The sequence below is a fragment of the Gavia stellata genome, chromosome 26, assembly GCF_030936135.1.
Source record: "Gavia stellata isolate bGavSte3 chromosome 26, bGavSte3.hap2, whole genome shotgun sequence".
NCBI classification, from domain to species: domain Eukaryota; kingdom Metazoa; phylum Chordata; class Aves; order Gaviiformes; family Gaviidae; genus Gavia; species Gavia stellata.
The window spans coordinates 2602895-2741581 of NC_082619.1; the positions used below are offsets into that span (position 1 = coordinate 2602895).

The window sequence follows — 138687 nt, forward strand, 5'->3', positions numbered from 1 at the left end:
GTACCAAACGAAAGCTAATTTTCAGGTATGGAAAACCCTTGTGTATATTAAACAAAAGAACATGCATTTGTTGTCTTTGCTCTACCTTTGCACATGTCTTTGTAAACATAAATGACCAACTTACCTCTAAAACTCTCAAATATCCGTTCTCTGCACACAGGTGGAGCGGAGTTTTCCCCAAACTGTCCTGTTCATTGACATTAGCTCCTAGGGATATCAGGTCACTCACCATCAGATGCTGGTTCTTTTCTGCAGCAAGATGTAATGCAGTCTAGGAAGAGAGGAATGGGAGAAACTGGTTGCGAAAGGCAAAAATAGTTTTAAAACAACAATGCTTGTTAGAGAATGAGGTGGGAAATTGGGACTCCGGGTTCTGTTCCCGGCTGTGCTAATACTTGCTCTATGCAGATCACTTCCTCCCTGTTCCTGTTTTCCCCTCTTTGTAAGGAGAGTAGCCACACCTTGTCCAAAAGGATGCTTGGTGCTTGACTGGGCTTTGAAAGACATTTGCATGTGATAGAAAATGACTCTCTTCTTGGCAAGTTAGCATCCTACCCGTTTCTCTGCATCCTTCTCGTTGATCTTATTTAGTGACGCAAATCTCTGTGCAAGTGCGTAAGTCAGAGCTCTTCTTCCCTGAGCAACAGCCTTGTGCAGCAGCCTGGAATAGAACACAGTTTTAAACAATTTAGAAGATAAAAACAGTGGTTAGAATACTCAAAAGTAACAGTGAGAATTTATTTTAAAGCATAAAATGTTAAAGGTTTGCAAATGCCAAAATCTTGGGATACTTAAGCATTTAATTTATTTAGTCTCTATATTAATAATGGAGTTGCTGATTTTGTCTGCCAGGATTTCTTGGTCCTCCCTTCTTGCTATTATGCCATTCCTCTCCTCTCCAGGAGCTACTCCATGATTCCTTTTTGCTAACAATCTCTATTTCATTCTCCTTCTTTAAGGTGTCCTTCATTACAGGGAAAAGAGTGTAAGATACCTAAAAATCTAGATAAAAGAAACTCTCCTCTTGCACTTAAAAGAAGTATTTTCAAACTGTAGTTCAGTCCTGTGGAGGAGAGCTCAATTTCTTCTGTGTATTCAGTCTCACTGAATTACTCAAAATTGCACAAGTGTTTCTTCTGAATTTCATCCTGGAAAAGACTTTTTTTCCACCCTTGTGAATTTGGGCATGTCTTCTTTTTCCTCCTGGAGGAAAATTAATGCGGGCATTGGTTTTATTTATTTATTTTCCCCTTGTCTTGTAGCATGATATCCTTGAAGATGATGTCTAACTCTGGTACTTCTTGCTGTTTCTGAGGTTTTTTGGGGTTTTTTTGGTGGTTTTTTGACACAGTAACTAATATTGTTCACCATTCAGCAGAACTCAGAGTTAGCTTATTTGGTGTCCTGCCTTCCTATGTTCTTTTGAGCGTGTAATCTGATGTTCAAATACTTCATAGAGGTAAGTGGGCTGCTGGAAATTCTAGCTTGTGAATTTTACAAAAACATTTTAGTAGAAATATCTTCATTTCTTAATTGTGATTAATTTTGTTCATGCATGAGAATTTTTTTCTGCATTGTTCAAAAAGTATGGTAGTGAGTGGCTTATTGTAACTCGGTTACAGTTACATTATTGCTGAAAAGTCAAGTCTATAATTTTATTATTGCACAGAAAAATCATTATCCTGAATGGAACATGGTACCTCGTGGAAGAGGACAGTGCTGTGTTTAGCTTTCCCTGTGTGGGCTATAAATACTTTAAATTGGGAACATGATTGTCTATACGAACAGGAATTAATCTCCTTCCCACCAAGACTAGGACAGTTTATAAGTTATGTCATACTTTCTGTCAATCTGATTTGATACCAGCTTCCCCAAACTAACTGAACTGCATGGAACCTAATAAGAGATTTTAATTTTTTTTATAAACAGCTATTTTCTCTATAAGCATGCCATTCTTGGGAAAATGGGATCAGTAAAACCTTTGCTTTCATTTCTTACAAAACAGCCACTCCCAGTTCTTTGGAAGTCTATGCTCTGGACTAGCAACATATGTATGTTTTGGTGTAATCCTCCCACCCATTTTTATTAGCAACTAATAATACAAGTAATTATCCTGAGAGCGTCTGCAGCATGGAAAAGATCTCTTTTGCATATCTTTTTTTTTTCAGTAGCAATTACTTGTATTTTTGCTTGACTTCAATTTTCATGTGAATACCTGCATACACAACTCAGTCTTTAATATTGTTAACACTCCGAATTTGTCCTGATGTCAGCTGTAGTTTGGCAGTACTAATGCAATATGTAACCTTTCTGTTTTTACTATCTGCCTAAAACTATGTATGAGGCAAGTTTGAGCTTCCTGTTGAGCAAGGAAGCCTTTGCTACGGGTGTGCCCAAAACTAGCAGTTGAAGTTAGAGCAAAGCCTCTGGACAAGTTATGCCCCAGGAAATAGCAATCAATATATTTCAATAGAAAAATTGAAGACCTGTTGCCATTTTCATCAGGTGCAAGCAGTTTGTCCACTGGGATATTTCTCAGTAAACTTTCTTCCCTGTGTAGCTGGAACTGGAAGAAAGAGATGGCAGAGAGATCCTGCTGTGTGAAAGAAACTGGGATTGACTTCAAATGTCCCTCAACGTCTGGAGAGCCTGTATTAGCTTCCAGAAGCACCTCTGAACAGCCTCCTAATGAGTTAAAGTGTGGAGATGTGCTCTGTGAAGAATGCCTCAGGAAATCTTTCTGGGTACTTGTACATGCATCCCGTGTCCACCAGCTTCTCTCTTTCTCACTTCTCCTTGAGAATATTCCTGGTGAGTTGGACTCTTGCATGTTTTTCTGATCATCGTGAAAAGAAGCCTCTACTTGTCCCCGCAATACTGAGTTGAAATCTTTAAAACAGCGGTACGAACGCAACTTGGCTAAGCTGTGGCGTCTTTCCTGCAGGCCGCCAGCTGCCTGTTTGCTTCCTCCACTTTCCCATCGAGAGGCTTGCAGATCTGTAGAGAAGCCCTGCCAAAAGCCGTCTGGCACAGAATGCAGAGACTCCTTCTTCAACTGGCTTTTGTTCAAATCTTCCTGCAGTACCTCCACCAGGATATCAAGGTCCTCTAAGCCTTTTAGCGTTTGCCCAACACTCTGCTTGCTCTGAAACAGCAACAAAAACGGGGAGGGTGGAAGATGGGGGAGGGAAATCAGACATGAAGTGTCCTGTTCTCACTCAGTGATATAACATAAAATATGCCTGAGGAAGCTGGCAGCATAGAGTTGAAGATGTTATGCATACCTGTCTAAGCTGTTTCTCTGTATAAGGGTGAACTCTTCTCTTTTCTGTTGGAAAGAAAGGAAGAAATAAGCTATTTTGAGTTGGGAGGGTGGGGGGAGACATATACAGAAGATATTCTCATCAGAAATTTTGCCCCAGATAGATAACACATATGTGGTGGTGATGCACAGCTGACCTGCTCCTGTAATTTCAGGGGAGCTGAGATCCAGCATGGGTCACTGACCATGGGGGAGAAGTGGTCCAGCTCTTTGGGTACCTAAGTGACGATCCTACTAGAAAAGGAGGCTCTCTTACCAAGAGAGGAGTTTCCTAACCTGTTTTTCCTGAGGATCCTTTAGTTACCGTCTTCGTTAATGAGGCTTCCTGAGGAGACAAAAACACCCAACTAAGTGTGAGATGCTTGCATGTAAGAGAAGATGAAACAGTGGCAAATACTGTAACATGAACAAAATAAACTGTGTCCTGCGCTACGTACTTTGCACAGCAGAGGCTGCAGGTGAATAAATTTCCATGAGTGGGTGATTCATGGCAGCCTTATAAAGATCTTTACAACAGACCAGGTATCTGGGAGTCTACCAGCTTCTTGGGCTGTTCTGGCAGGTCTTTCAGAAATCGGGGTTGCTAGAGCAAAATTGCTATTGGTTCTTGGGCCATCTTTGACTTGATTTCATGACGTATAGTATCCAGGGCATGAATGGGTTCTTGCTTTCACTGTCTTAGAAATGTTCCTAGCACAGGCCCTCAGCCTGTTTAAAATTTGGTATATTCTCTACCTTCATCAAAAGCATTAATTTGCTGGATGGAAGAGGCAGCAGCTGTAGGCGTAACCTCTCTGGAACACTGCTGGAGTGGGAGTGTGATGTGCGTGCACCAGGATGCTGCACCTCTGGGAGCAATCTTTCTAAACTCAAGAAGAGTCCTCACCTTGCTGTGAGCTGGGTCCAGGCCTTTGGACAGCCGAATTTTTCTCAGTAATTCCCGTACTGGCATCTTTACTCTCACACCCATGTAGCGCTTCTGAGGGGGTTCAGAGCTAAGTCCAGAGTCTGGAAAAGTCATAAGATGATGCTTAAAGTAACGTAATTCTCTGAGCTATTGTAGAATAGTGGGAGGATGAGGTCACCCTGAGAGACGGCCTGTGATTCTGATGTTCATCATCAGTTGTGGGAAATGTCCACATCACCCTACATGTTCCTTAGCTCTGGCCTACTTCCTGCCTAACAATTACTTTAATGCATTGCTTCTCTGGCTACAACAGCCTCACAAAGGGCATTCTTCTCTTAAGAAACAAAACAGAGACAAACCCCAAAGCTGGCTGTGGGATCTTCAGTCTGAGGGCATAAGCAGAGAGCTGAGTTAATGTGCAAATTACCACGTGAAGGCCATTGTCAAACTTCAGTGTGCAGGGACGGTTTCAGTTTTGAGTGAAGGAAGAGGAGAGACTGTCTCAAGTGCAAATGTGCCATGGAAGCTGGAAAGAGGACAACAGGGGCAGGGTAGCAATGCAGAAGGAAATTCAGACACATGGTTGGGTAAAAGAAGGAAAAGAAGTCACATGTTTCTGATTTAGAGCTTTCAGTGGTGCAGAAATAAACATACTATCTTGAGACTTGGCCTTGGGCAGTTTTTCTTGGTGCCCTTCAGCTCAGAGGTGCCATACTGACTTTAGAGCACGTGATTGCTTTTGGGGAATATGTCAACACTGTTTAGGTTACTGCCCCTTCTGGTCATGTTCTAATTTTCACCTGTTGCAGTAAATCTGTCTTTGCAGTTTCCTGTCCTGTGGTTTGTTATATTGATATCAGTGAAACAATAAGGAACAGAATGGTTTCAGATATGAGGTAGTGATGCTATGTCCAAAGTCTTTCTCCAGTGGTTCTTGGTGTGTTTGGAAGTCAATGTGGTGTGATTCAAAGGGAAGTAATCATTTTCTGTAGTGAAATGAAATAGTTATTTGAGAATATATATAGTTGTCCAAACAAGCTTGTCTTCATCAAAACAAGCTGCTCTGTGATTGTTTGTGTTAGGTATTCTTGCATCTCATACCTGAATCCCCAAACTTGAAAGACTTCCCCAGATTAGGAGCTTAAATGCATTGCCTTTGAAATAGCTTTTACGTAACACTGTGTCCCACCCCTCTGCCCCTTGAGAATGATCTTCAAATAGAATGCATTCAGTAACAACTATTGTCATTATGAAATGATAGCTTTATTGCATTAGTTCAGGGTCTTCCCAATTGGTTAGCACATAAAATATACCACATAGAAGGCCACTGTTCCAAAGAAGCACGAGTGTTGGGAGTCAGAGTGTGGGCTACTGAGAATAAGGAGTCATCCAGCAGCAATGCTTGCTGGAGCAGAGAGAAGCTTATCTTCCTAGTGCGGCTCATGGCATGAGGAATGAAAACAGCGCTTGTGATTAAAACACACTTATCATTAAACAACACAATGGCCAAGAATGAAAAAGGTGTATGCAGCTTGGGCAAGCAGTTCCTGTTACAGGAGCAGTCAGTGTTAAGTAAAACATGAGGTGTCTGGCCCTCCTTGACCAAAATCTGTGTGTGTGTGCGCTGTAGCAGCCGCTGGAGTCTGGCTGGCTGAGTCCTGTGGAGGAGAACTGCGGGAGCTCCACAGATGGGAATGGTGCACCTCCCCAAACTTGGGATGTCTCGGAGTAGGCAATATTGGCATGGAAACCAGCCACACAAGATGTGGTTTCTAGTTGCGTGATACTGTTTCTCTTCCCTGCTCCAGGCAATGAGAGACTAACACCCCTTCAGTAGGAGGGTGTTGAATCCCAAGTAGCAAATAATGTATTTTGAATACACATTGAATTGTCATTTTGTGCTAAGATTTCTGGCGTTTCTGAATGTTTAGCCTATCACTGAATAATTAAAACACTGGGACCTCAAAAAATGTACTTTATTTCTCAGACTGCTCTAGAAATGGGAATAATTCCTTTTTTAGACTGGTGTTTTGATGATGAACTATTTATTCTTTGTAGAGTATTTTAAAGGCATCTCTGAAAAGCTTTATAAACCCCCCCCAAATTTCTAATATATTATCATCTTTCAAGCTATTTTACAGTAAAAATGCTGTATGATGGATCAGATAACATGCCCGGATGTATCCTTGAAATTGAAGAACTCAGCAAAGGCAATGATTCACCGAGCACACTTTCATATGACTTTTTAATGTTAATAACTCAGAAGGTCATATCTATTACCTTGCTGTTGGATTCAGAACCAAACTTGTAATTCAGAATGTAAATGAGCAGCAAAATTCTAGAGATAGAGAAATGATGGAATATTGAGCGTCCTTTACAAAACGGAGTAATTTCTGACTTCAGCAGCAGACCACAACAAAATAAAAACATGAGTAGGAGAGTGTGCCGTCCATCTTCCATATTATTGCCACAGAAGCTTAATACGTGCTACTGTTAGTACAGCTCTCTGCTAGCACAAAAGGATTTGCAGGTTGGTGTATTTTATCGCTTTGCAAAAGCAGCATAATAGTGTTGCATTAAATAGAAAGCGTGAATAAAGATTTGATCTTACCAGTAGAAGCAGACATCTCTTGGTGTTTACGCGAAGGAGGAGGGTAGATCTTGGGACTTGCAACATTAAATTCAGTTAATCCAGAGTCTGGCAACGATGGGCTCTGTTGAAAATAGCTTTTGGGACTGGCAGTTTCTCCAGGCAGTGGAGATCCCTGGCCTGGACTATAGCCACAGACTTCATTTTCACTGGTGTTTTGATTGACCAGTAGTTCAGGACTCATGCAGACTGTTTGCAACATTACCACTGTGTGTGTAGAAAAAGACGAAAAAGAAGTGAGGAGGAAAAAAAAAAAATCAATCCAGTTTCACATTGAGAACATGGTAATTGTATTTAATTCTCCAATGTAATTAGCCACTTATGAGCTGGGTCCAGCTTTCCTCTTCTCTTTTTAGCAGCAAGTTATAGCAGTTGCAGAATAAAGCCAGCCTTGGAATCCCAGCAGTCACTGGAAACAGCTTTTGAGAGTTTCTTGGCTGCAATTCTCCTTTGCTCTTTATACTCAGGTATGGCTTGAAGGACGTCAGCCTGGGAAGGCCCCACCCTCTTTCCTAACGATCTGCAGCAGCTGATGAAGAAATGAGTTTTCCCAAGAAGAGATTGAGTACAAGTTGAAAAATATTTTTCCTTAGGTACGAAAGAGAAAAATTAAACTCTAGTTGATCTACTGCACATGGCATGAGTAGGGAAAAGCAACCTCTCACTTCATTAGACTAGTTGACAGGATTGTGCAAACAAGTAACTGATCCTGAAGTAAACATTTCGTGAATTCTTTTCTCAAAAAAAAAAAAAGGGCAGTTCTTCCAAGGCTGTGTAAGAGGACCTATTGCTCACAGCCTTCATGAAGCAAAAATAAATAATCTTCCCTTAAACATCAAGTTTCAGCTGAGGAAAGACATCCACAATCTGCATAGCTTTGAATTTGTGAAGAGAGAAGTGATATGTGCTCCATTAAGGGTAATATTGTTTCGGTTGGGGGGGGTTGTTCGGCTTCTTTAGCAAGGAAGGATTCTTAAATATTGTGACAGGTGCAACTATTAAAACTCAATAGGATTAAGAATCTATTTGGATGGGTACTCTTCTTATAGGAAGTCAATTTCCTTGTCACAAGGAGACATCAGTACCAGATTTAAACTCCATTCTCATGTACCTGGGTAATATATTTCATTGTACCATTCCACTTGTGGGCTATGCCGTTTCAACTCAATAAGCAGATATTTCTCTCAAGTACCTAGTTTGGAAAAAAATTACAATGCTTATCAAATACAGCAGCTTCCTTAGCTGTGTCTTGGAAAGCATTCCAGCTTTACTCCCAGGCAGAATCATCCTATATATCAGTCTGAGCATAAAGCAGCTAGACTTTCTGGAGCAAGTTAAAAGAACAACGTTATATACATGTTTTAGTTTAAACTGGGTAATGACTCCTCTCTACAGACCTGCACAATCCTCTGTCTCCTACTTTCTCTGTACTGAGCGTAATAACTCCAGTCTCAGGGATGTTGACAGAATTATGTAGGTATCAATCAAAGCCGGAAGATTTGACGCTTGTAGAACAAGTGTAGAATCAGGAACCAGTCTGCATTGTAGTAGCACTGGGAAGTCTACTACCTGGGTCCTTGTCCCACAGATCTTACTATCTAATCATGTCACTGCATTTGGATCTGGAAAACATGAATGCATGGGGGAGAGGCATGGCTAATGCATCCACATCCTTGTGTGGCTGCCTATGATTTCAACTAACGAGGGCAAGGCAGTTCTGTTTTACTCCTGTGAAATCCATAAGGTTCTGTAGGTTGTGTTCAGGGATTAAGAACATATAGTGAGCCAATATTCCAGTTTCTTCCTTAGTGGATTGTAACCAGTTTGCTTAAGGGAAGTGATTTGTTAAAGGATATTTCAGAAGTTAAAATGTTATTTACCTTTCTGACATTGAGACCGCCACAAAGAGTGTCTATTTTTAACTAAGGAAACATTCTGTTGTGCTTTGGTAAATATTTTCCTTCTGTTTCACCCACTTTTGCCTTGTTGATTGTATGAGTCTAGGACAAGCTGGAGCCAGGGTCCGGTTCCTTAGTCACATGAAACAATATGTTATTCTGTAAATGGTACTGTTCAAATCAGTAGGATGAAGCATCATTTAAGGAACTACTCAACACTTGTATAGGTGGGAGAATTTGGCCTAGTGCAAACAGGAAATTACTGTGGTGAATCATTGCATTTACTGGGCAGTAAATCATACTGGAGATTTCTCATCTTTCTATTATCTTCCATACTCCAATCTATGTATTGGATAGTTTTCACTGCCTGTTTATAATAGACCATTACATTCACATTGGAAGCAGGAATTAGCCTGGTTTTATGGTACAGAAAGGACCAAAATGCATCCCTGTAGCCGTAAGAAGAGAAGCAGACTTCCAAAACTAGCAACAAAAAGCTTGGAATGTGGCCACTACAAGAAACGGTCTCCAAGGCTTTGTATTTGTTTAACTGGGAATCTTGGGGTTCTCCTGCTTCCAACTTCAATAGGTACCTGATATTTTAAACAAATACTTTGTTACTGTACTTTCAAATAGCTCTTATGGGCCTTATTCCATAAATAAGTACTACTGGAAATGAGCTGTCCATTTACAGCTTCATTTCTGTCTTTTCGATGGCAATTTTAAATTTGGACCTGCTAATTATGCTACATCATGTCCTCCTGTATACATTGTGGCATGGCAAGTTTCAGCATGCACAGCAAGCATAGAGACTGCAAATACAGCTTTCTAGGATCTGTAGATACTGCCTCGGTTGGTACCTCTTGATTCCTACAGCTGTGGACAGAACTACTTAGTTTATTAGCCAGTGAAACCTGGGCTGGGAGAAGTATTTTCTACCTAGGGACATAGAATATTTTCATGATCTTCCACGCTTTTAGGGATTTCTGCTTTTTTAACCTGCTCTATTCTAAGAAAGGGAGAAAATTTCAAGCATTGAAGAGGTAAGAAATGAGGACACAAGTATGAATGCTTGGGTAAACCTCTTCAGTGACACTCATCTGGGGAAGGGGATGAAGTTCAAAACACAGATTTAGTTATAAACAGAGCTGTCTGAGCTTTTAGGAAAGACTGGTTTGCACTTCTTGTCTTCTGCTCATGCTCCCCTGTAGGAAAAAATTGCGTGCCAGATCTTTGTGTTGGGTTTTTTTTTAACTACCTTTTTAGGTATACTGATGTAATTACCGGTATACTGATTCAGGTATTCTGGTTACTGATGTAACATTTTCAGCAAAAATGGCCATCACCATCTGGAAGTTCCTAGCTGTAGTTAGTTCCTAACTGTAGTTAGAGCAATTCCTTTCCAACGGACTTGTGATGGGCAGCTCTGCAGTTCTCTCTCAATGTAAACTTTCAGGTTATGCTGCCAGTGGGTAGAGCTTTTATATCTTTGGATGTAGGATGAATGCTCTCCAGCTTCCTTCATCCCTTGTTGCTACATGTTTCTTTAGTGCACACACCCACTCTAACGGCATTTGCTGGGTTAGGTGTTTGTCTGTCTTTCCCTTTAGATGCTGTTGTTTTGCCAACTGTTAACTCACCTGACTATGAAATCCTTTGTTGCAAAGGTTTCCTTTATTAATATTCTCTTTCACATATGTAGGGATCAGGAGATAGTGGGCTTAATTTGCACTAACATAGAAAGCAAGCATAAGGCTTTCCCCTGCATGTGCTTTCAATGTCTGATTAGAATACCCATCAAGTATCAACCGTATGCATATAATTCTCTTTAAAGGTGAACATCATACTGTGTAAATAGGTCTTGAACTAAATGGATGACTAATAATTTAAAAGGCACTCAATGAATAAGGAAGCTGTATAAAATTCAGAACTTAGTGCAGAACACGTGTGGATTTTTCCTTCTTCTGAGTATCTCTTCTGGAAAGCAGTGCTCTGTTGCAGAGGTTCCATTTGCACGCCCTCGATGGAAAGCTTAAATTATGCGGTACTCTAGACGTGCATACTTCTGACAGCTTGCATCCACGCTGCCAGTGAAATGGGGTTGTGACATTGCTATGGAGTTTGTCTCACATTTTCATAGTAAACAGGAATACCTAATTAGCTGTGCTGAGACAAGCCATTGGGTAATTGCTTCTGGGATGTCTGCTGACAGTGGCCTGTACATGATGCTTCAGAAAGAAACAAACTATAATGACAGATGTCAGTGCTGAGCAAGTGAACCTGAGCAGCTCTTAGTCATTTCAATGACCATGAAATAGGAGCTCTACTTACCTCTTGCTGCAGTACGAAACTGTGTTGCAAGGCAAAATTAATTTCTTTTACCAATTGCAGTCATTCAGATCTCCTTAGAATGCCTGTTCTGGTAACTGATGTCCTGCTTTTCTATGGCTTTGAAATCTTTAGATTTGTTAGGTGAAAGATGATGTACTTTCACTTAGTGGTGATTATTTTCTTTCGGTAACTATTCGTGCTCTGCTTTGCCTTTAGATGATTGAAATAGAACATAGGACATGGACAAGGTCAGTATTCCTGTGTTGTGCCTTCTAAATGCATTCTGCCTTTCCTTAGGGATGCTATATGATGTCATCGCATTTATGCTTTTCCTGATAACGCCCATCTTTCCTCAGAAGGTAAGGGTATCAGAAGGACTCCTGTTTATTTGCTCAATTCTAGCAGAGCTTATCTCTGTCCTGAAGAAGTCATGCTACTTGCTTTGTACAGATAGCTGTGTTTCTCCTCCCTCTTCACACAGCCATGTATCTGAGGCCTGAAGGCGTCAGAGCTTGTGAAATCGTCTGAAGTCTGCAGAACAGTCTTCACTGCGGAAGATGAAAATATATAGTGAAGGCAGGAGATTAAGAGTGGGTTGCAGCTGCAGTGAAGGTGTAATTGACAATATAACTGTCGCTTTTTGCACGATTTTTATTGTAAATTTCCAAGAATTGTCTGCTACTGGCTCATCATTAATGATGCTCTATGGTTACTCCTAAATGTTTTCCTTGGATTCAGAGCTCCTTAGTGATGACAGAGATGGCATGTTCAGACTATTTTTACCTCCCAAAATACCTTTTAATCAACTGTGATGAAATTTCTCTTGTGTCAGACTGCCAGTTTGACTCAGTCCTGCACAGATATGAACCAAGAAATTTCCCAGGCTGTTTGCACCTCTTCAGACCACGACAAGTAAAGCTGGTTCTTCTGTGTGACATTAGTTTCTAATGCCATTGTATGTAGTGATCAGATGCAGTTAGTTGTTGACCGCATTCAATTGTCTTCTAAGCTGTGTGGTCAGGTCTTGAAGAACCGCAGGCTATCAAGGGTGAAGAAACTATTTTGATCTGCCCGTTTGCAATGCCTTAGGGCATCTGGAGATGTGATTTGTTTTCTTCTTAGTACAGCTCTGAGAAGTACCAGTCTCCACTCAAAAGTATGTAATTGTATGCTTGCTTTTTGGTGTATTTCTGGAAAAGGTAATTAAGGAGAGAAACTCTGAGCTACTATAGAGAAAGTGGTTTGCTGATGTTCCTGATCTGACCTGTGCTGTTAACCTAAAACTGGCACATCTGATCTACTTTATGAAGCAACAGTGACCTCCCATGGGCACAGATGAGCTGTCGGTGGTGTATCTATTCCACTGACTTGACAAATCCATTATGGAATTGAGCAACTAATCGCAAACTATATGCAAGATTTCTCAGCTTTCCAAGTAACTAGCCAGGCATGGTATTAACCTTGTTTATTCATCAGTTTTCTGGCGTAGATTTTTCACAAGTCTATACCTGTCACAAATATCCAGCAATGCTGAAGGCAAAAGTTTAAACTTAGAGGCCAAATATGCAAATAGGCAAAAGGGAAAAATCTTGTTATTTGGAGAATTGTGATGGCCCTTCCTTTGGGTGCTTCTCACTTTAACCAGTTTTTCAGTAAGAAAGTTTTTTATTCAGACAGACCTTGGAAAGATGTTGCAAGAAAAAATTTCCAGATGTTTCCTCTGTTTTCTCTTCTGTTTTCTTTGCCAAAGCAAACCTTTAGAAGCTATAGAGAATGGATCTGTACTCTGAGGCCTGATTTCAAAGGTGGCTTCTCTGTGCTTTCTCAGCTGAAAAGTACTAGCATATGCTGGTTTGTTAACAGAATACAGTTATTTTCGCAGAGCATCTAAAATCGGGGCTAGAAAGCAAAATGCATCCTAGTCTGCTGTTACATGTAGCTGATGACGTAAAACATGATCGTCAGTAAGCCCATTGCTGAGCTCTGGAGAGGAATGATTCAGCTTACATGGTTTTGGAGTGGGCTGACAGAAGTTAGCAAAAATTGGTCTGCATTTGCAGGCATGAGCAGGTTCGTAGGCTCGCGTCTTATAGACTGGTTAGATATACTGTATTTTTAATGTGTTGGGAACCATCCTGGCATACAGTGGGACAGGGAGTCAGTTCACAGTACTTTCCCATTTCCTCTCTATTTTCTTGAGCTCTCTGCATTCTTTCCAAACAGCTTAGTCATCATGACTGTAGGTGGGGAAGAGCATTTCCTCATGCTTGAAGAGGTGGGCATGTCTCTGATGATAAAATTGACCTTCTTCCTCCACGACTGCGTGCTGTTACTGTTGGAAATCGCAGTGTCAGGCTTTTCATACGTGTCTTATTACATCACTGTCATTTGGAAATCTGAATATTTAGTGGGCCAAGCAAAATAATTTTTAGAAACTAGTGAAGGGAACAAAGTATTTCAAGATCTTTCATTTTACTCAGTCCTTGGGTCATGTTCTTGTTACATTTTAATAGGACTGTACAGAGTTACACCGACTGAGAACAGGGCTCTTAGATGTTTGTTCTTGGCATTATTTTTTATACTTTCAGCAGGAGCACTGAAGCCTTTAGAAACAATGTACGCTTAGCTCTTAGGTTCAGACATAAGTGATGACTGAGGAACAATGGGTTATTGTGCCTCAGCTAGGCTGGACTAACTGAATGTAGAAAGACAGAAACAGTGTGAAGCCTATGGGGCTTTGGGGGGCTTCGCTTCTGAAATGAAAACCAGACACTTTTGCTTATGCAGAGGAATTGGCACGGGAAGGAGAAAAAAAGCCATCCACATACACCTACATTTCTGTGTACATTGAATAGCTCTAAATTTAATTTTAGTATTATATTTGCAAACTGACTGTGCTCTGAAATCCACAGATGGTTCATCTTTCAAACAAATAACCTTCAGATTGTGGAGTACCAGCATCTAACTGTAGCCACAGGGTACCAGTGTGAAGCAATTTCGGAGTAGGGCGCAGCTCCTTCTGTTCCTTGTTAAATGCAGATTCAGGCTGCCTAAACTGCTTTGTGAATTTCTGTACAGTTATTTTGGTTGAAGGAGATTTGAGCAGAAAGCACAAGAAAAATGCAAAGAGTCAGGCTTGACTTTTTAAGAAACATTTTAATTTCACTTTTATTTAGAAATACTTTGAATGCTAAGAACATATTTAAAAAAAATAAAAAATCCCCAAATTCAATATAGCATTTAGACCTGACTGAATGAGCTCTCTTCAGTGACTTCAGCATTCTTGGTGCAACTAGGGAACCTAAACAGTAAGTTGGTCTTAATGTTTACTGTTTCACTTTCACTCACTCACTGAGAATCTCTTTGTATTTAGTTTTTTATCATCCTTTTAATTTGCAACCATTAAAAAACAAAACCGAGCTAAGACAATCGAGAGTGAGCAATGTAAAATTTTGTTCCTGGTATCCCAAGTTGTGTCACTAGATGGTGCTGTGAATTAGACCGTAGGAAACCTTCACTGGCAAACAAAACCAGCTGCAAGAAGAGATGGGCAAGGAGCAGCGTAAAGTGGAATATATAAGGGGGTGTGGAAATCTGATGTTGAAACAAATCCGATGTCCGAGGATTCCCCTGTGTTCACCAATGTTGTTTTAAAATGTACATCAGTGAGGAATATGGCAGAAATACCATTTTTATTACTTTTCCCTCTGCAAAATTGGTGACTCAAACTTGTCAAATATTTGTGTTGGTTTCTGAACTGGCTGACAGTTTCACTGTGAGCTGTAACCAGAATCCAGGGGGAAAGGGGCAGTACACTTTCAAAAATGCAGCTGGTCTTAGGTCCTAAGTCAGAACGGTCCATGTGGAAGCTCGGGTGAAATCATTAATCTCAATGGATTCATAGAAAGTAGCATTTAAACGTGAGTATTGTAGAACACGAGGGACTATGTAGTACAGATTCTGTCATGTGAGCTATGGCTTGATACATGTGCCTAGGCAACTTGTTATTTTAGATAAGCTGCATGTCCCGCAGCCCCTTGAACAGTGCAGGTCTTCTGTGAGTGTTGTGTCAGACCTGCCAGCTCCCTGCAGATGTCTTGGGTACCCCAAGACATCTCAGCAAGCAGAAGATGCATATAATAAGGCAGCTGGCTCTCACTCTTAATGTCTTTGTAATGTCTTGCTGGAAGTATCATAGCTACTCCTCCTTTTTTTCCTACTATCTCTACATTTCTGAATCTCAAGATTGAACTATACTGCTTCCTGGCATTCATGCCTTCGAAAATGTTCCTTTTTGTCTCCCTGCAGCTTATAGGGATTGTTACTGGGTGAGAACTTAATTTAGACCTGTACATCCATACCAAAACAACGCTTGAGTAAAATAGAGGCCTTTTGCTGGCTCTGCAAAGCATAGACTCAATTTAAGGATGCACAGTTAGGGTTAATACTTTTTGTCCGTGCGCTAGAGCAACAAACATGTATTCTTTCCGAGACCGGGTACTTGAGCGGTCTTCTCTATTTACAGTCTTTTTTTTCTTTTAAAGGATCATTTATCTGCTTAGTTATTGAAATACAATGACATGGCTGGCAGCCAGTCAAAATACTTGTTTTCTCCAACTCTTTTGCAATATTGTCTCTCTCACCTTTTAAGTCCTGTCCCTGACAGACACAAGCACATGGGATCTGCTGTTCTGCTGCTGGGAGACTGTTGCTACTCGAACAGTTTTGCTTGCTTACACTGAGAAGTGAGTTATTCCACGTGAACAAAGGTGGGGAAGTTGAGCCCCTAAATTTTCAGATTATTTTCATACCGTTCTTTTATTTGCAAATCCTTTCTCTTCTTTCTTGTCCTGTCTTGACGGAGATGGCTATAAAATGCTAATAATGTGTTTTCTTTCTTTTTCTACTTCATCTCAGACTTCATGGTGATCTAGTGGAGAATGTCACTTAAGGATACAAGGTTGCTCTCTGCCATGTTTTATCTTGTAGTTGTCTTTGGTCTGCCTTTCCTGGCAGGGATTCAGTAAAGCACTTAAGTTGGAAAGTTAAGTGCTAGCCTGACATTAACCATAAACATGTGCTGTTTGAATTGGGGCCCTTGCACTTTTTTGTTTATGGTAGTTAAATATTCCATGAAGTTACTTGGTGCACCACTTTGAACATCAAGCTAGGCATGTCTACAAAGGTGTCAAGTTTGCTCTTCAAAGGCATGTGATGTCTGAATAACTGAGTACAACTGCCCGGACTCAGTTCTGGCAAGCACAAAGAAAGTCCGGTGATTCTCCACTGGACCGCTTACAGGGCAGCAATCAGTGAAGGAGGAAAACACTAAAATGCAAATTGTACAGGTAGCTGTGTGATTTTCATGCATATAATGTACTGCACCAGTCAGAACTCTTTCAGTAGCTACATGAATTCTATGTGTGAGAGGGTGAGGTGGGGACACTTAATTGCACAGGTGATTCCTGATCTCCTATGCTCTGCTCTGCCTGGTATGGTTTTGAACTCCAAATCTTCTGTGTCTCTGATTGTCTGTGGGATATCAGAAAATTTGTTTTCAAATGCATCTCTGTATAAAGAGCAAGGGCTGTTTCAAGTCCTGCTTATATCCCCTGTAGGAGGTAAGCTTCAAGGTACCTGTATCAGAGTAGAACTTCGCCCAGGAGGCTGCGAGGCAAATGCCACTTCTATTAGCACACAACTCTTTTCCAGTATATTTTAGTCCCTTGATGTTGAATTTCTGCTGCCTTTGAAAGGAATTCCAACAACAACTTCTAACATTCACTGAAGATATTTGCCAGAAACTTTATGCTTCCACAACCAAATCTTCAGAGAACCTCTCATCTCAAAAAAAAAAAAAGAAAAAAGAAAAAACCCGCATAAACAATGTTCCTTAGTATCTGCATGTCAGGGAGTCTGGAGAGAGAGAGGCAGCCTATTAGTCATTCAGCAAGCCAAAGCATCTGAATGAAGCAAGAATTAAGATGGACCAAATTGCAAATGCTCTATTAACAGCAAGTTAGTTACATTAAAATTTGCTTATTTAGGGTTAATAATTAAAGTAATACATAAGTGGGGATAAGAAAATAAAGGCCCTAAATCCATTTTTCCCTTCTGAACAAATACATTGAAAGTCACAGACAACAATGGTTTGTAATCTGGGGTCAAGTTTCAGAGCCTTTTTCCCATACACTGAGATTATATTTCACTCCCAATGGCCTTCATCCAAATTCTTTCAGCATCAGGGAAACGACTCCCACTGAGGTCAGTTAATGCAGTCCTACCATGGCTACATAAGAAGAGAGAACTGATTTCATACAGACCTAAAAACGGTACTTACTCTGTATATGGTTGGGCATGGTTCTGCCTAGACTACGTAACAAGGGAAGAGCCACTGAGCACGGCGGTTTGCACTGTAGGTGTGTCAGGTGGGGGGAAGACCAGGCAAGTGTCCCCTAACTTGCCCCTGCAGAGATGGGTAGGGTCAGGATGTCACTTTGCTCTTTGGCAGTTATTTGAAATGTGATGAGGTATCTTTACTGATTAGTTTAGACCTCTCAGGCTCCTTCAGATTTCATATCATTTATGCTGGTTGCATCTGAAAATGTATTGTGCTTTTCTGAGATACACCAAAAAATCCTACCCTGAGCATGCATGTAACACTGGGTCCTTACAGCCAACAGCGGGGAAGATCAGAGATGATGGAGCTATTGTAATTGTTTGGAGTATTATCCTACCTTTGCTAAAACAGAAGTAAAAATACTGTTATCCCTTATCCTTGACCTAAAGCAGTCACTTTGCAAATGGGGAAATAATTTTGATTAAAAAAAAAACCAAAACAAAAAAGCCAAACCAACAAGCAAAAACAAAACAAAACAAAACAAAAAACCAGCACTGACAACAAAAAACATTTCCCATAGAAATGGAAGTCAGGAATTTAGTAAGATTCTGGCTGGCCTGAGAGGACATAGCAAACAAAACCCCTCTTATGGTGGGTAATCAAGTTCATGATATCTGAAGTTAACACTTGATTATGAAATTTGATCCAGACATTGCTATGCTAATCTCTGGTTAATAACACAATGAATAAGAGCAGAACCCTGGAAAACAGCTCTGTAAAATTTCCAAGATTACTGAACTCCTTTATTTGTTCAATGTTGTGTATAGTATTGCTTTTTGGTTTTCTTTAATAATTGTGACATCTGGTATTTATCTAAAAATAAGGAAGTACACCTTATTAGTCAACAAGGCTAAGAAATGTATTCAGCAGCATTCAGTTCCTTTGTAGTAGAATAAACTAATCTCTAGGTTTTATGTATGCACAGCTCTGTTGTGACACAGGTTTAATAACCAAGCCTTTATGTTCTATTAAGCTTAGGCACAAAGTTTAAGGAGAAATATCACAATAAGACAGGGATGTATGAGAGATCTCACAGGGGCCAAGAACTGGTGTGTTATACAGGATGATAAAGTGAACATTAGTCTCAGTTCAGAACTTTTAAGAGAACTCTTGCTGATCTTTATGGGGCCTGTTCCTGTTGTTATAGCTCTGCATGTGCTTAAACAGTTTACTGAACTGAGACGTAAGCAGTAACGCAGTTCTGGGTGTATTTAAAGCACTTGATGGAGGGGAGAAAATGTGCTAAGCATTCAATTATTGCTTTCCCCCTTACATTTTAGAACCGTGTTCTCTTTTCATTGCAGTCAAGGAAAGCCTAAAGGCAGCCAGAAATGGCAGTGGTAACCATAGCCTATGAAAAACACAGTGTACCGAATGCAAAGACACTTTGCAGGTAGCCTGTAAAGTGTTTGGTAGCTCTATTTCAAAGGTGGACGTGTTGCTCAAGCAGTTGTTTAGCTTTGAACTATTGAATCCTCACAGCAGCTATTGAATGGCTACACAGCAACAGCTTGACAACATCTGGCCATGGTTGTGAAACAGGCAGAAATGTGGAGCGGTTGTCCAGAGCTTTTCTGTTATAATGCAGAATAGCCAAATATGGCAACCCTGTGCGCGTTCCTCCAGGCACCTGTGTTCAGGCTTTCTTCCCAGAAAATTAAAACCTCTCTGTTGCAGATATGAGTTCCTAGAGAAAGTCTCTATTTCGCACCAGCTTTTACCATCTACAATTGTTTGTGTCCAATAAGCTTTGTCAAGTAAAGCATGCCACACGCTGCAGATGAGGAAAATAACATGTTATCTGATAGACCTCCAATAACAGTCTGTGAATAAATCTTCATTCTGTGCAACTGATGTTTTCTGGAAATATGTCCAAGAGGACAAACGAGAAAATTCCTACTCTTGAGTAATTATATTTTATGGAAATATATTTATTGGTGATAGGAGAGATTTACTTAAGATTGGTCTTGCTATAGTTCATATCATTTGCTTGAGCCATGAATAAATAAATGATTGCTATGTCAGCTTTTGAGGATCAGACTCTCTGACCAAACCAGTCTAACCTGGCGATTGTTTGGGTTGGTTTCTTGCCACGTGTATTTTTTTTCTCTTGAGCAGTAAGTTCCCATGAAAGTGTCAACATATTCCCCCTTGTTGTGAGTTAGTATTTCATTAGCATAAATCATTTCATGTCTTCTGGAGTCTGACCTAATTTCTCCATGAGTACAAACCTGCATCTAATCCTTCTTTGTCATTTGTATTGCTAGGGAAATTCCACTACCACTTCCTTATGCTACAGCTGCTGCCCTTACAATTTGTGCTCTTAAAAGATTTCATTCTTTAGTCTCAGAGCTCCTATCTCAGTAGCAAGTCCTTCTTTCACCTAAAGATTACACTGACACAGAAGAAATGGAAACACCAAACAACTCCACAGTGTGATACCTAGGGTTTTTTAGGGCCATACCAGTACTCACTTGGAGAACAGTAACCAGCTGATGGAAATGCCCACCAGAAAAAGTTTTATTCTCATGAAGAAGGTTAATGTCTCTCACTTCAGATCACAGACTTAGATGCTTTAAATTAGAGAAGGTCCACTGATTCCAGCAAGGCTTTGCTACCTGAGCCAATGCACACAGCATGAGTGCTGTATTCCTACAGTAGACTGCATCATGTTCCAAAAATATACACTTATCAAGGAACAGAGGTGAAAGATGACGCAACTTTCTAGGATATGTAACTGGCTGGGGGTAAGTTTGTGTAGGGAAATGAGAAAATGCAAAAATACAGGTGTTGCTTGGAATTTGCTCCTCTTTATCCAGGGTGAAGAGGCTAATGGAAGCACAACTCACAGAAGGAGATCTTGCTTTAAAAAAAAAAAAAAGAAAAGAAAAAAGAATTAAATATTTACCTAGTAACAGAAATGCCAGTTGACAGATTAAATATGCAGGTTCCTTGTTATCATTCCAATAATTCCAACACAAAAAGTCAGAGCTGAAGGAGGAGCAAGTACCTGGTACAAGCCTTACACCTGTGCAAAGCAAGAAGAGACTTGCCACCTGCAGCTCTCTGGAGAACAGTGACCCCCTAGAAACACTGTGATTGTTTCTCAGTCCTTCTGCATCCTTTTCCACCTCGGGTGCATTTTTTACCCTCTTGCTTCTTGTATATACTAAAGGAATTCATGAGAAGAACGAAGCTGTCTAATCTGTCAGGGTAATTCCTGCATTGAAATAAACCAAGCCAACATGGCTAAATTGATTTTGAGGGACCTAGACAGATTCATGTCCCTGATGATGTGGTCACTGGTGTAAGTGTTGTGTGAACAGACATTTCTGCTTTTGTTGTTAGCTTTGGCCTGATCCAGGAACTACCGGTCCAGCTTTATGTGGGATATATGCCTAAGAATCACAAAAGTTCAAGCTTTTTTCCATTATTGAATGTGCTTGAGCTTCAGTGAGTGGCGGATGTTCTGAATTTTGTGCTAACTGAAACTTTCTGGAAGAAAGTTACCCCATAGTTTCAGCCCTTTTCAGATCCATGGCTATTGCTTCAATCTCTGGGTAACTCACAGGTCCTGTTCTCTGGCCACTAAAAGGGAGAGAACCCACTATTCAGTGGAAAGAGGCTAGACATGGCCCCACATATTTTGGGGTTTTTTTTGTTGCAGTGATTATCTCTACATCCCCTACTTGTGATGTGGTACGTAGTAATACCAGAAGCTCTAGACCTCATGTCCCTTCCCACGTGATGGTTTGCACCAACAGTCGCAGTCAGCTCACGGTGACTTAGTGCTGTTAGCTGAGCTGTGTCACCTGATTGGGTGACAGCTTTGCATGACTGTTCAAGTTAAATGCATTCATGTAAATAGTCTTCATAGAGAAAGTGCTATATGGATACACGTTTTGACTCGCATTTCCACTTAGCAAAGAGCAGGGAAATTAAGTCAACGGAAGTCAGTGAGTGAATTGCTGTTCCATTTGTAAGCATCCAAACCTACCCTGATTTGAAGATTTAAGAGCAGTGTTTCATAGGCTTTATAGCGTACTGTGCAGGGATGGCAGGTACCCTCTTAAGGGTAGCAATACAATACATGGACCAGGACTCAACAAGCTGTTTCAGACTTCTGCAAGGCCCAGGGGCTTAGCTTCCAAGTAGCTCACAGTGTAGTACCTGTATAAACATTTTAAATGTTCAGAAAACACTTGATTTTGTTGCTAGTATTGGAAAGCTTGAAAGTCAGCCCATGCAGTGGAAATAAATTCTTTAGTCTCAGATTCAGTCCCTCTCTTAAAACAAATTCTTCTTAAAACAAATATTTAAATAATATTTTTAAAGCATCAAAACGGGATTCTCCCTTTATTTTGCTGACCCTCTTAAACAAGGTAAGCATGCTTCTAATCTTTTTTTTTTTTAATAGAAATCTGTCAGAAGCACAGGCAGTAGTACGAAACAGTCTGCAGGTGCACTAGAAGCCCAGTAAACCACAACAGCCAGATACATGTGCTGGATAAAATATACAGGGAATATGCAATATGCACATCAGATGGCACTGGGAGCTTTTCAGTCAGAATAAGAGAACTATTCATTTAGCATCATTCGCTAGACATTTGATGCATCAACATGAAAGGGAAACTTTTGTGCTCAGCAGGTTAGATTAGAATCTGCTAAGAAGTCCTTTTGAACTCACAACAGTTCTGTTGTTCCTTAATATTGCGCACACAAATTAGTGGCTCCTCCTTTAGTGAAGTTTCACCGGAAATCAGGTGTCAAACATGGTTTTTACTAATTAGCCTCACTTTTGGCAGGCCGGCTCTCACTGCTGAAGTGGTGAGTACATGGGAGAAGACGACTGCTGAGCCTTTTCTTGCTGGGTGCTGTCATAGCTAGGGGTGAGATGTTGTTACAGCTGAGGTTATTAGATGTAGTTGCAAATAAGCCAACAACTTCACTTCTTTTCTTTTTCTTTTGTGTGCAAATGTCTAGTCGTGGAAGTAAGCACTCTGGTGTTTTATGGGGCACTAGTGGCAAGCAGCGAGGCTACAGAGGCCAGAATGCAAAGTGCCAGTCAAGGCTTAGCCTAAAACCCTGCCTGTAAAATGGGAATGATATTCACGTCTTTTCTCCACCCTTTTTCGGTTTAGGTTGTAAATTCTTTGGCACAGAAATTCAGTTGCTCAATGTGTGTATAGAGCACCCAGTAAAACAAGACTGGTGTCTTCTGTGGGGTTTAGGTATTACTGGGATACAAATTAGTAGCAACAAGTGGTTTGAGAGGGGCAGATCAGCAAATCTTTGGATTTGGCTCCAATACGTGCAGTGTGAAGTGTGCTGCCCCAACGCTGATAAAGCCATTCAGATGTGGGAACCACCTAAGGTATGGTCAGTGATGACCGTCTAATTCATTGCGGGACTGAATTTTAAAGAGTGATGTAGAAACAAGGCTCTTGTTCTATGTGGAGCTGGTGGGTGGAAAATTTCTTTCTCCCTTGAAAAAATATAACCTGAGTCCCATCATGAGGAATGACTACATGTAGGTAAAGAGGATTTCAGTTTGCGTGGCTCATGCCCTTTCTGTTGAGGGTGCAAATAGAAGGCAGAGGAATGGTGGTGTGCATGGCAGGCTGTAAGAGGTAGATGTTTTTCTGCTAAAACTTAAGCTAGGAGTGTTAGTGGCAGTGAGGCACTGGAGTAACTCTACACCTCTCAGTAACAGAGAGCTTCATCTAATACCTCATTGCACTCTGTGGCTTTCTGTACATACTGCTTTCCCTCAGGACAAATTGTTTTTGTTACAGCAAGCTGAATGGCAGCTGATATAATCAGTAACACTTGGAGCGATAATACTGCAGGGCTGTAACTTGCATTGGCTGCTGTGTTTGTTCTTCCCAGGGAGAGAAGGGTTTAACAAAGAAATGGACGATGCTGTATATATTGCTCAATAGGATAACTTCTGCACGCATTTTACAGACAGAAAACCGAGCGTATACGATACCATCAAACTGCTTCATTCCAAAACCTGCTCCTCCTTAAAATGTCAGATCTCTAACCTTCAGACACGATTTTAAGTTTTTTGAATCTTTGCATTCCTGGGGATGCTGCTAGGCCCAGCTGTGTTTTAGGGAAATGGGGTGCTGTTCCCTTGGTCACTCTGTGCTGCGGGAGAAACCCACTAGAGCAGGAATGACATCTATGCGATATTTTGCATGCTGTGAAAGCTCTTTCTGTTTGTGCTCAGGAAGGGCTGTGTATGTGCAGGACTTAAACTAATCCACCCCGCTAAGAGAGCTTGTGCTTGGTGCGAGGCCAATCGAGTCACTATAGCTCTGGCTGGCACAGGACCTGGGAAGGCTTGTTTCTGTCTACCTGTGAAGACCCACCTAGCTGTGATCTGGGGGAGTGGGCTTGTCTGGTGTGGGATTCATAGCTCTGATACCAGCACTATGTGAACCTGAAGCAAGGTCTTTGGTCCCCACAGTTCAATTTCATCTGCCTTCAAGTCGGTATCTATGAACTAGACTTGGAAATCTCAGCTGGTCATTTAAGTTCCATTTACAGTCAAGAAAGAAACAGGCATCCTGGGGGATTCTCCTGAAGTCAGATGGCTTGCATGAATTATCTGTTGGAAGATGTGTTTCTGTGGACTAGAGATGGGGTATGTGAGCACTTAACTGTGTTTCTCTTCACAGTCAGCGTGATGGGTGTGTTAATACTTCTCATCTCAAGGTTTTTTCCTGTTTGTGAGTAACTGAAGACAGTCATATTGTTCCTATGTTCTATGCCCAGGGCTGTGTGGTTTGAGGCATCTCGCTTCTACTACAAGAGAAACAATAGCACGTTGTTAACACTTTCTGCTGGCCCATGCCTTCCACTTGATCTGAGCCTTCCTTTGCTATTTAGAAGCATAAGCTCCTAAGATACGGCTTGGAGTTTGCATTCAGTAGAACGGTTTCATCATGGGACCTTCACCTCACCTGTCTGGATGCTGTGCACCATTATCTGAGCCAAACTATGCAACAAGAGTGGTCTTAATACGATAAAAACCTAAAGCAATGCGTTCTGCATCTGTGAACTGCTGTGGAACCAGATGTAGGGTAGGATTCCATGGGTGAAGAAGGGTCAGAAACTTGATGAAGGTGTTCTGATGAAACAGAAATGGCTGTTGAAAAGAGCAGTTTCCTTGGGAGCTTGCTTAGTCACTCTACCTAAAAGGGAAGGAGCTGGCACAGATCTATTCCAGGGACTGTGGTAAGTGTTTGTGTACTTGTGCCGAACTCATGTGACAGCTTTGACTCATGTTCCTCTGTAAGCCCCAAGGTAGACCTCGGTAACCTTTCATGTCCTGTCGCTTACTCAACGTATTGTTCTGCTCTCTAATAACCTGTTCCTCATCTCATGTTTCTGTTGCTTTTTCAATTTCTAGCTATATCTGATAGACAAGGAGGTGGCCTTGTGAATCTCGACAGTTAGAAAGGAAGGACTGGTGGTGAAATAACTTTATTTTAGGACAAAAAACCACCCTTCTTAATCCAGAGCTATTTTTGACCTGAGTGATTGTGAGATAGAGTAGGTACATAGTACGTTATGTGCAGAAATTACATACTTCCTGAATGCAGGGAAGGAGGTATTGGTATCCCTAAAGAAGTGGGAGTTGAACTGTAGCTTACAGTGGGGTTCATCTTCAAGCATCACTCAGATTGCTGGGAATTCCTGCCTTCAGTCTATTTGTGGCCCTAATCTTCAGTTATACTGACTGTCACTCATGTGAGGAACTGTCACTCATGTGAGGAACTGTCACTGAACTGGGTGGCAGCTAGCCATTTAAGCGTCTCCTCTGAATACACATCTTGTTCTGGGGTTTGGGGTTTTTTTGTGTGTGTTGGGGTTTTGGGTTTGTTTTTTGTTTTTTTTCTACTGATCACTGCTGCCCCTCAGGTGTCACAGATGAGTCTGCTGTGCATGTATCTGGTTCTGGAAATCAAGGCTGGAAATCAAGAATGTTTCTGGAGTAGGTTGAGTTTGGAGTTATTTAACGCCACACTTCGAGCCTCTGCCCACATTCGTATACTCTGCCCCAGGCCCAACACTGGAACAAAACATCTAGACTTGGGCTATGCATTTCTGGAGATGAAACACTGGCTTCTGGAATAAGGGGAAGAGCATGAGGTGTGGAAGAAAAAGCTTATTTGTCATTACAAGCCTGCTGCTCCCACAACACATACACACTTGTGCAGTGAATATTTCGCTGTCAGGTATTTCAGGGGAATTATAAGCCAGAAACAAACAATATATAAAACGGCAGGAATGACAGAAAAAACAGTCTTAGAGCATCCACACTTTGCCCAGAGGTCTCTGTAAAATCAGTGACAGCAGAATTATCTGCTCTCCTCTCCTCTTCCATGTGCTGTCAGACTTATCATAGCTTGGGAGTAGCTGGAGTTGTGATTTTTCCTCTCTGAGGCTAGCTGCCTTTTCACTTGTCCCCAGGGATTATGTTTGCATTGCCGTTGGATCCTTTTCCTCCTCCTGCTGTTGTGCTGTGAGCTAGATGCTGTTATAATGCTGTTATTCCAGCTGCAATAGCCAGCAAGAGTCAGAGCCTGTGGATGCTAATAACAGGATTCCAGGTGGTTTTCCAGCCTTCAGAGGAGTGTATCCAGCTCTTGTGCATGTCACAAGCTTTAAATACTCAAAAATCCCTAATCTGATCCTCAAAACTGTAAGATTGGCTTGTGATTAAAAGGATTAAACTTCAGTTTTTTCATATTTGTAGTCTATTCTTGAGTCTTAAACATGCTTAGGCTCATGTTTGCAAGTACTTCTCTGCAGTTTAAGTCCCTGGATTGACCTTTCTTATTTAAATGGAGATATTCTCCTAACCACTTGATTCCATGTGCTGGTTCTTTAAGATAAATGTAAAATGTCACAAATTTGAAAATAAACCAGAACAGTTGGAAGGGAAAAAAAAGTGAAAAATCTTGGCACCTCAGACCTGGCAATGAAGTACCACACGAAGCGTTTTACTTGCTCGTACAGTTTCACCCACTTCTCTCAGAGAGTTTGCTCCAATTTGCTCCTGAGAGATTGAGCAAATCTTACTCTTCCTGCAGGACAAGTGGCCATTTTCAGCATGAGTCAACAACAGTAAGCTGCACTTCATTAGGCCGCTTATGCCTTGAGCCAAATCCAAGCAGTCAGAAAAATGTTTTGGTCCCCATAAAACATGTCACAGTCGGAGAAATGCAATGATCCCTGTAAAACATGTTGTGTCCTGCCTTGCTGCGCTTCTAGTGCAAACTTCCGAGCTGCTGACTGCCGTCTTTCTAGGTGGAATGGAAAAGGAGCAATCAAGAAGTTTTGGCCAGTGGGTTTCACACCTCCTGCAGGAGATGAGCCCAGCTGCTGTGAATGTGAAACCAGCCTTACAGCGTGACTGGATTTATCTTTGCCAAGCCTTGAAGACATCCAGGGTGGGGGATATAGGTGGGGTGTTACCTCAGGTATGGCTGGGTGAAGAGGAACTGTGGTACTACACTATTGTGAGCTGGCCCTTCCGCTGTCTGCACAGTCTGTTATTGATCACCAGCAAGATTCTCATCTGCTAAGGTGATGAGTGTTATTGCAAAAGCTCTAAAATAGATTATTTTATGTGGCCCTGGGACCAGTGTTAATATTATTGGAGATTTAATTCACTGTTCTCCCACAGAATACACATGAAACAGCGAAAATCTCCCCTTATTTGTAGCTGATGCTTGAGCGAAATTTCAGGTAGGAGGAAAGTGGCAACAGATGATATAGTAGAGCTTTTGTCCAACTCAGGGAGAAGTAAACTAACTTCCTCCTGAACAGAAAGATTCCCTAGGGTCCAGCCATGTATCTGTGAATGTGGGTGTGTTGGTTGGTTGAATGTGTTGTGTTTGGGGGTTTTTGGGGTTTGCTTGGTGCTGCTTTTTTTTTTTTTTTTTTTTTGGTGATACAGCCAATCAAAAAATGCATTCAGTTTCTGAGTATTCAGTGATTTAATGACGGCAGGATTTACTGCTGTGCTTTGGGTCTTTATGGCTCAGTTAAAGGGCTAAAATGTTCCATTTGTTATGTCTGTTTAAAAAATACATTTAGTTTTGACTAGACTGAGTGTTGACAAAGCTTGGGAGGGAAACCGAAAACAATGCTTTTCCTTATATGAAAATATTTAGCATCTCAGTTCAGCTCATTTCTGTATTTGTTAATTTGTTTCAAATGTTTCATTTATATGTTACAAAGTTAGAAGCAACAAATCAGAATAATTGAGTCATACTATTTTCACAATATTGAGATGTTTACCTGGGAAAGTCCAAGTTTACCTCACTGTAGCGACTTATAATTGGAACAGTATGATCTGATTTGTTTTGTTTTTCTGTGATGTTATCAGATAGAACAGAAAACTTTATGCAAATTCTGGGGAGCCTTAAGCATCACCACCATAATGCAGATGTTTGTGCCCTGCACCCTGACCTTGTACCTTCGAAAGATTGGTTTCTGCTGCTGGCTGCAGAGAAATTAATTCTTGGTAAAAATACAGAAAGTTGCTTTTTCCGTCTCTTAAGCTCCTGTGAATTTTTCCCTTTATCATGGCACAGGACTGACTGTGATAAATGCACAAAATGTGTTGGCTGCAGAGCCAAGTGTTCACCTTCTTACCAGTTCCTTAGCAAAGGGTAGCGGGGGACTGCGTGTGTGCGTGGAGGACACGAGCGGAACGGCTGCTGTAGACCGTTCACTCAGCTCCGCAGGTGAGCGGCAGTGCCGAGATCATGATTTTTGCCAAGAGTGGAGAGGATGACAGGCATAGAAAATAGGTGATCTATAGCCAAGTGTTTCCCATAGTTTTCAGGTCAGCATTGGTAACTTCTTCCTGAAAGCTATGAATTTATTCACCTGGCTGTAGCGTGCCTGCATTTGGCACATTTCTGTGCCATGCACTTGAACTCCAACAGACCCAGGCTTTGTGCCCTCACTACCTGCAATTGTAAAGGAATAAATGATTTTAACATTGTTTAATGTGTAATCCAAACCATGCGGAGCTCTGTCCAATATGAAAATTCTGCCCTTCTGTAAACATAAAAGCAACCTAAAATTATTTCTCTGGAAATCACCTGGCCTTGTCTGATCTGAAAAAAACCACGCAACTGACTCTCTTAATATTGGGGTTTAGGTCTCCCAAATAGTTACAATTGCAGTTACAACGAGAGCTGGTACGAAAGTGGAATGATCACACTATAATCTGAAGAGGATTAATGAAAGAGAATCTGTATGCCAGTTGATACCTAGTGTTTTAACTGGATGACGGAACTTTTCAGTGACCTAGGTGCATGAAGTTGCAAGGGAAAAAAGGCCTGAATTTTAATGCATACAGAAGTTATTTCCACTTTTGACCACATGCGTTGTCATTTCTCCTTGTATTCTTGTCATGCTGATATCCCTGGTAAGTCTGACACATTACAGACCATGGAAAGACAGAAGGAGGGAAATCCTGCAACTGGTGTTTCTCCGCTGTAAGTGATGTTTTCTAGAGGGGAAAAAAATGAGGTAATTTAAACCAGGTTTGTTACAGTCTTGTTTTATTTCTTTTACTTATTCAGCATTTCACAGACTGATTGTGCAAGGGGAAATCCCCAGATTCTTTCTGCAGAAATTGTGCTAATGTATTCCACTTTGAATTTATGTTGGCTGGAAGAAAAGCTGTTCCTCTGAGCCCAGCTTGAATGCATCTCCATTCATTATTCATAAACAACCTTTGCATGGCCCTTTGCCAGGTGGGGATACACAGCCACATGTCACCGAATCACTCAGGCCAAATAGATGACTAGGAAGTGTACAGTAGCTATCAGAGGGGAAATGCAGCTCCCAGAATCTTTGTTCTAAGTAGGTTTTTCCAAAGTGACTTTGGCTAATATTTTCAAAAGTAGTTGCGTATCTTTCTGTTGCACAGGGATCACGCTCAGAAACAGACATTTCTGGCTGTATTTGCCTCCTTATTTTGATAAAATATTGTTCTCAACAAAAAAATACAACTAAGACTGCAAATGAGTATGTAACTGTGATAGTCATAACACTTCAGGTTTCTGTGTCTCGCACCAAGAATATAATCATTGCAGTTTGTCACATTTTGTCAGGCTTCAGTTGGAGCTCCTAAAATGCATTGGAAGTTCCTCTGTAGAAGCAAGCTGTAAAAGCTAGATGAAATTGTAGTAACTGTAGTGTCTTACTGAGGAGATGCTGGGTCATCCAGTAACTGGTTATGGGAGTGGTGTTACAGAAAAGAGTGTGAGTTGAATGAATTCTGATAGCAGAGCCTCACGTTATACATGAGGATTCCTGAGGCCTGAGTTTCTCGCATGGTAAACTTTCAACATTAGTCTTTCCCTGGCTCAAAGGACCTTAAGAGATGAAATTGTGTGCAAAATAAATTAAACTCTGGGGTGTGCAAAACTATTGACAGGTAAACAAAAGAGAAACAAAGGAGAGGGTTAAATGGAAAATCAAGTGCCTTCATTGGTACTTGCACCAAATCATCAAGTACAATAATAGCTGGTTTCTATACCTGCATTTAATACAATAAAAGATCACTCAGTGAGAGTTCCAGTCATTGAAGTCAAGAGCAGGGAGTTTTCACAGCTAAGTCCTACAAAAGGAAAGCCCCTAAATTTCCAGGGAACTGTCAATGTTAATCAAATGCTTTCTGTGCAGCTGGAGTGAAAGAAAACACCCTTATCTTTCTGCACTGCAATAGACGAGAGAGGGATTACTCAAAAATACGTAGCATAGATGGTTAGACTGCAGTCAATGCTGTATTTAAAATGAGAATGTCTGGTTTGAGCATTCTTCTCAGATGCATTCTGTGACTGCTACTGATGTTACTTACATGACTTATGCTGCTGAAACTTCTAAACATCTGCTATATTTTAAATCTCCATTATTTTTTTATTGGGGTTAAATAAAAGGTTTACAGACAGGGATGGATACTAGAAATTTCACATCTGCAAACAGTGTTTCTATTTTATAGCAATGAGCCATAAATCTGCCTAGAGGTATAGCAGTTCAGCTGCCTGTCCTTAACAAAAATCAGAGCAGAACATCAAACATGTTTTTCCGAGAAAAATGCTGCTCTTATATCCACATTTGGCTAAACCTGTTGCTGCATAACTTCCTTTTCAAGACAATGATTTTAAATTTTTAATTGATGTACAGGATCAAGGGAAACAAAAGAGGTGTCTCTGAATTATTTTTTGAGCTTGTTCCCTGATTTTTACCATTTAAGTCACAGCAACAGGCCTTATTGTTTCCCTTACAGAAGTGTTGGCAGTGGCCATGAGACTAACAGAAAATCTCCTGTGCCTGAGGGGTTCTGAAATTATTCCAAAATTCTCATTTGCAGAGGAAAGATTTGCTTCCTTGCTGAGTATGCTGTATCTCCACTGCATTCCCAGCTCCTTTACTTGTGAGAAGCTCATTTCTTTCCAAAGCTGGTATAGAGTAGTAGTTGTTCTTCCAACTGTTGGCTATTCCTGATACTTCGATTGGCTATTGGACCACTGAGTGTGTTGTGAGCTTCCAGTCACTTCTGAGGTGCATGGCTTGCCAAGTTGTATACCTGGAGTGGCTTTTTCTCCAGAGCTGAAATACTTCCCTGTGCAGGACAGCAAGAAGCACTGTTGTTATTCCAGACACAATCGGTTGGTGGTGGCTAAAGACAACTCCTCACTGAAGCCATGGGTTAGAGCAAACAGAAAAACTTTCAGAGCACATCAGCCCTGGGGAAGAGAAAACTATCCCTTATTCACCCCATAAACTCTATTTGGTTCTCTCCTTCCCAGGGGTGTCTCTCACTAATTACTTTCCCATACGAGGTGGCATGTATCATATGTACCAGAAAGCTTTTGCTTCCAGCTCTGCATTTAGATGTTCTCTTGGATGCTCTGGTCACAAGGAACCAAAAAAGAAGTTTGTTCCCTCAATAATTCTGTTCTGTTCTAGATTTATTAAATAAGGCATGTCTGTGACATGACTGGAACCTGGGGGAAGGCTCATCAGTTGTGTTGCATAATGCCTGTGTAACTTGAGGCAGGGCAGCTCTCTGGGTTTTACAGGTGACTGTACACGGAGTTGAAGGTTCACTTAAGAGAAGAAGCATAATCTCAAGACCTTGGTATTGAGTTAGTGCCTGTGTGTGCATGTTTGTGAGTGCCATCCTTATGTCTTCCAGGGAGCTTTTTTTTTTAGTAAGTAACTAGGCATGATCATCTGATGGGCTGAGAGACATGGCCAAGGACTGGTCTATTGCATGGACTCAGCATTCGCAATAAAAATATTAATGAATACAACTGAGCGTGTAAAAGAGACTTGCAGGGCTGGGAGTCCTCTTGGTGTCCTAAGGGTTTCTGTGCCGTGAAGAACACTCTGGTGAAGTCTTTATGCACATAGAGCTGTAAGCATTGTGTTTCTGTCTGTTCAAGAACTGTTTTGAGCAAATTCCCTTTTTTGAGGTTTCCTTAATCCAAACTTCCACCTTTTAAAGACCAACGTGAGGTATATAGTGTTAACAGTTGTGGCAGCCATGTTATTTTCATCATCCTTTCATGGACAGCAATGCATGTCCTGGAGCATGTGTCGTCGCTGTTAACTTTGGTTCCTCTGCTCTATGTCTGGACAACCATTTTTAATTATCTTTGGAATGTTCTTTCTGTTACCAACCTAGTGTCAGAAGACCACAGGAACTTGAGTTGTACCAGGTTTTTAGGTAACATGGTCTCTTTCTTTTGGGCCATTGTATAATTCCTGACTCTAGTGAGTGTTAGAGAGCAGATTGTCCAAGGCTGAGCTGCAAGATTTGGTGTCTGTGCATTTGCAAATCTCCTCTTTGCTTTGTCAGTCTGGTAACACAACTGCTGAGCCCTAAAAGCCGTACAGGTGGACAGCAGGTGGCAGTTTCACCCAACTAATACAAACCTGTTAGGAGGCAAATAAATGTGTATGTAAATACTAACTGCGAAAGTGGATTTCTTTTGTTTTTACCTAAATTCTAGCTTTTGTTTGTGCTTCATTGCCCCTTTGGATGCTATTGATGACAGAATTTCAGGACAATTACAACTGCCAGTAAGCGATTGACTCTTCCTGGAGTTATCGGTGCAGTACTGGATTCTAAATCAGTACTGGTTTTTGCATTCAGAAAAGAATTGCTTTGAGTGTATAGGGGCTGTTTATCTTAGACAAGCGATTCAGATCATTCAAATGTCAATATACACCTCTGCATCCAAAGGCTGGCGTATGTTTGAGCATCTTTCTGAATGTGGCTGCTGAAATCTTTCCACTGACTTGCAGAAACTGCAGATCACATCTTACTAAATCCTGAAAGAGAGCTGCAACATTCTTCTCAAAGTAGTTAAATTTTAAACACAAAAGTGCAGTTTTGCTTCATGACATGAAGCCCTTACTTCACTAACTATCAAGGGCAGAGAAATTTGTCACTCACCCTTGCTGATGTGGCCTTTTTTTAATGCCAATGGTTTGCTTTTTTGGTCAAATTACAGTTTTGTACTGTCACAGTAACACCAAAAATGGAAGGGTATATACATGGAGAATAGTGTGTGTAGTATAAAGTGTTGGTAGCAGACTATGTGAGTGAGAATGAGTGAGTGTTTGGGATGAGATCATCCTCACCACATTCCTCTTGGAGGCTTCCATTGTGATTTGCCTGGATAGTGAAGCACATAATAACATCCTGGACACCGAGATCCAAATTCCTGGAGCGAGTCATTAATAACTTTCAGCTCTCTCAGTTGCCAGATAAATGTGCCTTCTCACACCTATGAATATTTCCATCTTCAGAATTTCTTCACTTCTACCTATGATGCATTTACACTAATTAATTTAATCTCATTGCTAGTGGGAAAAAAAAATATTAGTGAAACAAGAGTAGACTTGAGACAAACTCCCTCCAGGATCCTTTTCTCAGAGTGATCAGAAGCACTGTGTTTCAGAAGAAGCTAAAGAAACCCTGCAGAGGCAGCCTGCCTGTAGCAGAGGCTTAAGCTATTGATTATAGAGAACCCATGATCAGTTCCTGCAGACAATTCAGCATGAGGATGCAGAAAGAATTCCAGCAATCACTCCTAGAGTTTTATTTTACTTTAGAACAGACCCAGGTGGTTGTTGCTCCCATGGCAGTGACCAGAAATTGGCATTTCATCTTCCGTTCCTGCTAACCACAGCCAACATTCATAATTTCCCTTCCAGTGCAGAGCTTTCGGCTGTGCACACTTATCTAGAGTGGCCAGTAATGCTTCCACTTTACCAAGCTTTTAATTCTGCATTTTTAGTCTAGATGGTTTTTTTCCACTCTTTCTAATCAGTTGTCAAATAGGCAAGGACCTTGGTAGAAGTTCTCCCTGCGAGCCCCCTGGTGCAACTCTGCAAACTGAAAGTCAGGTTTTCTGAGTGTAGCCTGGCCAGGAACCGGAGCTGATAAGGTAGAGGGGAGGTTTCTAGTTCCTTTTTTTTTCATCTGGATGTGAAATCTGTTTGAAAATCTTGTGCTCTCTCTTAAGCATGAGGGCCAAATGAAGATGTAACAGGTCTTGTTTTCTAAATTGGGGTCAATGCCTTTAGGAGGGGGAATTGACATTTCCACTACCCCAAGGTCCGATTAGAGGCTCCATACGTAGGGTCCGCAAACCTGTATCTTTGCTGTTGATGATGAAAAGGGAGGTCCTTGACAGGAAATTCCCCCAAACTTTTCCTATTCCCCCCCTCCCCCAACTTCCTAATGGAGTTCTTTCCCCTCGACTAAGCAGGGAATTAATCTTCTGAACGAAGAGATGAGCCATCTGCAGGTGGTCCTGCAGGCAGTAGAGAGAACTGTCTAACCTCCGATGCTGCTTGTGTCCTGGGAAAAGCAAATGTCCTGAGTTTTCAGAACCAACTGCACCCTCAGGGGGGTTTCCCAGATGTTTGAAGGAGACCACGGAAAAGTAAATGCTGAACAAAGCAATGGGAACTTTTGTGTAGATTCACAGTTCAGTACAGTGCTCTCTGTAGCTCTCTGCCCACTCCTCTGCAGCTGTAGATCACGGGTTTCAGGGTAAGGCAGGCACGAGGATGCTGCCAAAGCTGCTGAGTCCTGTTTCTCTATGAAACTCCGGGGGCAAATATGCTCAGAGAGCGCTCTCAACATGAATGTTCTCCAGAAGGGACCAGGCACTGGTGACTTGACTTTCCTTGTGACACAATCAGGGCTCGAGCTTTTGCCTTGGTAGCAAGGTTCATGTTCTAAATGAACTAGCTAGAAGCAGCCTGACAGTGTGGTTTCTGGCAGAAGGTCTGATCTGATAGTAGAATATCTAGCACCTGCTTAAAGCCTTAGCTTGAAGAAACGCTGGTTGCTTAGGTTTTGGCAAGCTTCGGCCGATACCTGAATGCGAAAGGAGGTGTTGAAGTCCCTGGTTTACTCTGCTGAATTGGGCACGTGTCTTGGCTGAACGTAGCTTTTTCAACCGTTAATACTTCTGTTCAAGATGGGTTACTTCCACTATACGAATTGAGCACACAGAGCGTGAGCTCTTAACTAAAATGCCTTTCTAGGACTTACCTTAGTGTGCATCCAGTCAAAAGAGATGTTCTCAGAAAGTGGGTTTCATCTGAAATTCATGTCAACAGTAACATGAATTTTGAATGAAGCCCACTTCTACAAATGGTGAATATAGGTCGTGGAAGTATCACTGAATTCATGTTACACAAAGTCTTCCTTGTTCTTTAGTTTTGCTTCTGTGAGGAGAAAGAGAGGCTATTAAAAATGTGATGGTAAGAACTCCTTAAAGAAATGCTTTGCTTCGGCAGACTCAACGAAGAGGGACTGAAGTCTATAGCGCAGTGTGTTACTGGCTTCTGTGCAGGACGACTGCAAAAGGAAGCCCGTTTGAGACTCCAGTGAGAATATGGAACAAACCTTTATGCTGCATCGCTTTCAAACTGATGAAATCCCAAGCTTTCTTGCTGTCTCACATTGCCAACTTCCAGAGCTAGTCACGCGATTTATGTGCGTAACATTCAATGATATTCTTAATCCTGTTTTCTATTCATGAATCATTTGAGATCTGCTTTTGATTTCTGCCAATGTCAGGTTTATTTTGGGGGTGGTTCTGTGTGTAATTTCTCAACAGATAGCTTGGACGGGTGGTTTTCACTGTGTTGGTGTGTACAAACTCTGGAAGCCAGCAAGTCACCAGACTGGTGTTACTGTAGGTGGGGAAGTTACAAAGATGCCCTGCTCCTTTCACCCCTTAACACCATCTGCTTTAGCAGCCACTCTGCGACATGTGAAAGGGGAGAGGCTGTGCAACTGCTCCCAGTGCTAGCTCACTCAAGATCATGTCAGCGTTGCAGGCAGAGGCAAGCTTGCAAGATGCACAGGCATACACAAACTAGTTCGAACACCTAACTGCAGAGAGAGGCTGCAGTGACAAGGACTTCAGCGTGCGTTAGCTACATGGTAGTCTGCCTGTGGTCCCAGGCTGGCTTTGCGAGCAAGCACAGAAGCCTAGGCTTGTGGCATCATCACAGTTCTTGGTCCTCTTGCTGGCTCAGTCAAGGTTAGTTCACGTCTCACTTCCAGCTGCAGTACGGACACAGATTGTGTTATGTGCTATTGCTCCTGTTGCCTGACTCACTACCGGAAACTTGAACTAAACGTGACTGCTACTCATTCACAGACAAACACCTGAGAGTTGAGGAGAATGGGTAAGCTGCAAGCAGATGGTGCTGGACATGGCATGTGTGTGAGCAGCAGGAAGGGAGAAGCAAGGACGGGGTAGATCTGAGAGTATGTGTGTGACCTCTACAAACAGCTTGCAAATTTAGCTTTAAGAAGTGGTGGGGTAGTTTTGGGGGTGGGGTGGGGGGTGGTGTTTGTTGGGTTTTTTTTTTTGGAGGGGGGCAAACCAATCACATCTTGGACCTTAGGAACAGACCAGATGGTCTCCTAAAGAGTATAAAGTACAAAGAAATCCTGGAAGGGTCTGTTCTAGAACTTAATGCGTGTTAGAAAACACAAGTGCTTGTTCATAGGAAACTCTCACCTCTCTAAGTGTAGACATGGTCTCAGTATGAGAAATATGGTTGGCTTGGGTTTTTTTAACTTTCTTTTTACTGTAGAACTCAGAACTTTCTTGAGGATGCTGGGAAATATCTTCACTTAGGCATCTGCGTGCAGAAGTTCTGAAGGATTTCATGCTCTTCTTTGTGCCTGATGCTAGGCCTGATCAGTATGGGACATTTCTTTGTGTGAAAAAATATGTGCAATAACCCTGGAGTGGATGTGGAATGTCCCAGGTTCAGATCCTCGCTGTCTGAGAGGTCATGAGGGCTATGGTGATTTACATTGCCCAAGGACTTAATCTCTAGCGCTGAGCATATATGAAGGCTACATCATTTGTTCCTTATCAAAGCTGAGGTATGAATCAGAACTTGTTTCAGAGGTTGAAGTGGGAGGTGTGAGGCTCACATAAAAATTAAAATAAAAAGAAAAAAAAGAAAAAAAAATCACTGAGCTTATTGTACCATGCTTGCTTCAATGTTATCTACAGCATTTAAAAAAAAAAAAGGTGATACACTCCTCAAGAAGCACATGATTAGTGAGCAGTCTTGTACACAAGGCTATCCCCAAAAGTTTGGCCTCTGTTCCCAGCCCTACTACAGATTTCTTGTAAGACCTTGGTTAAAGCACCGAAGCTCCTATCAGCTGCCTCAGTCTGTGTTGCATGGTGAGATGTGTATGTCTCTTGCTTCAACTCTGTTCCTGGCCCTGTCTTGCCATGTATATCTCTTTAGAGGGGCAGTATTCCCAGGAACAGAACAAAAACCAAAGAACCCCCAAACCCACAAAAAACCCCCAGGACTATTTATTGATGAGGGGGTGCTGCAAAATTAGTATGTCTCAGTGCTTCTCTGAGTCTGTAACGTACAAAGCTGATGGAACAGGCTGTCCCAGCAGGAAATGCCATCTTCTCTACCTGTATCAGACCATTTCCTGAGCTCATGTAAAATCAGAAATGTGTCCTTCATTTTTTTTTATGCCATCTTCAGTGGGGCATGTAGTAAATTCTGGCATTATCCAGAGACTCTTTGAGGTTTATTACAGCTCTCATTAAAAGTCTCTCTTGCCCTGCCTGGTAAATTTATCTGATCAGGTTGTTATGATCTCCCTCCTACTGTGACTCATGGAGTCCTGGTAACCTTCACACCAGCCCCAACTTCTGCTGAAAATGGGAAATTTTCTTCTTTTTTTAATTTTTTTTTTTTTTAATTTTTCTTTCCCCCCTGCCACCTTGTTGACTGAAGTAACACTTTTGCTTCAAACAGGCTTTAGAAGTGTTTGAGGACTTATCCTCTGGTAAATGGTCTGTAGATAGAGCATGAAAATTCACTCCACGTTGTGACACACTATGCAGGTCACTGCCATTGTCCTCTGCCCTTGTTCATACTAGTTGTCACATCCCTCACGCTTCCCAAGGAAATCAGCTTCCTTCTCACTGTTTGTGGCAAGCCACGGTGCATCTCTGCATTCAGCAGAGACTTTGACTTTGGGGAAGGGCTTTGGCTTTGAGATTTTTTTAGGTCTTCATTCATCCCACTCTTTTGATGCCTTGTCAAACTACTAGAATTAGGAGCCTCATTGTACTAGTCTTGCTCTGCGGTCCACTAAAAGAGAGAAGCACCTCCAGAAGGTGATTCAGACTTGGGTGGCTCATAGCCTGGAGATGCCTGTTGTTCTTTTGGTTCTGCCAAGGAAGTTCAATGGGGTGTAATGCGATGCTCCTAAGTTAGGTGATGTGATTTCATAAGCTTGCTAGAACGAATCCTGGCCTCGTACTCTGTGGGCTTTGGTTCTAGATTGTTTCTTGCTATGTTTTCCCAGATAATGTCATGCTAGAAAAAAAAGGTATGAGTTATAGAATTTGTTATCTGAAATAGCAAATCTTTTTCTATCAGATCTTGGTGCCTCAAATGAGGCTCAACTTTTCATTTCCTCTATTCTCTCTCTTGATTGATTAGGAAAGAAGTATGAGAAACTTTTCTAACCATGATTGTCTTTTAAACACTCATTCAAACCTATGAGGTAGAGATCCATTTATTAATGTTGTTATTGTATTCTCAAATGTAAATGTTTGTGTTTGCAGACCACAAAGCTTTCTGAAATATCAAACTACTACTTATATATTCATACTTCTTGCATTGTATGGCAGGATTAAAGTGATAATACTGACATGTTTAAAAAAAAACAAAACAAAAACCACAAAAAACCCAAACCAAAAAACAAAAAAACAAACCAAAAAACCCACACCCCACAACAACAACAAACAACAACACCCAGGAAATCTGTCAACAGCATTAATCTGCTTTTGGAAGAAAATTACTTATAAGCTCAACTCCTGTCCTGGAAATACGACAACATCAAAGAGATGAGGGAGTGAGATAAAGCTCAGGTTCAGATTGTCAAACATAATATATCCCTATGATTTTATATCGCTTGTATACTCAAAATTCTTGCAGGGCCATGTTGCTACCAGCACTGAGGAGGTACAGTTTGTGGTTTTAGTTCCCCCTTAAGAGGAGTGTCAGGCTTATAGTATAGATCCATTGGTGTTTGCAGTAAGCTTAGCCGTAAGACTACGGAACAACTGCCTTCTCTCAATCACTTCATCCTGCTCATCTGCACTTCTGTAGTGAGGGGAACCAGTGGCAAGAGGTTTCTTTAGAGGCTGTATGGCTCTTTGCCATTTGTAGTGGATTTTGGTGAATCCACTGCTGCCCACAGGTGAGATGGGAGATGGAGGCAGTCTTTGTCCTGTAGAAGAGGAAAGGATGGATTAGTCTGCAACTTCTCTGAGCGTTCAGATGAAAGCCTTGCCTGCTGTTTGGCGGGGGGGGTGGTTTACTAGCAGGGGAGCTGCAGATTTCTGAAGGCTGTGGCTGATGTATTGGTTTTCCAGCTGGCATTGTCTGATGAGGTACACATCCCACATACCTTAATGAAGGAAAGACTGATGCTCGGCATCTCTCTTCCACATTTGGATCATCTTGGCTGGAAGAGGAGATAAGGCATATGGAGTTTGAGTCATTGTCGCTCTCCACTCTTACCATTCTTGCTGAGATTAGCTGCAGGGATCCACTGGGATCTGCTGCAACCCTTGACTGGTTCTTGTGTGTGCAGAACCACCTACCCTGCCTGGGAGAAATGCATCTCACGGTAGGTCTAAAGAGAAGGGTTTCTGCACTGTATACAATGCATGGGTGCTCTAATGTGCTTTGCAACTAATTTCAGGTTATCCTTTGAACAGCTGTGTGGCAGTCAGACCAAATTATAATGCTGCCTGTGAATCTTTTGGTCTCTGGATGTGACTCAAAGCGTAGCCACCAGGAACATGAGAAATTGTACCCTGAGTCAGGACAGAGATGTTCCTTGTCAAACCAAGTTTTGATTCACTCTAACATGTAGCCTGACATAGAGCTTGTTGCTTTGGTCTTATGGTGAAGGGGTCAAGGCATGACCGGAGGCAGCTGGATTTGCATCTAGTGGCAAAGGCTGCAGTTTATTTTCTGAGTGCCTCTTAAAGGAACAGCTATCCACAAACAGCCTTCCTGCCAGTGCTGTTTGATCATCTAACAATAGCCTGGGCTCTAGCCATATTTCTAGACTCTAAACTTGAATCATGATTTGCAAACAGTTGTCAGAGGAAGAGGCAAATATGATAACTTGCTAAGTGATGTTTTTAATCTTCTTCTCTGCTTTTGTCTCTTCCTTTGGACCTCATTAGTAAAATGGTCCTTAACCAAATTGCATTTTTCTGTAAAACGCATGAAATTGAAAGAGGCTCATATTTGCCAGAACTTTTGTTTTGCTTGGTATGGTGTGCAGTCACCAAGTTACACACGCGTGCCCCTGTATATCTCAATGCGTAACTGTGAAGTCACTTTTTGGAGAGTGACTCTTTGTTAAGTCAAAAGTTTATCTGGTAACTGTGTATAAAATATGGAAATGGATGATTATCAGCCACCAAAATAGTGCTGGCTGTTTTATCTGTGGAAAACATGCCCTTTTTTGCAACTTCCTCATTTTAGATGTTTATTACAACAAGACCTTATCTGCCTGGTTTCATATTTTGAAAGTATTGATATAAAGACCTTAAAAACAGTTTAATCCTGAGTGATTTAATGTTATCCACAGCTTTTCTAAGCACAAGTGAAGTATAGTTAAAGGTGAGATGATATGCATGTATAGATTCTTTTGATATGAGTCTGTATATTTACTTACATGTATTATGCAGTCTGCCTTCACATATGCATAAGACCTAGTTTGTACAAATCTCAGACTGTGCTTCTACTGCTCTGCAGAGCACAAATGCACAGAGAGTGTGTTCTCGTGCTTAAAAATAAGGTCTTATTCCTGGCAGAAACCTGCCTAAAAACTTGATTTAACATGCTGTTTTCCAGTAGCTCTGAGATGTCAGAATTCAGGTATTTCCAGAAGAAAGCTGCAACAGAGTACAGTTCTAAACACTCTCTGACATTGTCTTATGCACTGACTTAAGCCAAACTCCAGGAATTTCTCCCAGTATTTCCCGAGATTGCCTTGTGCTGTAAGCTTTAAGTAGGTCTAAATATCCGATCGGGCCCTGGCTTTCAAAGAACATAATTTGTCAGGAAGAGATTTCCTGTTGCATTACAAGCATTTATCTTAATTCCTTGAATTTAAGAGGTTTCTAAAATGAAGTTCCATTAGTTTAGGAAGAAATATGCTACTGCTTTCATATTGGAGATATGAAAGTCCACAAATTCTTCCTGCTTTGGTGTAGCTGAAATGCCACTGAAGCCAGTTTCAATATTCTTCCTCACTTCATCTGGCTATATTGGGCTATGAGTTAGATGCTAGCTTACCTGTCCATCTATGAAGTATTAGCTAACAGATTGCCTGCTATTACTAAGCACTTCAACAGCAGAGAGGATATTATACTGTGTGGCTGGCAGCAAGCATTAATACAGATATGCAAAACATGGCTAAACAATGCCCTCCTGCCTGAGAACTGAGGAGTGGGTGCTATTTTGGAGGGCAGGAATGTGGAGGTACATATTCCTTATTTCTTTCCACTCTGCTTGCTTTGGGGTTTGCTTCTTTGTGGTTTTTGGACAAATCTTTGAACTAGAGGGAACACAATTAAGCATTCATCTTCATTTGATTGATCTGGGTTTTTCCATTAAATGCAATGCTAATGGTATGTTGCAAAACAGACCTACTCTTGAGAGATGTTTGGCATCCCTGAAAGGATGAAATTCTTTGAATAGACTCCTGGCCAAAGAACTGACCAGATCCTGCCTTGTTCTTTTTATGCGAAGACAAATTTCTGAGAGCAAACTTTGGGGCCACGGCAATTCAGTGATTAAAAACTGAACAGGAAGGTAGAAATGCCAGGATCCTAAACTCACTGTGCAGCCTCCAACAAATATTCCTCTGGGAATGAAGCTCCTAAGTCAGTGTTACTTGTGAAAATTCATCACGATAGTCTGACTTTTAGAGGAAAGAATGTTAAGAGGTTTAAGAGGTTATTTTCATGCAGTGGTGTGGATAGGTAAGATGTAACGGTCCTGTAACTAATGCTAATAACTTATTTGAACTCCTGTGGCAAGTTTCTCTCAGCCTTCCTTTGGCTTTGCAAGCGATTTTGGAAGGGCCATCTCTTCTTTAGTAGGAAGTGTTGTATTTTGATAAAAACAAAACAGAAAAAAGGGTTTCTTTTTTAAATGAAGGACGTCCTCGTTTAATGAGGCTTGAAGTGTTTACAGGTGTTTCCTCATAAGTTCAAATTTAGTGGCCCCAGGGAGTTGAGATTCTCATAAGGCAGGAGCAAACACTCAAGTTTTGTATTTTAAAAGTGTTGCGTATTTAAAGGGCCAGGCAGACATGGTGTGTGGTTCGGTCTAGTTGAAATGTATGAAGCCAATAGATATGCCATTCGAGGCAGCAGAATGCTGTCTTACGTGAAACAAGACCATCCTTAGTGCCACAGAAGGACGAAATCTTACTACAAGACCCTTGTGTTTTTTCTGCTCTACAAGATTTTGATCTGATTTTGCAAACCTATGGTAAAAGCCCCCTGAATGAGAGGTTCCAGGTTTGTTTGTTCAAATACATTTTGGTGATATTGAGTGTCTTTTAGTGCATAATATCTTCCAGAGCTCACTGCTCTTGGAGGAACTGTTTAGCACCATGAAGAACAACATAGAGCAAGGGAAAATATAGAAGTGGTTGTGGTTGGAGGATATGATGACATCACAGGGTTCAGCGGGAACATGGGGCTTTTAAAAAGCTGAAAGAAACATCCTGACAGTCAGTTATCACATCCCCGTAAAGGAGTCAAACATACGCTAGCTATTAAAAAGCCAAGCTATCCTCATCAAAGAGAAAAGACTCCATCCTGACCCAGAATATGCACTGGCAAAAATGTAAGTGAGTTTTGATTTGTTTTTCGTAACTACGATAAAAGCTGAAGATTGTAATGAATAAGTAAGAATTAGCATAGCACGGGAGACAATACTCGTGAAGAGATGCATGGCTCAAGAGAGGCAAATGATAAGGCATGATGCTAATTTTCCAGCAGGGATATTAACACAGGGCAGCATTGCTGCTTTGTTGGCATTCATCACTATGAATCAAGTGGAAGACTATGATTCATAAAAACAATAACAGGATGCAGGTATTATATCAAAGGTTACAGTGGTTACGTAGAGAAAATTTTCCTTTTTAAAAGTGAAACCTGTGAGAAATCTTATTTCTGTGCCTTTTTTGATATGTACTTTTTTCAACAAATAAAAAAGATAAGGAACAAAGCAGTTGAGGGCAATACAGTTATGACTTTACAGGAAATTAGTTTTCTTGTTTTCGAGATAATTTCACTCCTCTTGGCCCACCTTTGCTCGAATAGTTTACTGATCATAATACAGGTAGGTGTTTGCTTCTTGCAAGTTTTTCATTCTCACTGTATGGCTCTGTAGATGTTGCTCATCTTTGCAACTGTGCTGCCATCCTTCACATTTCACCGTGTTGTTCCGTTATACTAGAATAATAGAATACACCTGAATGGAAGAAGCTTATGTCCTAAACATTCACCAGTGACTTATCTGATATGGAACTAACATTAATCTTCTTTATATAAATAGCTTGTAGATTGTTGAGGGGCTGATTTACTATGTGTATACCTTTCTGAGCTTATTAGCAGTTAAGTCTGTTTTCTCTGTTACACATTTCACCTGCTTTTTTTCCAGTTGAACACTTTGGAAGCTAAAATGTATATTTGTGAAATTATATTGTAGACTGTAACGCCCTGTAGCAAGAAGGTCTGACTGCTTATTCAATAGTGTTTCAATTTGTCTGACAAGTATTAAGCAGCAAGCAAGAGCACTATGGCATCACACCTTGTTTCCCCTTTTACCTTGTGCTGTTTTCAGAATCAGTAGGTATATCATGTGGAGCACACTGCAAGATGATTAGATTCAAATCCTGAATCTAATCGTCCATGTCAGAAGTCCATTAACGGTTTGTTTGGTGTTTTGGTTTTTTTTTCTGCAATGACAAAGTAATACTAACAACCTGATGTTTTGGGTAGAACAAAATTGGTAACTGAATTGGTATTTTTCCTTCACGTTTCTAGTTTGACATGCGCAGTGCTTTCAAAGGTAAGCAGGAATTACATGCCTGCATGAGAAGAGATCAAAACCTGTATCTTGATGTCAGGCATTCCCTGTTGATGGTTTCTAGACAAGACAACTTCTGCCCATTACCTACCTGTCCCTCCGTGCCTCCTGAGCTTCTCAAGACTTGTTATAGCAATGCTTCCTGGCTGTTTGAGAGCCTGCGTGAGACATAGTAACTGCCTTGATATGACTTCTGTTGCTGAGGAAGTCCTTTTCACACCTGTCAGATGAAGCAGCCAGTGGAGTGGCCAGACTTCTCTCTGAATCCTGGGCTGGTTGCTAGCGCAGCCTGGCATTATGTTTGCTAAGACACAGAAGGGGCTGAGGGGAAATTTCCATAGGTGGCTGCCTGGCTGAGTCTGTGCTCACTGTTGGCATTTGCTGTTTGTGTCTGCTGTGTCATTGCATGGTTAGGACTCCTTTTTCCAGCATGAAACTGTTATCTTATTAACCCTGTACCGTTACAGTAATGAATTATGTGCTTTGGCTTTGAAGGCAGACAGGAAGAGTATTCTGATGACTGGGATGCAGTCAGCTTGGGTGCAATTGCCTGCTCTACTGGAGACCCCCTGAGCAACTGTAGGTGGATTGCTCAGGTCAGTAGAGGTATTCAGGTGCCAGGTCCCAAGGGCTTCAGTGGACGTTAGACCTCCCAGTATCTCTGTGAGTCTCCATTTGGCGTCTCTGGTGCACCTATATTTCCTGTCAGTGTCACCAGCTGTGGCCTCAAGTTTCCTGCACCATCTGGTTCAAACCACCTGTGACCACATGGATGTCCCAGTGCCCACATGCGAGCCATTGGCTTGCTCTAAAGTATAAATGGCAGTACGGGTGACCAGGGAACTTGGTGTGTGCTTGCATGAGCCCTAGGCTAACGTAAGCCCATAAAAGCTCTGCTCTGCTCCCTACCTAGGAAATAGGAGGAGCTTTCCTCTGCCACGCAGAGAGTTTCATTGCAATTAAAACCAAAATGAGTTACTCAGGCATTTTGGCAAAAGGGCATCCTAGATAGATGGGCAATAAGTCTGTGGGGAGCTTCTGAGGGGCGGGTGAAGCTTTTCCCCAAGTAAGGACAAAGCATCCTATATTAGGTGTAGAAACAGATGTCTCTAATCCTGGTAAGAGCAACTGTTTTGTTTTGCACAGCCAGGTAAATGAGACCTAGGCTGACACCTAGCCATGCACTCCCAGGAACGGAGGTCAGGGTTTGACATTTCTCACCCTGCAGGTAAATTACTTCCCTGTGGTCTAAGCTGCTGTGTTATGGTGTAACCAGACTAGAGAGGCATATTACCACGTACTGGGGCACATGTAAAAGAGACCTTTATCCCGCTTGGGATCTGTCAGAGACAGTAGGGATGCTGGAATAACTGAGCCAGAAGGAAGACAAAGGGAGGCACAAACTGAAGTGCCAGTGAAAGTCAGCTGGAGTCAGACATTTAATTTCCTAAGGCTTCTTTGCAAATTTCGTAGTATGGACCTGGTTTCTGGAGGAGACTGGATTAAAAAACAAGACAATTAAGTCCAACTTTCCATGCTTAAACAGCAGGATGACTAGGGAATATGGGGATATGAGTAGGTTACGTACCATTACGTTGCCAGAGGAAGCAAAGGGCACGCTTACTGGTACAGAGTTGGTTCCTCCGCCGGAGCTGCGTTTGCAATTCTGGTCAAGCGCAGTGCCAGCTTGAAAGCAAAGGCAGAGGCAGAAATTTTTGTTCTATCTGTACCTGTGTACCTACATAGAAGTTCTGACAATCTGTTCCATCAGGATGCCTTGACTTGGATTAAAATTGCTTTTTAGCAAAATAGGGATGGTATCATTTCCATACGTTTTCCCCAGCTATAAAAATAAAACACAACAACAAAAAACCATCAAAGAACAAAAAGTCTCGCAAACTGAGAGCCCAAGGGTGACACAAGAACTCATTTAAATAGTTGTGACCTCACCAGAGGGCATTTCGCACGGGCACCTTCTGAAGGACAGTTTCCCACTTCTTCAGGGGACCCTTCTGTAGAAAACCCTGCAGGAACAGAAGGAAAACTAACAGACCTTGCCCTCAGCTGCTATGGTCAGAGGCTCTTGTCCTCCAGGGAGTCTCGCATGGCTGGCCCTGCACACTGGAAATCGTTCCCTCAGGGTCACGGCACAGTGCACTTCTTTGCAGGAGTGGGGCCCAGAGCTTCCGCTCAGCAAAACCCCAGAGAGCGTCTCAGCCCGAAAGCATCCCCTCCCACGGCAGAAGCGAAGTGACTGGTCGGGGCTTCCCAGCTTTTGGCAGGATTCTGCTGAATGGAAGCAGGCCTGCTCTGCAGCCTGGCAGCCCTTCAGGGATGGGAAATTTCTAATGGGCAGCACCAGCTACTTTCCTCTTACGTGTCTTTATGCAGATAGTTACCTCATGTTGTATTTTGAAAACAAAATGAACGTACCTTTCATGCAAGTGGTTTCTGTTATGAGAGGGTATGCAAGGTTGAAATTCTGCAAGAGTTTCACACTTAGGTGATGCTTTTGGCTAGGTCAAAATGCTTTGGATACTCAACTCCTCTTGCAATCCAATGGGACTTCTGCACATAAGGCAGACATTCAGCTATTTAGCTGTTCCACTGACTGCTTGGATTCCCATGCAACTGAGATATGTGAATTTGCACCTTTGAAAACCTCTTCCCAAATGCTTTTTAAGTGCATAAAGACTTTTCTGCCCACAACAGATGTGGGGCTCTATACAGCCCTTCTGAAAGTATCAGATAATGAGACTGAGAGGTGAAACTGCGATATGCTGCACTTGTGAGTTTTAATTTTGGTAAAACCCCACTGGGAAAGATGGATAGTATGAAAGTTGAGCCCATCCATGCTTTACAAAGCAGGTGTCAGGCTCTACGAATGACCACATAAGCAATTAAATGGAAAGCTTGCATTACTAAAATGGAAAGAGTATTATGGGCTGGGAGGAATTAGGACATGCGGGTGAGACTTATGGTTAAGACACTTTCTGTCTATCTCAGCTTCCCCTTTGTAATAGGGGTTCTCTTGTTCTGAAACAGATAATTTTCAGCAGCCCTCACCACTACATGTCCAATGCATCCAACTCTTATGCGACACTTGGAAGCTTGCTCTTTTTTTTTTTTTCCCCCTGTTACATTAATCAAAGCAGCAGGGGTTACTAGCCAGCCTTTCGTGTTGTTGCCCAAGTGTCTTAAGATCTCGCCTTGATTTTGCTTCTATCCAGGTGGAAAAATACAAAGTTAACATTTTGTTTGCCAATCTGCAACACCTTCCTTGTGTCGGAACAGAATGTAGGTTCTGCACAGTGCTCTCCTGACTTCCACTCACTTAGATGATCTGGAGGTGTGAAGGAGACCTTTTTTAAAAGGACAGTAGTCAAAAGCATACTGTGCCCCCAAGAACGGCGCAGGCAGGGTACAAGGGCACCTGGACCTGCTAGAACCCAAGGCTAATTTGATTTTTGGCAATCTTCCAAATGCAGATAAACACCTGAAAATAAAGATACTGGGCATAATTCTGAAATATACTACTGTCAAATGAATACGTTTCACTGACTTTGGTAGTTACAGAGCTATCTAAGAGAGCAGAAAGACACCTAGTCAAATGCCGTACTGAGTTGTTGGTAAGCAAGTGAAATATTTAGTCTATTGATTTAATTATGCTCAGAACCCTCCTGAGTTCATTTCCTTATGCTGAGCAATGAACCATCACTCGGCTCTTTTGCTCATGCTCTGAGTTCTTCTGTTATTGTAGAGCAGATTCTCTGCCCAGATGTTTGCTTAGTGCTTTGCATTTAACTAAAACTTTATTGAAATACCCATCCGTAGTGTGACAAACAGTATAGACAATAACCCACTCCAGTCCAGTTTTCCTTGTCAGGGTTGTCTACAAAAAATAATGGTAACATTTCAAAGGAGATTTGGGATGTGTCAGATGCACAAAAAGAGCTGCATGTTCAGTCCTTCAAATGGGCCTTGACATGCAAACCTGGGGCCTTGAGACAGATCTTTTCAGATGGAAAGGCTATTGATGAGATAATGAAGCAAGGAATAGCCAAACAGAATACAGATAAACATTTTCTGAGTTGTTTCATGATTTATTTGGCAATGCTGTACACATGATTTTGTGTCTGAGCACAGTATGGCAGGTCATTAATTCTCAAGGACAACCTGAGAATGTATTAGTCAGGTTTGTATTACTCAATTTAGGCCAGATACCAGGGACCTGGTACTTAGTAGCCACCCAAGCCTGTTACCACCAACACAACTCACTAAGATGGATCTTGGTAGAAATAACTGATTTTTGTTTCCAAGGGCATGAGTTGCAGATGGGTAATTTCAGAGTGTTTCACTTCTGACTGATTGGTCGGATCAGTTAAAAAAGGGACACATGCTAGGGGCTAGGGATGAAGTTGAAATGAAGAATCTTTCTCCTGAGTGACTCCCTGTCATGTTACTGTCTGGGATCTTGGGCAGTTAAATGAATTTCAGTGCTTTGTTTCTCTGCACTGGACTTACCACAAAGAAGAGACAAAGAAAGACCACTCCATTTTTTCACTCTTAGTAACATATTGAGAAAAACCATGTAATTAGCCAGTAAATAAGGACAGGGCTCATCATCTCTGGTCATGACCAGGGAAACCTCACTCTGCAATGCACTTCAAGCCTCCCAGCTGGATGGCTATGCTTGAGGGAGTATAGAGACCTGAACAAATATTACACTATTTACTGCCTTGCATAAATGGGTACTGGTGTTGTGATTAGAGTCAAAACATCCAAGCTCTGGCTGTTGCCATGAGAATGGCTGCAGTTGGATTTCCTTTCCAGCACCACCTAAATACCCCTGCAGGGGCTGGCTGGTTGTCCTAAGAGTGGTACAAACACAAGAAAGCCAGAAGGAATAAGGACTGTTTTTCTCCTGGTTGTATAGATTTGTAAAGTTCTGAGTTTTCAAGGGGAATCTAACTGCCTAAGGACTGCAGATCCTCCTTTGCAGGGATTTCTAAAACCACTGAAAAGTGCTTTTGACAGTTCTATTCAAGCACTTATCCTTGGGCATCCAAAACTTGGGAGATCTACCATTTGGGTGACCCTTCCCTCAACTTTGTACAGGGATCCTGGCAGAGCTAAAAATTGGACTTAGATTTCCTTGTCTTTCCTTGCTGATCCCCTACTATGAACGGTTAGGTAGGCTGGGTGTAAATACATGGGGAGCTGACAAAATAATTCTCATGCGAAGGATTGCCTGCCTAGCTGTTAAGAGCTACATTTTATCAAATGGCTTTTCACAGTGGTCCATGACGTACTGTGGAACATTATCAATATCACAAAAGCAGCTCTTTCAGTTCTGATGTCAGCTCTGATCACATAATTCATTTCCAAAGCAGCAACAAACCCAAAATAATATTACTAGTTTTAATACTTTAAAAAAAAAAAAAAATTTAAGGGTTCTGTATCTGAAGTCAATGAAAAATGCAGACAACCATGATAAAATATTTAGTCTTTTGCTAAATGGTCATTGATGTCTTATTGTAAAAAGGTTTTGATTAGAGTCTAAGCATCCAAGTACTGTATACAAAGCTAAGCCACTTTTTTCTTTTTATTAGCCAAAGTTCACTGTGTATGATAAAAATGTCAGCAGCTGCCTAATGTAATTTGGTCTTCAATATCCAAGCCAGAAACTCACTAGTTTGTTAATTGAAATCTAAATTTTTCTTGTTATTCAAGAGTTACTGTTTGCTTTTTTGGTGTTAGTGCAAATAAGAAAAAGTTTTCTATTGTGTTTCTTTTCAATTTTTTATTACACTAGAGGTGAAAGAAGAAAAGAGAAAAATATTTACACTGTTAACGCTGATCAATTGATAAGCTTATCGCATGTCAGTGCGTGAGCAAAGAAACAGTAAATCTTCTGAAACAGTGACAAGTGTGTCATTTGCTGTTGTAGGCAGGTAGTCATGCAAACTCTTGAATATTAGCAGTGTATTTCAAACTGAAAATTGGCCTGATGGGAAATCATTCTGACTTGTTTGAAAGGATGAAGGTTTCAACTGATCTGCAGTTCACATGTGTGTGAAGGCCAGTGGTGCTAATATGAAGTTTAGTGATCTGAAACTTGTCACGCATCAATACTTGCAGTCTTCCAACAGCTGTTTTGCCATTATCTTCCCTTCAATTTCAGCAATGGTTAAATAGAAATGTAGAGGAAGATGCATTTTGAAGTTTCTTGGTTTAATTGTTTGGCAATGTTTCGGTATGCTTTCCCTGACTGATCTTGTACTTAGACCAGCATTTCATGGATGTTATTACGAAGCAGGTGTCTTTAAAAAGACTGTATCTGCATATAGATACTGTACTGACAAAAATCTGGGGATGACAAATATCATGCAAAAATGGGATACTGTTGCACTAGATGCTGCGGACATCTCCGAGTTAGATTCTCCAAAGCACAGGCAACTGAAGGCCAGGCTTTATAGGATTACCACCCAACACATTAGTCTGCACAGCGTTTTGCTCACCTTGGGCAAGGGATCTTGTGAAGCATGTTCCTGAAGCTCTTGCCAGTCCATGACCGGGGGTTGGAGCTGCTCCCCAAAAGCAAACAGCAAGATCCCCATTGGCTGTGCCTGCTATGTTCAGCACAACTTGGACTCATACTCAGCAGGAAAAATTGTATTTTTTCCTAGGTGCAAACCAATTGGCAGAGGCATAACCAATGTAGAGGAAGAAGTGTGTTGACCTTAGCAACAACACTAATGGAGTTGTCAAATCTTCATCCAAAGTCCACTGAAATTGGCAACCTTCAACCTCGTCTGTGCAGTCTGGACACTTTCAGGCTGAGTTGCAGAGTGGTCTGGAATCAAACATCATTATGGGCTTTCTTCTGTTGTCACTTGATACTTCGAGCTAGTGGGACTGCTGCATTTGGTACCTATTCATTAGCTGTTGTGTTATCCAGCCACTTTGAAAGATTACTCAAAAGTCTTCAAGGTTTGTGCTAGGCTTTTGTCGACATTCAACAAATACAGTAAGTGATAACATTGATGAAAGGAGCCTGAGCGTATACACACACCATGGGTTTGTAAGGCAGCCTGACAAAAGCATTGCAATGAGCTAAAATATATTTGTACATAGAAACTATTGCAAAGGTTCCTGCTGGTTGGATTAGAATCCTTCTCTTCTTTCTTGAGTTCTGATGCTTCATGCTGCTCCAGCTTCAGAGAGCAGTTGCAAAACAAGATCCAATGCCTATTGAGGAACAGCATATGGCTGTTCTGTGGTCCTTGAGTTGTATGAGACAAGCTAGAACACAGTGGGCACTTGAGCACTGGAGCACACCCTGCTGTTTCTTTTATTTGTTTGAATGGAATTTGGGTATGTGGACCTCAGTGCATTTGCAGCTCACGACTTAAATAAAAATATAATTGAAACTGGGTCCAAGGCAGGTTTCATAGTTTATTAAGACAACCCTGGTATAAGGAGTTGGAGACTACTAAATCCATGTACTTCCTTTACAAGGATATTTAAATTGTCATTATTTCTCAGAATGCTTTTAGTTTTAAATGATCATATTTCTTTTACTTTATGAGGAATTGTACACTGAAGCCAAAAGTCATTTTGCTGTGGTTCAGCTGTAATGCTCAGACCTGGTATACACTTCAACAGTGGAAAAGCAGCTGTGCTAGCATTATTTTTATTTCTGGAGGTCAGCTTGGGGGAACCGAAATATGTTCTGCAGACTTTGGGTTTTTTTCTTTTTCTTTTTTTTTTTTTTTTGGTTACTCTGCTTACACCGGAAACTCTGAATAGGTATATTTGTCAGCTTTTACAGTAAATTTCTTCTTTCCCATCCCCCAAACCTGGAGCCAGAAACTGCCATCCTTCCCCACCCTAATTCTGCAAGGAGGCCCTTTGAAATCAGTGTGATGACTCAGGGACAAGATACCACCCAAGAGGTACTGTTCTGCCTCTCATGCAATCTATAGCTGAGCTCATATTTTCTTTGGCAGAGTTGATGTTCTCACGCAGCATAAAGAACAGCAGCAATGTCTGACTCTGAAGAGCTTTTCAGTAAAGTACAAATAAATAATTTCCAAATGTAAGTAAATCTCTTATAAGACCAAGAAAGCACCTTTGTGATGGTCTTTGTTTCAGACCTCCTGCCTAGTATTCAGCTCCTTTTCAGAGTTCTCAGTACAGCTCATACCACAGCACTTTTTAGCACTGCCTATTTTTTGCATTCGGGTAAATAAATACCAATTAAATTTAAAAAGCAAAATGTGCACTGTATTAAAAGCCCATGTGGATGCTTGTATGCAGAATTAAAGTGACCTTAATTCTCTTTGTTAACTGCATTTCCAAAGCCACAGGATTCATGAGAATGCAAGTAACCTGATTTGAAGTCCCACAAAGAATGTCCACAGAAAACAGAGGTAGATGAGGCAAAGGCTGAAAAATAGTCTTTTCTTCCACTACTATTTTAAAGCACATTATTTTCCCAATATGCATAAAGGTAACAAAGACAACAGTTCAACGCATAGATGTAGTGCTCTCTGGTACAGAAAGTATTTATAATGGCTGATCAAGATTTCATGATTAAATGTAGTGAGTTGGAAAGAGTTAATGGTAGAGCAAAGTTGAAGGGAAAGAAGTATTTTGGTTTTTTAAGAGAAATTAAAGCAGAAATGTTAATTCTCTTAAACATTTTTTCAGGTTGACTTACAACGTCTGTATTTAGACTCATTTTTGCTTCCCCCAGAAAGGTGTAACAGAAACATCTCAGTGTGCATATAATTGCATGTAACTGGGAGAGATGATCAGAAGTAAAATGATTCATCTTGTTCTGTGATGTGAAGCACAGAATACAAATCTGAATAAATGCTTCCTGGGTGGAATAATATTTTAAGTTTAAGATTTGAGCTGGGTATCCACCTGTACTTCATAAAACCAAAGGTCAGTTGCTATCTTTAGAAATGGAAACTTATCAATTAGCTTATTTACAAATCAAAGTGCAGTAGAAAGGGGCAGGTAGCCACTACTGCTATCAGTGGCTTTACAAATATCGGGCCTCCCTGAGCTTTGATATCCTATGGTTTCCTTCTGCTATCAATTGCCTCCAAATACTTCATGTAAAATATGGGCTGATAATATCGGCTTATGAAGAACTGTGCTTCCTCTACTTTCACTTGTCGCAAGGCTTTGTGATAGGCCTTTTTAGCTGGCTGTAAGCTTTACTTTTCAAAATGGATCAGAGTTTATGGGTATAAGACCTGAGATGTGTTGTCAACAGAACTTGTCTGCAAAGCTGTGTCACGTCCAGCTCACCAAGTTATAAACCTCCTGGCCAGGCTATGAGCAAAGCTCTGTTTGGAACAGAAATGTGACTCTGGTCCAGGATGACACTTAAGTATACCTGCCTGTTTTCAAAAGCTATGTCAAACTCGTGGTGAGTTAAATGGTTTTCCAAATGAGGATGCTTTTCTAATTTGGGTCGCATTTATAGCGTGCGTCTAAGTACATAATATAAAGTATTTCTTTTGAATATCTAATCTCTACTTTTTTGTGTATCTACCTGGCCAGCAATTATGTTATATCATAGGCTAGATATCTACTAACCAATCTGTATTATATGCCTGGGGGATATACTCAGTCTGAATTGTCCTTCAGCTGGGTATAAATCGCTGCACTGCAGATCAGTGGTGCTGAAGCAACATAAAGCAGAGACGTACAAATGAAGTCAGGAGGAATAAAATAAACACGCTATTTTTGTCAGAAGCCTAAAGAAAACAGAATTTCAGGCTCAGGGATTAAGGATTAACACACTGAAGCTTTATTGAAGGCAGCAGAATGAAAGGTTTTGTCTAGAGACAGTTTGAGGAAAACCAGCATTTGTTTGTTGCCTCTCTCTATTTTTGTTTTTTTGTCCACCTAGTTGGTAAGTTTTGAGGAGGGATACTCTTCTTCACCTCCCTTCAGAGTGTGTGGCTCACCACTACTACTTTCTTTTCACACGTGTATAAAATATATCCCCATAGGGAGGTGGAGGTCTGTTGATAGCTGTTGCTTTTAGGAATGGAGTATTATCCTCTGCGTAACAGCAGCAACCCCTTTTCCTTGTACTACATCCTCCCTGGCTTTCATGGATGTCTACAGCAATATGCCTGTTTATTCAACAGAACATGTTCATTACACCCTGTGTCGGACAGGACACAGCTTCTGCAGACAATAAAACCACCTGCCAGCGTGGCGGGGAAACCGCCAGCTCTAGCTTCCAGAGCGTCCTGGTCGTGAGGCTTGCACAAGCTCTCGTGCCGTGAATTATGTATGAATGTTCTTTTGCAAAAAAAAAAAAAGGGCTGAGTGTCGTGGTATTGCTGCAGCTATGTAACAGCTGGAGGGAATTGAAAGCGTACTTATTTCAGGTTAGGTTGTGCTCATGATCCGTCTGTGCGATCACAGCATCCAAGCAGCAAAGGTAGAGAGAAGGCCTATGCCATCTGATGTCACATATGGGCCAAAAGACATCATTAGCTAAGGAAGAAAATGTTTGAGTTCAGACTCCAGCCGCGTTGACCAGTGCAGCCCGCAGACCAGCAGGCCGCCATGGGCATTTTGGCTCTGTGCAAATGGCAGGGAAGGAAAATAAATGTCACCTGCATTTTTCTTTTTCCTCAGCTTCTGCTCCAGAACAGCAGCCGCAGCCTCGCCCCTATCAAGGTGTCCGTGTCAAAGAGCCAGTGAAGGAGCTATTGAAAAGGAAACGGGGAAATATTCATAATGCCAGTGCAACGGCAGCTACAACGGTAGGAGAAAAAACAAACACAGGCGGAAAATTCTTCCTCAGTAGCTAAATGATTGACCAGCCCTGGCACCAGCTGGCAATGCTTTGGCAATGAAAGAAATCTTTGAATCTCTAAAGCATTTTGAAGGCAATGCAGCCTCATGTTACCTGGAAATACCATTAAATAGATCTTTACTTCAGGTGGAGTGCCTTTAGGGTGCTGAGCACCTTCAGTCAGCATTGACTTAATGGAAGGGTGAAAGTGCTTGCACTTGACAGGATCTAACTCCTAGGAACAGAAGGTGGCTTGGAAGTTAAGCAGCTTGTTCAAGAGCACAAAAAGAGATCAGCCAGAGCCATCCTAGGCTATCCGCTTCTTAGTTTCAGCCTGCCTCTACCCGTCCTCCCAGGAGGAAGCAGGTTGACTGGCTCCTCTCTGAAGAGGAATTCCCTCTGCAACACAAGGTTTAAATACTGTTTAAGGCCCCCTTGAGCCGAAGGGACACGTGGACTTTGGCTAGGCCCACAAACAGGGCTGGGTTATGTGTACTGGCTGCCAGGCTCAGTTCTCCTGGCCTTTCTGCAGAGGCAGGTGGGAACATTCAGGCACTGGTATTGAAGGAGTAGCTGATAATCAGCTGATAATAGCCAATATGCTCTGTCCCTTGGTACCTCTCAGAGGGGATTGAATTTAATGCTTCTGGTCTTAATCACTGGATATTTTTCTTCTCTGTTCTAGGTTGTTTTGCCCCATCAGCCGCTTCCTTCCTATTCACCAATGGGTAATGTTTCCCTGACTTTCTAAGTGTTTGTCAGCCCTGCTGCAGGGAAGACTATGCTGAACTGGGCTCTAATCCTCTCCTGTTTTTTTAGGCCAGCCTTGCATTGATATGGATGTTGCTGCCTCTGCATTGCCTGTCACAGATGAAGGAGCACTCTGTTCTGGCTGGATCTCCCAGCCCTCTCCCACATCCTTACAGCCTTTAACTCAGTGGACCACTTACCCTGATTATGTGTCCCACGAAGCAGTCAGCTGTCCGTACACAGCAGATATGTATGTTCAGCCTATGTGTCCCAGTTACACACTGGTTGGACCTTCATCTGTTTTGACTTATACTTCTCAACCACTGATCACCAATTTTGCAGTAAGTCAAAAATGCCTAGGTATAAATGACAGCAAATTCCCCACCTTCTAGCAAGAGCCATAGGGAGTGGCGGTTGTAATTAGTATAATTTATTTAATTACTATAATGCGTTGTGTCTTTGCATCCATGCCACATAGTTGTTCTAGCACTGGCCCTGTCTGCACTGTGCTGGACATTAGTACGGTTTGAGCGGGACAAAAAGTTGTGGTTGCACTGAAATCAGGCATACTTCACTGCCATTTCCCCAGCTCTCTGCAGTCCTCCAGACTTTCCACGTTATTAACACATACACCCTTCTTTGCTGTTGTCCTGGGAAATGAGTCATCTCTCATCAAGTCAGCAGCAGGGCTGCCATTGCCCTGAGTTTGTTCAAGTCTATGAACAGTTATTTACAGCAGGACAATACTGTTTGAGGGTCAAGAATAGCAATGAGGAATGTTACATTTAGTGTTGTCATCACTTCCAACCTGAGGAGTTGTTCTTCAGCTTGGATTTGGAATACCTGAGAAAGCAGAATTAAAGTAGTTCACTGAGTGGATGCATATTATAGTCATGAATGCTGTTGCCTGGACAAGTACTTAGGACACAGTCCCACCAGAGATCTGAGCAGTATCCAGGGGATTCTTCACTATTTAATTCCAAACTTTAAAAAAAAAAAAAAAAAGTAAATGGGATTCCAGGAAACACATCCACCAGGTGAAGCAGGAAGAATGACTTGGCAATAAATTTACCAAAAATGGCTATTTAAAGATGGAAGAGCAAGGCCAAAATAGCAAGTAAACATAGCAGAATATCTGGTTTCAGGCTGGACAAAATCTGTTTGGCTGACCCAAGGAGGAGAAGGGCAGAGAATTCTGTTTCGATTGAACTCAAGCAGCTGATTTTCTTTTGCATGTTTCAGTTCAGCTGCTGAAACTGGCACACCAGATCAGCAAAGGCCCATGCCTGCGTCCTGTGGCCTTCACTGGGGAGGGAGGGTTATCGTTTCAAACGCGGCTCTGCCTTGGCTGGCAGGGACTGGTCAGGATGGAGTGTCGCAGAGGCCAGAATAAGCTGCCTTCAGCCTTGTGGCAGCGAAGTTGTGCCCATGCATTCAACTTGCAAGAGAAACTGTCAAAGAAGGCAGTTTTCAGCACAGGGTGTAACTGTCTCATGGGCTTACAGTGAGGGTGGGAGTGGGAACAGAAAGCTAGAGGGAACTTGACACGAGTGTGAGCTACTGGCAGCAAGCACCTGGGACACCCACAGCCACCGCTCTCATGGGAGCCAGCGTGGGAAAACTGTCAGTATAACGCTTCCTCAGAGGGACAGGAAAGGGGATGTTAAAAGTGAGACTGAGCATCCTTAGTCTGTTGCTTTGTGTCCGCCCCCCGCCCCGCCTGGCCAATTGTTTTATTTTGTTTTATTCCTCTTCTATTTTAACAGCCCCGAAGTACCACCCCTGCTGTAGTGCCTCAGCTCGAGGTGACGGATCAGCAGCCGCCTCTCACGTACTTCCCATGGGCACAGCCCCTCTCCACACTGCCAGCCTCCACTTTGCAGTACCAGCCAGCTTCTTCCACACTTTCCGGGCCACAGTTTGTGCCTTTGCCAATCTCCATTCCTGAGCCAGCCCCCCAGGAGCTGGAGGATGCCAGACGAGTCATCGGCACACTGCCCATTGAGAAGCTGCTTCTAGAAGATGAAGACAATGATACGTATGTTTTAAACCATGCTCTTTCTGTTGAAGGGCTTTAAGTTGCACATCTGGGCCTGATCCTCACCTACTCAATACTCCACCTGGCACCACAGTGAGTTTTGAGTACAGAGGAAAAGCAGGCTGGGGGTTGGGGTGGGAACTTTACTTGCAATTTTGGTGTCCACCTCTAGCACACCATCACTTGTGTGTTGTGTGAAACTTGCTTTGTCCTGGGGCCCAGCACAAGATTTCTCAGCTGTTACAGTTCCTGCTACCTCTCCCAGGCAGGCTTTTGACACTGCGTAGTTCTTGTGCTCAGCGTCAGCATGAGGTGACTTTCATCCTCAGACACAGGGCATGGTCTCAAACTGACATACTATAGTGTAGCTGTGGCCAACTGTAGCATGCGGTAAGGGTACATTTGCCTCTAAATATTGGCAAGACCTGGTTCACTAGGGCTGCTTTTCAAAGCTCATTGTAAATGCCTTGTCTGTGTGTCTTTGCCCTGTCCATGGAGGAACCTCTACCTGATCTAGGCCACTAGAAAACATTTTGGGGGCCTAAATTGACATTTTTCTTTCCTAAATTGAACTGCTCCATTGGAAAACAGGAAAATGTAAAGCGTAGGTTGTTCTAGTGGTGCAGGTAGGTGCATTAGTCTGAAGACAAAAGTCAATACAGCTGAACTAAGTGCCAGTGCAGGCAGACATCCCTATTTACAGAGCAACACAAAGTAGCCTAGCCGAAACGTTTGAGGTCACACAAAGGTGTAACTTGAAGGTGTCACCCTGGCTGCCATTGGAAGACAGCCACGTAGATGTGGGACAGTGGTTTGGAATCACGGTCTTTCAGCTGCAGAATGTTTTTGGACTCTAAAATATCCACTTTTGAGATTGGGGGCTGATTTTGTGGCTGGCTGGTAATGCTGCATGTTCTACCAATGGACAGATTCTGGTCCCACTGAAGTAACCGGGAGTTTTGCCTGAGTCAGGATTGCAAGACATGGCCCTGTATCAGGAGATCATTGAGAAGACAGGGTCTTCCAAAACCTGGACTTCAGTCCACCAAGGAATTCACGGCATTACTATTAGCTGGCAATACTTCGGTTTGGTCTGTAGCATTTGAGAGTGAAGTCGGTGATGTCGTGCTGAGCCAGGGAACGGTAGTAACCTCTCTTCTGTCTTACTGCTACGGAAAGTTTCTCTGTGCTGTAGTCTCCCAGGCCCACAGGTGCACAAATTTGCTTTATAGCTTTTGATTGTCTTTCCTGGAGAATGGGTAGCTTTACTTTTTCCTTTGATGCAACTGTAAATATTATTGTTGATGTTCAGGAGTGCCATGCCACAGGCAAATATATTTGCAGGAGATATATCCCCTTCTAACTCTGTTTATTGTCGTCTTAATAAACAAGAGACTCTTGGCTGGTGAACACAATTTCTCTGGGTTTTTCTGCTTTCTAAAGCCCAGGATCCTTAGGTGATTGTATTATTTGCAAGACTAACTGCAAAATAATTTATTGCACTGTTTATTACCTGGTGTCCAGCACTCCAGTTGCCACCCAGGCAATATTTCAAGTGACCTTACAGTTTATGCCTGAGTGAGGTTTGCAAGCTCAGGTTGAAAGTCTTGAGGACTTTCAAAGCATATTTTGTTATTTAATATTGACAAATCTGGAAGACATAAGCAATAGATCATGTAAGTGATCACAAAGTTGTTTGAAAATAGCAGTAGTTCAGATGCATTGAAATTAGTGGCTTACATTTGCAGAAAAACCCAGCAAAGAAATTAATTAGAAGGAGCTTAGTTCACCACTGCTTATTCCCGTTTTATAAGCACAAAGACATTCAGTAGGTAAAACTGGGATAATGCAGTTGTGACTCAAGCCTGTGGTTGCTAAGATTGCTTTTAAATTTCTTTCACTCCAATGTATGTAAATTCTGTGTGTGAATATAAAACAATGGCAAACTGTTTCAGAATTTCTTTCTGGGTTGTTCTGGTTAGAAAAAGACAAAATCTTTTTCAATAAAGATTTACAGTAACTTGCATATGCCTAGAGTGTTTTATTTCCTATCCAAAATGGTAACCCAGCGTTGGTTGAACAATTAGTTGAATAACATATGTACAGGCTAGAACCACAGATTAGCTGTTAGACTTTCTGCTAGTTTTGCACATTAAGGCAGACTAAGGAGGAGCTTCATGATCCAAATATGGCCTGGAGGCACTGTTTACTCAAACAGTCCTTACTCACAGAAGCACTCCTGCAGTTCAGATATTAGTTCAATCACTATTATCCTCTGTTGGCATCCCTGGCGATGTGTGGGTCTGCAGCCACAGCTAATGCTGAGCTTGTCTGAAAGTCAGACTAGCCATCAAGTTGTATTTCTACTTCCTGAAATGGCAAGGTGTGGCTCTGGGGTACCTGGGAGAAGACACGACTGCTTACCACTTCTGACTAAAAAGTATCAAATGTTGCTGTCTGGAGTGAAACAAACCCAGGGGCTGGTACGACTGCCTGTAGGATGGTCTCCTCCTGGGCAAAGGGGAATTGCAAAGCTACCTGTGTGTGTCTGGCACCCTTGCAAATAGGACTTGGAATGGAAGTGGCAAGTAGCTCTGTGTAATTGTCTCCAGCTCCAGCCATAGAGCCTGGCAACCAAAGCGAAGCAGTGAAGAGTTTTCCCTGTTGCTCAGGACCATGTCACCAGCAAGCCCATAACTGCTATGGTTGTGACAACTCTTTGCCTTATGCACAAGATAAGGACTCGATCCCTCTCACCAGTAGTTTTTATAAACAAGTAGAGCTCAACAGGCTGTTTACAAATGCACCATTTAGAAGAGGCTGTTTGTTACCCCGGATGGTGAGGTACCACCAATGGCATACAAGGCTCTATCACCCCAACAAGTGATACATACATACTATATGGTATGCTGGGCCCCAGCACTAGGCTTTGTGGAGGACTTAGATACCTCCCAGCATCAGGGCGAATCTTACCTGAAAGAAAGTGCTGAAGTTGAAAGAAGACAGCCTGTCAAAGCTCAGGAGTGCTGAGGGCTCTTGAAAGCTGCAGTTACTTTGAGGTAGGAAGACCTTTCCATGGGAGTGGGGGCTTTCAAGGTCAAGCCCTTTGGGGCTTATGGCATGGTTTGTGGAACACTGGGTATAAAACCCCCAAAGTGGCTATGCTACCGTGTAAAACTGTTTGCTCCCAGGGTGGATCATGGCTGAGCAGTGATCGGTGTCTTTATTTACTGTCTTAGAATTCTACATATTTATGCAGCTAAAGGTATGAGGGCGTATACATTGGCAGTTGCAGAGCGCATGAAATTGCTGCGAAGACTAGATGCCAAGGAACACAGAGGAAAGGTAATACGGACCACTTTCTCGTGCAAACAGCAGTGTTTGGGCTGGGCATGGGCTTTGCATGACTGAAAGCAACTGATACTCTGAAAAATCCAGCTCTGTCTCTCTGTTACTGCAAAGGAAGCCTTGGTCATTCATATGCCTTCCTTAGGTGCCTCTGGCAGGATCCTAAAATTAAGTGGGATGAGAATGAGCTTGTTGTCTTTTCAGCCCATGGTTCATAGAGTGATCTAAGACAACACTGGTCCAGGAAAATATGTGTATGTTGGCAGTAGTGTCTGACACCAAAGGTTTTATGAACAACAGATTTATGCTAGGAGTGCTGCACCTGACATTAAACTGTGTTTCAAAAATGCTGGACTTGGGTTGTCAACCAGTTTAGGGCTGAAGAACGCTAGAGGCAGTTCAGCAGGAGCTGGGAAATGCCCCCCATCTCATGATGCCATGGGTACTAATACGTGTTGTTCAAAATCTGTCTGTGAGCTGTCTTTGCTTTATGCTCCACAATCCTTGGGATTCTACATACCATTCAGCCCAGACTGCCTTTCCCCATTCCTTGTTTTATGACAGCATCTGCTTCTAGACTCTCACATTTTATCTGCTCTGCTGCTATTTTCAGACTCCTCTGCTGGTGGCCGTCACTGCCAGGCAGCCAGCTATTGTCTATGATTTGATCCAGACAGGAGCAGATGTCAATGCTGTAGACAACAAAGGGCAGTCAGCTTTACATCTTGCTGCAACATACGGGTATGCCCAAGTTCTTCAGGTAGGAAAAGCTTTTATGGTTTTAATTGCTACCAATATAAACCTACAAGAAAGTCTCAATATTGGTGTCTTTAAATAAGTGTCTTGGAAGGCAAGATGTCAGTAAGCAATGAAAACTGACCAAAGTCTCCGTTTCCATTGTTTTAGGAATCGACTTCCCAGGTTATTCCTGTTTTAGGACTACACTTGCAGCTAACATCAGCCTCCTGTTACAGAGGAAATGGCTTTAGTGTATCTGGAGGGGGAAATAAATTCTTTCTGCAGATTGTATCTCTAAATTTGCTGATGGCAGGCCAGGCGGAGTGGGCCTGCTCTGGCTTGAGCCCCCAGTGTTGTACTGATGCCTGCATTGGAGGGGGTTCCCCAGAGGCTGCAGGCAGCTGTGGGGTGTCAGGAGAGGGAGCAATGATAGCAGTGTAAAAACCACTCCCTGATGTCAGTGTTGTCCAGACAGGAGCAATGAATTGTGTCCGTACTCAAGCCAGCTGAAGAGAGAGTAGATGTGACCCTGCAGACAGAGCCAGCACAGGCACAGCCTTCAAGATGAGACACGTTTTTCAGATTTTATTCAAAACCAAGATCCATCGAGATTTTCCAGGCTGTGAGAGAAACTAGACACTCCTGTACAGCCAGAATCTGCTAGAGCTTTTATGACTTATATGACCAGATCTTCGCTTTCCTATTGCCTCACAGATCTTTCTGTAGACAGGGTCTACGTCTGTGTGCCAGCCAGACTCTAACAGCCCTGAAGAGCAAATTAGCACATTAGAAAAAGCATTGTGGGAATTTTTGGAAGGGTTTACATAGCAGAGATAAGCATACTGGAACCTGTCTCGTCTCTTAAATGCTTAGCTATTGGCCATAAAATGGAATGAATACAAGGTGATTCGCATCAGGACTGAGTATAGGCAGCTTCAATGCAGAGTTTCATTGCAGCAGCATGGCTGCTGATGAGCTTACCTGAGGGTAGGGCACAGGGTCCTCTGAGGATGAGGGATGGGTCAGTAGAAGTGCCGGGGGGTACCTGGCATGCTGGCAGCCCATCTCCAGTATTCGTTAGCTCTGCCTTGCACACGCCCTGGGTTAGGTCATGAGCAGTCGGTTAATGTGTAACATTGTGAGTTCTTCAGAAAACAGGTGTTTCATTCAGTGGGGAAAAGTCTTTTACATCCAGATGATTCTGACAAAGCCTCCCAGAGTGCCTTGTTGTGGTTTGTGTTTTGTTTTTTGGGTTTGGGGTTTTTTTCTCTCTTGATATAAGAAGGGAAAATGCACGCAGGTTTGTTTTTCTTGGTGTGGTCAAAGCCATGAAATGCTTTACGGTTGGTTTGTTTGTTTGTTTGTTTCTCTTAATTGTTTTTTCTATGGGATTAAATATCTAATCTTTAATCATCAGGCAGCTCAGAGCTACTTGTCAATATTTGATCTGTATATATTATATTATTGTTATGAAAAGAGAGCACAAGCCCTAACCTTCCTGGATAACCTTTCAGCAGAAGGATTCTGTCCTGTGCCTTGCCTAACTTGATGAGATCCTGGATGAGTCACTGCACTGCAAAAATTCTCAGCCAAAATGCTGTAATGTGAACAACTTGCTTTATTCAATCAGGAGCAAAAATGCATTATCTGTAATAATATATTCCAAGCAATGCTCATCTCCAGACCACTGTTTCATGCCATTTATAGGCTCTGCATCCTCATTGCTGAAGCCATGGCAACAAGCTGTGGTTTTAACCTGTCACACTGCTGCACATCTGCTGCACGTATAAAAAAGAAAGAGTAAATAAATCCAGTCTGAAAATTTCCAGTGTCAACAAACTTTTAGGTAGTAAAGTTTGGCTGTACCTGTCAAGGAGCGATTTTCATTTATCCTTGCCAAGAATAACTCAGAATAAATATGAATTGGTGGTTTCGATGCCTTTGCTTAATCCAGGGTGAAAGCGAGGAGGTTAGCAATCTTGACCTGGGGGCAGTGACTTAATTTTGCGGTCCTGAACCGAGAATCTAATAGGTTACTATACTTAGGTGGGGTTTAGGAAACTAAGGAACATGATCATTTTGTGTAACCCTGGATGTCCCTGTAAGGAAATAGATTCACAGCACTGAAATCTAGTGTCAAATAAGGGTTTAGTTTGCAGTTAAATGATAATTAGCTGCTTGTTTGCTTGGTTTTAAATTTTGTTAGTTTTGACTGATTTTGGCTTGGACAGTATTCTGCTGAACTAAAATTTTCCATTTCTCTGTTGCTTCTAGGTTATACTGTCACTAGGTTTCCCTCTTGATTTAGAAATGAAGGATTTTGAAGGTAAAACCCTTTACACAAATATTTTATAGTGATATTTAAAAAATGAAAAACTGTATTGGCTATTTCATTGACTGATGCTCAGTGGTGTTTGGTGGTGTGCTAGGAGGCCAGAGTGGCCTCAGAAACTGCCTGGAGGAGAGTCGTTGCTGTCCACTCAAATGCCACAGAATTCAATGGTGCTGATGATTCAAAGGTGATTCAATGCACAACTGGAACTGAGCACATGCTGGAGTGCCCCATAAAGTGTCTATAGAGTCAATACGGTGCCTTCGAAACCAGAGAAGGGCTGGTGCCTTAACACCGCCTGTGCAGAGATGCATATGCTGTCCCCGCCAGCCCTCGCTTCCTCTCTATGCATCAATATCTTTGTTGGGACTGCCGTTATCTTCCTCCCATACTTGGTTTTCCAGGCCATACCCCACTCCACTGTGCTGTTCTGGCCCACAACGCCCTGCTCCGGGAGCAGGGTTGCCAGACGTTGACGGAGGAGCAGCAGAAAGGTCTTCAGCACCAGAGCGAAGAGCTGGAGTCCTGTATCCACCTCCTGGTGCAGACAGGAGCCTCCATCTACAGCCGGGTAAGGGATCAGCTCCATTATCCGTATGCTGTTTGCTTGTATGGGAACTCTCCCCTGCCTGCCTGAGGCTTGCGCTGTGCTCAGACTATAGAACTGGAGAAGAAATGAACTGCTGAGAGAAGGACCAAGCCTGTTCCCCTTTCAAGTGACTGGTTGCAGAGTTAGTTGCTGCCTTTTGGAGTTACTTTCTTGCAGCCTGACGCAAACACTGGACAGTAAGAGGGCCGCTGAAGGGAAGGAGGTGCTCCACACGAGTTGCAGAGCTGGCCTGGACTTTTCTTCAATGGGTTTATATAATAACTTCAGGTTGTTCTGCAGAACATTTATTTCATTTGTTTTTTTCTGTTTTTAAATAGGATGTGAAAAGCAACAAGACAGTTCTTCATTTTACAGTCCAGGATGGGAACATCTCCCTGCTCAGATACTTCTTGGAGCTGAATGCTTTTAAGTCCAAGGACTTTGTCAACAACAAGGTAAGTCAGGCTGTGTGTGGACAGGGTTTGTGTGCACATCCATAGGCAGAGGAGATGCCAAGAGCAGTGCGAGAGCTGTGCTGTGGTGGGAGGCTGCAGGCAGACAGAAGCATTGGGAGATCTTTGGGGTCCTGCAGAAACCAGTTATTCTATTCCCACATATATTTTTTCTGGAGGGAGAGAGCAACAGTTTGTGAATCTGAACTTTTTTTTTTAACCTGAAGCTGCATTTTCCATTTTCCACACTTCACCTGGAAAGCAGTGCCTGGCTTGAACTCTGAGTTGTGTCGTGAAACGCAGGCCCCTCTCCCAGCAGGCAGAAGCTGACAGAATGAGAGAACAAGATAACCAGGGAAGAGGAAGGACGTGGGAAGTGGTTACTTGAGGAGGAACATGAACTTCATTACATTAGGCTGAAGACTGAGAAAACAGATCTGCAATGATGTAATGGTTTGCTGTTGGCAGCAACATAATACTGAAAGACGGCAGTTTAGGGCAGCCATGTATCAAGTAATCTCTCCTGACAAACATGCCATCCATAGGAAGGACAAAGCTCCTATTTCAGTTAAGGGAGATGGTGACTCTTTCTGCCTTAAATGTTATTTGCAAGTCTTCTGTCTCTGTTTGTGCCTGGGCACACACTGGTTATTGTGATGGCTGCTTGCAAGTTTGAGCCTGGAGAATCAAAACATTCAGAAGGCCCACCAACCCCTTACAGCTGCCTGGAGCAACAGAAGACGACAGACACATGCTACAGGCAGTGAACCAGTGGCTGACATTGCCAGGCAGGTGAAGCATGGGGAAAACAGCTCTTTGAAGCAAGGCAGCATCCTTGCTGGGCATGCGGGAGCCTAGGCACTGTGGCAAGCAGACCATCTCTCACTCTGGGGCTCGGGACCCTGCTTTAGGCACTCTATGCAACCCTGCTGACTGAGCTGAACTTTTGCTGACATTGGCTCCTCAGTGCAGGGTTTCTGGAGGCACAGCCATTCCTAGGTTGTAGAGAGCAAGGTAGAAACCTTCCCAGCGCTGCTGTTGTGTCACCCATCCCCTTGCTGCCCCATACTTCACCTCTGAGCAGATACCAAGCAGTGACACTATCTTGCAGATGTATCAGCTTCACCCATCCTCCTAAGCAAAAATCCTGACATTCCTGCGCTTTAGCTGAGACATCGCTCTGCACCACCAGCCAGAGCTTTGGCTCTTGGCTGGCTGCCCCCTCTCAGCAGGACTAGGTGGGTGATTCTGGGGGCTTCTGCAGAAGGGCAGAAAAGCAGGAAAGGACAGAGGGAGGGGAGGACAAGGCTAGGGCTCCCTGTTTCGAGAGGGTCACTGCATTAGCTTTTCATTTCAACAGTTTCAGTCTCTTAGCCTTGCTTGTACTCCCTAAATCATCCACATGCTTGTGTCCAACAGAAAGGAATTGAATGTTTTCCATCAACTCAGTTTCTCACTTGGGAAGCAGATACTGGGCAGCTTCACGTTTTTTTTCACCTACAGTTTTCTGTTGGACTGGAGGAAACATGTTTTGCTTTGTGTATGTGGGTAATAACACTAAGTTTCTGTCTTTCTGGACAGTGAAGGGCCTTGCACTGCCTTTTCACTACATTCTTTCTGTATCTTTTAAGACCCATTAGGCAGGTGCTAACTTGTCCATGGGTGTCTGCTGTTGTCTCTTGATCACAGTCCTGTGAGAGCTTCTTACTGTGATAGGATCACTTGGAGTCTTCAGTCTTGTTGGTGAGCTGTCTGAGACAGTGAGAAATACGATGGCAAGGTTGTCTCATACCCATCCTGGCTTCTTAGCTCTTCCAAGTGTGAAGAAGACAAGAAAACAGGGATGCTGGCGTCCATGTTTTGGCTTCCCTGGCTCACCCACTGATTGTTGTGGTTGTCTCATTCCAAATCCATTTCCTTGTGGATTTCACAATGAGAAAAGCATTGAGGCCTTTGAGGTATTTTTCACCTGAAGGATTCCTAGAGTCCACATGTTGGTGCTCTGGACCATTGTCTCGCATAAGCCCTATTAAAGTCAATGGAAAGCTTTAAGATCAGGCATCCATGCCTGGATTTGGAAGCTATCAAGTGCTCCTGCCACAAAGATGCCACAAATAAATGCAGATGTTTCCATTTTAACGAGAAGTCCTATAAAGAGCTTGTAACTACCCCTTGACTCTACGGGATGGTAAAATTGACAAGGATCTGCTTGTTCAGGGCTGGTAAAAAATGCCTTGTCTGAGAACAGCTGTTAAGATCTTGCTGTTTTGTTTTGTGTTTCAATGTCCCTTATGTCTCTGTGGTAAATAGGACCTGAAAATCGTATGTATTCCTTTTAACAACTGGAATAGTAATACATGTTGCAATTTGTGTCTAACCATTCCAAGTTCATGACAAATGTATGATCATTTCCGAGAGAAAAAATATACAGCTGCCTAAATGAGAGTTCTTGCAGACTAAAAATACCTTGCCTTATGCATTTGCTTATTAGGTTTTTCTCATTTAAAACCGTTACCAGTCATACCTGACTAGGCAGGGGCACAGATTTCTACACGGTCTGGTGATACCAGAGCTCTTCTGCAACAAATTGCAGTATGCCCCGTCCTGCGCCCCCGCGTGGCTTCACAACAAATCTTGTCTGTCCTTTCTGTGCAAACCCTGGTGCTGAAAAAGCTGGAGTCAGTATATGCTTAAGCAGGGCCTTGACCTCAGGACTCTGCTTAATGAGAGCGCCATGAAAATAAAGCCAAGAACTACCTTCAGTACCCTGGAAAGGAACAGGGAGAAGGTTTGGAGCCCAGCATGATTTATTTTGTCTGCTGCAGAGCCAAGCCACCTGCAGCCCTGTTTGGTCAACGGTACCCAAAGTCACTGAGGGATATAGGCTGCTGGACCTCTGGCTCAGTTGGAGCACCGGGACGGCTTGGTACCTTTCAAAGCACCTCTTTTTAATGCCATGAGTTTGGTGACCTGGGAGGACTTGCACAGTCAAAGATGCTTGTATAACCTATACGCTATTGCGTCTGGCTTTCACTTGTGTCCAGGTCTCTTTGCAACTTTCTGGTACTTGCAAGTGATCGTAAAAGGGAATAGTGGAGTTGTGTAGCGCACAAATGGGTCTGCTATTGTCGATCCTTGCATAGCCCACGTTTGATGGGTGACACAGCATAACGTGTTCTGTGTCCCTTAAACTGACTTAAATGTTTCCCAGTGAAATAGTTCCTCCTGGATTTCCTCCTGAAATTATTTCTCCTGGATAAATATGCACATTACATGGCCTCTGTCCTTCTCTTTTTCAAATAACTCATCAGGTCTCTGCTTACATGAGGGTACCATTTAGCAGGCGGTTGCACAGTGATTAGGAATGTTGCTGATACAGGACTATTTGTTAGCTGTACCCAAAACATCAAAGCCCCCCAGTGTATAGTGCTCTATCACAGAGAAAAATCTAAATCCACAAATCTCGTGCATGAAGAAGCTATACATGGGAGAAACAGAGCAGGGATACTCCCTCACCTCCTGGTAAGTAATTGTGTGAGGCTTCTTCAGCTCTTGTTTCAAAGGTCTCCATTCCTAGGACAATTCTGAGTAGGTGGCACAGCTTATCAGGAGGTTTCTCTTTTTTCTTCTTCTTCTTCTTTTTCTTTTTCTTCCACTGCATTAGGCACATGGTAACACAGCTTTGCATATGGCAGCTGCATTGCCTCGTGACAAGAACCAGGAAGAAATCGTCCAGTTGCTCCTTGACCACGGGGCAGACCCAAGCATCCGAAACTTGGACAATGATCAGCCAATCCACATGGCTCCTTCTGGAAAAGCTGGGGATCAGGTACATGATCCGCATTGCTGCTGCTTCCTAACACATCTGTGAACACCACAGCTGTCTGTCCTTACCAGGGGAACAGTGAGGACAAGTCATATGACATGGGTCTGACATTGCAGTGGTGTAGGCTTGGGGTTCCTCACTTCAGTAAATCCGTAATCGAGGAGCACAAAACAGCCATTAGCTGGTACTCCAAATACATTTGGAGAGCTGTCAATGTGTAGTTCTTTCATAATGGCAGCAGATCTCAAGGGATGATTGGGTTTCATGCCTACAGGTGTGAAAAGGCTCCTGGAGCCCATCGTAGTCTCTGATATGTTTATATGTTATTTAGTTACACATACATGCATGTAAGTCTGTGTATGTATGTATTGGGGTATCTGCATGCACAGTTTTGGACGGCACGTTATGAACTTCTACATTTTTTTGGCAGGTTAGGCATTTGCTGAAGAAAGGGAAAGTTGCATCTGCATTTATTTCCTGTCACCGAAATGCCAGATCCTAGATTGCCTCCAATTTCTGGAATGGCTTCAACTTCAGCTTGCTGATTGCACAAGGCCTCCTCGAAAAACCATGAGGATGGTTAATCAACACGTCCCTGCTCCTAGAGTCTTTAAACTAGGGTGGGATGACAGTGTTTCTCAACCTGTGGACCATGAGTAGCATGTAAGATATCAGAAGATGAGCTTTAAATTGTTGAAAACTTTATTTTATTAACAAAGAATACTAATAAACCTCAAGCATTGCTTGCAAGCAAGGAGGCAAGCAAAGCAAATGGCTGTTACATAAATAAGCAAAGGGTCGAAGTAGAGCCAACCTTTGGAGGCAACGGAAACCCATGGTGGTGCCGGAACACAAGATGGTATTTTGGCTATAAAAGGTTGAGAAATACTGCTCTAAGACATGCTTGAACTGTGCCTCTTATTAGGTCCTGTACAGAGGTACTGGTTGAAATGCTGAAGCCTTTGTGATGTGCAATTACCTCCATTGTTCCTGCTAGCCTGGGAATGCAGAAACCCGAGGGGAGGGAAAAGACTGGATGGAAGAGGTCAAGTCAGCCTGAGGAGTCATCCATGGCTGTATTTCACCTGAGAGAATGGATATCCGAACTCGAGCTCCAAGTGAGGGTTCCTGCAAGCTGCTACTACCCCATCTCTTAGCGCTTTGTGGAAGAAAGCTGCAGCAGCTGTCCATTGCCGCAGTCTCTCACCCCACCCCAAGAAAAGAAAACAGATGCTTGTAAGAGCAAGTACATGGGGCAGGTTCTCAGCAGCGCAGGTTCGTGTGGCTCCTGAGTGCTTCCCGGTGAAGGGATTCCTCTTTGAGACATCTGATCCAATCCAAGTCTCGAGCTCTGATGGCAAAGAATAGCTCGGGAAGCACCTCAGAGTTGAGGAGCTGAACCCTCACCTGAGCTAGTGCCTGTGTAGGAGGCTTCCTTTGGGTCTTCAACAGCTTTTAGGCATGGACAGGGTAGAAAACCTTTGAGCCATGTGGGCCTGTGCACAGCAGGGTCAGAGTGCAATGTGGTAAGTCCTCTCCTACTCCCATTCTTATCTAAGAGGGCGTTTTAATAGATTCTTCTTATTCTTTCTGTGAAATGATTTGTGAATTGCTGTGCAATCAGCTGGCAACAGTGTCTCTGCCGGGTCAATAGGATTGAAGGTAGATGCCTGAAGGGAGTGAAAGTCATGTTTTGACAACCCCTTCACAGAGGCTGTCTCATCTTCAGTACATGTTCTGAATTATAGTTTGCTGATTTCCCGATGTTGCACAAGTTATTTTTTCTAACAGGACTGAACAGTAAGATGAAGGGCAGATGTCTTAAATGACTGCAGTAACTTCCTCGATCACCCACTGACTAACTCAATGGGATGGGGTTTTCTAAAGCACTTGTCAGTCTCGCAGACCTGGACTGTTTAAACAACTTGTTTAGCAGACTTGAACAAAAGCTCTTAAGAAATGCAGAGATCTTCTCAACTTTCTCAGCCCTCCTCTCTGCTGTTTTGCTATTGCTTCTCACTACATCATATCTACAAACCTGCCAACATCCGCTGACAAAAAAGCAGACATGTATTTGCATATGTTTGCATAAATTTGCATGTATCTGGGCATAGGCCAGCAAAAGCATGTGCTTTCTTACTTTGAAGGGATGTTATAACAAGCCCTGAATTGAGCGATAACTGCATTGGTGAGTTAGTACTGTGTGTCAAGACAAAATGGTCAATAAAGTATCTGTTTCTTGAACTTACTAGCAACAAAACTGTAAAACTGTGACCAACGTGTGGCATGTGATGCACTAGGGAAAATGCAAAAAGCTTTTTGCCATCTAGAAATGTCTATGAGATGACAGAAGTCCTTTTGTTGCAAGTGAAAAAATACATGAGCTGTTTTCTAGAGTGGCTTATCTCTTTATTGTTTCATCTGCCTTCTGTTGGATGTTTAATACAGAGCAACGCCATCAGTGACCTGTAGTCTGTAAACATCACCATCTCCAGAATATCAGGGAAAATATCGGTCTGGGGAGGGATGGATGTGGCTTCATTCAAAGCATCACCCTAGCAGCCTGTGTAACTCAGAGTTGATAGATGAGATTTGCAGAGGGAAGATCCCGTGACTGCCCCAGGAAGGATTTGTTCTCTCTACATGCACATCTGTGTTCAGCTCCCAAAGCTCACACATTAGTGGCCTGCTCTGAAGCCAGCCACAATCAACAAACTGTTCATATTGTCTTTAGACTGGATCCACGAGGCAGTTGGAGACTGCTGCTTCCCCATGCATGTAAAGCACCTTTCACTTTCCCTGTCAAGCCAGCCAGTTCCTGCCCTGTGTATCAAGAAAACCCCTTTTAAGGCTCAAAGGTGGTCTGAGTGTTAAGTCTTCTGTGCTGGGGTGAATTTCATTGGTTTTAGCAGTATCTTAGTTCACAGTTGACCCCTCAAATTTCTATGACTTTTTCAGGGGAAATGTACATTTTATAACCTTAGCAGTACTGGCAGTGTGTGATACCCCTTTATTTGCACAGTTTATCTCTTCCTACCTGTGGCTTTGGATAAGTTGCTATTAACAAAGGCTTGTTATCCCCAAACAAATGTTCTGAAGTGGCACCATAGAAAAGTCGCCAGTTGGTTGGCAAGGAAAACTTTTTGATTAAATATTCTGTGCAACTGGTAAAGGACCTGAAAATAAGAACCTTTAATTTTCTCTATAACTGCGGGTTACTTCTGGAGTTATTCGTGGCTTTTGTAAGAATGGGGTGATCCTCACTTTTGTGTAAACACATGTTTATGTAGGCTGGCAGAACTTCACCTGGCAGGAACGGATGAAATGCCACTGTTTCCGTAGCGCTGTGCCAGCTCTGTTGCAGATGTGACCCAAGCTACTTTCCTTTAACCCCCCCCTTTTTTTTGGGGGGGGGGGGCGAGGTGGGGGAAAATAAAGGGGTGAAGGAATATGTTCCTCGTAGCCAGAAAATACACAATCAACCTTTGAACAGTTCTCCTCTGTTGTTTTTCTTCCTTTCTTATGTCAACAAGGCATCATTATGTCAACAGTCAGCAAGCTTTTACTTGCACAGTTTATGTCACCTGCAGCTATAGACATGGAGTTGGGGAACGGTGTCTAAAACATGTTTGCAGTCCCTGGCATGGGGGATTGCAAAACAACTGGAGAAAGAGCAGCAGAGAAATAGGAAGAGGCTGCAAGGGATGGAGGACAGCGCTACTTACTCAATGGAAGCTGTTAGAGCCCAGAGACCCCAGTGCATAGAAACATTTTGCTGGAAATATCCTGGTCCCAACAGAGCAGTGGTAGTTTCAGAGCCGCTGGTCCCATGCAGCGTGAAGCCAATAGCTGTTAAATACCAGCTATCTTTAAGAGCATGCTGCATGCTCCCATCTCAGCACCTCAGCCACCTGCGAGCCCTGGAAGTGTGGAAGCTCGGTGGTGAGACCAGCCCAGCCCTTCAAGAGAGAGCTTCCCCCACTGGAGGGGTGCTTTTTTTGCCTGGGTCAGGCAACATCCAAGGAGCAGGAATAAGAATGGGATGTAGGGTAGTTTGTAATGACCACTGCCATTCCTAAGTGGCCATGCCTAACCAGCAGCCATGGGTTCAATGATGGGCACAACCTCTCCACTGCACACCACAGTCTCACAGAGCAGTCCTCTTTGGAGATGCAGTGTAACCACTGATAGCTGTACAGGTCTATGCCACAATATACTGACAAATGGGCAATCTGGTGATAACATTAGATTTAGATATCCGTCTGATGTGGAGGTGAGAGATATGTTGTTAGACTGCAACACTTTGCCTGACTTCCTTGCTGCCACTGTTGTGTAGACTGGGATACTCTTAACCTTGCCGCAAAATGTGTTAATACGAGCGCTCTCCTTGTTGAATGCTTGCTTACTATTTTCACATGCACTTTCCTTTGCTGTATGAGAACACCTCTTCTCGGCTCTGTTAAGCTCAGGCCAAGATTGCCAATCCCTGGGGAGGATGTGGTCACCCCATTTCCACTAGAAGCCTCAAATATTTTGCCTCAACCTTATATTTTGTGGCTCTTTCATGTTGGTGATAAGGGGCTTTGACGTGTGGCTAAAGGTGTGCCCACTCCTCGAGCAGCAGGCAGGAGTAGCCAGCACGGAGCAAGCTGTGGAGCAGGCTGGGGCAGTAGAAGCCTGAGTGTCCTGAGATAGCACTCAGGGACTGAAACACCTGCCAGCACTACTAAAATGACACCTAATAGAGTGTGTCTCCACAGGGGTAATCACACCTTTAACTGCAGCAAAGATACAGCTGTTAACTCCTATTTATAAGCTTTCTGTGACTGAATGCGTTTATCACTTGGGCCAACTCTGACATTACTCAGTTAACAAGAGAGGAGAGGGGAAAATATTATTTAAAGTTGTCAAAGTATTTTAAAGCAAGTTTTGGTAAAAAATCTGCTGCCTTACATAAGGTAAAGGAACTGGGTGCTGGAAAAGTACAGTTATCTCTGTGTAATCTCCTTGTCTAGCATGGCAAAAATGAAACTTCCTGTCCAGGGACCTGGACTGGACATGCAAAAAATGTCATTAAAGTGAAGAGAACCCTGAAGGCTGCATGGGAGGTAACAGCTATGTTTTCTGATGAAGGTGGGGGTAGAAGGTTGAAATAACTGGCATTACATAAATATTTTTTTAAAGTGTCATTAAAAAAATGTTACTCTTAGTTCATCATAGATTTCACAGGGTGAGGAAATATTGGTTGGGTTTTTTTGGTAGAATGAAGGAAACCTCCCTATCTGCCAGCCAGATGTGTGTCTGTTGCATCCTCAGCCATATGGGTAATCTCAGCTCTGGGAAGAGGAAAGCTTTTCAGTTAACTGTAGAAGTGTCTGGAGGACAAGGTGAGCATACAGCTAGTTAAATTATGTATTTGTCTTCACAGGTGTAGTTAGTGTTTCATTTGTATTGGATTTGATATGAAGAGATGCTTCTTTCTTTCTGGTCTGGGTGCTCAGCTGAGAAACTGGTGGCTTGCCAAACTGCCTCACCAAGTGCTATTAAAAGGAGGTGAGACACAGTCTTAGAAAGGTCTCGGTTTGTGAAAGAAACAGGGAATCCTCAGGTATGATAACTTTGCCATTGCCTACTTAAAAAAAAAAATAATAATCCTTTAGCTCCTGTTCAGTTGATTACGCTGAAAGGTGGAGAAAACCTGGTATCAACAGACCAAACTATACGAAGGGCTGCTGAACTACGTCAGCCTTTCACCGAAACTCTGCCTTCATCTGGAAGCTGGTGTTGGGCAGCAGCCAAAGAGCTTTGGCACTGGGTTCAACCTCTGTGCAGGCCTGAGGGGCCTTTCTGGCACATGACCCACGGGCTAAGCCCTGGGCTTGCATGGAAAACAGTGGTTTTCCTTGTCTACAAGAACCGCTAGAGAATATCATCGCGGCAGCCGGAGCAGAAGCAGTGGCTAAGAAGCTGCAGATCCATCTCAGAGCAGGGCGCTGCACAGCTTTCTCTCTGGATAGTGTGCTAGGTGCTGAGATACATAGACACTTTTTATCTGCTGGAAAGGGTAAGCAAGACTTTTCATACTGCTGGGTAATTGCTCCTTGTGTAGGTTGCTGAGAGTCTCTTCCTCACCTTTGTGAGAACAGGGCCAGGATCCTGGATCATTAGCAGAAGAAAAAAGCACTGACGTTTAGCACATGAGGAACGAACAGGCTTCATCATGTGTATCAAATTATTTATTTGTATCAAAAAGAGATGGTTTAATGACATGTGTTCGGTAAGGCAGCTTAGAATTTTTTTAAAAAACAACAACAAAAACAAACAGGAAAAAAAAAACCCAAACCACCGCAACAACAACAAAACACCCCTGACCATACAAGACAGGAGGACTAATGTAGTGACAACATCATGTAGAAAATGTGTGAGTAGTGAAGAATAAACTGGACTGTGTTCGGCAGCACAACTTTGCATAGTTCATGGGCAATTAATCTGATTTGGATACAGTGGATGTGTAAAACCACAGTCCCCATTAGCTATAGCAGATGTCACAGTTCCTATCCCTTCTGAAGAAGTCATCGGCCATGGCCATGGGCGGTAGGTAGTCCATGCAGTCTGTGCTGGGGCAGGGGAAGTACTGCGGGACCCTGTTGTCCACATGCTGGGAGCCACAGGCGGTGCAGCAGCAGGCAGAGGTGGTGTATGGGGAGGGGGTATGGCAGGACCACTCCTCTGCAGGGTAGCCATAGGTCTTGGTGTCCAGAGCAGAGGGTGGGCTGTGGGTCAGCGGGGTGAGAGGAGATAGCTGCGGAGGAGAGCAGCTATAGTTTAATGGACTGGACAGATCAGCTGAACTGGGTGATCCGGAAGCCTAGAGTTTGAGGAAAAAAAGAAAAAACAAACCAGGATGTTTCAGGGTGTCGTTTGGGGAAATGTGGACAGCAGCCAGAACTTCCACGCTGTTGCCTTTCTCGGAAGGGTCTGGCTACCCAGGGAAATGGTTCAGCCCTTGGAGGCGTAAACCCAAGAGACAGTTCCTGTGACATTAGCGCTAATAGGGAGCTTCTCTGCAAGTTAGACAACCACTAGCAGGAACTGGACTATTCTTTGCAGGAAATCTACAGGATCTGTAGAAGGGACAGACTGTTTGCAGGTTCAAGGTGGCAGTGTTTAGCTGGATGTGGGAAGGAAGTGAGAAGCGCCCAAAATACATAAACGGATGGAGACTTTCCAGCCTGAAAAAGCTTTGGTATGTCTCATGTTTCTGTATTAACATAAGCAAATTGATTTCCAAATTCCCTACTCTGCAGCCTCTCTCTAGGTTTGGCTGGGCCTCCCTGTCTTTTGCTCCCAATGGGAAACCATGCAGAAGTCCACACAAGCAGTCTGCATTGCTGTGGCCGTACCCCATACCCCTAGAAGCAGCCACATTTCCAAATCAGGATGTGACTCCCTTCCCCATCTTCCCTCTGAGTGCGCCTGTGGCTGCTCCCCCGGGACACAAAACTTACCAGGCCCTGGTTAAAGCAGAGCGGGACTGGCTGGAAGGCGTCTGAGGTGTAGTGTGAGGACGTCTGGAAAGCACTGAAGGATGGGTCTAAGGGCGCATCTGTCTGAAGACAGGAATCTACCAGCTGCTCCAAATAGCTAGGGCTTTCTTCACAGGAGAGGCAATTCGAAAACTGCCATGATGGACAATAGTTGGGGACAGAAGAGATGGGTTCTGCATCAAAAGGTGCTAGGAGAGAAGGTAAACCAGACAGTAGCAGATTATTCAGTATCTGTCTTCACAAAGGGCAGGCGTTGCCCCAGGTCAGGTTTCAGTACTCTCATATGTTCAGTAGGCCTATGGATTTAGACAAGGAAAAAGGTCCTTCAAGTTCAGGGTGAATTTTCTAGGGAAGCAGACACCAGGAGGAAGATGCTCAAAAGCATGCAAATAACGTGGGAACTTTAGTCCCCTCGGAAAGCTCCAAAGCTCTTTAAACACTGCTGGAAACTCTTCTGGCTTCAGCCATTTTGGACAGGGATCCAGCTGGAAACTCCCTCAGACTCTTGACCCTCTGGCCTCCCTACACATGCCAACTGTTTACAGACCTAGAAGCTTGCCATGCAGTGATATATGCTTCACAGCTCGGCAGATGGCTTGCGCCTTTGCCTCACCCGGTCTCCAGATGCAGGGTAGCTACATCTGCAGGAAGAAGAGGATAGGAGAAGAATAATTTGCTCTTTTACCCTCCAAACAGCCAGACAGGAGACAAACTTCTGAGCAGACAAAATGGAGCAAGTCGGTGATAATGCGGCACTGCGTCCACGTAGTGTTACTGGCAAAAGTGCGAGTTTCTAGCAAGCTGTAGGGTCAGATTCTTGCTGTACTGCAGTGTGCTTGCTGGGGGTATGAAAGCTGACAGCAGATCTGACTTTTCGGAATTATGATCTTTTCACGCTGTGTTCAAATGTGGTTAAAAGCAAAGCCCTGTCTACACGGAGGGGCACAGGTCTGAGGGCAACAGAACTGCGCGTGGGTAGAGTCACTCGAGTCATAATTGTTTGCAGGTTCAAGGTGGCAGTGTTTAGCTGGATGTGGGAAGGAAGTGAGAAGCGCCCAAAATACATAAACGGATGGAGACTTTCCAGCCTGAAAAAGCTTTGGTATGTCTCATGTTTCTGTATTAACATAAGCAAATTGGTTCCCAAATACTGATAATTTAATCATTTCCTTGTCCATACAATGTATATATTCACACCTGCCCAACCTTTTAGGTCTCTCTGCTTTGGCTGCAGAATAATTGAAGGACCTGTGAGCCCATAGTGCTATTTCCCCCCACCCCTGTCCCCTTTCCTTGGATATTCACATACAGGAGAAAGAAACTCTGTGTTGCTGACACTCCTCTCGCTCCTACAGATGCTGCCAGGAGACTGAGAACAGCCAACTCCGCTGGAGCTCAGCAAAGTGCTCCAGGACAATCTGACCCTCTAGCTCCAGTCGGACCCCCAGACTGCAGCCTGGAGAAGGTGATGCCAGCAGTGTTATTCCCCAGGGGACGAGCATCCCTTCCTGAAGGGAATCTCGCTCCTTGCTGTGAGAAAAAGAAACTGCACAAATGAGAGCATGTGAACGTGCTCCTGAACGGGGTAATATGTACACTGCTGGCCTCACGGCATCCTCATCTGCGTTTGGTGGGCTCCTTTCAGGTGCTGATTGGCTGCATTGCCGGTTACCTGGTACCAAGGGCTGGAAAGACTCCGGGCTGTGGGAAAAATTGGGAAGGGGGTGGGAAGGGACATGTGGGATGGGCTTTGTACTAACCTGGGCGAGGAGGAGACACAGACTCTGAAAACTGGATGCTGCTGCCGCCCCAAGAAACCTGACCAAAGAGAAGGCAAGAAAAGGAATTGTATGCCCTGTAACACAGGGGAGCATTGCTCTGCATGCTGAGGTAAGTGAGGATTTCGCTTCAGCCGATTTATGTAAACCTTATTTACCTCATGGCTGTGACGTGGAAAACTTCCCTAGCATTGACAGAACAAGATTAACATGAATAACATGATTTTTTCCTGAGCCTGTAATGGCACCGGAGGAGCACAACGCCAACCTGGTGTAAAGCCCTTGATACAGCACCTTGTTAGTGCACTCTTCCTACTGCAGTATTACTGTTAATTCAGCAGAGATGTGGCTGCCTTTGAAACTAACATCTGTTAATTTCTAGGACCATGAACTGCACAGCGGAGGGATCCCAAAGTATTTGTAGGAATAAATATGATTGAGAACCAGTAACTAACAAATTGTAGCGATAACTCTTGAAACGAGACTATAGGCAATTGCAGGTATCCCCATGTCTGGGCATCAGACTGCGTTGCCGTGCTTGGTGTTGACGTCATTTGAGAACCAGCTCTGAAATCGCTCCCTACTCTAACACAGCTACGTGCCTCTGTGAAAATGGACAGTCTCATTTTCTGAGGGATGCTGGAAGCTGAAGTGGACAGATCAATCTGTTCTAGGAACCTTACCTACCGGAGGGGAGAAATCCACCCCAAAAGCAATGGGAGTTCTGATGCTTGTTGTTTGGGATCAGGATTTTACTCTGCAAATACAAGTACTGTTTTTTTTTCCTCAGTTTTAGTTCATACAGACTTCCACTTCATTTTCTTTATTCAAAATGCTCTCGAGTTAGTGGCTCATTTCTCTAGCAGCAGCTTCCTAGCACATTCCCATGCATTTAATTCATTAAATAGTGGCTATTCTGGGCTGAAAGTGCCTGTAGGACTACCCCTCTTCTCTTTGGCTGCAGATGTGTAACAAGGCAGACAGAGCTATACCACCAGCGGCAGAAGTTTTCGGGTTCAGCTTTTTTCAGTGCATGGAGGCAACTTATCCTGCTGGCCCTCACCTCTGGGGCCTCTCCAGGACAACATGTACCTTTTGCAGATCACAAAGGTAATCTCCTGCACTGCCACTTTTCACTTTTTCCTGTGTGGGCAAAACAAGTGCTGTGTAAACTCACTGTGGGAACCGAAAACCAGTTCCACGCAGCCCTGTGACGCCTGGCTGCGATGAAGATGCTGCTTCCGTTAGGGTTGGAGGGGAGGAGTGCCCCAGCATTTCCAAAGCCCAGCAGTTTTGTGCACTGTTCACCCAGGCCACTCTGCCTGTGGCTTGCAGGCTGATCAGCTTTTTGTGCAATCAGCTGCAATGAAGCAGAGGAGGTGGGAGATGAAATCTGAAAACCATCTAAAGCTGTAATGTCATGAACCAGGAAGAAGTAATGATTTACCAACCTCTTTATGCAAATCCCTAGAGGGGCTGGAGCTAGAGGGCTCCTACAAAGACTGGAAGAGTGAGAGAGAGTGTACACGTGTGTGTACACACAGATCTCCGTCCCCTCCTTTAGAAGGGATGGGGCTAGGAGCTGCCCAGGTGGGACTGAAAACCGTTGCAGACCTGCATTCAGTCAAGCATGCTTGAATATCATGCTAAGGAGCCCTAATGGAGCAGGATGGAGCCCTGCTTAAGGGGTCATTGCCCATGTCTTGTTTTCTTCCTTTCTGCTAGCCAAAATTTGGGGCTGTTGCTAAGTCCCAAATTCCCAAACCCTCTCCACTGCCTGGGAGCTGCTGGAGGCACCGCACCTCTGGTGCCTTCATTTCCTGCCTCATCTAACTGGACAAGAGAAACACTCCAGGGGTAGGGAGTGGTTTAAAGCAGCTTCCTGGGGGGCTGAGACTTGTGGAAAAGGGGGAGGTTAGGGGACCTTTAGAGTGATAGAGGTTTGCACTGGTTGCTCCTCAAAGGTGCACAGGTCGGGTCGAAGGCGTGCCCTGGCATGTGCTTCACCTGATGCTGCAAAACAGTTTGGTGCATGCTTCAGCCTGGCCAGGCCACGTTTTAAACGGGGGGCAGTGACCATGTCCTGCTTTGCTTATCCAGCATAATGATACTGGAGTTGCTGTGGTAACTGTAAGTTGAACTGAAATTTGTCCATGCAATCCTTCCATCCCAGAGTGAGTTACGTTTCCGGAGTACCAAATCTGCTTTCTCACTGCACTAATGGTTCAGACCGTCACCTGTTTAGATCGCTGTGGCAGTTACCCTGGCTGAATGTTCTTCTTCCCATCCTCACCAGCCCGCTACACTCAGGTTTTGGCAGTCTCCCTGGCCGACAGGTTACAGTCTTGGCAAAAAAGATCAAGAGATAAGAGACAAAGCAGACACCAAAAGATTTTTACTTACCGCTGCACCAGTTGCTGCTTGTCGTGCTCTTCTCTGCTGCAGTAACTCCTTAACTGTAATCTTTACCCTAACACCTTGATACACCTTGGGCTTTCCTGAAAGAATTTGTGGAAAAAACACTTTACAAGATGGAAGACTTTCAGAGCATACAGCAAATCTAGCATGTTTTCAGGCATGCTCTATGCAGAGTCTACTTGGAATTAACAGATGATTAACTGGTCACTGTTAAGTCATTTGTAATCACAGTTTATAGCCGTCTTTAGCACCTGCTATTCAAGCTTGTGACAAGCGGACATTTATGAAAAAGTCAGTGTTGATCATACTTAGTAATCATACATGTTTTATTCTTTTCTAGCTCCTTCTTCCCCCCACCCTCCAGGTGTCCTAATACCAAGCTCCATCTGGTGCTGCTGTTGATTTATTTACATTCTTATCATATTTGCCACCCTTGGGACCTGAAAATAAATGTGGGAAGCACTTCATCTAGCAGATGAAGACCAGGAATAAAACAATGGAAATATGTGGGCAGTTATTCAGAGGGCTAAACAAAACACAAATAAAATGACTGCTTTCATGAACCACTTCTCACAAAGCCTAAATTATCTCTTTATTTTGCTCGTTCTGTACACCTCCCGTTTATTTCAAACAAGCATTTAGGATGTCTTTAATCCAGCCAAAACCCATCAGCAATCATCAGTCACTACCTGATGAGGGATTTTTAGTACAGGAAATGGTAAAGGATTTACCCATTCTGAAAAATCACTTTCACTTGCTGTACTCATGGTAAAATGCTTAAAGCCTCTGGCAGTTCTGTTCCTGTCCTAACTTCCTGCTGTTGTTTTCATCCAGTAGCAGATCCTACAAACACTAGTGTCGTCTCATCCTGCAGTCAGCTGTTCCCCAGCGGAGGCAGCTGGTTGTGGGTTCCCTGTCCTATTACTGCTGCACGCAGCAAGAAGGCAGCGCTGGATTTGCGGGTTCCGCCCGCATAGCCAAGAAATCACACTCTGTAGGCACTGCCCTCTTCTGCTCTAACCTCTCCCCATTGCTGATGGCTGTACAGCATCTTCACCCTCCTGCTGCCCCCTTGGCGCTCTGCTTGAGGACGTGCTGTAACAGGCATACAGGTCCCTCCAGAAAGGTGGCAGGCTGAGCTGGGTCTGCCTCGAAGGGAGTTTGCTGAGCTGTGCTCTCAGCAGCTGGGGATTGTTCATCTCATATCTTTACGTTTTGTTTCTATTCAACAAACTGAAGATGGGGAAAATCAGGGGAGGGAAGGGTTGAATTCAGCGAGAATACCCTGTTACCATGCCTCCCTATAGCCAGGGAGGGCCCTGAGCTAGCAGCCCCTCTGCAAGTTTGGGTTCACGCTGTGTCCAGCCGCTTAGCTCTCTCTGGGCAGGGCTGGGGGGTACGCTATGGGCAACTTCAAAGCAAACTAGCAGGTGCGGTACGGACACATCTGTAACCCCGGGGCTGGCTGTCAGGCAGCCCCCACCCCCGGCTCCCACGGCAGAGCACTGTGCCCCGAGGACCCCCTTTCTCTGGCACCCCCAGGCCCCAACGTGGCCTGCGTGCAGCTGGAGCACCGAGAGCAGGGCTGCCACGGCCAGCTCTCCTCTGCTGCCCCGGCTGAGGACGGGGACGCAGGGCGGTGAAGCTGGGGCTGGGGTCAGGCGCCGGGGTGGTCGGGGATGCGGAGCAGGGTGACAAGGGCGGGCTGGGGAGCAGGGTGGACTGGGCTGGGGAGCAGGGCGGTCAGGGCAGGCCGAGGGTCGCAGCAGCGTGGCGAAGGCACGTGTGGGGAGGGCACGAAGAGGCGGGGGGCGAGGGTGCGGGGGGCGAGCGTGCGGGGGCCGCGGCTCCCACCCCGCCGCGGGGGCTCGGGGCGGCAGCGCTTCCCCGCCGGGAGCCCCGCCGACGGCCGCCGCAGGGCGAGCGGCGCCGGGCCGGGCCGGGCGGGCTGTGCGGCGCCCCGGCTCCCCCCGCCGGCCGCTGCCGCCGGGCCGGCCCTGCCCGCTGCGCCCCGCTGCGCCCCGGCCCCGCTGGCGGCCCCGCGGGGCCCGCGGCCGGCCGGGGCTGGCGCTTGGCGGGCAGGAGCCCGTCCCTGCCTCCTCCTTCCCTCCTCCCCGCCCTCCCCCGTTCCTCCTCGCCTGGGAGGCGAGGCTGCCTCACTCGCGAAATGACCCCGGCGAACCCCGAAAGAGCCCCAAAACGGGGGGGCCCCCGGGGGGGGGGGGGGGGGCACGGCGGGGCTTACCGGACATCCTGAGCAGGAGCGGGCAGCACCTCGCCGGGCGCCCGGTGCAGCGGCAGTGGTGGCCCCGGCCCCGGCCCCAGAGCAGGTGAAGGGGGCAAGAGGAGACAGGCTTAAAATTTGGGGGCGAAGGGACCTGCTTGCCTGGTGGCAATGCCAGGTGGATCCCGACAATATTATTGTTTTATCCCTACGGGTATAAGTTTGAGTTTTCCTCTCCTAATGCCAACTATTTAAAACCTCTAGAAACCAATGATTTGACAATCAATGATTGCGCGATACTTTCAATTTGAATATTCAAAGGCTCCACAAAATGGGCTATCTTTTTGTGAAACTGAGCACATCCCCATCTAGCAGAGGGTCTGGGGGAATAAGATTTGGTGGGGCCAGCCTCCCCACCCTTTGCTTTTGGGACATTTGCAGGGTTTTACCCATCTTTCCCCGAACGAAGCAGATGCCTCAAAACCAGCTCAGTATTTTCCCCTCAGACGCACAGGCTAGGCTCCAGCCCTCTCATATTTCATTTGCTACCTGCAGAGAGGACTCTGCAAGGGACTGAGCTGCTTTTTGCACATTTTTTCACGTTTTAAGGCTAAATAGGAAGGTTTTGGGGCCAAAATGGCAGTGGGTGGGCATGGCGTAACAAAGAGGCTGCCCTGGGCACCCACATAGCTGAAGTTACCTGAACCCCACTTCTTTCCACAGCACTCCCTTCCCTCTGCCCAGATGCTGGGCTTGTATTGGAGTTTATTTTCCCCCAATTCAGACTATTTGCTCTTCCTGCACAAATTGGCCCTTGCTTCTTACATGCTTCAGCGCTGGCCTGCCCTGTGTGCTGCAAGCGCTGGCGTTTCAGCGTGGGACAGGATGGCAGGGTTTTTGGATGACCCTTCATCACTATACACTACCGATGTAGTTGGGGGGGTTTTAGGTTGCGTTGAAACTTTTCCCCGGGCACCGCAGTCTCTGCTGTGCCCCGGGGAGTAGTTGGCTGAGGCAGAAAGCAGGCCAGGCTGTTAATAATCTACTAACAGTTCAGTTTGGCTATTGTTGCAGCTGAATCTTTTCTTTTCCTTTGAACAAGTACACTTGATTTCTGTGGGGAGGGGTCGCAGCAGTGATGCCATTCCTTGCGCTGAAATGTGCCTCTTGCAGCTCCTGGTAGGCCAAGCCTTGCCCGGGGTGGCTCCGCAGGGACGCTTCCCACGGGCCCCTCTGGAGAGGAGCCCTCTCCCCCCACCTGCGATGCAGCAAAAAGGAGCGTGCTGTGCTGCGGGAGTTGCAGAGGGGGTTCGCGGGGGAGTACACGGGCCTGCCTGTGCTAAGCGGTTTGGGACCTGAAGCCCTTGCATTGCTGGGGCTCCTTCCCGCTGAAGCATTGGCGGTGGGTGGGTAGAGCCCGGCGAGGCCGTGGGTGCTCTACAGGGGAGCTGCGCTCCCGGCAGCCAGGGTAATGTTTACTTCTGTAACCAGAGACCACAGAGCAGAGCGTGCAGGCTGCTCAGGTCCAGTTGTGACTGAGCTGTACGCCTTAAGGGAACATGAAACGCCCATGTTAGGGGTGTTCCTGCGTGCCCTGGGTTTCGGAGCATTTCCAGGCTCACAGAGACCCTGCCTTGGTTAAGAGCCAAACGCCAGAGTGGGTCAAACACTTCCAAAACAGCTCAAAAACTTTCTGTCCCTGCTTCTCCCTCAGAGCCAGACTGACCCTGGTAACCCTGTCCATGCAAGGCCCTTGAAGAAGGTACAGCTGAGATGATAGCTGATGGTGACTGCTTTACCGCTTTGTCAAACGGCAGCTGCAGACAGCGATTCAGCCTGGCGGTGTTGTCAGTTGTGTGGAATAGGCTGCATGCTCGTGCAGGCCCCGGGTTTGGGGGCACGGGGGCTGGGTGCGGGGCAAGGAGACCTGCACGCACCCTGAAATGCTCTGGCGCTCCTTGCCTTGCCCTGGCCCCTGGTCAGGGGAGCAGCTCTGGCTGAGCGGGTGCCACCCTGGGATGCTCCACACCTGCCGCTCACGGGAGCCGGTGTGCCCACGGACCGAACGGGGGGGCGGCTGGGCTCACCTCGCCCCACGCTTCGCCCCTGTGCGGAGGAGCCCCGGCTGCTGGCTCTTTCCCCGGGCTGCGCCTTCCCCCTCTCTCTCTGGGGCCCGACTAGCAAAAAGATGGGGCAGCCCGCGGGGTGGGCAGGGGCGAGGTCTGAGGCACGGAGAGCCGCTGGAGTTTGCTTTTCCGAGCAGGTCTGAACGAGGCTGGGGAATCAGGAAGCATTGGGCGGGACCCCAGCCCAGCCAGGACCGGAGCCGGGCGCTCCCGGCCGGCCGCGGGCCTCTGCCTGGGCCGGGGCTCCGGGGGCTCGGTCCCCGGGGAAGCCGGGGCGCAGCCCGGCGGCTGGGCAGGGGTGCCGGGGCGAGCTTCGCCCGGCGGCCGGGGCTGGCCCGCGGCGGTGCCCGGGGGCGCAGCGACACCTGCGGGCGGGCGCCCCCTCCCTGCCGGCCGCTGCCGCGGCGGGTCCCCCCCGCGGGGCGGGAGCAGGGGCCGCGCCGAGCCCCTGGAGACACGAACGGGCACGTCGCGGCAGGGCTGCCGGTGCTCCGGCTCTTGCAGAGCTGTGCTGCCAGGGGTCGGGGTGGGAGGTCTGTCGCGGGGCAGAGCCTGTTGGGGCAGCTGCCGAGGTCCCTGGGGACACTCGTTCCCTCCCTTGATGCCAGAGCGCACGCCGGGTGGTTTGCGGGAGCCTGGACCGTCAGGGAGGGGTTGTCTGCCAGGTGCGGGCTGAGCAAGGGGCTGGTACGGTTGCTGCGTGCGCTCCGAGGTGCGGGGACATTCCTGGGCTACAGGATGAGGACGGTGCTAGGGGGTACGCCTGTAAAACACAGGGCTTTGTGTAGAGGACTGGCCTGGCCCGCCTGGCAGCTCTCTGCAGTGTTGCCTGCAGGAGCCTGATACTGCTGCCTGTTTCTAGGCGCAGCGCTGTGTGCCCAGTCCACGTTCCCCCGCAGAGAGGTGCCTGCAGGCAGCGTGGCATGAAGCGATGCTCTGGGCCCGATCCTGTGAATGCGGTGCCATTTATGATCCCTGGAGGGTGCTGAGAAGGCTCTGAATGCCCCATCAGCCCCAGGATTTGAGGAGAAAAGGCAAGGAGGGTCTTAAAGCATCTTATCACTACACTCTCAGGCCCTGGAGAGCTCCTGTTCTTCCTCAGCGAGGCTTCTGTGGGTGCCAGGCTGGGGGACCAGATGGGGCAGAGGGTGTGGGCGCCGGGTATGGGCGCAGCAGGGGGGATTGGCTGCATCTGTCAGGGTTGGACGGGACTCCTCTGTGTGTCTTGTGTGTGTTTGTGTGTGTTTGTGTGTGCAGAGCTACCTCTAGTGGCCGTGGGGCCCGGCCTGGCCCTGGGACGTCACATCAGCCGTGTTCCCGGTTGCAGCCCCAGGTGGGTGCCTCTGGGCAAGGGGCTGGGAGCGGTCTGCCTTGTGCCCGCTGACACAAGGCACGTCACTTGTGTTGATCTGGCATAGGCAAGAAGGGGAACAGCCCTGTGTTTTCTTCAGGGAAAGAGGGAAGTTGGGGAGGATGTGTTTTGTGCAGTGCAGGTGGGAGGGATGGTGAGGATTCCTCACGCACAGACCAGCAGGCAGGACGGTGCCCCAACAGTCCATGCCAACACCCTAAGCTGTCTGCCAGGCCCTGGTCTAGCACGGTGAGCTTTATTTGGTTGTAGCCTTCTGTGCTCTAGGCTCAAACATGCCATGCCTTTGCTACTCTGGCCATAACCGTTGCCCAAGACAATGCCATGTTCACAGAGTGCCAGCGTTAGGGACTAGGTAACCAGATACCATTATACAGATTCTGTGCTATTAAGGAGGGCTTCCCCCAACCACTGCCTTGCTCCCCAGCCTTCCCAAATCTCTTCTGGTAACGTTGCTCTGTAGATGTAGTTTAAGGTTCAGAGCAACCTGTTTTCTCAGCATCTGAAAAGAAGTACCTGAGATCCTTGTTTGTAGGAAAGGCCCACAGAGTGCAGATATTTTTCAGGCTGTGTATTTTACTTGAAGCACAGCCAGACTGTGAGGAGTGACTTTCGTAAGGCACTAGAAGGCACCACTATAAGCTAAATGTAGTATATCCAAGTGATTGTATTTCTAAATAGAGCGTAAAGCATTGCATGTTGTTAGCATCCTCTGTTTGAAGGACCAGCTTTAGAAAAAAGTGTACAAGTAATTAATTTGTTTCAATAATGGTCCATTTTTCTTTTCCTCCAGCTCTTATCTCTCATCAGTAAGTTCTCCGGCCTTCATAAGGCCCCCAGATGGCACTTCCATCCTCTTTTGCCCAGGCAGAAGAGTTATCATGGAGGGGTGGCATCTCCGAGGACTGCTCTGGTGAGAGGTGGCTTATCCTGGAGGTAAGCTCATTTGCCACAGTCATGAATGGTGAGATGGCAGCATAGCTGGGGGAGTAGTGGACATCTTCAAGAGGACGCAGAGGGTAGGGCTGGGCTCCGGTGGTGGCTGGGGTCCAACCTGAGCTTCGGTATGGGGAAATGCCACCGGACTCATGTGATGAGAGGCAGCTGGCACTGGCAGGCAGTGCTTGCAGAGGGTCTGAGCACGCACCGTCCGACTGGCTGAGACTGTCGGGTGAAGTCTGTTCCCAGGGCTCTCTCTGCTTGGAAGTGGGGAGAGAAGGCAAGAAAGATGCTTAAGAATAAAAGCTTGTCCTGGAGGCAATGGCATATCTAGCTTGGCTTCACCAAGCCAAGCTATCCCAAGAGCCTAGCTGGGGGCACTCACAATGGTTTCTGTTGCTCTGGAGAGGTATTTGATGTTAAAACTGTTGAAAGGAAACATCCATGCTGTCAATAGTGGGCGAGGCTTGGAATAGGGTCCCGGTGGGACTGACCAGCCCTGGCCCTGGAGGGCCTAGGAGCTCTGCCCTGGGGATGTGAATGGAGCTGGCTCCTGGGAAGCCGCAGCGAGAGGGATAGGCAACTGCCTGGAGCCGACAAAGGATGTTTCTAGAAACTTAAGGAGCTTAATGGAGTAGTTGTATTGGGGAGCAGGGAAGGTTGTTAATTTAGGAGCTGGTCTCCAACAGGAGGAGGGGACAATTAGATGGAGGACAGGAACAGAGAGAAAAACAGTTCCCCCTCAGCCCTGCCCCATCTGCTGTGTGCTCTGCTGTGGCTGCCTCCTGTAACAGCCACATCCTTCCCACATGAGTCCCCCTGATTTAACCCCAGCTTTAAATTGGGTCATCTTTCATTGCGTGACTGAGAACCATAGACTCACTCACTAGTAGGAAGTGCGCTGTGTCATTAGGGAAGGATGGCAGGAGAGGGGGCACAGAAGAAGGGCTGAAGAAGGAGCTGGTACCAGCTGTGAGGGGAGTAGCACGGTAATCTCCATATTGGTCGGTGAGATATGGGTCCAGAAGTGCTGGGTAGCCCTGAGTGGCAGAGGAATCACACGAGAGGGGCTTGCACCCTAGAGGGGATGAGTAGACATCACTGACAAACTGCTTTGTGTTGTGGAAATCCAACTCAGCTGTGAAGGATCTCCTGACGCTGTAGTAACCAGCCGTGGTAGGTGAGCCTGTGGTGGTCAGAAAAAAGGGTTGGCTAAAGGGAAACCGTAACAGCAGCACCTGGGGAGCCACAGAGCTATGGGCACCTCTGCAGGTGCAAAGTAGAGCCCTTTTCTCTCTAGCGTCACCCAGGGCAGGAGTCAATCCTGTCTTGAAACAGGTGTGTCAGCCCAAGTGCTTTTAGCACCTTGGAGTGCCCTGATCCAGCTGATGACCTCTGTCTGCAGCAAACCAAATGTGTTTTGGGAAGCTTCAAGTATGAGGTCAGGGGAATGCCAGCTTTTGCTTCTTCCTTGCTCTGCTACAGCTCCTGGGCAGGAGGATGGGGTTACAGCTGCAAAACCACCTGCCTCTGTTCTAGCCTCACTCCCCTTTCACTGCCCAAGAGCTCAAGGGACAAACCAGGTCAGCTCCTGGTTTCATGCTTTCTTTCTTCAGCTCCAGGGAAAACTGGAAGACGCAGAGGGAAAAACAGGGGTTCTGTGTGGCACCTCTGTCAAAAGAGGTAGGAACTGCTTTAATTACCTCTATTTCCCCTCTTTGGGAATTTCGTACCAGACTACAGGAGCCTTTCTTTTATTATTGCTGTTCCTGTTTTGACTCTTTCAATTACTTTCCTTCTGGGCTCTCTCTGAGGGGTGGGCCTGCTCCAGTGCTCCTTTGCTCACTTCATGTCCTTTGGAGGAGAAGACACAGGAGCAGTGCCAAATGCTCAACCTGCATTGAAGGTATTTATCAGTGGAGGAAAACCTCACCTGGCATTTGGACAAACGGTGACTGTGCTGTGCTGGCGCTGCCCTGCAAAAGATAAAGACCTGTTAGAAAATGCCTTTTCAAAGCAAGGCAGCTGAAGGTGTTGGCATCATTCAGATGCACTGTTTGAGCCCTGGTGCTATGAGTATGAAAAGCTTAACTACAAGATTTCAAGCCTGGGGCCTCTGAGGTATTAGCAGATGTAGGCTAAGAAGAGATTTTGAAGGTCTTGTGTAGAGCTGATAAGAGTAGAAATATCAAGATAACTGGCTTCTTTCTCATGTACTGCAGGATCCCTTAATGCAGGCATAAGGCTGAGCCGTCATTTTGGCGTTGGCGCAAAACAGGTCTCAATAAGCTGATATCTAAGTCCTTGGCTGGTCAAAACAGGCAGATTCTGCACGCCCATGTTCTAGCCCACCTCTCCTGTGCTGTGTCTACCTGCCACAGAGCCACTTTAGCTAGCCCCTTCTAGCAGAACAAGCAGGCAGTGTGTAGAAGGCAGTTGTTTCTAGCTCCTATGTGGGTGCTACAGCAACACTGATAATAATAATCTCCTCTTGGTCCCTAGGTAAGGGAGAATTACCCCTGAGTGACCCTGGTGCTCACGGTGGCTAATTCCTTACAAAGCACTGTGGCAAAGGCATCTGCTCCTCTGGAGCAGAGCTCGTACATGGAGTTTCATTGAGTTCTGTCTCCAGACTTCCAAACCCATAGAGCAGAAATACAGTGCCCACAGCTGCGTTTACCTCCGCTGTGCTGTCACCCTGGCCAGTGATGGTGGCATGCTATTTCCAGTTTGCATAGTGCAAACAGGAGGTTCCTGCCATAGCAAGCAACCAAATTTAGAGGTTTAGATTTGAATTAAATTTGCCAGTGCTAGGACTTCCTTTTACTGCTGAGGGAGGTTTGCAGCTGCTCCCTGGTCCGTCATGAAAATGAGCTCTGAGCCCACACAAGTCACACGGGCTGTAGGAGTGGTAGGAAGTGTCAGGAAGGAGCCCTTTGGCTTGCGGGCAGATGAGAGTGTTCACATTGCAGGGTCAGGGCCGGGGCTTGCACCCGTCTCCAGCTGGGCCACTTTTGGCCGCAGACCTCAGTGAGGATCACAGCTGGTAATGCACACTGCCCTGCAAAGCTAAAGCCTCTACATGCAAATTTGGTCTCAGTAGACACCCCTCTCTCAGCATCCATGTCACTTTAGTAATACCTTCTCCTGCTTCACGGTTTTTCACGACCACCTCATCTGCCTGCCCATGGCCATCATATCCTGCAGCCACCTCATGTCTGCATTCACTGTGGAGGAATCTCTTTGAAAGTAACGGTGTAGGCCTCTGCACTAGTGTTTACACCCCAGTCTTAACACCCCACCAGAAAGTAGTATAGTACTGTTGTCTGGCACCCCAATACTGTGTTTGAGGAAAAAGTTGAGTTAGGAGGTGCAGGTAGCACAGGTGCTGCCTACAGGTCAAAGGGCTGCAGTGATGAGAGCTGGGATGCTTTGCTGGAAGGACAGGAAGGTCCCTGGGCACAGCTGCCAGCCTCTAGTATGGAGCATTTCAAATTACCAGTGCATCTCAGTTCATCTTTGATCCTGCCTGTTCAACAGCCACTGAAACTATCTGACTGTGTGTCACAGGTCCTCTTGCACACACCTATGATGGACAGCCACAGATTGACATTATCTGCAAGGGTTTACCTGCCTTAATTCAATTGCAAGAGCCTTTGCAGTCGCCCATCTTTGGCTTTCATCATAGCAGGCACCTGCATACTTGCAGAGACCTACATTTCACTTGCCTCCTGGCTCCTTATCAGGTGATGAATTGCTTGGCTTAATTTAAGCCCATTAGTTCATTTCCTCCCTGCATTACTTCCTTTCAGTGCTGTGGGACTGGGGTAGCTGGATCTTCTGCAACACATCAGTGTGTCTGTTTAGCATCACTTGAGCCCACAGCATATTCAGCTGTTGATAAGCTTGGTCTCAGCCTGCCTTGCACATGACCGGGTAGAGATACTGGCTGGGGGTACTCCAGAGAGCTGTGTTGCTTCACTGCTTTGGTAACCCAGGAGCATTGTTCAGCTACAAGGTTGCCTTGGGGGAGTAAATGTAAGGATCCAGGTCAAAATAATGACATGGGGACCTGTGGTGCCCTTTGACCATACTTTGGCTTCAGTGTACCTCCTCTCTGGGCCCAATCTGTAGTACAGCAGCCAAAGGAATAAAAATTAATAAAAGCAAAGCTTAGTCTGTGCAGGGCACCTCACTGTTTTGCTGAGAGCAAGTTTGCTGAATGATCTGTCCCTGGCCTCTGAGTGCTGCTGGGCATAATGCTTCATCTGTCTACCTACCACTTTCCCCACCTGAGAAAAGAGGGTAGTCCTTTTATCATGCAGAGGGTAACTGCTGGTTCATGCCTACACAGTATGGATGAGCCAAAGGAAAAAATGTCAGAGCCTCCCTAAAGCTCAGGACCAAGCCTTTCTGTGCTGCAATTGGTTGGAACTCAGAAGCCCAAATTGTGTGGTTTTCATCACGGTGCACACTGATTTCCTATCATTTAATGAGTGCAGGGCCTGGCTGTCATGAAATTGTTGCTGTTCTGCTGCCTCAGTAAACAGCCCAGCAGCTCACCTTTGATGACCTTTCTGGAGGAACACAGATCTCCCCCATAGACCTCCCCTTGAATAACAAAGGCTTACTGATTTTGGAGCAAAGATCATGTTCAAACAAAAGATGCAGCTAAATTACACTGCATCATAAATATAAAAAGGGCTGTTCAGTTATCTGCCGTTTGCTTTGATTCTGGATTATATTATGTCAGATAAACAGAGCTGCACTTACAGCTGTTCTTTTCATGATATGTTCGAGCAAATACGGATGTTTGCCCTGCACAATAATTTTTCGTCTCTCGTAGGGAATTAGCAACAGGGCTGATTTTGCATTAGATAGACGCACAACTGCTAAGCTTTGGAATACAAAGCAAAGGGCAATAAAGCAAGCAGCAAGTATTTTACAGTTCCTAGGGCTTTTGATTGCAGCCGTTGAAGCTGCTGCTTCCAGAAAGGGAGTAAGTAAAGCATGATAGTCATCAACCAGGATCTGTTTTCTCAGTGAGTGCAAACAGCAGTTGCTTTCTGCTGCTCCCCAAAGCAGTCTTCCCAAATGCCTGCCTGGTGGGACCATGTGTTTCCCAGTGACTGTCCATGGCTCAGGGGGTCTTCTGCCATGGCTCAGGGGGTCTTCTGCCTTTCTGCATTAGCTGAAAGCTCTGAAGAGATCTATGGCTAGATCTTGCTTTGGTAATGCCCACGCAGTTTTTCTGCCTGTTTTGTTACACAGAGTTAACATGCATGAAATTAACAGTGAGAAAAATACTTGCAAGTCACTTTGAGGTCTCTTTGTTTTGCTAAAGGCAAAAAGCCTGAGGCAAATGGCTTGGGAGGAAAAGATCATCAAAACTCCTAGTATGTGTCTTCTGCTGCCAGTAATTCAGGTCTCTGCTCCCACCCTTTCCTTCCAGGACACAGTTTCAGCAGCTTGACTGCATCTCCTCATCTGTCAGTGGCCCCGTTGCTCCCAGTCAACCTGGAAGTGAAGTGCTGCTGCTTGGTAAAGGTGAGTCTTGAGAGCACACAGCCAATGGCATAATGTGCCACTGGATGCCACGTGCTGGCACCTGCAATATTGTGGCCCCTTCTGGAGACAGTGTTGCTTTTCTGGCTGGTAACTGAGAAAAAACAATGTAGTGTAGTATAATGTGACTTAGGTTTCCTGTTGCCATAGAACCACTTTAAAAAGAAATAATCTCTTACAAACTCATGCTTGGCGTCTTTCCAGACCATAACATCATTGCACTTCCCCTAGCACTCTAGCATGCCAGAGAAGAGCTGGAAGGAACACAATATTCAGGGAAGAACGTCTATTTTTGTGGTACTGAGTTGTTCAAGTGTAGCTAGTGAAAAAGGAAGCTGACTTGGAAAGGTGTCATAAGCAGGGTGTGAAAGGAATGAGAAATTTAGCATTACTGATTTGCTTAAAAAAGAAAAGGACTTTAATTCCTCAAAGGTTCATTGATGTATAAAATCAAGGAGCCATCTGTGATTTTTTGGGGCAACCACTAGTCTTGCAAATGTTTTTGCCATTCCCTGTCAATATTGGCATTGCCCTGAGCTCAACATAAATGCTCTTTAAACCAGAGGATTCCATGACATGACTTTTCTGATTTAAAAAAAAAAGGGAGGAGGGGGGGGGAGGGGAGGGGAGTGACTTACACTGAAGCAGGAGCCACTGCTCTGCCTGGATCGTTTTTCAGCAAGAAGATCTTTGACTGTGTGTTTCACTCGCACTCCTTGGTACACCCGTTTGGCAAAATCTGTAGGGACTGAGGGAATGAAATGAGCATTAGAGGAGATCAGTGAAAGCATAGAGCAGCTGGAAGAGGTTGTTACAGAAGAGTCCAATTCATTGCCTTTGTACACCAAGTTAGGAAGGAGGCATAGAAGACTTCTATTGTTAATACAAAATCATCCCTTAAGAGCCCAACAGCAAAGGGTGCTCATTTGCAGAGAACAAAGACTGAGGTGCCCTACCCTGCATTTCAGCATTGGGTGGCAGCTCCCTCTGTGCCAGACATGGCTGGCTGATGGTTTTTGGCTTTTGTTTTTCCAAAGAGAGCTCTGGAGGATCCTACATTTCCCATTTGGGGCAGCTAAATTTGACTTGACTGTACAGCCCCTATTGCTTTCAGCAGAAATGCTGTGGTTTAGCTCCTCCTTGCCCTTCTACAGCTGCTGGCTTTCAACACATTGCTCTGCGAGCTTTGATCTCAGTGCAGCAAAGGTGGAAATACCCTGGATGGTTGGAGTGGCTCCTCTAAATGGTGAAGTGAATCACAGTGCAGGTCTCGGGAAAGGAAAAGGAGCTGGCCACTCAGTCTGCTTTGTATCCACAGAAATACAGACAGGTACTTGGGGACTCTCTTGTTTTCTCAAGGTTATCGAGGAAGGCACAAAGAGGGGTACAGTGTCTCAGCCATGTCACCCAGGAGGCTGATGGCAGGCCTGGCTCCCTTTTCTTGGCCTGCCTGGAACACAGCACAACCTGTGCTTAGGGTCTGTGTGACTTCTGGTGTGAGGCATCTGTCCTCTTCCTCTGCCTGGATAAAGCTTTGTGAGATCTGCCTTGTGTACAGGTGTTTTGGCACAAGTGAGGGCAGAGAGGTGTGAGGTACAATACCAGGGACAGCTCTTTTATCCTGGCTAGCAGGCTGTGCCTGAGAGCTGTGCCAGAGAGCTTGCATCTGTGGAGCCAGGGAGAAATGTCCATATGGGCTTTTATTGAAATCTTCCAGAGAAGAACTTAACTTTGAAGCTAATCCCTTGGAAAACACGCAGCCGTGTTCTCCCGAGGGAACACAAACAGCCATTCCACAGCTGATGTGTTTGATCTCTAAAATTGTGATTTATCAGCTTGCCCTTCTGCTTTTCAGGATGTGAAAAGCACCATTGGCTCCATTTATCACTTTCATTCATGTGGCATTGTGTCACCAGGTGCGCATACACATGGAAAGCTTAGAAAGGAAAGAGTAGAGGGTTTAAACAACACAGAATCTCAGTGCTGGCTTGGAGTTACCCCAAATGTTTTCTGTTGGGCCATAGCAATTGCAATGTTGGGCAACTGCAACTTGGTTTTGGTGACTGAGTACTAACCAGAGATACTTCAGCCAAGATTGGGCACAAGGCAAATGCATTGCAAAAGACAGTGCCCCAAAAAGCTTATGATCAAAATAGCCAAAATCGAGGTGAACGCTGAGTCTGCATACCAACCAGCGAGTATCTGTGGACAAGCCAGGACACAGCCAGAAATGGATATCAACTCTTGCAGCTGGGAGGAATCTGTATACTGAGGCCGGCTCTTTTCCACAGCCCAAGGAAGAAATCTCCCTCCTGTAGTCCCTTTTCAGGGCTGTTTTTACTGAGAACAGTTGGAAGCACAGGTACCTGGTATGCACATGCAGCAAGAGCTCAAAAGCTGTGGCAGAGCAGGTATAACTGGCAGAATCTTTCTGCGTTGGAAACTTCGCATCTTTGCATGAGAGTTCCTTTAGAGATAACAGCATTGCGATTTCATGGAAAAGTCTGAACTGCATAGCACAGTTCATTGAGCTCCATTGATACCTGTGATAACTCGTGCAGCCTTTGCTAGCTGCATCCAGTTGAAGATTCAGGCCTTGATTCAGCACAGAACTTCTGGAGAAGGGCTGAAGCCAAGGAGACAGTCTTAAATCTAATTTTCAGAATGGGGATATTTCTAAAATAGCATCACTGGAAAAGCTGTGAGCAGTTTTTATTCTTTTATTCTGCAGTCTGATATTGCCAAGTTCTACAACCTCTTTGTATTAACTGACCTTGCTTCTCTGTGACCATTTCTAGTAAGTGTCTGATGCTCTGCACTTCTGCAGTCATGTTTTCCTAACATCTTTACTATGGTCTAAAGACATTAGAAAAACACTTCCACACCTCCTTACTTTTACACATGGGTGCTGTGCTATTGAAGTTACTTCATTCATATACTCGTAGTTACTCCACTGCTCAAGTTCTTACAAGTAAGCAATGTAACGGCTCTGTCCTCTAACCCTGTTTTTAATTTAGCAGTCCAGCCTCACATAACTAAACCAGTTGCTTTCAATGAGTTATTCAGCAGGATCTGATGCTGAGCTATTAAAACTCCAGATAACTCTGCTATTGGCAGCATCAGGGAAGGGAATGCTAATTCAGGCCCGAGTTTATATAATTTTCAAGTAAGTTGAATCATATTTCACATCACTTCGATCTAACTGCCTTTTGGAAAAATATTGCATTGTAAAGGAATATAAATTCAGTCTAGAGAAGGTGGAACATGCTAATAGATGCTATTAAATTCTTGGGACATTAAAGATGCCACATGTCAATTTTAGACAATTCTTCTTTCTGATTTTTTTTAATATGAGCCCAAGGATGGCACAGTGTGTTCTTTCCCTGATATTTCCATGAAGATGCATTTTTATGCTTGTGAAAAGTCAAGGTGCTGAAACTCACCCGTTTCCATTGTCGTCCCTGCTGACAAGCCCGAGCTCTCAGATTCTGCGGGACTTTGGAGAAGGGCCGTCCGTCATGAGCTTCCCAGAGCAGAGTGAAGTCAGTGCTCATACTCCACTGGTAAAGTTCCAGCTGAGCCTGATGGAAATGTTTTCTACAATTCAGTGATGTCTCCACAATACCTTGTTTGGGATTTGCTTAAATGCAAATCTCTTGATGTCTGTTTCACTCCAATTTGCATGGTCAGTGTGGATCGTTCCCGAAGAGCCTCTTTCCTGTCTGAGCTGACATTTCATGGATGAAAACTGAGTTGAAGTTTACCAACAGAAAATTCTTGGGTTAAAGTGAAAGGCTGGTAAGTCTTGCAGTGATGAGCCATCTCCTTACAGGTGAGGAGGTAAAACAAGGTGGGACAAGAGTATCTTCTCACGGGTAAGTGTGAGATACCCATGTGCTGTTGGAGAGGCACATAGCAGGCCTTACCCAGGGAGTAGTAGTGTCTCTCTGGGACCCCGCAGGCTAGCTTGTGCATTACACAATTAAAACTGGATCTTTGGACACCGTGAACCCAGGAGGCTTTGCATGGCATCCACTAGCACCTGCGGGGAGAGGGGTAACATTCAGCCAGGGACAGCATGCTCATGGGACCAGCAGGAACATCCTTTAGCAAACCCACATGCTCCTGAGGAGGAGGCCAGGGTTTGGCTCTCCGTTATCAAGCAAGGGGTCCCCTTTCTGAAGGTCTGGGGTTAGCCTGCAGTGAGGTGCCAGGAGGGGAAACAGCAGCCAGGCAAGGTCCTGTTCTTACACTGCTGCTGGACCCAGATTAAAGGGACCTTTGGCCAGGCCTGCTATAGCCACTCCTCCCTTCCCAGCCTTCAAATGGTAGAAAGTCTGTTTCTGCAATATCTGAACAAAGAAGCAGAGTTAAGCCTTTAAATGCTTCTTTAAGCACCATAGCTTATATCCTAGTTCTGAAACATATCCGCATTTGCTCTAAGAGAGCCACTTTCCCTGCAATGTGGCTAGCACAACCTATAAATACGGTGAGGACAGGCTGTGGTGAAGCAGATGGTCTCTGGAGTGTTTTGTGCACAAGAGTGGGCTGATGTGCAGTGTTGCTGTGCTCATCTTACATGAGCAGGACAAGACTGGCGCCAATATGTTCCTCATAATTAAATATTTCTCCTCTTGTGGAGTCTGCTGCCAGCTTGCGGGTCTATTAGGTAAGATCCGTCCCTCTTTGTAATTCCGTGCGCTTTCCCCAGCATTGTCCCAGAGATTAATTTGGCCTGTCATATGAACTGTCTTCCTGGGGAAGGCTATTGGTTTTTTAAGTGTAATTATTCATTTCCTTCAGAAGAAAAATAAAATACAAAGAGCAGCAGCTGGCAAAGGCTGCATCTGCCCAGGCCACCGAGGCAAGTGGGGAAGGCAGAGCTGAAATAACATCCTGAATAATTCCCAATATTCTTAACTTGCAGAACGACTTGGGTATTCTGCCTGCTCTGGCATGGAGCTCAGGACCAAGAGGACATCACAGAATCAAGCTCATGAAAGCCTCGAGCTCCTGTATACAGAGTCTTTCACCACGTATATACACCCTAATGTATAAAAGACAAGTCTTATTTTGGCCTGTCCATTCCTGGCCACCCCCTCTTGGTACCCAGCGGTGTCTCAGATTTGGCTGACAGGTAATAGAATTGGCAGGAAGCACCAGGCAGGTCGGGGAAGCGTGGGCAGATGTAAAGTCGCAAGAGGAGAGGGCTGTCTTTGCTTTGTCAGCAATAGGCTTAGTTTGCCACCTGCCTCCTGGCAGACTTCCCAGATAGTTTTGTCTCCTGTTACCCATATTTACATACTTTGGTTAGGAAATACAACTTAAATCCCAGCCCCATTCAAGCTAATAGCTTTGCACTGTCCAACCAGTCCAGGTGTTTTCTGCACTGGGTAAGAAATAATTACATTGAAAACAACACATTCTGCAGAAAACAATTAAGCAGAGATAAAATAAAAACTCAGACAGCCTTCTTTTAGATGCGATCCATCTCTTACCTTACATTTTAATTTGAAAAAGCATCAGACCCAGATTTTCTATATAGTTTCGTTAATTTGGGCGTGTACTTTCCATTCACGTCGGAGGGGAGAGCCAGTGTGTATGTCAGGAGTTACAGGAGCAATTGTGTGTTGGCAAGGCATGCTTTGTGGCACGTTTTATACAATCCCATTTGGTTTTAGCACGGCGTTTACCTGTGCCAAAGCAAACTTTCTGCGAATTGTGTCTCCGTTTTGGGTTACAAAAGCCTGGAACACCAGACCTAGTAATCAATGTATATTTGTTTAATTCAAACGGTCATTTCAATCCGTCTCATTACTGAGTTAAGAGAGCATCGTCTCACAGCAGGAACCGCAACACCGGTGGGTTTTGTATTCGGTGCCTGGCGGGGGTGCCCAGTTGTGTGGATTTGCACGGCGGTCTTGGCACTGTGAGAACTCCCGTTTTCACGAGGAACGATTCTGGAGGCACCAGAAATTAACGTACGTGGCAGTAGCAAAGCCTGCGCAGGTCTTCGTGCTCCACCACTGCAAAGCCAGGTCCCGTCCCAAATCCTACCATAACAAAAGTGGCCCCGGCTCCCGGGATACTGATTTCCCACGACCAAACGCGAGGTAGTCCCGCGGGTGTCCGAAAGGCCTTCGCCGGCGGGGCAGCCCCAAACCGCCTGGGAACCTTTGTGAGCCGGCGCCGCTTCCCGGCGGGCCCGCTCGGCCGCTGCACGCGCGCAGCCGGCTCCTGCGCGGGGATTGGTCGGCGGCCCGGCTGGGGGCGGCTGCTATTGGGCCGCCGGGCGCGGTCCGTTGCCTTCCGGCGTCCCCCGGGTGGGGGGAGGAGGGTGAGTGGGGCGGTTTCCCGCGCCCTGGTCTGCCCGGGGCTCCCCCCTGCCCCGTCCGCCGGTTCGGTGCCGCTGGGCCCGGCGGCCCGCCGCGGTGGCTCAGCCCCGGCTCCGGCCGGCGCTGCGGGAGCGCGGGGCCGCCCCTGCCCTCGCCGAGACCTGCCGGGCAGCGCCCGGGCCGGTTTCGGGCAGTGGGTGTCCGTGACGGTGAGGGGAGCCCTTGGCCTCTCGCCCTGCCCTTCAGGGCCGGCGGCCCCGGCCATGCCGCCCACCAAGGCCGGCGGCAAGGAGGCCTTGGTGCTGCAGTGCGAGTGGGAGGTGTGCACCTACGTGGCCTCGAAGATGGAGGAGTTTTGCGAGCATGTCGCCCAGCACCTGCAGCAGCACCTTCCCGGAGAACACCGGGACGAGGTGGACCCTCTCGGTAAGGAGCTAGCAGCCTCGACTGCTGCGGCTCATGAGCCCTCCCTCTTCTCTGAGATATTTCATTGTGAGAGAATCTTCCTCTCCCTGAGGAGAGCAGCACTGCCTGCTGCAGGATTGGGTTCTCATTAAAAACGCTGTGGTGTTTCTCTGTCTGTGGGATCCTGAGCTTTACTTGGAGAGTTTCCATCAGACGTCATTATGGCCTGTATATTTCCTGTTTGTGTTGCAGAGGAATACACGTGTTTGTGGCAGGAATGTGGTTTCTGTTCCCCAGAGAGCTCAGCTGACCTCATTCGCCACGTCTATTTCCATTGCTACCACACCAAGCTGAAGCAGTGGGGGCTGCGGGCCCTGCAGAGCCAGTCAGATGTGAGCCATTGCCAGCTGGACTTCCAGAGCCGCAATATCATCCCTGAGATCCAGGAGAACTTTCTGTGCCTGTGGGAGTACTGTGAGGTGAGTACAGGGGACCCAGTTTTGCTTTCCTCCGTGTTATCTGTGACGTGGTGGCCAGGGGAAGGAGAGCTGCTTTTGTCCTCCAGCTCACCTGCATGCCGGCTGTGTTTGTACCTGTGTGAAAGCATCTGTTGTGCTCTGGCTGAGGCCAGCTTGCGCTGATCTTTTCACCCTGTTTTGTCTGTCCCTGCTCCCCAACAGAGATCATTTGATAATCCTGAGTGGTTCTATCGGCATGTGGAGGATCACAGCTTCTGTTCAGAGTACAAGGCGGCAGGGAAGGAGAACCACGTGGTCCTCTGTGGCTGGAAAGGTTAGTGGGTGCATACAAGGCCTCTCTAGAGAGCTTTGCATAGGGCTGGATTGCAAACATTGTACAGAACTCTGTGCTCCTTAGCAGGGTTTCACAGAGCCTCCCTGAACTTCAAAAGTATGTGTGCATGGTCCTAACAGTGAAATATTCCTGTCGAATTTCCCTCAGGGGATCCAGTTGAGTGCTTAATATTGAACTTTTCATTTATATTTAATTAGTACCTAGAAGAAAAAGGCTCCAGTTTAAGTTTTTCAATAATTTCTCTCTCCCGTGTTTGTGCAATTGACTTAGCTGCTTGCAGTGGGGAGGCCCATGCCAGTTGTGCGCTAGTGATCTCATCCTGCTGTTACACTGCTCTGTGGGCTTTTTGGAGCAGGGAGTTGATCCTTGCTAGTCAAAACAGAAGCAAGAAGCCTGCCATTCAGTCAGGTTGTGGATCATGGCCCATGTGTGAAAGATCTTAATGGCATTCTGTTGTTTCTGTTTAGACTGCGATTGCACCTTCAAAGGGCGCTGCAAACTGCGGGAGCACTTGCGCAGCCACACGCAGGAGAAGGTAGTGGCCTGTCCTACCTGTGGGGGGATGTTCGCCAACAACACCAAGTTCTTTGACCATATCCGCCGTCAGACTGCACTGGACCGTAAGCTCCTGCGGGCAGGGGAGGAGTAGGTTGTGAGCAGTCCTCTGGCTGGGCCATTTGGTTTGCTAGAGCTGCCTCTTCTCTGCCAGTAAAGGGCATGGGTGTGCTTGGAAACAGCCTGGCTTCTCTGATGATTGGGAACTAAGACACCGATGAATCTCTGAGATGTGTCTTCTTGCAGAGGCAGGAGGATTGGAGGCTGACAAGGCTGCAAAGGGCTCACACTGCTGCAGCCAAAGCTGTTCCTCCTGTGGGCACCCAGGACTGAAGTCAAAGGCAGCAGCTGGACACTTGCAGCAGTACTGGGATTTGCTTGTTGAGTTCCCATGTGCTGTGCTGGCGATGTGTATGATGGTTGCTCCCCAGTTCCTGCACTGGCAGCACAAGGAGGCTGTGTGAAGGGGAGGCAGATTGGTCTTTGCAAGTGGGGTTTTTTTTGTTTGGCTTTGTAGTCAGTGTCTACTATCTCTGGAGAGAAGGGTTCCCACCTCCACTGTGACTATCTCTTTTTCTCACTTGCTGCTCTTTGTGCTGTTCTCTCTGCTTTGATCTCTTTTCTCACCACCCTCTCCCCTTTCTCCTTGGCCCTGATGCTGCAGAGCAGAGGTTTCAGTGTTCTCACTGCTCCAAGAGGTTTGCCACAGAGAGGCTGCTCCGTGACCATATGAGGAACCATGGTGAGTAAAGGCCCCTTCTCCCACCTGAGGCTCTGAAGAGTGTGTGCTCTCCCGTGCTTTGTGGTAATGTTTTCCACCCATTCTTTCACGCAGTGAACCATTACAAGTGCCCTCTGTGTGACATGACCTGCCCACTGCCCTCCTCCCTGCGCAATCACATTCGTTTTCGGCACAGTGAGGAGCGGCCGTTCAAGTGTGACTATTGTGACTACAGGTAAGGACCAGGGCTTTCCGTCTTCCCAGACTGGTGACGGAGAAGCACCCAGAGACGTGCACGCGTGCGCGCTACACAGTGTCCAGCTTTGTTCTCTTATCATTTCCTTTTAGCTGCAAGAATCTCATTGACTTGAGGAAACATCTGGACACGCACAGCAAAGAGCCAGCCTATCGCTGCGAGTTTGAGGCTTGCAGCTTTACTGCACGTTCCCTCTGCTCCATCAAACTGCACTACCGGAAAGTCCATGAGGTGGGAAGGGAGCAGAGGGCTATTCTGCTGTGTACTCTCTCCCAGTGAGGCTGAGAACTGCTAAGTGCAACATGCTGTACAGAAGCATGAGGAAAAAAGCTAAGTCATGTGAAGTGCCCCAGGCTGACCAGGGCTGTAGGAATGTGAGGTCAGGTTGCATTCCTCTCTTACTGCTGCAATGATATGTCCTGTCAGTCTTCTCAGAGAACCTGATTCCTCCTTCCATGCACATGCATGGGTACCAGGCCCTCTGATCAGCTTCATGGGGTATTCACATTCCTCTCTCTGCCCTTCAGGGTGACTCAGAGCCCCGGTACAAGTGCCATGTCTGTGACAAGTGCTTCACACGTGGAAACAACCTCACTGTCCACCTCAGGAAGAAACACCAGTTCAAATGGCCCTCGGGGCATCCTCGCTTCAGGTACTGCCCATCCTTAGCTCTTCACTACCTCCTCTCTAGTGCAAGAGACAGCTGGAGCTGTGTCCTCCTGGAGCAGGGACCTGGTAGTGCTTGGGCTCTGACATTTGCCTGTAATGTGCTCAAGATCCATTTCCCAGTGGCTGGGAGGCACTGGGCAGCAAGCATTCGGTGGGATCTGGCACAGCGACAGAGCAGTGCTGGGTGGCAGCTCCAGCAGTGGGTCAGAGAATAGGGGCACGGGCAGCAGTGGTGCATCTGGTGGGACTCTTCTGAGCTTGGCAGGGGCCAGGTCCCACTCTAGAGAAACCTGCTGCAGATCAGTCTCTTGGCAGATGACTCCGCTGCATTCCTCTGTAGGAAACTCCAAAGGGTTTCCAGAGCCTAAAAGCTGGGTGGGGAAGAGGATGGACTTCAAATGTTTCCAGTGAAAGAGAGTGGTGGAAGGAGATGGGCTTGGGAGATGATAGAGGCCTAGCAGAAAGCTCAGAAGCTGCCACATGGATGGGCTTTTAGGGGTAGGGGCTGAAGGGTTTTTAATCCTATCCTGCTTGCCTGGTAATGTAGCACTGGGCATTGGAACCTAGAATATAGTGCCTTTTCCTTGGCTGCTGCTTCAGGCTGCTACCTGTCTGTTGGGAAGGGGCTGCAGTGTGACTGACTCCATTACCCCTGTCTATCTCTGCTCAGGTACAAGGAACATGAGGATGGCTACATGAGGCTGCAGCTGGTGCGTTATGAGAGCGTGGAGCTGACGGAGCAGCTACTGAAGGACAGAGAGAAGCGCGGGGAGGCACTGGATGGCTCAGCTGAGTGTGTGGTGCTGTCTGAGGGTGAGGGCAACCTGCAGGGCATCATTCTGGAGGCCCCGGCAGAGGCTCCTCTGGCAGAGAACAGTATCGCTGAGCTGCAAGTGGCCCCGCTGCGCCCGGCTGCTTGCTCTGCTGACAGCCCTGAGCCAGCACAGCCAAGTGCCTTCCCAGGAGCAGCGGTGTCGTCGGAGCAAGAATCCGGCACCCCGGCCAACCCCATCATCCGTGTGGTGAACCGGACCAACGAGCACGGGGAAAGTGAGACTGTGTATTATGTCATGGCCAGCACATCCTCAGAGGAGCAGGTGGCAGCACCTGGCGGGCTGGCTATGGAGCTGGAGGAGAATGTCATGGACCGTCTGCAGAAGACAGCTGAGGAGCTGGGCATCCAGATCGTGTGAGGTGCTCATGTGCCTCTCTGCATGAGGAAAACTTGGGTCTCCATGGGATGTGCTGGTGAGGGAGGTTGGGAAGTGCTTGGGGGAGAGGGCTGAGCTTGTCTTCACCTACCTGCAGCTGGTTGACTTCCCCCCCCCGCTGCCCCAGCCTCACTGGCTGCTGGTTCTGGTCAGCATGGGGAGAGGGGAAGGACAGGTGTCTCTCAGTTGTGGGTCAAGTGATCTAAGCTGGAAAGAGCTGTCTGTCTCCTCCTTTTGGGGATTAGGGACTAGCAAGCCTCTCCCACCCTTCCAGGAGGTTTGGCCTTAGCCTGACACAGGCCTTCCCCTCTTGGTCACTCACTGGTGATGTGGTCCCTGCTGCTGTGCAGCTGTCAGCCTTTGCTGAGCCTTGTCCTCAGCTAGGATCTCCCCAGGCACGATGGTGTGCTGAGCAGACACTGTAGCTGAAGCCTCTTCCCTGGGGAGATGCGTGGCCCTTAGCAGGCCTGTTCTCCCCCATCCATGCTTTGTTCTACAAGGGATGGCATGCTCTACTTCTGCCTTCATCTTTCCTAGGTCGTTCAGCTGGTGCTGTTGGTGGTGTTTGCACCATTGATCCCATGACACTGCACTGTTCTCTAGGAGGAGAGGGCTGGAGGTGCTGTCCCTTGCAGGCTGCTGCTACCCTGCAGCACTGGGGCACTGGCAGCTTCTTACTGCTTTTGTCCTTCCCTGGGTTTCCTTCCCACGTTGGGGTTTGGGCTCCTGGTTGGGCAAAGTGTACTTTGGCAAGACAAATAAAAGTCGGACTGCCAGGCCAACTGATGTCTGGTGTCTGTTTCAGCCCCGTCCCTGCCAGCTGTGGCACGCTGTGGTGAGAGGATGAGACCAAATTGCCTAGAGCCTGCAGTGTGGCAGGTGGGCACTGAAGAGCTGCCAGGATTTCTTGACAAGTCCTACATGCTGCTGCTTGGTGCAGCTGGCCACTGCCTTGGAGAGTGTGTTGTTCCACGTCCCCAGAGGTGGCACTGAAAGGCCAGGTTTAGCTCTGGCACTCTTGTTCCCTGCTGTCCTGATGAGGGTTTGATTTTTGCTGCCTCCTTCAGGGCATGAATGTCAGCTGCCCGCAATGTCATTTTTTGAATATAGAGAGTAGCCTAGGCTTGTGAGCAGAGCCAGCTTGCCTTTTGTCGAGTGATTTCGATGAGGACAGCGTGAAGCTGGTGTCCCTGGAGTGACACTCGGGCACTCACCGGCCTGTGTGTGGAGGTGATGTGCTGATCTGGATGCTGATTTTTTTTCCCCTCGCTTCCTTTCTCAAGCAGTTCAGCAAAAGCTGTTGGAATTCCAGGTTAATGGAGGAAATAACTTTATGCTAAACTCTTGGCCATCTGCTTGCTTTCTAATTACAAACACTGTGGGTGTGATTCGTGGCTGTGCCCTTGGGATGGGGTGATGAGAGCAGCCCATTTAGGCCTGTGCCCTGGGTGAGGGGCAGCATGCTCTGCAGTTGCCATATGCAGGGGCTGGGTGAGCAGCAGGGATGAAGTGGGCAGAGCTGCCTGCTGTAGGCTGTGTGGGAATGTTTCCTGGGGCTGGATCCATGTGTGAAGGGCAAAGCACACCCCTGCGCCCCGATACTTCTCTCTCCAGGGTCGTGCACGCAGAGTGCCTCCCATGGGCCAGCGAAATGCAGCTAGGGCCATGCGCTGGGCACCTTGTGCTCAGGGGGAGGCAGGGTGGCAGGCAGCTGGCTGTCCCAGCGGCCCTGACAGCATGCAGTGCGTGAGGGTGTTGCTATTTCTGGGGAGGGCATCCCTGGGCTGCCGGTATGTGATGTGACTGGGCCTTGCCACCTTCCCCGCCCCTGCCTGGCCCTTGCTCCCTGGTACTTGGCAGAGCTGGGCCAAGGATGCCTTCGAGAGAAGGGCCTCCTGCCAGATTTGCATTCGCAGCACTTCCAGCTTGGCCCTCTTTCCAACACGGAGGCCTTGGGGCTCTGCTGCCACGGCTGCGCCTGCATTGTCTTGGACTACAGCACTCCTGCCCTACATGAGTGGTAGGTGTTGGGAGCAGAGGCAAGGCTGTGGTGGCTGGGACGAGTTGTCCCTTTAAACACTGGGTCCAGGGAGGGTAATCTGCCAGAGATTATCTGCTGGGGAGAGGATTGGCATTAAAGAGAATGTCTCCTCCCTTCCCCCCGTGTCCTACAGCATCCCCTGTCCTGTGTGTATGGAAACCAAGTTCACTTTCTCCTGGGCAAGCAGAGAGGGGGGCCTTTGATTTGAGGGGCAAGGGGAGGAGGGCAGATGTGCACGATGGGCCTGGGCCTCCTCTTCCTCGCCGTGCTGGCCACGCTGGTCTCCTGTGAGGACCCAGAAGGTAACAGGGTGTTTGGGGGAAGAGGGGCTTATAGGGTGCCCCAGAGCTGCAGGCACCTGGCTGGACCGGTCTTTCCCAGCAGGGAGCAAGACCTTTGTCACATCCCTGTGCCGAGGCTTGGCACAGGGGAAGTGGGAGCTGGCTTGCAGAAGAGCTGGGGGCAGCAAGTGGATGCACTTCTCACCAGAGCAGGGGTCAGGGGGTGGGCTGAGATGAGCCTTCCCTGGGCTTGTACCAGCTCCCTGCGGGTCTCTGAGGGCTGGGGAGCTGGCGGGAAGGGTGTTCCTCAGCCCTCTGCCCCAGCCCTGCTCTGCCTTGCTCCCTGCGGCACCAGGAGACCTGGATACGTACTGGTCTGGCACAGCACCCATCTGCTTGGGGGGCTGCAAGGGGAAGCACAAGGAGCTGAAGAGGAGCCAGTGCGGGAACGGCAGCTGCTGCTGGCTGGGCTACAAGTCCTTCTGCCGAGGTACAGCCGACAGAGGGGAGACGGGGGGTGGGCCTGGGGATGGCTGCAGAGCTTGGCGCAGCCAGCCTGGGGAGGGCAGGTTTTGTGCCACACACACGTGCATGGAGTCTCTCCAGCAGCCTGGTCCTCAGGCCACAAGGGGATGCAGCCTGGGGCACCCGCAGAGCCTGCCCAGCACCCTGGTCCTCACCCGGGACCCGCAACCTTGTCTGGGTGCAGCCCCTTGGGCTGCCATTCTGCCGAGCAGGCTGCACAGGGTGCTGGCCCTGTGCTGCCCCCGGGAACCTCCCTGTCCCCAGTGAACTGTGGGCGACCTGAAGCAGACTTCAACTCAGTGGTGTACGGCAACGACTGGTGGGTTGGCTCAGTGGTGCGATACAGCTGCCGGCCTGGATTCCTGCTGCTGGGGGACCCGGCCAGCGCCTGCCAGTCCAACGGCCGCTGGACCCCCAAGCCCACCTGCCTCCGTGAGTACTGCTGGGTATCGTGCTGAGCCCGAGGCGGCACCCTGCCCGCATGGGGAGCAGGCGGGAGGGCTGCAGGCATGTCTCCGATCCCTCTTTTCCTCTAGCCTGCCACTGCAGGACTGCAGGGTTGGTGGGCACCCTGTGATGTGACCTGGCCCTGCTCTTGCAGGGATCTGCCTGCGAGGTCGGATCGAGATCAGCGAGCGGGATATTAGTGGGAAGTGCTCCTCGTCCTGCAGCACCCAGGCCCACCTGGGAGCCTTCCTCAACCATGGCTGCATCAAGATCTCAGCCTGTGTCACCAAGCGCTCAGGCTGGGCCCGCTGGTTCCTGCGCTGCGACGTTTGCGAGTGCGACTGCCACGTCCCGTGCGGTGAGTCCCGGTAGTGGCTGCCCACCTTTGGTAAGGGACTGCCCCACTGTTTCATGAGAAGGGTCGGAACTGAGAGCTGGGGGCTGCCAAACAGCTCAAAATCTGCTGCTCTTGCTCTCCTTACAGCTTCCTCTGGGTAGAGCTTGGCTGTCCGGGGATGTGGCCACTGGCCCCGCGCTTGAGGGAGGCTTCCACCCTGGATGTCTGCTTCCCTTTGCCACGCGTCTTCCTCGCTGCGCTCCTTCTGTAAGCTCCGTCTGTCCCAAGGCTGTCATCTGAGAGGAGAGGAGACATTCTGGACTCACTCTCTCTCAGGGCTGCCTTGCTGCCTGGCCCCATCCTGTGACTCGCCAGTGGCAGGAGATGCTCTGGGAGCAGAAGACACCTGGGGAGTTGCATGTTTCCGGCAGCTGGGCTTGGGGACATTGGTGTCTCAGCCTCCATTTGCCTGGCTGCTTCCTAGAGGAAGCTCATATCCCCTTTTAGGGGGGAGGTAGCATGTGTGCCTGTGCCTGTTGCAGAAGTATCTATCCCATCTGTGCTGTAGGTTGTGATTTCTCCCTGCCAGGTATTTCCTGCACCCAGGCCAGGCCCTGACCTGAGAGGTAGATCTGCCCTCTGTGCTTGCTGCAGCCGTCAGGCAGAGCTGGAGCGTGGGACCTGCCCGCTCTCCGCATGCCACGGGCAGAGCTTACAGGGCAGAGCAGCCTGGCCAGGGCTGCACCACCCATTGCTGAGGAATCAAGTGTTACAGCGGGATAAACTGCCCTACAGCCTCCCTGGGAGCGCTGGGGCCAGGACAGCTGACTGTGGAGGAAGGTCTCGGCCCCCAGGTGCAAAGTATCTCCCATGGCCTGGTCTGCACACTGGCTGCAGGGCATGCTCCTTCCAGCGGTCTGTGGTCTTGCTCTGAGAGCCCCTTTCCCCAGGAACTTCTCTCCCAGCAGCTTGGAGCCACAAAGGGATGTGGTAGCTGATGTGCTGCAGCCAAGATAGGTAAGGAGATATAAGGGGGGTGTCCTGAGCACAGCAGGACCCTCTTTCATCCTGTAGCTGGAGAAAAAGACCTGGGGTGTGGGCCCACAGTGACTCCTTTCAGGCACTTGAGAAGGGAGCTGGGGCTGGGGGCTCTCACTGCCTACCATGGGGCTTGCTGGCCTGTGCACGGCTGCTATTAAGGTGGCCCTTGGCAGGAGCAGCCATCATGGGCACTGCTGTAACCCTGTGCTATACCACCTCTGTTCTCAGGAGTGGGTTTCTGACCAGGCTCCCTTCCCTAAACTCTTTGTTCTCCCCACTGGCCCTTCACTTCTCACTGGGGCAATGCTCAGTGGGTTGCATTCATGCTGATGCTGGTACTTGGCTCCAGCTGGGAACAGCCTTGTGCTCCCTGAGGGCTGCCCTGGCTCCCTCTGAAGCAGCAATGGGAAAGCTAGAATTTTTATTCCCCTGGGGAAGAAGGTGATCTGGACCACCTGTGATGGGATTGCCAGTGGAGCTGGAGGACCAGCAGCACCACCGTGGGTAATTAAAAATGTGTTTACAGGAAATCACACAGGTTTTCCAGTCATGCAAAGAGATTCTGCTGCCTGCTCTGTCCCTGGAGCCCTGGCCATACATGACAGAGCCAGGACAGGCTCCCTCTGCCACTCATACTGTCCTGGACATGTGAGCCACCATAGGGACACAGTTATGGTCAATGCCACTGTAGGAAGGTCCCAGCTGGGGACCAGATGGATGCTGAATGTGCCCATGGCACTGGCCACCAAGCCTTTCTGGGCACTGGTCTCCCATCCCTGCTGGCCTTCCACCTTGGAACGACTCCACAGCAGGATGCTGCAGCAGCTGCTGGTTGCTGTTAGCCACCAGCTTGGTCTGAGCAGCTCCCGCCTCAGCCTCGAACAGTTGAGAAAGGAGGGGGCTTTAGCATCAAGGGGGTTCACTCCCAGACCCTGCTTATGCCCACCGGCAGGGAAGCAGGGCTGTCTTGCGCTGTGCAGAGGGGCCTGGGCTGAGACCTGCTGACAGTGGGTGTCCTGGGGATGAGAGTCAGCATGCTGCACATAGAGCAGACCAGCTGGGTCTGGCATGCCTTTTGCTCCATGAGGAGGGGACTTAAGACCTCCACATGGAGCTTGGCTCCATGACTACCTCCTTGTGCCCTCCCCCTGCCCAGCCTGTGGGCTGCCCTACCCCACAGTCTTTCCTCTGGCTGTATCCTGCTCTGCCAAGCAGCCAAATCACTCTGTCCCAGCCCAAGGCTGGCTGTGGGAGGGGAACGCTTTCCTTGGCTCAACAGATGGTTTTTTAATTAATGCTCTTGTTAGTGCCACTCATTTCCATATGCCTTTCACGTTTAAGTGCTGTGGTGGGTGAGAGGTGTGAGTAACAGCGAGGACGGAGCCAGGCATGGCGCTGCGGAGAGTGGAGGTGCAGGGGAATGGCAGGTCCCCCACGATGAGCTGTGGAGGGGAGCGTGCGCTGGGGCCAAAGTCCTGGGGGGCACACCCTCCTATTAAGGTCCTTGAGGCCAGCTGTAACCCCACCTGCCCTGGCTCTTGATGACTGGTGTGGGCTTCCCAGGCAGTCCTCTGCGTTGCAGCCTGAGTTCCACCCAGCTTGTGCTCCCACTGGGGCGGCTCTGCAGTGGTGTGGCCCCTGTCCCAGGTCAGTGCGGGGCTGAGCGGGGCCAGGCGTGTCCCGGGGGGAGCCGACTTCAGGGCTGTTGGGCCCGCAGGGTTTGGGGCTGCGGTGGGCTCTGCCCCACGCGTGAACAGCAGCAGGCGGTGGTGGTGGGTGCTGGGGGGCTGCGGAGGCAGGGCCGGCAAACCCCAGGCTTGTGCGCTGGGGATGCTCAGGGCCTTCTGGCTTGCGGGGAGAGGAAATAGTGCCGGCCCCTTTAAGAGGATTTTTCGCTGCCTGGCAGTGCTGCCTGCCTGGGCAGCCCATCCCGTCGCCCCGACCGGCAGCAGCAGCAGCAGGGACAAAGCCGGCGGAGAGGGGTACCGCCGGGCAGCTGGGCCGGGGGGGCTGCTAGCCACTGCTGGGCTGGGGGCAGAGAGCCCCCCTCCCGCCCTGCCCGCCCAGCCCAGCCCAGCCCAGCCCAGCCCTGCGGAGGGATGGGGCGGAGACCCCGGCTGGGCACCCGCGGAGGCAGCGCCCAGCCTGGGTCCCGGCGCTGAGGGCCGGCGCTGCCGCCGAGCCGCTCCCCGCCCGGCCGGGGCTCCCGGCGCCGTCCCCCAGCCCCCGCCGCGGGCATCGCCCCTTTGTCTGCGGAGGAGGGAGAGGCGGAGGGCGCTGCGGCGGAGGCACGGCCGGGCGCTGCGCGCAGAGCGGCGGCGGGGAGAGGAGCTGCCGCGCCCGCAGCCTGCCAGGTGAGCCTGCGGGGAGGGCCTGCGGGCCTCCCTTCCCCGGGGGGGCCCCCTGCCCTGCCCTGCCCGGGGATGGAGGGGGCCGGCGGGGAGCCGGGATGAAGGAGGGACGCCCGCGGCAAAGCGGACGCCCGCGGCAAAGCAGCCGCCCCCACCCCTCGCCTCGGCGACGGGCTAAGTCGCGGAGAGCGGTTTGCGGCGTTTAGCGCTCCTCGTAACGCCCCGCCGAAGGAGCCAAGGTGAGCCCGAGGGCGCTTTGTGCCCGCCGAGCCCCCGTTGCCGCTGCGCGCACCCCGAGGCTGCGTGTGCCACGGCGGAGCCGCCGCGCCCGGACCTGGCGGCTGCTGGAAGGGCGATGGGAGCGCCGGGATCCCGCAACCCTCCTTCCCACCTCTTCTCTGCCGGGGCTGGGGCTGGCTTTCTTCCAGCCCCGAAGGGGATCTGTCTGCAACGGGGCGAGGGCTGGGAAGGTCTCGGCGCAGCTCCTGGCGAAGCCGGCATCCCTTTTCAGGGGGTTGCGCCTGTGCATTGCAGCTGTAGCGAGGAGCTGCCTGCAGCCTGCGCCTCAGCAAAATGTAGGTTAGCGAAGCGTTAGGACCCTAGCCTTGGAGGCGAGACGGGTGCTGGGCCCAGCCTGCTCAGGCATCGCTCAGGCTCCTTTTGCCGCTGCCGTGGGGACCCCCAACCCTCTCCCGGGCTGTGGTGCCGCAGTGGGCCCTGGGGTTGGTGTGCTCCCCACCCTGCTTGGCTCGACGTCCCCCCCAGCACCGCAGAGAGTCCTCACGCCAAGCGGGGATGCGGGGAGCTTGGCAGTGCTGCAGGCAGCTGTGGGGAGGGCTGCAGGCAGAAGGCACTGCCCAGCAGGAGAGCGTTTGGGCCGGTGTGTGTATTAGCATCATGCAATGGCCCCAGTTAAGTACTGGCCCGGTCTCTGAGGCTGTGCTGGTAAGAGCCGGGAAGGTGAAATAAGCCAAGGGAGGCAGAGGACTGGCACTAGTAGGGCCCCCTCCCTGTTCTATTAAGTCTGTCCCAGCAAGCCCATGGGGACCCCAGGCACCAGCTGAGGGCCTAATCTAGCCAGGACTGCTCTGCCCCAGGAGCCTGGCTGAGGCATGGCATGCTTTGTCTGAGGAACTGGCTGGAACAGTCTGCTTGCTTGGCACCCCATATCTGTGTCCCCCGAGCCCTGGCCAGGCCAGGCAGGGGTAATTCCTGGTGAGCCCTTAGGGACATCCAGGTGCAGCTGGGTGTCCCCCATTGAAGGCAGAATGTCAGATCTTCCACCTCCCATGCCCACCATGGTGGACAGGAGTGGGGCAGGGAGCCCAGCAGCAGTGGGGCTGGGGCAGCTAAACAGCCTACCAGCTCTGCTGCCAGTGCTGGACCCAGCCGCAGGAGGTGCATGAATTATTGACTGTGGAGCTGATCAGCTGCTCCTTGCCATGAGCCCCTTGGTGCCGGCTCGGCTGCCATGGCCAGGTCCATCCTTCCATCCAGCTGTGGGTGCCAGACCACAGCTGGGCAGTGTATCACGGGGCGGAGGGGGGCAGTGAGGCCTGGAGCCGGCAGGAAAGGGTGTGAGAGGACTTGCTGTGGGCTGGTCCCTGGCCCCTGCAGTCCCTGGCCCTGCGAGAGGGGCCCACTGTGAGTCGATCCCTGTGCATTTCCTACAGAGCAGCAGGATGGCAGAGAAGGGTATGGATCCCGCGTGTGTCTCCATTGCCCTGGAGGACACGGTGTGCCATACCAGCCCCCCAGATGCCCCTCTCCTCACCACCCACTTGAAGAAGGTGGAGAACCACATCACAGAGGCCCAGAGGTTTTCCCACCTCCCGAAGCGCTCGGCCGTCAACATTGAGTTCATCGACCTGTCCTACTCTGTGCGTGAAGGCTCCTGGTGGAAGAAGAGAGGTAGGAACTGCCGGCTGGGGAAGGGCAGGGGAGGGGAGAGGAGCTGCAGGGCTATTGCACCCCCCTCCTGTTCAGTATGCCTTGATCTCACCCAGGTCCCCAGCATCTCCCTCTGTGCTGGATTCATCGCTTCTCTGCCAATTCCTGCTCCAGGCAGCCCCAGCCTCTGCAAGCACAGAGTGCCTCAGCTCTCTGCCTGCCGGCGGGAGCTTACCTCAATGTGTGGCAGTGGGGCTGCACACAGGGAGCCACAGTGGCAGATGCTGGAGCCACTTGCCCCACGCTCGCTCTGCTGTCCCCTACAGCAGTGGGGGCTGGCTGGGTGGTTGGGCTGTCCGGCCCCATGGTCTGTCCGAGCGTCATGTGCTGTTTGCAGCCATGCTGTGGCTGGCTGTCCTTGCTGGGTGCCCATGGGTGGAGGGCAGGCTCGTGTCCCACAGCAGTTGCTGCGTACCTCTGCTGCGCAATGCCAGAGGAAAGGAGATCGCATCCCAGGGAAGCCTTTGGCCAGGAAAGCCTCTAGCTAGGGCTGCGGGGCGGAGATGGGGCAAATTTCCTGGTTCAGGGGCAGCCAGGATGGATTGGTTTCCCCAGCACTGTTGTTTGGGGTATGACGGCTGTGTGTGATGTGCTGACAGCAGAGGAGCCCAACGGGTGCCCCAGCTCAGAGCCTGGCGAGGAGAATATGTGTGATTTGCAGGGGATTTCCTCTCCAGCAGCTCCCTGTGCAGCTGAGACCACAGTCCCCTTTCCTGTGTGTGACTCTGGCCAAGAGCTCAGGGAGGGGAGAGGGGAGGCAGATGGCAGCTGGTGGGCGGTAGTCTGCTTTAATTAGCTCTCTCAGTTAATGGGACGCCAATCAGGCAGCCCCATGAGATGGAGGGGGAGCTGATCTGCAGAAGCTGAAGGCAGGCAGGGATGAGCAGGGGCCTGGGGTGAGCAGACCAAGGGTGCAAGGCTGCTCAGTGGGGTGGCCTGCCAGCCAGGAGCTCTGGATGAGGTCTCTGACACTGTCCCCAACCAGGTTCTGCAGCTAGGGAAACTGAGGCACTGAAAGACAGTGGGACCAGCCCTGACATCCCATGGGATGAGGTCTGCCTGTTTGTCTGGGATGCTGAGGAAGCATCTGGGAAGCTGAGGAAGCTGAGGATGCAGGAGGAGCCATGGCACAACCACGGGTTCCCCAGGGCAGAGTGTGCTGTAGCACCCAGGAGTCGTGAGGACCAGCTGCTTGCCAGTGGGCCAGTGCCCTGCAGGGAGGGAGGGGGAAAGGCTCGGGCAGCTGAACTGGAGAGGAGCGTGCCGAGGGGTGCTGGAATCTCGGGGTGGCAGTGGGAGGGACTCTCCTCTCCCCAGGCCAGGTGCAGGTGGAGGAGCTGGCAGGGAGCTCCCGCTGCCTTTGGCCGCAGCCCCCAGCATCCGTCCGCCCCGCTCTACTGAAGCAGGAGGTTACTGGCAGTCAATGAACGCAAGTAACCGCTGCGCAAGCTGCAGTGGCGCCGACGTGAGCAGCATGCGCGGTGCTGGAGCCATGTGTGTGGTGCCGGGATGCGTTGGGGGGGCTGCCGGGCATGCTCGCTCTGCTGTAGTCATGCACAGCCCCCTGCCCTCCCCTCCCAGCCCTCCCTGCCCCTCTGCCAGTGGGGCCAGCTCTTGGGTGCAGGGCGCCTGACTCGGAGGGGTGCAGAGGAGGAACCGGGAGCTTGTGGTGCCGGACGCCCTGTCCTGGGGATGGGCAAGCCAGAGGGGCTGCCCCCCTAGTGTGGTATCAGGACCGTGAGCTGGTCTGGCCCTGAGGCTTGTCCCAGCCTGTGGGCAGGGGATGGACGTGTTGCCCTCGCCCAACACCAGCTGCCACCACAGGGTGCATGGGGGGCAGATTTCCAGCGGGGAGATGCTCAGACCTGGTCCATAGTTCAGCACGGTCCTAGCACTCTGTATACCATTGCTTTTCTGCCAGGGCTGTGTTTTGGGGGCAGCTCCTGAAAGCCTGAGGCTGTGTCTGTTCCCTACTCCCAACACATCATGTTCCTTCTGCCAGAAAATGCTAATCAGCTGCGTTTAAAGCAGAGATAATTCCAGGTCTGATTAGCAGTGGCTGCTGCCGGGTATCACAGCATGAATGCCAATGAAGGCAACAGCCAGGCATCCAGTGGGCTTGGGGACGCTGCCTGCCCCATGCTACCCTGCTTCTCGCTGCCCCTCTCCACTGGCCCTAGGGGCTGGGATCTGACAACATGCCCAGGACCAATGTCACAACCTGGTAATCTTCCTCAGCAGCTACGTGCCCTGACCCAGGGATTTCCATGCTCTTTGCCATGATTCAGGGCATGTGCCTCTTCAGCACTGGAAATTGGTGGGGCCAGCCAAGGACCAGGGTCAGGGATCATGCTGGAAATGACACCTGCTGCAGCTATAGCCCTGGTGATGCTGATGGAGACAGTCTCCAGGCACATGCAGCTCCTGGCATGATGCATGGAGTTCCTGAGATCCTCCAGGTGCTGGGATGCTGTCGCAGTCCCTGTAGTGCTGCTGCTCTTGAAAGCCGAACCCATGCTGCTCTCCTTCCAGGGTACAAGACTCTCCTCAAATGCCTGTCAGGGAAGTTCTGCCAGCGGGAGCTCATTGGGATCATGGGACCCTCAGGTGCTGGGAAGTCCACACTCATGAACATCCTGGCTGGCTACAGGTGAGGCTGGGGGGAAGCCAGTGGGTCTGGAGCTGCAGGGCTGCGGGTCCTGTGCTACATCCCCCCACACCTCTTTCCTGCAGGGAGACCGGCATGAAGGGCCAGATCCTGGTGAATGGCCGGCCGCGGGACCTGCGTACCTTCCGCAAGATGTCCTGCTACATCATGCAGGATGACATGCTCCTGCCACACCTCACCGTGCTGGAGGCTATGATGGTGAGCGATGCGGGAGCCAGGCAGCCTGCTGGGCTCTGTGGGGCGTCCTGCAGACTGTGTCCTTGGGCACTGAGCCCACACTGACATCGGGCATTTCCAAGGGCTCTGGGACACGGGAACAAAATCCTGCTGTTCTTGCTCCCTTCATTCTGAGCCACCACTCCCAGACCTCAGCCTGGCAGGGCTAGGGCTAGGGTGCAGCCGATTCTGTTCCCTACATCTGACAGTCGTGTCTCCCTGCCCATCCTCTCCCTGCAGGTCTCTGCTAACCTGAAGCTGAGTGAGAAGCAGGAGGTGAAGAAAGAGCTGGTAAGTGCAGAGGAAGGTGGGCCCAGGCCCCCTCATCCCTTCCCAAGATAGGAACAGCAGGGAAAGGAGGGCCCTGAGGGGACCGGGGGATGCCAAGGGGCTCCCAGCAATGGAGCTCTGAAGGGAGGTGGCAGGGATGGGGTGAGGGTCCATGGGAGCCCATGGTGAATGAGGCTGTCTCACAGGTGAACGAGATCCTGACGGCCCTGGGGCTGCTGGAGTGCTCCTACACCCGCACCATCTCGCTGTCAGGGGGCCAGCGCAAGCGCCTGGCCATTGCCCTGGAGCTGGTGAACAATCCTCCGGTCATGTTCTTCGATGAGCCCACGAGGTGAGGCTGCAGGGGCCGGGGCTCCCTGGCACTGCCTGCCCAGCTGGGCTTCCCCTGCCGGGGACACCGGGGTGGCCGGCACCCTCTGGAGCACAGCAGGGCTGCGAGACCTGGGGGTGGGATATGACTGTGCCCAGCAGGGCTCCAAGAGGGCTGGGGCATGGCAGGGCTGGGGCTGCAAAGGGATGCTCTGCTCCATCGACCTGAGAGGAGGGTGCCCACAAGGGGAGGCAAGTGGGGGGCATCTTTAGGATGTACTTCTCCCCCTCTCAACTCTCCCCTTCTTTCTCTGCTGTCTCTTTCTCCTCCACCCCATCCTGCGTGGCCACAGCGGTCTGGACAGTGCCTCCTGCTTCCAGGTGGTTTCCCTGATGCGATCCCTGGCTCAGGGTGGGCGCACCATCATCTGCACCATCCACCAGCCCAGCGCCAAGCTCTTTGAGATGTTCGACAAGGTTTGGGCTGGGCTAGGACACAGTACTCTTCAGGGTTGCAGGGTCCCTCTGGTCCCAAGACCCAGGAGAGAGGTCATGGGAGGGATGGGCTGCAGGCATTTGACCTGGGGCTTGTGTGGCACACAGCCCTGATGGCCGGGGTCCAGCAAGGGTGCCCTGTGTCACCCTAGGCCAGGGAGGGGGGTAGGAGCAGGCGACAGTGCCCTTGGCTGCTCTGCACCTGCCATAACCTGGCTTTTTCTTCCAGCTGTACATCCTGAGCCAGGGCCAGTGCATCTTCAAAGGCGTCGTGACCAACCTCATCCCCTACCTGAAGGGTCTTGGCCTCCACTGCCCCACATACCACAACCCTGCTGACTTCAGTGAGTGCCCCTGCCCCAGCTGGGGCCGTGGTGAGGAGCAGAGGGTGGCAAGGTGCAGACCCAGCGCCCAAGCCCTAGGGGCTGCCCGGCATTGCCCCAGGTTGCCCAGGGAGCAGGGCTGTTCGTGCCCTTCCCATCAGGTGCTGGCTGGGCAGTGCTGCTGTGTGGTGGGGTGGAGGCTGTGCTGGGCTCTCACCCCCCTGCCCCACGGGGTCATGGCCTGAGCAGGCCAAGCAAAGTGATGGCAAGGGCTGGCTCAGCACCTCTCAGCGGTCCTGTCCTCCTCCACAGTAATCGAGGTGGCCTCAGGAGAGTACGGGGACCTCAACCCTGTCCTGTTCCGCGCCGTCCAGAATGGCATGTGCACCATGGCCGAGAAGAAGAGCAGCCCCAACAAGGCAGATCCATCATGCCCGGCACACTGTGTGACGGTGAGTGGGGATGAGAGGAGCCTCCTGTGGTGACGGCGAGTGGCAGGTAATGGGGTGCCCACCCAGGGACACCTCAGTCCCCCCTGCCCCATAGTGCATGGATGTTCTGTGATGCCTGGAGCCCCTTGGACACGGTGGGGAGCATGGAGGTGTTCAGCCAGCCTTTGCTTGTCTTGACCAACAGCTCTGTGCTTGCAGCTGGCCTGTTCTCACCAGGGGTGCTCTCAAGGGACACCCTGGGAGCGTTTGGGTGCCGTCCTAGTAGGGAGCCCATGTTGTGAACTTGACCCATGTCCCTGACTTGTCCGTGGTCTTGCAGGATGTGGACCACATCGAGAGCCACACGTTTGCCACCAGCACTTCAACCCAGTTCTGCATCCTCTTCAAGAGAACCTTTATCTGCATCCTAAGGGACACGGTGAGGGCAGGGGAGGCTGGGCCAGGGCTGAGGGGATGGGACCTGTTGGTCACTGGGGGCAGGCAGAGACAGAAGTTGAATGGGGTCTGGAGTGGGGCTCACCCCTGAGGAGAAGGCAGGCTGTCCTCTGCTCCCCTCGGATGCCCATGGGATGCGGCCCTGCCTCACTGAGCCCCTGTACCCTCTCTACCTGCAGGTACTGACCCACCTGCGGTTCATGTCCCACATCTGCATCGGGGTGCTGATCGGGCTGCTGTACCTACACATTGGCAATGATGCGGGCAAAGTCTTCAACAACACTGGCTTTCTCTTCTTCTCCATGCTCTTCCTCATGTTTGCTGCACTGATGCCCACTATCCTCACCTGTAAGGAGCTCCTTCCCCCAACACCCATTCACTGCTCCCAACCCTTGGGACAGAGGGGGGTTCTTCAGCGATGTGGGAGTGTCTGCTGGGCAGTGTATGGTGGAGCCAGATGAATTGGACAAAAGAGGGGAAATAAGAGAGGAGAAGAAAAAAAATTCAAACGAAGAAGAGGGGGAAAACTTCTGTTTGGGTATATTGCAGTTTTGCCCTTTATTTAATGTTTGGCTATAATGTACTTGCTGGCTCAAAGCAAAATACTGGAATTTTTTTTTTTTTTTTTTCTGAGAAGATGTCTGTAAAGCTGTGTTTTCAGCTGTTTCACCTCTCTTTCACTTCCTCAAAAAGTTTGCCTAAAAACCCCCAGCTGAGCCAACTTTTCCATGCAGAAAGTTCCCACATCAGTCACTGATTTTTTTTTTGTCCCTGGTGAAGATTTGAGCACCCACTCGTGACGCAGGCAGGAGGCTGCCTGGTGCTCTGTGCTGGGGCAGCATCACATCTGCCTGCACCGGGGCAAGTGGGAGTCGGGTCTGGAGCAGCCCAGGCCAGGGCACTGCTGGCTGCTAACTCCTTGTTTCTTTGCAGTCCCCCAGGAGATGTCTGTATTCCTGCGAGAGCACTTGAACTACTGGTACAGCCTGAAAGCCTATTATCTGGCAAAGACCATGGCGGATGTGCCCTTCCAGGTGAGCTTTCGGCTGGACTAAAGCGTGGCCCTGATGCTGATGTGCCTTCCGAGGCACAGCCAACTGCCCAGCTACCCCAACACCCCAGGCTGGCCTTTGAGGGGTCCCTGTGGCCTTCCATCCCTCAGGTAGGGTCTGTGGGGTGAGGATGGCCATGGGTCTAGCAGAGTGGTCTCTTTGCTTGCCCCTCTCCAGGTGATCTGCCCCATCGCATACTGCAGCATCGTGTACTGGATGACAGGTCAGCCGCCCGAAGCCACACGCTTCCTCCTCTTCTCTGCCTTGGCCACCGCCACTGCCCTGGTGGCCCAGTCCCTCGGACTTCTCATCGGAGCGGCTTCCACTTCCCTACAGGTCAGACAGGGCCCCGGCTTTGCCTGTTACGTGGAGACGGGGGGAGAGTTGCAGGGGGTCTCACGACAAGGAGGGACGTGTTGCCTATAGGCAGGCATGTGAGTGCCACAGGCGGTGTACCCGGGGACAGGGACATGACAGCCAGTGGCCTCTGTTCCCCAGGTGGCCACCTTTGTGGGACCCGTCACTGCCATCCCCGTCCTGCTCTTCTCGGGCTTCTTCGTCAGCTTCAAGACCATCCCCACGTATCTGCAGTGGAGCTCCTACGTCTCCTATGTCAGGTGGGACCCCGTGCTCTGGCCAGAAGCTCCCTGCCCTGGGCTCCCATGGGCTGGGGAGAGAATGGGGCTGCCTGGGGGCACACGGTGACTCTTGGGGTGTGCTCTGCCCTAGGTATGGCTTCGAGGGCGTCATTCTCACCATCTATGCCATGGAGCGTGAGGACCTGGAGTGCCTCGAGGACTTCTGCCCTTTCCAAAAACCCATCAAAATCCTGCAGGAGCTGGATGTGGAGGAGGCCAAGCTCTACCTGGACTTCCTCATCCTGGGCATCTTCTTTGTCATCCTGCGGCTCCTGGCTTACCTGGTCCTCAGGTACAAAGTCAAGTCAGAGAGATAAAGGGGCCGTGGGGCCCCGATGCTGTTCCCGGGCCTGGCCTGCCGTAAGAGACGGTTCTGCAGATGGACACAGTGCTCCTAGCAGGTCATGGACTGCGGTGGAGGCGTTGGTAGGTGCCAGCCAGGCCTGGCTCAGTCGAGAAGGGTTTTGAGACATCTCGGAACTGTTTTAACCTTTCCACACACTCTTCATTGCAAAAGTTTTGTACAGCCCTGGCATGTGCCACCCTCTCCCCCAGGACTGCCGAACCCCACGGAGCTTCGACCCCCTCTTGTCGCCCCTGCCCGGCACTGCCCTTCTCCACCAAACACATTGGGACACCGGGGACAGTCCCGCGGAGGAAGCTGTCTGCCGAGCAAGGCCGAGAGGGGCCGGCTGCTCTGGGCAGCAGGGGAGCGGCACCCTGGGGCTGCCTGATCCTGGGGCTGAAGCCGGGAAGAGACACCTGCAGAGCATGGATCGATAGTGCAGCACATAGCCCCGTTGCTCGCCCTGGCCAGCAGCATGTGTGTCAGTGCTAAGAAGAGCCCGAAGATGCATTAGGCCAGGTTGCACAAGGCTTTAGTGTTGCCTGTTGCCGTAGCCACAGAAATTGCTGCATCCCCTTTTTCTTTCTGCATAAACCCCCGCCTCTGTTTTTTTCCCCCCCTTTTTTCTTTTCTTTCTTTTTTTATAAATGCCACTGCTTCCCAGTCTGCATGGAGGGGAAAGGGAGCCAGCAGGCAGAGAAGGACTTGGGGCTCTGTCTCAGACTTCTGCTCGGATGCCATCGTCAGAGATGGGATCTTCAAACCTGGGGATGTGGCAGGGTCTGTGGGAATGGGACAGTATTCTCAGACCTTAGGGAGTCTCACGTTCAGTCCCTGTTGTCTTTGGGGTCTGAGCCAAGAGGATAAAATCAATCAACGTGGAGAGAAATGACTGGTCCCTTCAAGTGCTGCATGGAGTGGGGAGGATTTAAGTTCCCACACCCTGCCAGTGCCAGGCGGCTGAAAAGCAGGGCTGGGCTCAGCCGTGCCATTGCTGGATCCTCTACTGCAGGAGAAGAGCTGGCCCTGAGTCCTTCCCTTGCACCGTCTCACTCCTCGCTCCTCTTCCCCCAGCACAGCTGTGGCTGTCTCAGCAGAACAGGGAGGACGAGCCTTGCTCAGCACTGTCTGTGCAAGGAGGGGATGCCGGCCCCAGGGACGCCTGGCCTCATCACAGTGCAAACCTCCCAGGTAACACTGTGCAGAAGGGAGTCCCAGCAGTGCCAGAACTGGAAAGCAGGTGAGATCTTGGAGCATTTTTTTTTTTTTGCATTGGGCGACACTGACACTGGGAAGGGCTTTGCACTTTGTGACTGGTATCAGGACAAGGTCCCTTTTGGCAAGCATCTCTGGTGGTTCCTCCAAAGTCACCTGCCTCTCCACGCCCCTTGCAGAGGGAAGGCATTTCGGCACCTTGCTGGCTCTCCAAAGGAACAGATCTGAGACCAGAACTGGTGGGGCATCTGCACACGCTGCTGTGCTGGGAGCACAGCACGCCGCTTAGCCACAGAGCACAGGCCTGTCTCTGTGGGTGTGCTGGCACCGGTGTCATGGGGCTGCACTGGTCACCCACCCACATGGGAACCCACTGCTTTTTAGTGAGCACAGACATGGGGAAGGCAGCTCTGCCCCATCCTGGCATGCTGGGCCCTGGTTCAAGTGCCGTCTGTGAGATGCTGCTGCCGGCATGCTCTGAGCAGCAGGGGATTGCAGGGCAAATGCCAGATTTCAGCAAAATCCTTGAGACTGTGCTTTTACTGGCTCATGTTGGGACTGCTCCACACAGCAGGCTCTGGCTGGCCTGCAGGTGGACGGCAGACGTGTGGCAGCAGTGATGCTGGGCACTCAGCAAGGTTGGGTTTCCCCTGCCTGGACAGCATCGCTGAGAGGAGCTGGTAGCCATGGGGCTCTCCTGCACAGAGGATCTGGAAGCAGGACATGCTCTGATGCCCTTTCCATGCTGAGCATTGGGGTTTTCCCCAGGGGCTCTTTTCTGACTTACTGCTGTCCCTCACAAATTTCCCCTCCGCTCCTGGATCCTCCTTCACTGCCAGCCCTGTGCCATGCTCTGCAATGGAGCCATGCCAGCTTGGGGGCTGCAGTCTCCTGGGCACAATGCTGCCAACTGCAGCTGCAGGGACACGGTCGAATGGGGAACGGTCCCCATGTCTGCTCCACAGAGCAGACTTGGGGATGGTGGATGGATGGGCCAGGAGCCAGGGGGATGGTGGAGCTGCAGGCTGTCACCCTTCTCCATCTCACTGTCTGTGGGGCTGATGGGACCAGTGCCCCACTTCTGTCCTGCCTCTGGGCTGTGGCTAGTTAAGCCTTGCCCAGTGCAGGGTGTGCACTGCTGGGCTGAGGGTTTTCCGCTGGCTGGATACCAAGTTGGCAGGAGGTGCCAACGGTGCAGCTTTGCACAGCTCCTGCCTCCTGCCCACTCCCTGGCAGCGCGGGCTCTTGTGATGGGTCCTGCTTCCTGCACGCTGGAGGAACTGCTCTCTGCACCCAGCACATGGTACCTCCTGGGACACCCCTGCGCCATTGCAGCCAGCGCCACCGCCACTCCCAGAAGGACCAGGACGAGACGGACTAGTGATGGCCCGTGTGTGGAGCAGAGGGGGCTACCAGCAGGCACCCATGACTGCCACTGCCCATGTCCCCCACGCACAGGGATGCTGCAACAGAAGCCTTCGCTGGCCAGCCTCTGCTGCTTGCAGAGAAACCCCATGGGACAGGCTGCCTGAGCTTGGCGTGGCTGGAGGGAGACTGCCGGGCCAGGTGGCTCCACAGGTGGCTGCTCGGACCAGCCTGTCCGGGATGGGGCAGTTGGCAGCACGCCCAGGATCTCCAGGACAGTTCAGCACAGCCTGGGCCTCCTGTGCCGGTGAGTGCGCAGGTTGCAGAGTCCCAGCTGACCAGGTACACGGCCACTGCGGGGCAGGGGGCCGGGGTGAGCTCTGGAGGTAGAGGATGGCTTTGTACCTGAGCTGGGCAAGGGCGCTGGGGAGTGGGGGTTATGGGGCAGGTGCCCCTCATCCCCAGGGCAGCAGGAGACCTGAGGTGCCCTGGAGAAGGGCACTGGCACTGCTGGCAGAGCCGGCAAATGGATGCGTTGGTACAAAGGGGCTGTAATGAGTTGAGGGTTCTAGGCACCCCGTGGCACAGAGGGCCTGGGTCTGGCAGACCCTGCCCTAGGCAAAGGCACCCTCAGTGGTGCCCAGGGAGTGACCTGAGCTGAGGTGCCAGAACGGGGCTATCCGTTGCCCCTTCCCTCTCAGCAAGGACAATCCCAGAGATGGTGGAAGGCACACAGAGAAATGCAAAGGGACTGAGCACGTTTGCACTGAGCCCCGCAGGCTGCGTGGCTGGGCTGAGCGCTTGGGGTTTATTGCCCCTCCACTGCCTGGGTGGCCCCCTGCCCCACAGGAGCAGGGTGAGAGGGGTTGTCTCTGCACTGGCACGGCAGAGGGATGGCATGCAGCCACCCTGCTCTTGGGGGCCCTTAGTGGAGCAAGTCTGGGACACTCCAGCTCACTGGCTAGTGGACATCTCTCCGGGACGGTCTCTTCAGGGCAAGATAGGCACCGAGCTGGGCTGTGGCAGGACACCTTGGCAATAACACTAGTCATTTTGTGGTGTGGGACCAGGGGTGCCCAGGCTGGGTCTTGCCTTGTCCTGAGTGGGTGGGGAACACCCATGTGCTGGGCTGGCATGCAGCAGTGAGGATGCACTTTATCAGAGCAGGGGAGTGGGGCTGTGGGTGCTTCTGTCTACGGGAATCCCACCAGGGAACGCGTCTGGATAATCATGAGGAGTGTGATGGAGGAGAGCAGGCTTCTTCCCCCACACCTCCTCTCCCCTCCTGCCCCCTGCTTTTCCTTGCAATGCACTTTGAATGGATGAGGATGTGGTTCAGGCCATGGCTCCAGCTCCCTGGGAGCACCAGTTGAACCTCAACCCATCTAAAACTGCTTCAGCCCCTTCGCCTGGCACCTTCAGCCCACAGGCCCGGTTGTATCAGGTACTGCCTCTCCCCCATGCGTGCTGTGAATGCAGGCAGGCAAGCAGGGGTATGGCCTCTCACCTCCACGCATGTCCAGGCCACCTTTGTCACATGCACAAGACGAGCAAATGCATCATCACCGGCTGGTGCTAGGGTTTGCTGGAGGAGAGACTGGGCTAGCGCAGGGAGGGGATGGGGCATCTCCCAGGGCTTCACCCCTCTCTCAAATCCGGCAATAAAACAGTGTTTCATTGTCACTGTGTGTGAACACCATTTGTCCTGTCCCTCTGCCACGGGACCTCCTGGTGCCACAGGCAGCCTGCGGCTGCCTGGGATCTCTTCGTGTGTCCCTGCCATGCTGGACCCTGTGGTTTTCCAGCCTTCACCTTGTCCACGTGTGCAGAGGAGGTTGTGCAGTGGGCTGCACGTGTGGTACAGGGCAGGGGTGGACCATGCAGAGAGGTGCACCTGCTGAAACCCGTGCTCCCACGTGGCCAGAGGTGAGCTGCTTTTTTCCTGGGACCCTTTGCCAAAGTAAGATGCAGATAACAGCTCGAAGGCCAAGGGAGTCTGCTCGCACAGCTGTAGCTCTGCTGTGCTAGCTGTGTGTGGGTGGCATTTGCCCACATCCTTCTGCCTTGCCGGGGGGAGGCTGCGAAGCGGGGCCCGGGCACCGCTGTCCACAGCTGCAGCCTGGCAGGAACCAGGCAGGGTGGAGGTGAGCCCCTCGGCTCTGCGGGGAGCACAGGGCTCCTGGCAGGGCCCTGCTGGCTCTCTGGGCTGTGCCACGCATGCAGGTAAGTGCCCCGCAGGGACAGGGTGCCTGGGTCCCAGCTTGCTGCTGGTTCTTACCAGTGTCCGGAGGGCCCCAGGAGCTACTGAGCAGGTGGAGATGTTGCGGCTTATTTCAGTCGTTCTGAGATGCCAGCTGTACTTGTTGGATTTCACACATCAATAAAACTTATATTTATAGTGTACTGCCTGGATGCCTCTGCTCCCTGAGCAGCCAGAGGGCACGCATGCAAGGGGAGATGTCTGTGCCTGGGAACACCCACAGGTCTCCCTGCGCTGGGGTGTGGAGGTGGGTGCTGGGGGGGCAGCACGCAGGCAGGTGGCTGCACACATCGCTGGGGATGGATGCCGAGTGTCTGCAAAGGTGTGCAGGGATGTGTATGTCTGTGTGGGCTCTGTGCAGGCCTTTGGGGTGCGAGTGTGGCCTCCGGCACTACCCGGGTGTGAACCCTCGGCCCCAGCACCCCTGGCTCAGCACTGCCTGTGGCTGGCTGGGGTGGGCCAGTGCTTCCTGGGACAGCACCCAGGGACCGAGCAGAGTGCACGCAGCCCTGCAGACACGGCTGGCTGTGGTCTCAGCACCACCTTACTGGGCTGCCAGCGCAGATCTGCAAGCAGCGAAAGGGTAGGTATATATATGTCTGTGTGTGTGTCCATGCATGTGTGTTACACAGGCAAAACCAGGCGGTGCTGGGCTGGGCTGTCCTGCCAGCACAGCTTCCTCTGGGACGTTTTCCCTGCAGAGCTGCTGTTCTCCCATTCCCTGCACCGTGCTCTGTGTGAGTCGGTGGCAGCTGAGCACGGGGGGGATTTCACTCCGGAGCAGGACTTGTCCTTGCGGGCTCCTGTTGCACAGCCGGGCACCAGCTGGGGATGCAGAGCCACCAGATGTGTCCGGAGGAAACCCCGCCTTGCAGCACTGCTAGTAAGACCCCAGGACCCACCCCATACTGTGTGTGTCCCTGTGTTTGGGGGTACAGGTGTTTTTCCTTGCCGTTGTGCCTGCTGGTCCCTCTGTCGTGTCCCCAAAGTGGAGCCATGGCCATCCTCCTCACCCTGCTCAGCAGAGCTGGCAGCCGCTGTGCGCGGGGCAGGACGGGACAGGACGGCGTTGCAGGAAGTTACAACTGCAAAACAGCCGCCTCCAGAGAGGAGCCTCTTCCCGGGACAGGGATGGAAGGAGGCGGCTGAGCAGCACCGGTCTCTCCTCCACAGGCCCCACGGGCTCAGTGCCGGGCAGCGCGAGCACAGGGAGCCGTGGGATCGGCCTCCCTGGCGAGGAGTCCTGCTGGAGGTAACCCCGCCGCTTTCAGCGCGGCTGTCGCTCTCGCCTTGCTCAGCGCCAGCCTCACCATTGCCCTGAGCTCCAGGTCTCTGCTCTGCCAGGGCCTCAGACACCCTGTCCCTGCGGACACGGAAGCAGGGAGGCGGGAGGCCGGGTGACCAGAGTGCGTGTGGGCCAGGCACGCACTAGGGGTGCCTGAAGGGGGACCGCAGCAGGCGGGCGGCACGGGGCCCTCCGCTCGGCAGCGTGCCCTGGGCGGCGGAGGGGGCCGGGAGCTGGGCAGGGGATGCATCGGGGTTTGCTTGCTGCAAAGACCTCGAGGTCAGGACACCCAGGTTCAACGTCGGCTCCACTGGACCCACCCCCGTGCCTCAGTTTCTCCATCTGGATAACGTGACGAGGGACAGCAAAAAGCCCGGGCTGTGGGAGGCGTGAGCAAGCCGTCGTTCTGCTCGTCCTCTCCTGGGGGAGGCCAAATGCAGAGAGATTTGCACGCTGTCCCTTCTTACCTGCTGGGGTTTGCTTACACCCTCCCACCCCATGCTCCAGTTTCTCAGGATGTTGGGGGCTGTGAGTGCAACCTGTGTTCCTGAAGGATCACCCTGCTGAGCTGGGGCGGGAGCCTGAGTCAGTGCCGGCACAGCTGGTTCTGCCGGACTGGACCGTATCAGGGCAGGTAAGGCTGGGCGGGGTGCTGCTGCGCCACATCCCTGGGGAGCAGAGCTGCCGACCCCGTCCCGCTCTGCCCCACAGAGCCAGGCCCGTGCGGGACAGCTGCCCGAGCACCCCGGAGCTGCTGAGCCCCTCGTCCACCTCTGGAGATGGGCACTTTGCCTGGGAAAAATCACCGTGTGCCAGGCTGGACCCGGTGCAGCCCCGAGGGACCAGCTGAGCCCCCGCAGCCCCCTGCCAGCCTGTGCCCTGGCTACTGCTGGCTGCAGCCTCCCCGGCTGCTTTAAATGGGAGGAGGCTGTGCTCAGCATCCCTGCGTGCCGCAGCCGCCTTGGCCTGGCGAGAGGGCTCAGCGACTGCCAAGGACGCGGCAAGGGCTGCCCGCCGGGGGACAGGACCGCTCGGCAGGGCCAGCCACCACCGGGCAGCCCTGGGGCACGCCGGTGACAGACTGGGGAAAGCCACCACGCATGTGGATATGGGATCACCTTTATTTTCTGCCTTTCCTAAGCCCCTCCCTGCTGTCTCCTCTCTCCCAGCCCCAGCTCCTGGTTTTACAGGATTTCATGGCTGTTTGGGGAGGGCGGTTGGTTTGTTCTAATATAAAGCCCTAAAACGGCAAGCCCTCAAGCCTGGGAGGAGGAAGCCTGCCCTCTCCCCAGCACTTTTGTTCTCTCGGTTATGATAGTTGTTTATAGCTGTACTGTTACAGCCGAGTCTAGGCTAGTGACTTTTGGCTGCTAAGAGGGAGGAGATTGTCCCCTGCCCCTTGTGCATTAGGAGGCTGGTCCCAACTGAGGCCCGTGGGGGTGGGTTTGGGGGGCAGGCAGGCTTGCCTGGCAGGGTGAGTACCTCCTCAGGGCCCTGCTTTGCTGCCCTCTCGGCTGCACCCCCCCGGCGATGTCCAGGTAGGTCTGTGAAGGGTGCTGGATGGGGAGTCTGAGGCGGGACATGCTTCTGCCAGCTCAGCTCTGCTCCAGCCATGGTGCTGGCCGGCCCACCACTGCTCCCCATGGCTGGTGGGTTTGTGGGGTCGGATGTGGGAGCGGGTCGTTCCTGATCCAGGCATCCCTGGGCTAGGGCAGGGGCAGGTACAGCCTCAGGCTGCAAAGCTGGGCTGGCGCAGGGAACCAGCACGTCCAGGCACCCAGCCTGCCTCATGGGCTGTCCCCTCTCTTTCAGGAAGAGGATGTCTCGGGCCATGCAATGCCAGAGCTGCCTGCCCTGGGGCAGCTGGACACAGATGCATCGATCCCTGCCAAGGAGCAGGGGGACCCGAAGTGTGTATCTGTGTGCTGCTTCAGTGCCAGGTAAGTGGGGCTCTGTGCCTGTGGGACTGTGACCTTGAATCTGTCCTGCTCCCAGGGAAGCCCTGTCCCTGGTGGACATCCCTCCCCAGTGGGAGGGAGCCTGTGCAGTCTGTGGGTCACCCCAGCAAGACACGAAGCCAATGAGCTCGGTGGTGTTAGCTCTGCTGGGCTGGAGAAGGCCATCCCTGACTTCGTGCGTTCTTCTTCGCCCCCCAGGCGCTGCAGGCAGCTACTTCCTCAGGAAGATCCTTTGCACAAGTGGCATCTCCCTCCCCAGGTACAGTGCCACACAGCTGGGACCTGGCCCATTCTGCGCTGTGGCTGTTTGCCACAGGACCTGGGTGGCTGAGCTGGCTGCCTTGGGACCACTGGGGCTCTGCAGGCAGAGATGCTGCTTTGCTTCCACCTAGAAAACAACCCAGACCCAACTCCCTGCCTGCTCTGAATTCAGCCCCACTTCTCTGCCTTGCCATGGGTTTGCTGGGGATGCACAATGCATGGCTGGCTGACCTGCCTTCAGTTCCTAGCTGTGCCCTTGCCCAGCCCTGTGCTCTCCCTTGGTGTAGGGGAAGGAAGGGGTGAACTGGCTCTACTCAGCACTTCCCACTGCACTCACTTGTGATCTGCCTGCCCTGCCCCAGGCAGGGCTTGGAGCTGCTGGCCCCTGCCCTCCTGGTGACACTATCCCTCCTCTTGCAGGGGCTGTGTTCGCTACCAGGGAGGGTCCCAGGAGCACTCTGTCCAGCCCAGCTCCTCTCGCCACGGCTTGTCCCAGCTGCGGAACGTGGCCTCTTCTGGTAAGCTTGCAGCCCTGCGCTGAAGAGGATGGAGGGTCCTACACAGTGGGTTGGGGGCAGCTGCTGTCCTGGGCAGTGTGAGGGTTAGCAAGAGCTGGGCTGTATCTTCCTCTCTGCAGCCACGTCACCGCAGTGGCTTGGGGCAGGCAACTTCCCCGATCCCCTGCCAGTGAGAAGCCCTTGTCTTGTCAAGTACCTTCCTCTTCCCAGATGCTATTAAGAAACACCAGAAGAGCCTGTCTGCATGGTTCAGCCACCAGCCCAATGAAGAGAGGCAGTTCGGCCCTTCCTTCTCGCTGGACGCAGTCCACGTGGACCCAGTGATCCGGGAGAGCTCCCTGGAGGAGATCCTGAAGCCCTCACCTGACCTAACCATCCAGAACCAGCTCCAGCAGCCCTGCAGCCAGGTTATCAGCCTCCAGAACCTTTTCGACGTGGATGCCTGTGGGCGGCAGGTGAAGAATGTGGTGCTGTACGGCACTGTGGGCACAGGGAAAAGCACCCTCATCAAGAAGATGGTGGTGGACTGGTGCCATGGTCGCCTACCCCGCTTTGAGCTGGTCATCCCCTTCTCCTGTGAGGACCTGTCCCATAGTCATGCCCCCATCTCCTTACGGCGCCTCATAACCAAGAAGTACCAGCACCTCCGGGACGTGGTGCCAATGCTGGGCACTTCCAACCTCAAGGTGCTTTTCATCCTCAATGGCCTGGAGCGCCTCAACTTGGACTTCCGGCTGGCTGGCACGGAGCTGTGCTGTGACCCCAATGAGCCTGTGCCTCCCTCTGCCATCGTGGTCAACCTGCTGCGAAAATACCTCCTGCCAGAGGTCAGTGTCTCACTCCAGCTCCTTCGTGCTGGAGAAAGGCTGGGGTGAGCCCTGGGGCATTGCAGGCATAGGCATTGTGCTAACTGCTTGTAGTCCAGCTTGGCTGTGAGCGAACAGCCAGCCTCTGCTCCTGGAGGGACTCACCAAGGTGGCCTTATGTCACTGTTACTGGTTTGTCTCTGGGAGATCTTTGGGCAGGCCTGGCAAGGCAAAGAAGGCTGTCTGCTGGGCTGTGGTCTTCCAGACTTGATATATGTCTAGTAGGGGATGGGGAAAACCCTTCTGTCCCCTCTGCCTGGGCCAGATTTGAACCAACACCCTTTGGGCAGCAGCTTCTTGACCCCCAGCCCCTGGGGTGGTGTGACCCTTGTGCCCCTATATGTGAGTTATGCACTTGGGACCCTGCTGAGCTTAGATCAAACCTACAGAGGGAGCACCTCCAAACTCACCCAGCCCTCTGCTTCCAGGCCAGCATCATCGTCACCACGCGCCCATCAGCGGTGCGCCGGATCCCTGGCAAGTACGTGGGCCGCTATGCCGAGATCTGTGGCTTCTCAGACACCAACCTGCAGAAGCTGTATTTCCAGATGCGTCTCAGCCAGCCTGGCTGCAGTGGAAAGGACAGTGTGGGTAGCAGCTCAGGTGAGCAGGAAAACTTGGTAGAGATGTTGTCGAGGAACTTGGAGCGCCACAACCAAATAGCTGCTGCCTGCTTCTTGCCCTCTTACTGCTGGCTGGTGTGCACCACGCTGCACTTCCTCTACTTCACCAGGACAGTGCCTCCCAGCCAGACCCTGACTGGCATCTACACCAGCTTCCTGAGGCTCAACTTCAGCGGGGAGGTGCTGGACAGCACCGACCCCACCAACATCTCCATGATGAAGTACGTGGCCAAGGCGGTGGGCAAGCTGGCCTACGAAGGGGTGATGTCCCGCAAGACCTGCTTCTCAGAGGATGACCTGCAGCAGTGCTTTGAGGTGGAGATGAAGACTGAAAGTGAGCTCAACCTCCTGGAGGTCTTCCGCAGCGATGTCTTCCGCTTCTTCCTCACTCCATGTGTGCAGCCAGGCAAAGAGCACACCTTTGTCTTCACCATCCCTGCTATGCAGGAGTACCTGGCAGCCCTGTATGTGGTGCTGGGTGAGAAGAAGACCCTGGCACAGAGACTGGGGAAGGAGCTGTCAGAGATCATTGGGAAGGTGAGTGAAGATGTCGCTGTCGTCCTGAGTATCATCTCCAAGGTGCTGCCCTTGCGCTTCCTGCCAGTGCTCTTAAACCTGCTCAAAATCTTCCCTCGCTACTTCTCCCGGCTGAGCGGTAAGGACCGGGATGCTATTGCCCACACCATGGCAGAGGAGCTATTCAAAGAGGAGGACTACTACAATGATGATGTCTTGGATCAGATCAATTCCAGCATCCTGGGCATGGAGGGCCCCATGCGCCACCCTGATGAGGCCCCTGATGATGAGGTCTTTGAGCTCTTCCCCATCTTCATGGGTGGGATACTATCCCGCCGTAACCGTGCTATCCTGGAGCAGCTGGGCTGCTCTATCAAGAACCTGGCGGCCTTTGAGATCGCTAAGGCCATGAAGAAGACGGTCATCAGGAACAGCCGCAAGGGGCTTCCCCCCTCCGAGCTGATGGACTACCTCTTCTTCCTGCATGAGTTCCAGAATGAGCGCTTCACAGCTGAGGCCATCCGCTCCCTCCGGACTGTCAACCTCTCATCTGTCAAGATGACCCCGCTCAAGTGCTCTGTACTGGCATCTGTCATGGGCACCACGTGCCACGAGGTGAAGGAGCTGAACCTGACCTCCTGCAACCTTGACACAAGCAGCTTGAGGATCCTCTTCCCTGTCCTGCTGCGATGCAAAGCTCTCCAGTGAGTACCACATTCTTCTGCCCTTGGGCAGTGCTCAAAAATTGGGCTCTCCCTCACCTCTGCCCATCACAGGGATACACTAGGAGCCCGAGCATGGCAAAGGCAGGGAAGGGCATGCATGCCCCTGTTTATTCTCGGTGCAGACCTGGGGGACTACAGCTTCCAACATGCAACGCTCCTTGAGCCTCCTTGCTAGGGCACTGCATGCTGGGATTTGCAGTCCTAGCACACCCTCCCGTAGGACTCTTTGGGCAGCTCTCTGCATCTGGTACCACAGGCTGGGCTGCCAGCTCCTCTGGCAGACCCAAGTCCCTCCCATTGCTTGGCCCCGGAGCCACCCAGCATCCCCGTGTAGCTAGCTCTGCTGCTTCTAACTCTGGGCGGGAGATATGCCGCCCAAGGGTGGGAGTCTGGGCTGCGCAAAGGGATGGGTCCTGTTGCAGTCCATTTGTGGAACTGCAGTCTTCCTGTCGCCCAGGGGGTGGCGAGCCATGCTCAGCAGAGATGGACTTGGGTGTGCAGCGGGGCTGTGCAGCACTTCCTTCCTCCAGATGCGCAGGAAGGCTTGGTGGGGTCCTGATCCCTCCTCAGACCTTCACCCAACCCCTGCGGACCCTGCACCCTCTTCCCCTCCCTTGCTCCTGCTGGCATGGGCTCTGCTGGCTGCGGTTCCAGTGTGCTCCCTTTTGGAGAGGAAGCCTTGTGTGGCCTTGTCTGGGGACCCCGGGTAGGATGGTGATGGGGAGGGCCAAGGAAAATGGAGAGAGCAGGGTTGCCAGTCCCTTAGGTAACAGCCATTTTGGTCCTGCCACCCCCATGTCTCTCTCTGCATCAGTCTGCAGCTCAACAGCCTGGGCTCTGATGCCTGCAAGGAAATACGTGACCTGCTCCTGCATGACAAGTGTGTGGTGAGCAACCTGCGGTGAGTACTGCCTCTGTCCTTGCATGAAACTGTTTCTGATGCCCACCATGTGCCCTGGCCTTGGGCCCCCTGCCCAGCTTTGGCATTGCCCTGAGCTTCTGTGTCCACAGGCTGGCAAATAACCCCGTGGGCGAGCAGGGGGCACAATACCTGGCTGAGGCGCTGGCAGGCAACCGCTCGCTGACCCATTTGTCCCTGCTCCACACCGCACTGGGTGACCAGGGTGCCGAAGTCATTGCTCAGCACCTGGCCAAGAACCAGCACCTCCAGGAGCTCAACCTGGGCTACAACTCCCTGACTGACACAGCCGCCCTGCATGTGGTGGAGGTGGCCAAAAAGCACGCAACGCTGGACAAAGTGCAGTGAGTTCACTCTGCCCCATCTCTTCCCTCTTGCAGGCGATGCCTCTGACCCAGTGTCCCTCCCCACGGCAGCAAGCAGGGAGCCCTCCTCTGCCTCTGCGTCCTGCCTCCACGCCTCACAGTGTCTCTTGTTCCTTTTCTCTCATCCCACAGTCTGTACTTCAATGACATCAGTGAGGACGGCAAGCGGGCACTTCACAGCCTGCGCATGGACCGGGACGGCGTCAGAGCGCTGGTTTTCCTTACAGCAGGCACCGACGTCTCCGACTACTGGTCAAACATCCTGAACGTGGTGCAGAGGAACCTGCCTTTCTGGGACCGCGAGCGGGTTCGGCAGCACCTTGCCCTTATCCTGCAGGACCTGGAGAGCAGCCGGAGACAGACTGCCAACCCCTGGAGGAAAGCCAAGTTCCTACGAGTTGAGAGTGAGGTCAAGAAGATGCTGGGGAAACTGCAGCACGGGACCCTTTAACCTGCTGTCCATCCACCCAGCCGGGGAGGGAGCTGAGCTGCTGGGGAGGAAACACTGGAGTGTGCCTCGGCAGCACATTCCCTGCGCCCTTATCCACGTGGAGATGCCTAGTGGTCGGGTGCTACCAAGGCTGTCAAAGGTGCTGGGTATGTAGGGTTCAGCCCTCATCTGTGGGCAAGGCTAAAGTGTGGGAGAACTGTACAGAGACCAGGCCAGGAGCAAACGGGACTTGTTCTTCTGGGCTTGTAGAGACGCAGCCCCTGCACCCCGGCCACTGCTGGCCCAGCCACGAGCCACAGCAGTGGCAGAGGGGCAGGACTCAGGCTTGCTTGTGAAACCTTTGGTAGCATTAAAGCGCACCGCTTTGTTTCCACTGAAGCACACTAGTGCCAAGACTCGATCTCCTCTCCGGGCCCTTCCTGGGGGAGGAATGTGGAGGCGCTAGTGCGGCCGTCCCTCCAACAGTTGGAGTGGAGGGCTCTGGCCCTTCCCCATCTCACGGGGCTAGGATGGGGCAGCCCACTTCTGCTCCAGCCCATGCCGAACCAGTCAGTCTTCCCCACCATGGGCTGCCTTTGCGGGCAGCTGGAAGCTGGAACACAAGGATCTGTTCCCAAGCTGGGTGTCCCAGGGTGCTGGTCCCTGCTCCCAGCTCTGCTGGGTGAGGGCTGGCAGTGCCCCGGGACTGGGAGAGCAGGGGAGATGTCGGGGCTGTTTAACCATTAAACCTGGGGCGTCTTGGAAGAGGCGGGGACACTGGCTTCCCTGCCACTTCACCCTGTACCTTGCTCCCTCTCACATTCCCTGCAGCCATGAAGCAAACAAAAGGTACGTGCCGGGGCAGTGGGGCTTCATCCTGCAGAAACCCTTCCACACATGCATGTCTCCAGGCCCTGCTTCTGCACAGAGCAAGGCAATGTCAGAGCCCAGGCAGGCCGTGGAAAGGAGCTAGAGGCATCCAGGAAAATGCAGATGGACATTGTGGGAGTGCTTGGCAGGAATCCCCTCTCCTTGAGTTTGCGGGTCCTTGTGCTGGAAGAGGTGGGGAGGCGTTTTATGGGGAGGTGTGCATCTGTCTCCATCTCCTGGCTCCAGCCAGCTCGCTGGGGCGCTGGTGACTCTTATCCCTCACTCAAAAGCCCCGTAAACCCCCAGCACTAACATCCCTCTGCATCCGCCGCCTGGCCCTACTTTGCCCCCCGGTGCTACAGGACCCCGCTGGGCTGGGCAGTGGGTGCCCATTGGACCCAAGCAGCAGGTGTCCTTCTGCTTCGAAACGCAAGAGGAGACTGGTGGCGGGGCCAAGGGCTGAGCTGTGCCCAGGGAACGGGCTGTAGCTGGGGGGCAGAGGGGCCAGGAGGGCTGTGTGGACTCTACAAACCCACCTCACCTGGGGTGGCATGCTCAGCCTGAGAACGGACAACCCCTGAGTGCTCAAGAGCATGGGGTCTGCTCCCAGCCCGCCGCCTCCTGCACTGACCTCTCCTCTCCCTCTGCAGGGCTCGAGGGTGACAAGAAGTCCATCATGTAAGTGCCGAGTTCCCCCTGGCCGGGGGCTTCCGGGGGCTGGGGCGCGTCCTCAGCTGAGGTGGTGTGGGTCCCAGCTGCCAATCCCAGCCGCCTGCCCCAGGAAGGTCTTCCCTGAGCTGTTAGCTCAGGAGAGATGTGGGGGACAGTCCAAGAGGGACAACCCCTCCTGGCTTTCCCTAAGGAAAAGGAGGCATTGGAGCTGTGGCCCTAGCTGGCCCTTTCTGGGAGGAACGGGGGTCACCACGGAAGGGCTGGGGAGAGCGTGGGGAAGGCCATGCTGCTGCACTAACGTGGCCTCTCCTGCCCTTTATCATTTCAGAAAATTTGAATTTAGCCCCAAAGATGGGATCGACAACCCTGCCTTGTCACTGGCTGAGGACATGGGTAAATACCCTCATCTCCCTGGGGCATCCCTGTGTCAGCATGGGGTTCTGGCAGCTGGGCATCACTGGGGTCCTGGGCTCTCTCATGCTGGAGAGCTGTGGGGAGGTGAACATGTAAGGCAGTGGGGATGGTGAGATCCCAGCCCGGGATGGGGTAGACAACCCATGTTAGGATCACTGCAGGGCCCTGCTCACGGGCTGTGCCCCCATGCAGATGGCGAGGGCGTGGGGGAGCCCCGCTTCTACCTCCTGAGCAAGGGCAGCACGGAGACCTTCGGCTTCTGCCTCCACGAGGAGCTGGGCTGCCAGGGCCACATCATCCGGCAGGTTGAGCTGGGGGGGCTGGCCCAGCGCAGGGGGCTGCAGGATGGGGACCGGCTCCTCCAGGTCAATGGCCACTTCGTGGACCACATGGACCACCGCAGGGTAAGCTGGGAGCACCCCGGGGCTGTGGGAACACCCAGGTCCTCCCCGGCCAGGGGCACCGAGGGTGCAGGAGCCCACTATACCCTGGGGCCCTGATCCCACAGGCTGTGGTTGGAGGGGCGCCCTGCCCGGGGTTCACAGCCTGGGTCCTTCCAGGTAGTGCAGAAGATCAAGGCCAGCGGGAACCAGGTCCTACTGGCGGTGCTGGATGGTGACTCCTACGAAGCAGCCAAAGCCCTGGGCAGGGACCTGTCCCAGATGCTGCCAGCTGACATCCGCCCGCGCCTCTGCCACGTCACAAGGGACAAAAGCGGTTTTGGCTTCAGTGTGTCGGGTCCGGAAGGTAAAGCGGGCAGCGGGATGCCGGTGCCACGAGCCTCCTCAGTGCAGTGCCCTGCTCGCCCCAGACTGCCTCTTCTCCTCCCTGCAGGCATGAAGGGCACCTTCCAGCTGTCGGTGCGGCAGGACGGGCCAGCGGAGAGAGCAGGGGTGCCGTCAGGCTCCTGGCTCCTGGAGCTGAATGGGACCAGCGTGAGGAGCTACTCGCATGCGCAGCTCGCCCGAAAGGTGCGTGCTCCCGGTGCAGGTGGGTGGGGAACTGGGGCTGACAACATCGCTGAACGCCCTGCATTTCCCATCCAGCTTAAGCAGAGCGGCAGCAAGGTGACACTGCTGGTGGCGTCCAGTGCTGTGGAGGAGTTTTACCGCCTGCGGGGCCTCCGGGTCACAGCCTTCTTGGCGGACACCTCCTGGCTCCCCTTCAAGGTGCGGGAGCTGCACATGGTGAAGGGTCCAGCTGGCTACGGGTTTCTGCTCAAAGAGGATGACTGCAGCTCAGGGGCCACAGGTGAGGGGGCTGAGAGGGGCAGTCTGTACCTGAGCAAGGCACGTCTAAGGGTTGGGAATAGCTGCAAGCCCTGTGCCCACAGCAGGACCCTGTCCCCACCTGCACGCGGGGGTCAGCAATGCCAGTTCCCCTCTGGTTGAATGCCTCTGTGACCATCTCCCCACCCTCCCTCTCTCCCGCTGTGGCAGGCCAGTTCCTGTGGGATGTGGATGCAGGGCTGCCAGCCGAGCAGGCAGGCATGAAGGAAGGGGACCGTCTCCTGGCTGTGAACGGTGAGAGCATCGAGGGGCTGGACCACCAGCAGACGGTGCTCAGGATCCGTGCCCATGATGACCAGGTGACGCTGCTGGTCATCGACCCCGCTGGCGATGAGTTCTACCAGTCGGTAGGTTTTGGGGACCCAGCATGGTCCTGCCCTGGCTGGGGAACCCTGGGGTGCTGTGAGGCTGGATGATGGGAAGGGTGTCTTGCCCCCAGGCCTGCAGAGTGAGGTCCTCTCTAGGGGACCTGGCTTGCCGTGAAGCTCCAGGAGCTGTACGGATATCCCTCTTCTGCTCTTCCAGATCGGGCTATCCCCTCTGCTGTTCTTTGAGGACAGTGACCCTGCCTCAGGCTCCTGCACGCCCTCCCTGCCCTCTCCCAGTGGCTCCCCTGGACTCTGTCATGTTGAGGTGGGACCAAAGGGACCTGTCTCCTGGCTGGTGGCTGCTGCCAACAGTATAGGGATTGCACAGGTAACCTCTCTTGCCAGGCCCTGGCGGCAGTGCTGCTCACAGCCCGGCACTGCTCTGAGTCCTGGCACCCTCCTGCCCTGCCTGTCCTAGTAGTTCCCTGGCACCCGTGATGCTGGCAGGAAGGGGCTGCGTGGTCCCCTGGCCACAGCAGCCAGGCAGAAAGATGCCTCCAACCTGCCCGTGGGGCAAGGGTGGAGGTGTGGTGGGGTGGGTGGATGTGTGCTGCCCACAATGCCCCCACTGTGTCCCCGCAGAGCCCGTGCCAGGAGGAGCAGAGGAGGCTGCATCAGGCGTTCTAGTGGCCCAGGGGCACCCTGCCTCTGTCCAGGCTCCCCCACACAGCGCCTCGACCCAGGCTACGTCCAGCCCATCGGTGCCCGGCTCCTGGGGGAGCACAGCACTGCTCAGCATGGCCGGTTGCACGCACAGCTGCTGTGTCTCTGTGCCCGCAACGGGGCTCTTGGCATCACACCTCCCGGAGACTCATCTCCATTGACCGAGGCTGGCTCCAAGCTTTTATTCACCATGACGGTGGCTTCTTGTAACCTGAGGACAGACCTGTGTCTTTGCCTCCCAGCTGCCTCCAGGGGTATCTAGGGACATTGTACTGAAGCCCTTACCTAGCTCCAGGCTCTGGGAGCTCCTGGCAGAGCCGAGGCACTGCCCTCCATGCCATGACCTCGGGGACTAGGGAGCCTGTGTCTTGGCTCAGCCCAGGTCTAGGCTTTGGAGCACTGTGGGAAGGAGAAAGGCAGCAGCGGAGACCGACAGGGTGCTGGAGGAACCCCCCCACCTCTCATCCTGTTGGCTCAGATCTGCACCTGCATGGACTTCTCTCTTGTGCTCCTCCTCTCATCCTCCCTGTGAACCTGTGGGCAGTGAGTGTCCGCCCTCCATCACAGCACTGTTCCTGCATCACGCATTTGGGGTGTGATTAAAGGACAAATCCACACTGCTGTTTGTGTAGGTAATGTTATGGAGAGGACTGTGACTCAGCAGTGCATCCCATGGTGAGACAGGACCCATCTTCTCTTACCTAGCCTGGGGCAGTTGGGGTGTTGGGCAGAGGATGTGGGAAGCTCTGCAGGTGTGCTGATAGGGAGGTAGGGGCTGAG

General features: G+C 49.0%; 7 protein-coding genes across 8 annotated transcripts; 5 read left to right on the forward strand and 2 right to left on the reverse strand.

Moving 5' to 3' along the window:
• Positions 1–11347: 11347 nt before the first annotated feature.
• Positions 11348–69770, forward strand: POU2AF1 (POU class 2 homeobox associating factor 1). Its single transcript, XM_059829556.1, has 10 exons — positions 11348–11356; positions 11465–11467; positions 57793–57911; positions 61151–61256; positions 61873–62019; positions 64272–64323; positions 64734–64900; positions 65257–65373; positions 69035–69199; positions 69699–69770. The coding sequence occupies exons 1-10, from the start codon at positions 11348–11350 to the stop codon at positions 69768–69770; spliced, it is 957 nt and encodes a 318-aa protein (XP_059685539.1).
• A 5955-nt stretch (positions 69771–75725) lies between these two features.
• On the reverse strand, positions 75726–83191 carry POU2AF3 (POU class 2 homeobox associating factor 3). The gene is made up of 5 exons (XM_059829559.1): positions 83185–83191; positions 80925–81043; positions 80324–80354; positions 76705–76931; positions 75726–76064 (listed from the first exon to the last, which is right to left on the reverse strand). Exons 1-5 carry the CDS (start codon positions 83189–83191, stop codon positions 75726–75728), a joined length of 723 nt encoding a protein of 240 aa, XP_059685542.1.
• A 4273-nt stretch (positions 83192–87464) lies between these two features.
• POU2AF2 (POU class 2 homeobox associating factor 2) lies at positions 87465–93953 on the reverse strand. Its single transcript, XM_059829560.1, has 4 exons — positions 93801–93953; positions 89531–89573; positions 88485–88783; positions 87465–87854 (listed from the first exon to the last, which is right to left on the reverse strand). The coding sequence occupies exons 1-4, from the start codon at positions 93951–93953 to the stop codon at positions 87465–87467; spliced, it is 885 nt and encodes a 294-aa protein (XP_059685543.1).
• A 5807-nt stretch (positions 93954–99760) lies between these two features.
• Positions 99761–104809, forward strand: HINFP (histone H4 transcription factor). 2 transcript variants are annotated; one of them, XM_059829646.1, is made up of 10 exons: positions 99761–99923; positions 100155–100381; positions 100583–100694; positions 101183–101335; positions 101935–102012; positions 102106–102226; positions 102340–102478; positions 102775–102899; positions 103587–103716; positions 104014–104809. In XM_059829646.1, the coding sequence occupies exons 1-10, from the start codon at positions 99761–99763 to the stop codon at positions 104107–104109; spliced, it is 1344 nt and encodes a 447-aa protein (XP_059685629.1). In that variant the 3' UTR covers positions 104110–104809. The 2 variants fall into 2 exon arrangements, with proteins under 2 accessions (XP_059685629.1, XP_009807952.2); XM_009809650.2 differs by having other exon boundaries at positions 103587–104809.
• A 7243-nt stretch (positions 104810–112052) lies between these two features.
• ABCG4 (ATP binding cassette subfamily G member 4) lies at positions 112053–120296 on the forward strand. The gene is given in 16 exon segments (XM_059829709.1): positions 112053–112163; positions 112166–112216; positions 112824–113061; positions 115633–115750; positions 115834–115966; positions 116225–116275; positions 116461–116606; positions 116938–117061; positions 117309–117423; positions 117715–117854; positions 118174–118272; positions 118469–118637; positions 119223–119323; positions 119519–119677; positions 119840–119958; positions 120071–120296. Coding segments are annotated over 16 exon segments (2100 nt in total).
• A 6720-nt stretch (positions 120297–127016) lies between these two features.
• Positions 127017–133736, forward strand: NLRX1 (NLR family member X1). Its single transcript, XM_059829631.1, has 9 exons — positions 127017–127084; positions 128263–128390; positions 128607–128667; positions 129090–129187; positions 129398–130014; positions 130482–131896; positions 132732–132818; positions 132929–133180; positions 133334–133736. The coding sequence occupies exons 2-9, from the start codon at positions 128270–128272 to the stop codon at positions 133650–133652; spliced, it is 2970 nt and encodes a 989-aa protein (XP_059685614.1). The 5' UTR covers positions 127017–127084; positions 128263–128269; the 3' UTR covers positions 133653–133736.
• A 728-nt stretch (positions 133737–134464) lies between these two features.
• Positions 134465–138223, forward strand: NHERF4 (NHERF family PDZ scaffold protein 4). Its single transcript, XM_059829632.1, has 10 exons — positions 134465–134480; positions 135152–135179; positions 135502–135566; positions 135780–135991; positions 136148–136334; positions 136422–136558; positions 136634–136838; positions 137027–137223; positions 137402–137572; positions 137827–138223. Exons 1-10 carry the CDS (start codon positions 134465–134467, stop codon positions 137869–137871), a joined length of 1263 nt encoding a protein of 420 aa, XP_059685615.1. The 3' UTR covers positions 137872–138223.
• The last annotated feature ends 464 nt before the right edge of the window (positions 138224–138687 follow it).

Excerpts from the sequence above, each read along its gene's own strand:
- POU2AF1 (XM_059829556.1), top strand. Across the intron at positions 61,257-61,872 it reads CCAAGGAACACAGAGGAAAG|ACTCCTCTGCTGGTGGCCGT; the intron begins GTAATACGGACC and ends TGCTATTTTCAG. Across the intron at positions 65,374-69,034 it reads AGGACTTTGTCAACAACAAG|GCACATGGTAACACAGCTTT; the intron begins GTAAGTCAGGCT and ends CCACTGCATTAG.
- POU2AF3 (XM_059829559.1), bottom strand. Across the intron at positions 80,355-80,924 it reads AAGCAGCAACTGGTGCAGCG|TTAGATGAGGCAGGAAATGA; the intron begins GTAAGTAAAAAT and ends TCTCTTGTCCAG. Across the intron at positions 76,065-76,704 it reads TCTGCTTTAACCAGGGCCTG|GCTTCCGGATCACCCAGTTC; the intron begins GTAAGTTTTGTG and ends CTCAAACTCTAG.
- POU2AF2 (XM_059829560.1), bottom strand. The coding sequence starts at position 93,953 with ATGCTTTCACTGATCTCCTCTAATGCTCATTTCATTCCCTCAGTCCCT. Across the intron at positions 89,574-93,800 it reads GCAGTGGCTCCTGCTTCAGT|GGCAGCGCCAGCACAGCACA; the intron begins GTAAGTCACTCC and ends TATCTTTTGCAG. Across the intron at positions 87,855-88,484 it reads ACACAGCGCACTTCCTACTA|AGAGAGCCCTGGGAACAGAC; the intron begins GTGAGTGAGTCT and ends ACTTCCAAGCAG.
- NHERF4 (XM_059829632.1), top strand. Across the intron at positions 135,567-135,779 it reads GTCACTGGCTGAGGACATGG|ATGGCGAGGGCGTGGGGGAG; the intron begins GTAAATACCCTC and ends GCCCCCATGCAG. Across the intron at positions 136,559-136,633 it reads ATGCGCAGCTCGCCCGAAAG|CTTAAGCAGAGCGGCAGCAA; the intron begins GTGCGTGCTCCC and ends TTTCCCATCCAG.
- HINFP (XM_009809650.2), top strand. The coding sequence starts at position 99,761 with ATGCCGCCCACCAAGGCCGGCGGCAAGGAGGCCTTGGTGCTGCAGTGC. Across the intron at positions 101,336-101,934 it reads CCGTCAGACTGCACTGGACC|AGCAGAGGTTTCAGTGTTCT; the intron begins GTAAGCTCCTGC and ends CTGATGCTGCAG. Across the intron at positions 102,013-102,105 it reads TGACCATATGAGGAACCATG|TGAACCATTACAAGTGCCCT; the intron begins GTGAGTAAAGGC and ends TCTTTCACGCAG.
- NLRX1 (XM_059829631.1), top strand. The coding sequence starts at position 128,270 with ATGTCTCGGGCCATGCAATGCCAGAGCTGCCTGCCCTGGGGCAGCTGG. Across the intron at positions 128,668-129,089 it reads AGTGGCATCTCCCTCCCCAG|GGGCTGTGTTCGCTACCAGG; the intron begins GTACAGTGCCAC and ends CTCCTCTTGCAG. Across the intron at positions 132,819-132,928 it reads TGTGTGGTGAGCAACCTGCG|GCTGGCAAATAACCCCGTGG; the intron begins GTGAGTACTGCC and ends CTGTGTCCACAG.